We start from the raw sequence: 144,179 nt of genomic DNA, 5'->3' as shown, positions 1-144,179 counted from the left end.
TTGGTTTTAAAGGATCTGTTTAGTGAGTTCTGTCCTGATGTACGACAGCGAATACAATTCTGGGTTTGGTTTCAAATAAAAAGAATTTGATTTGGGAAGTGGAAGACTATTCAGTTTTAAATTGTTGGGTGGAGTAAGTAAGTTACTATCACAAGTTAAGGACAGGAATAGTTTGAGGTTTTCCTGTCATTCCGTTGACATCAAATACATCATTGTAAATAACAATTTGTTCTCAACTGACTTGCCTAGTTAAATAAAGGTTAAATTAAAAAAAAAAAATTAAGAATTTGTTGAGTAACTATCAGACCTATTACCTATTGGCCACTGCTACAGCGTTTTTTCCAAACCAGGATGCTTGTTTTTTCTTAAGGGAACCATTTTCAATCGGTTATTTTACTTTCAATATGACTCATATCATTAGATTATGCGGTTTGGACATATCAGGAAATCTTTAATTCACTATTTTTGCAATATTGATGAGTCACTGACTTTGGCAGTATTTTGACTGTGTTTTTATTGATTATGACATCACTTTTGGGAATGGAAAAATCTCGTCAGGCGGTTTGCTCACTAAATGTCACTCCAATGCAGAACATGACTTCAGGCTCCGTCTTTAGGCAGTGTAAAACAGATACAAATGGACCATACAGTATCATATACTCCCCATGGCAATACATTCATGGTAATATATTTGAAGAGTAGATTCTAGTTGATTCCTGGCAACACGGATTAAATCCCTTGCCCTGCAGGAGAACGGAAGAGAGGAATTCCAGGCTCAGGTTGGGAAGATCGTTTCTATGCTGCTGGATCCTGGATCTTAGAGGGGACGAGGGGGAGGGAGTGGGAGGTGGGGAGGACGGGGGCTTGCCTGGTACCCATAAACCTGCTCTGCTCTGCTTAGTCAGAGGAAGCACAAACACTGCTCCTTCACCGTCCAGGCCCAGGCCCAGGCTGTGGTTTCTACATGTCATCATAGGAAATACCTAGAGCCATACTGTACAGTATAGGATGTAGCAGCCTTCCAGTAACTCAGTACTGAGGCCATCACTTAGGCCACAGTTTTCTTCTGTTCGTTACAGAAACTAACTCCCACGCATATGATTCCATCTTGACATTGTTTATTGTCCGTTTTCCCTGACAAGGGGAATCTCACAGCCCTGGTTGTAATCTATATAACCAGGGACTGGAGTTATTGCTGGTCAGATCACATGGTCAGGGACAACTCCTGGCCCTAGCCACTCCCTCCTAATGGTGTCAAGTGAACAATTGAAAGTCAGTTCAATTTGCAATACTGTTAAGAGGTCATTCAAGTGCAAAGACAACAGCGTTTAGGCAAGGGTGTGCGTGTTTGCTTGGTAATTGGAACCACACATGTTGATGATTAAACCCCACTGGCATGTTATTACTGTCATAGTGGTCAGGAGGATTTCCTGTGCCTGCTTGTAGTGTTCCATGACCATCCCTCAGTCATACGTTCACCTTCCTGTGCCCGTGGCAGTGCATTCCACTAACAGCAGAGATATGCACCACTTTTGTGCACTATGAAGGGAATACTGAGCCATTTTGGATGAAGACCAGGACTGACAAAAATGAACTTTGGCTGTGGTTTTATGTGTTACATTTTGAACATTCTTTTATTCCGGACTGTATGTCTGTCCGCGCGGTCATTCATATCCTGTGACTTCAAACTTTCACCGCATGAACCCTAGTCAAAAGTAGTCAATGTAAGTGTCATCAGTGGGATTGCTTGGCAGAGTTCTAAACTGCACGGAGCAAATGAAAGTGGTGTGTTTTGTGGTGGACGTGATTCATTTGAAGCTTTTTTACTGCAGTGGGCTAAATCAAGGTCACACAGAGTCTTAAACCAATCTACTTTGAAACAAATTATACACCTCACACACATTGGTTATGGGCTTAAAAAACGAAGACACCTGTACCATGTCAGATATAGAGTCGAAATGTATTACATTTGGAGTTTACATCCCAGTAATATACTTTATATACATCAAAATAGACTGAAATATAACAAAACTGTTTGACATAGAAACGCCGGATTATTGGCGTGATTTAAAAACAAAAGTGTATTAATTATGAAAAATAATAATAACATTCCACCCATGAGGCCACTAGGTCATTTGACTGCAGGAAAGGGCTACCTATCAAATGTTCTGCCTGCCTACTGTACTATACTGTCAAGTGTCTACTGCCTGGTGGATGCATTCCACTGTGGATCCTTACTGTGTGTTTCCATATTGGTCTTCTGTACTCCGTGCTCCCAAGTCAATAGTAAAACAACAATGGGTTCTATTTCTAGTTAAACGGAATGTTTAGTTGGAGATACGTTTGTTCATTGTTTGCCTTTGTCTCTTAAAATTGAGTTAAGACGTCAGACATTTCTTTCTCTAGTGAAAGAACGTGAGGGTGGACCAAGGTGTGAATAAGCTTACACACACACACACACACACACACACACACACACACACACACACACACACACACACACACACACACACACACACACACACACACACACACACACACACACACACACACACACACACACACACACACACAGTCTATTGTTTCTGGTAGGAAACAGACCATTGCGTGTTATCTCTAGAACCATTGTAAACTAACACATGAAAGGAGTCTAATACAATAGTCTTGTTCAGGGTTTCTCTGGTGTTTGAGCTTCCTGAATAAATAAAGGGGAAAATGGCCGCTTCCTACAAGGAATTGAATTCTACCTCTTCAACTGATACTTTGATGAGGAAGCAGTGCTCGGGAGAGAGATGTTGCATGTCTAGAGGACCAGAGTTGAGCCCCACCTCTGTGCAGGCAGTACACTATAGATTCCAATATATGAACGTCTCTAAGGTTCCACTTCAACCTGATAGAAAGGTCAAGCTCTTTCTCTCTTTGTTTCTGGATTATGTCAATTACAGAGGAGCCGAGGTCGTGTTGTCAACTAACTATCGGCGATACGGGAGTAAAAGATGGAACTGCTGTTCCATCCTGTTATTTGCTCTGCTGCGTTTATTAAGTCATGACATCTGATGTCAAAGCAAAGGCTTGAACCTGTGTCCTTGGAGGGTATCTGAGTCCAACAAGCATTCCCTGAACTGAATAATGCAATCAGTATGTTTCCAATCTGTCAATTGTCTGCGAACTGCAAAGCACGTCCCCTCTCAGTTCAACCCTCTTCCTTATCGTTTGGGTGAAATGTTTGCAAACAGCGCAACGCTCATCTTTGAAGACGAGATGAACTAGACAAATCAACATATTATTAAGTAACCTCCCCTGGGAACAACTCAACTAGGGAAAGCCTAATGGTTCATGTCTTTGTTCATTTGCCTATCCTGTCAACATGTTTTAAAACACTAAACATCCCACAAGCTTTAAGGCAAACATATGAGTCATGTGTATTTATAATGTATCATGTTCTCCAAGCCAAGCATTTAAGAGATGTGTTCTCTGTAAATTAGAGTCAAGAACCTTACATATCCATGGTTGTCAGCACAGAATAAAATGTAATGTCTATTTAATAATCCCAGCCCGGTCTTGGATAATAAACGATGATGAATTACCCAGATAGAGTCTGTCCGAAATTAAAAAAAACATTTATCACCCCTTTTTTTCTTACTTTCGCTTTTTGACACCTTGAAGGGAGACGAATGTGAGGGAGGGAGGTTTTCTCTTTCTTGGTTATCATCGGGGGTGATCAGTCATGACTCATGAGGGTTACTGGGCATGTTTCCTGGAATGTTCCAGACAGCAGTATCACTTTTCATCGGCAACTCCTGTACACTCTGTTAGACAGTGCTCATGTTTTCACACTTTGCAAACTCATATCCCCCAAGGAGTGGCGGGGTGGAGGGAGGGCTACGTTACGTTAGAGGGGGAGGCACGGCTGCACGATGAAACATTCTCGCTGCGGACGCTGCTTCAGCTCAAGATCTCAACTCCCAGGCCGCGTTTAACACCCTGCTCGGCTTACTGAGTAAGCAGCCTGTCAATTGTTTGGTCGGTGAGGGACGACTGGGTGCTGAAAGTGTACTAGACGATTCGGATACAGATGTCTTCCAGGGGTTGGTTGTACTGTTGAAGGAGAACAGGTCATTAGCTAGAGTAGCTACCCTCACACCAAGCGTTCTGTATTATTCACGTCTCCCTACCCGTTCAGACAATATTGGTCTGCCTCTCCACTGTGTAGACACCCTGAAGGAGTAACGATACGTGTTGATGTATTTTAATGATGTCTTAGCCCATACGTTAAAGGCTTTTTACCGTTCACTCTGCACCTACTTGTGGTTAGCATTTTTATTTTTTCATTTCAATACTGGTCTATGGTTGATACAACTGTTAAAGGCGGCGCAATACAAAGAGATTCTCAGCGTTGAATGAGAATTATGTTTTGGAATGAATAGTAAAACTAACACAGTTAGTAGATTGAACTGATTCGTGGCAGGTCATGGGAGATCAACAAGTACAGGAGCCTACTAAGGGCTGGTTTGCAGTCCGTGAATGAATGAGTAGCTGATTGTTCAAAGCGCTTACATACGGTGTGGCAGGTAGCCTAGCGGTCGAGAGCGTTGGGCCAGTAACTGAAACGTCGCTGTTTCGAATCCCTGAGCCGATTAGGTGAAACATCTGGCGATGTGCTCTTGAGCAAGATACTTAACCCTCGTTGCTCCTGTAAGTCTCTCTGGATAAGAGCGTCTGCTAAAATACGTAAATGTAAATATCACGTGATTCCACTGCATCTTTGTTGGCTGTCAGGACAGGAAATGCTTTACCAATGCAATTGAAATGGTTTTATCCGAAAGGCCAACACCAGCACACAGCAGAACCCAAACTATATCAACCAATGAAAAGGCTCAAACAAGCATTTATTACACTTACTAGGGGGTTAGTGACATGTCTATGTCCGTGAGCCAAAACCATCACCATGAGATTCCTTTCTAAACACTCCTCCTAACAAATAACAATAAGTTCTAAGTCAATTCATCAGATCATAGTATTGTCTCAGACTGAGTTGAATTTGGTAACACAGTTCGTCGTGAATCCTGTCTGTATCATTCACCACACTACTGTGGGAGGTCTCCTCAAACCGAATACCTTCATGTCTTCTCCCTAGTTCTTATTGTGTGATAACGGTACCAGTACATCAGTCCTTATATGGTCTCTCTGTTCTTTCCATCCAGGAGCCGTCGGAGCCAGACCTTGAGCAGCAGCTGCGCTCCGTGGCCAGTGTTGACGAACTGATGAGGATAGTGTACCCTAACTACTACAGGGTGCTCAGTTGCCGGTCAAAGCGGGGCGCACGCTTCACCCTGAGAGGGGAACACACAGCCACGGAAACGCGGTCGAGCGGCGAACTGCCGGCGTACGCTGGAGCTCCCTTCAACCCTGACACACTGAAAAGTAAGTGTCTGTTTTCAGGAAATGCTTTTTCTGTCACTGTTGGCCTGTCTAGATTTCTTTGTTGTTGACCAACTGACCTTGTAGGATAGTAGCATTTGACGATAACAAACAATTAGATCAGTGCTTAGTTTAGCAAACAAATGTATATCACCTAAAAAAGAAAAGACATATGATTGGCCACTTATCTTGTTCTGACGTCAATACAGGAAGTGCAATACAATACATGGTTTTGTCGAATGATGATGTCATTTTAATGCTCTGGTCTTCCTGTCTGATTCTCTCAACGTGCATCCAACAGGTATTGAGTCAGAGTGGAAAAAGACCCAGTGCATGCCACGAGAAGTTTGTTTAGATGTGGGGAAAGAGTTTGGGGCGGCTACAAACACCTTCTATAAACCACCCTGCGTGTCTGTCTACAGATGTGGGGGCTGCTGCAACAGCGAGGCGCATCAGTGTATGAACATCAGCACCTCCTACATCAGCAAGACGGTGAGTTGCACACAACCTGGGGGACCGCAAGAGGGAGGGGTGGGGGTGTGAGTGCGCGTGTGCGTGAGTGTGCGTATGTGTGTTGGCTAGTATGTTGGAGTGGGGTTCTTAAACAGCGCCGGAACTCAACTTCAGTCCTCACAGGCCACAGTATCTTCAGGTTTGTTTTGTCCCCAGGGGCTTAATCGATCAATTAAAGTCATTGATTGACCACAGATCACTCACAGATCATCATTTTACTAGTTGAAGACTACAAGACCTGAAGACCTGAAAACACAGGCCCCTGGGGACTGGAGTTGGGTTAAAGCCTTGCTTCATATGATTTAGAAATGGTTTAGTTGATTTGCATGAAAATGCCATAACAACGCATTGTTTTTACAGAGTGTGATCTGTGGAAATTCCAGTGACATATTGGATGTACTCTGATGTGCTTATAGCTTCTTTAAAGCCTGCGCTTAGTTTTTCTCTACTAGACTGAGGGGAGTGAGGGGTTCATTCTCAGTGTCCCACCTTGATTCAGGGGGTAAACGGCAGGCAGGGGGTTTTCTGCGAGGTTGTGTATGTGTTGGAGTTATTAGCGGCTAGGCCTCTTATAATTGTCCACTTATTTTGGGTGGGCTGACCCCAGCCGGCCTATTCTGAGTCTGTGTGATTTAAAGCATGACACGCTCACAGTCAGGGGGTTTGAGTCTGAGTCCTCATGGTCAAGGCCTTAACATTACAACTGTTGTTAGACTGCTAATGTTGCTATGGAGACTTACCACAGCCTCTGTAAGTATAGCTCAATGACCTGCTTGACTTAATCCTGGTCACCCCTGAGAACCTAAGGGCTTTTCCTATAATCTTTACTGACCTAACACATTTTATTGTATAGTATTAACATGGACCATCAATAAATTTGATTCTCTATTTTCGGGGATCCGAAAAAACACTGTAATAGTTGTGCAATTGTTTTCATGCAAATCAACAGTGCAGTGTTTTTTATGACCAGCGAACTAGACTCATAAGGCCCTGATGGGGGGGTGGGGGGGGGGTGGTGGTTCTGCTCTGTGTGGTACAGTAACTGATGTCTCTGTTTATGCTGTGTTTGCGTCAGAGAATAAGTATGCATCAACATTCAAGGAGACACTGGGGGAGCATAGATGTTAGATTAGGACTCGTCTGTAGAATTCAGTTGAGCGCTGGCGTGCCCTGATCTATGCAGATAAAACATATGTTCTCCATCCAAAGTGGTCAGACTTAAGTGAAGGGTTCTATATTTCTATATAGCTCTAATTAGCAAGACGCAGGGCACCAAGAATGAAATTGAAACCTGCAGTTCAATAACACAGCTAAGTAATATAGCCTACGTGTTTGGTAACGTAACTACTTGATAAACATTGGTGGTTGGATACAAACTAAGCGTGATTGGATTCAGATTGAAAATTGAAGCATGCATATTCCATGCTATTTTGTCCATACAGATTTGATTGATTTCAAGCCCAACTACAGCTCCCATGTCTCTTTGATAGACTTACTTGGAGACTCATAGCTAAACCACTGACTCATGTTACTACTGGGTATCCCCAGAGAAAGACTAGCTTGTTGTGTCTACTCCCCCTGACATCACCCACAACCTTTGGATTATCTGTCGGTCTGTAGCCAGGCAGGTTGGTCTGTGGCCAGGCAGGTTGGTCTGTAGCCAGGCAGGTTGGTCTGTAGCAAGGAGGGTTTGTCTGTGGACAGGTGGGTTGGTCTGTAGCCAGGCAGGTTGATCTTTGGCCAGGCAGGTTGGTCTGTGGCCAGGCAGGTTGGTCTGTGGCCAGGCAGGTTGGTCTGTGGCCAGGCAGGTTGGTCTGTAGGCCTACTGTTTGGTTTCCACTACCAGAACTAATGGCCAATCAGTCATTCCTTTTTTTAAGTATTATTTCTTACATTGTTAGCCCAGAAAATCTCAAGCATTATTACAAACAGCCGGGAAGAACTATTGGATAAAAAAGTGACGTCAACTTACCAACATTACGACCAGGAATACGACTTTCCCAAAGCGGTCCTTTGTTCGGACCTCCAGCTTGGACGTGGGATCTTATCCCAGAGGACAATCCAAAACAACACGGTCGCCACAGGAGAGGCAGACGGAGCGGCCTACTGGTCAGACTTAGAAGGCGAGCACACCATACACCGCTTCCAAGCATATTACTCGCCAATGTCGAACCTCTGGACAACAAGGTGGACGAAATTAGGGCACGAGTTGCCTTCCAGAGAGACATCAAAGATTGTAAAATTCTCTGTTTCACCGAAACATGGCTCACTCGGGATAGGTTGTCAGAGTTGGTACAGCCGTTCGGTTTCTTCACGCATCACATCGACAGAAACAAACAACTCTCTGGTAAGAAGAAGGGCGGGGGTGTATGTCTTATGATTAATGACTCATGGTACGATCATAACAACATACAGGAACTTAAGTCCTTTTGTTCACTTGACCTAGAATTCCTTACAATCAAATGCCGACCTCATTATCTACCAAGAGAATTCTCTTTGATTATAGACACAGCCGTGTATATCCCCCCCAAGCAGAAACCTCGACGGCCCTGAAAGAACTTCACTGGACTCTATATAAACTGGAAATCATACATCCTGAGGCTGCATTTATTGTAGCTGGAGATTTTAACAAAGCTAATCTGAGAACAAGGCTTCCTAAATTCTATCAGCATATCGAATGTGTGACACGGGCTGGTAGCATTCTCGACCATTGCTACTCCAACTTCCGCGATGCATACAAAGCCCTCCTCCGCCCTCCCTTCGGCAAATCTGACCATGACTCCATTTTGTTGATCCCAGCCTATAGACAGAAACTAAAACAGGAAACGCCCCTGCTCAGGTCTATCCAACGCTCGTCTGACATATCGGATTTCACGCTTCAAGATTGCTTCGATCATGTGGACTGAGATATGTTCCGGGTAGCCTCAGACAAAAACATTGATGTATACGCTGACTCGGTGAGTGAGTTTATTAGCAAGTGCATCGGTGATGTTGTACCCACTGTGACTATTAAAACCTTCCCTAACCAGAAACAGTGGATTGATGGCAGCATTCGCACAAAACTGAAAGCGCGAACCACTGCATTTAATCATGGCAAGGCGACTGGAAACGTGACCGAATACAAACAGTGTAGCTATTCCCTCTGCAAGGCAATCAAACAAGCAAGCGTCAGTATAGAGACAAAGTAGAGTCGCAATTCAACGGCTCAGACACAAGACGTATGTGGCAGGGTCTACAGTCAATCACGGATTACAAAAAGAAAACCAGCCTCGTCGCGGACATCGACGTCTTGCTTCCATACAAATTAAACAACCATGCACGCTTCCAACTCAATCATCAAGTTTGCAGACGACACTACAGTGGTAGGCTTGATTACCAACAACGACGAGACGGCCTACAGGAAGGAGGTGAGGGCCCTCGGAGCGTGGTGTCAGGAAAATAACCTCTCACTCAACGTCAACAAAACAAAGGAGATGATCGTGGACTTCAGGAAACAGCAAAGGGAGCACCCACCCATCCACATCGACGGGACAGTAGTGAAGGTGGAAAGTTTCAAGTTCCTTGGCGTTCACATCACAGACAAACTGAAATGGTCCACCCACACAGACAGCGTGGTGAAGAAGGCACAACAGCGCCTCTTCAACCTCAGGAGGCTGAAGAAATTGGGCTTGTCACCGAAAACACTCAAACTTTTTCAGATGCACAATTGAGAGCATCCCGTCAGGCTGTATCCCCTCCTGGTACGGCAACTGCTCCGCCTGCAACCGCAAGGCTCTCCAGAGGGTAGTGCGGTCTGTACAATGCATCACCAGGGGCAAACTACCTGCCCTCCAGGACACCTACAGCACCCGATGTCACAGGAAGGTCAAAAAGAATATCAAGGACAACAACCACGCGAGCCAGTGCCTGTTCACCACGCTATCATCGAGAAGGCGAGGACAGTACAGGTGCATCAAAAGCAGGGGCCGAGAGACTGAAAAACAGCTTCTATCTCAAGGCCATCAGACTGTTAAACAGCCATCACTAACATAGAGTGGCGGCTGCCAACATACAGACTCAAATCTCTTGCCACTTTAATAAATGTAATAAATGGATTTAATAAAGGTATCACTAGTCACTTTAAACAACACCACTTTAATAATGTCTACATATCCTACATTACTCATCTCATATGTATATACTGTATTCTATACCATCTACTGCATCTTGCCTATGCCGCAAGGCCATCGCGCATCCATATATTTATATGTACAGTTGAAGTCGGAAGTTTACATACACTTAGGTTGGAGTCATTAAAACTCGTTTTTCAACCACTCCACAAATTTCTTGTTAACAAACTATAGTTTTGGCAAGTCGGTTAGGACATCTACTTTGTGCATGACACAAGTCATTTTTCCAACAATTGTTTGCAGACAGATAATTTCACTTATAATTCACCGTATCACAATTCCAGTGGGTCAGAAGTTTACATACACTAAGTTGAATGTGCCTTTAGCCTCTCTAGGGTATGTGGGACGAAATCGTCCCACCTAGTCAACAGCCAGTGGAATCGAGTGGCGCGATATTCAAATACCTTAAAAATGCTATTACTTCAATTTCTCAAACATATGACTATTTTACACCATTTTAAAGACAAGACGCTCCTTTATCTAACCACATTGTCCGATTTCAAAAAGGCTTTACAACGAAAGCAAAACATTAGATTATGTCAGGAGAGTACCCAGCCAGGAATAATCACACACCCATTTTTCAAGCTAGCATATAATGTCACAAAAACCAAAACCACAGCTAAATGCAGCACTAACCTTTGATGATCTTCATCAGATGACACTCCTAGGACATTATGTTATACAATACATGCATGTTTTGTTCAATCAAGTTCATATTTATATCAAAAACCAGCTTTTTACATTAGCATGTGACGTTCAGAACTAGCAAACATACCGAAAACTTCCGGTGAATTTACTAAATTACTCACGATAAATGTTCACAAAAAACATAACAATTATTTTAAGAATTATAGATACAGAACTCCTTTATGCAATCGCGGTGTCAGATTTTAAAATAGCTTTTCGGCAAAAGCACATTTTGCAATATTCTGAGTAGATAGCTCGCCATCACGGGCTAGCTAATTTGACACCCACCAAGTTTGGTGCTCACTAAACTCAGAATTACTATAAGAAAAATTGGATTACCTTTGCTGTTCTTCGTCAGAATGCACTCCCAGGACTTCTACTTCATCCACAAAGGTTGTTTTGGTTCAAAATAATCCATAGTTATGTTCAAATATCCTCTGTTTTGTTCTTGCGTTCAAGACACTATGCGAACGGTGATGCGCGGATGCATGTCGTGACAAATTTCAAAATATTCCATTACCGTACTTCGAAGCATGTCAAACACTGTTTAAAATCCATTTTTATGCGATTTTTCTCGTAAAATAGCGATAATATTCAGACAGGGAGACGTCTTTTTCGTTCAAAGACTGAAAATGTAAAATGGACTCTTCACGTGCACGCGCACACACGTCTCATTGTTCTCAGATCGACCACTATCCAAATGCGCTACTGTTTTTCAGCCAGGGACTGCAAAGTCATCATTCAACATTCTGGCACCTTCTGATAGCCTATGGGAGCCTTAGAAAGTGTCACGTTACAGCAGAGATCCTCTGTTTTCGATAAAAAGGGTATAGAAGGCCAAGAAATGGTCAGAGAGGGCACTTCCTGTACAGAATCTTCTCAGGTTTTGGCCTGCCATATGAGTTCTGTTATATTCACAGACACCATTCAAACAGTTTTAGAAACTTTGGGGTGTTTTCTATCCAAATCAAACAATTATATGCATATTCTAGTTTCTAGACAGTAGTAATAACCAGATTAAATCAGGTACGTTTTTTTATCCGGATGTGAAAATACTGCCCCCTACCCTAGAGAGGTTAAATAGCTTGGAAAATTCCAGAAAATGATGTCATGGCTTTAGAAGCTTCTGATAGGCTAATTGACATCATTTGAGACAATTGGAGGTGTACCTGTGGATGTATTTCAAGGCCTACCTTCAAACTCAGTGCCTCTTTGCTTGACATCATGGGAAAATCAAAAGAAATGAGTCAAGACCTCAGAAAACAATTGGAGACCTCCACAAGTCTGGTTCATCCTTGGGAGCAATTTCCAAACGCCTGAAGGTACCACTTTCACCTGTACAAACAATAGTACGCAAGGAAAAACACCATGGGACCACGCAGCCGTCATACCGCTCAGGAAGGAGACGTGTTCTGTCTCCTCGAGATGAACGTACTTTGGTGCGAAAAGTGCAAATCAATCCCAGAACAACAGCAAAGGACCTTGTGAAGATGCTGGAGAAAACAGGTACAAAAGTATCTATATCCACAGTAAAACTAGTCCTATATCGACATAACCTGAAAGGCCGCTCAGCAAGGAAGAAGCCACTGCTCAAAAACTGCCATATAAAAGCCAGACTACGGTTTGCAACTCCACATGGGGACAAAGATCATACTTTTTGGAGAAATGTCCTCTTGTCTGATGAAACAAAAATAGAACTGTTTGGCCATAATGACCATCGTTATGTTTGGAGGAAAAAGGGGGAGGCTTGCAAGCCGAAGAACACCATCCCAACCGTGAAGCACAGGGGTGGCAGCATCATGTTGTGGGGGTGCTTTGCTGCAGGAGGGACTGGTGAACTTCACAAAATAGCTTAAGGACAACAAAGTCAAGGTATTGGAGTGGCCATCACAAAGCCCTGACCTCAATCCTATAGACAATTTGTGGGCAAAACTTTAAAAGTGTGTGCGAGAAAGGAGGCCAACAAAACTTCTGACCCACTGTGAATGTGATGAAAGAAATAAAAGCTGAAATAAATCATTCACTCTGCTATTATTCTGACATTTCACATTCTTAAAATAAAGTGGTGATCCTAACTGACCTAAAACGTAATTTTTACCAGGATTAAATGTCAGGAATTGTGAAACTGAGTTGAAATGTTTTTGGCTAAGGTGTATGTAAACCTCCGACTTCAATTGTACATGTTCTTATTCATCCCTTTACATTTGTGTGTATAAGGTAGTCTTTATGAAATGTGTTAGATTACTTGTTAGATATTACTGCACGGTCGGTACTAGAAGCACAAGCATTTCGCTACACTTGCATTAACATCTGCTAACCATGTGTATGTGACCAATAACATTTTATTTTATTTTATTTGAGCATCGCTAGTTGATTTTACGGATCTTTATAGCATTTCTTTCCTCTGCCCTCAATGAACTATTCTGTAGGTACAGTGGGAGTGTTCTTTAAGACAGCTCTTTGGTAGTGCTCACTTTCTTTCCCCAGATGTGGGTAGAGTCCATTGTCAGGTAGAGTACATCAAGACGCCTTAAGGAATCTCTCGCATGTACGTTGCCAGCCTAACGAGGGGTTAGTGTGTTGTCTTTAGAGCGGTGGGGGGGGGATGTGTGATGCAGTGTAAGTGCGTAAGCACGGCTGTAAGGAGCCGGGTGTGGATGGGAAGGAGGGGCGGGTAGGGGAAGGTAGGGAAGCATCCCTCCCTGTCACCAGGGAGGACGTCCTGAGGCGACGTTAGGGCATAGGAGTCAGATCATCCCGGTATTACAGTATTTTTGGTATTCCCTGGTATTCCCCTCACTTATAAACCATTCCCAATCTCATCAACGTATTGGGATAAGGGTTGCAGTATTTATTGCGGGGGCATTTGTCAGTTTTTACCGGTTTCTTAAAAGGAAGCTGGAATGGCCTTAGCCAAAGCCCATGCCAAGGTGCTGAGAATAATCAGACTGGGCTACCTTGGTAACATGTCTGCCAGGAGGAGGATTGGGGTGATTGCTTAGGTCAGTTTTAATCATCCTAAAGGACTATAGTCCTCATTGAGTGGTCTGTTATTTGTTTGACTGAATGTGGACTTACCTGTTTCATTGAAGGGAAGAAAAGTCTGCATTCAAGTCACAGAGACGTTTGTTTGCTTATTCATGCTTTGGGGCCAATGGCCATTCACAGACTCACTCTCAATCACTGCTTGAGTCGACTCCATTCCTCCCTATGCGGCCCTAGAACTGAGTAACCTAAATGAATAGTGTTTAATTGATCAAGGCGTGATACAGAAAGCTCCTGTCGACACTAATAAAAACAAGCTCCCTTGCCTCATTCCCTCTTTCATGGCTGCTATCCCGTCCACTTCAGTGTTGTCTGTAGTTGTGGTTAGAGAGTTTACACACAGTGTGGTTGTGTTTCATGGCTGCTATCCCGTCCACTTCAGTGTTGTCTGTAGTTGTGGTTAGAGAGTTTACACACAGTGTGGTTGTGTGTCAGGGGCCTGCGAATTTAGAGTTGCACAACATGGCCCCATTCTTAGCCCCACTTATCTGGTTGTTTTTAGATTGAATCTTCAACCTTCAAATGGTTCTGACTAGAATGCTGCAAAGAAACTGTGGCAAAAGGTTTATCATCAAGTTTGGTTGCGCCGTGACATCAACTAGACAAATACAGGTCCTACAAAGTACTAATATCTCAGTCAGTTGCTTGATAATAGTTTTTTTTCTCTCATAACTGTCTGAAAACCACTATTCATTGTAGGTTTCACCATTATGTTGACTAAAGAAAACTGTCTGAAAGACCTACTATCTGTTACTTGACTCATTTTCTCTCTCTGTTTCTCCTAGCTGTTTGAAATCACAGTTTCCAGCAGTACAAGTAACAACCTAGTGACTATCAGCTTTGCCAACCACACCGTGTGCAATTGTCTGTCCAAACTGGACGCCTACAGACAAGTACACTCCATCATACGACGATCTCTACCAGAGTAAGTGTTCCTTTTCTTAATCCAGTCCTCTAACTTAGCTATGTTGATCTGTTCCTACCCCTGTAGGAGTTAGGGGTAGTAGTAATAGTTAGCTATGCTGATCTGCTCCTACCCCTGTAGGAGTTAGGGGTAGTAGTAATAGTTAAGTTAGCTATGTTGATCTGCTCCTACCCCTGTAGGAGTTAGGGGTAGTAGTAATAGTTAGCTATGTTGATCTGCTCCTACCCCTGTAGGAGTTAGGGGTAGTAGTAATAGTTAAGTTAGCTATGTTGATCTGCTCCTACCCCTGTAGGAGTTAGGGGTAGTAGTAATAGTTAAGTTAGCTATGTTGATCTGCTCCTACCCCTGTAGGAGTTAGGGGTAGTAGTAATAGTTAAGTTAGCTATGTTGATCTGCTCCTACCCCTGTAGGAGTTAGGGGTAGTAGTAATAGTTAAGTTAGCTATGCTGATCTGCTCATACCCCTGTAGGAGTTAGGGGTAGTAGTAATAGTTAGCTATGCTGATCTGCTCCTACCCCTGTAGGAGTTAGGGGTAGTAGTAATAGTTAAGTTAGCTATGCTGATCTGCTCCTACCCCTGTAGGAGTTAGGGGTAGTAGTAATAGTTAGCTATGTTGATCTGCTCCTACCCCTGTAGGAGTTAGGGGTAGTAGTAATAGTTAAGTTAGCTATGCTGATCTGCTCCTACCCCTGTAGGAGTTAGGGGTAGTAGTAATAGTTAGCTATGTTGATTTGCTCCTACCCCTGTAGGAGTTAGGGGTAGTAGTAATAGTTAAGTTAGCTATGTTGATCTGCTACTACCCCTGTAGGAGTTAGGGGTAGTAGTAATAGTTAAGTTAGCTATGTTGATCTGCTCCTACCCCTGTAGGAGTTAGGGGTAGTAGTAATAGTTAAGTTAGCTATGTTGATCTGCTCCTACCCCTGTAGGAGTTAGGGGTAGTAGTAATAGTTAAGTTAGCTATGCTGATCTGCTCCTACCCCTGTAGGAGTTAGGGGTAGTAGTAATAGTTAGCTATGTTGATCTGCTCCTACCCCTGTAGGAGTTAGGGGTAGTAGTAATAGTTAAGTTAGCTATGTTGATCTGCTACTACCCCTGTAGGAGTTAGGGGTAGTAGTAATAGTAGAAGTAGTTCTGTAAAGTATCTTCTCTGCATTATATAGGCCTCTTCTAGTGCCTTTTTCTGGATTCTTAATCCAGTCTATGCATTGTGTTTTCAGATCCAATACATTGGGTCTGTTGAATTAACTGCTAAAAGCATTCTAACAGATATCTGTCACAGGGATTTTTCCAAATGCCCAGAAAGTGAGGAGGATGTATTGTCCACCACAGGACAGGAAATACACTTCAAGAACAGTTTGCAAGATGTTGCGGATGTATTTAAGCCTGCAGAGAGCTCGTTCTCACACCAAGAAACTTAGGATAGCCTCTCCGCTGTCAGCGTGCTAACCAAAAGTCCCCAGTATCAACAAACTCGCTCAGTTTTTCCAGTCAGTTCCTGGATTCTGGTTCTCTTTATTGGGAGTATATGTGGCGAAAGGGTTGTGTGTGTTTTGGATACAGCGGGAGGTTGCCTTATGTTGTACAGCATCAGTATTGTCCCTTGAACGGATATAGAGGTTCATATTGGCCAATTTAGTGTGGACACCTATTATTCCTGTGCTGTGAAGGCTTCCTGTCAGTGTGTTGATATAAGAGGTGCTACTACAGGAAATCCCAGCAGTGAACCTTGATTAACTTTCCATCTAGGCAGGGCAGTGCACTGTGGAGCATTGTGGACTGAGTCCATTGTCAATACGTGGAGGGAGGACAGTTAAAAGGATAGCGTTTTTGTCACCAGACCTGAAATGACTTTTACATAATTGGGGTTAGTGTCATTTCCTCCATCATACACACACCTGTGCAGCACCCACTCGGGTGATGTAAAGATGAGATGTTGCTACTTCTGCAGTAAACGTCCAGAAGCATAACTTAACCTGCCTTAAGAAAACTGCAGTATATCGTGAGCAAGAGGTTACACGGGAGACGTATCGACAGACAGCTCCTCGTTTTGTCTGTCTGCTGTGTTTACGTCAGAGGAGCAGAGGAGTGTAGACTTGGTCCCCGGACCCGAACACCTAGCCCGGCCCCCAGTCTCACGCTCCCACATGTACTGTACATTAAGCCGTGTTCACGTACAGTCGTTTTCTGGGAGTGGTACGAGAGATAGCTGGGGTGTTAACTGTTTAGCTTAATCAGAACAAGTCGGGGGACAATATTGTTTCCGGAGCCTCCACCAGACTTAGAGCAGTCCTTCTTCTACAGTAGGGTACATGTATCTAGAGGTTTTCCACCAAGCAGTAGCAATAGTAGTAGTAGTAGTAGTAGTAGTAGTAGCAGTAGCAGCAGTAGCAGTATTATCAGTAGTAGTAGCAGTAGTAGTAGCAGTAGCACTAGTAGTAGCAGTAGTAGTAGCAGTAGCAGTAGTAGAAGCAGTAGCAGTATTAGTAGCAGTAGCCCTAGCAGTAGCCCTAGCAGTAGCACTAGTAGTAGCACTAGTAATAGCAGTAGCACTAGTAGTAGTAGCAGTAGTAGAAGCAGTAGCAGTATTAGTAGCAGCAGTAGAAACAGTAGCCCTAGCAGTAGTACTAGAAGTAGAACTAGTAGTAGCACTAGTAGTAGCACTAGCAGTAGCAGTAGCACTACTAGTAGTAGCAGTAGCAGTAGTAGAAGCAGTAGCAGTATTAGTAGCAGTAGCCCTAGCAGTAGCCCTAGCAGTAGCACTAGTAGTAGCACTAGTAGTATCAGTGGTAATAGCAGTAGTAGTAGTAGAAGCAGTAGCAGTAGTAGTAGCAGTAACACTAACAGTAGCAGTAGCACTAACAGTAGCAGTAACATTGGTGATATAAGGAGCAGCAGGGTGGGGACGGCCTGTCAACACCCCAGGGAGAGGAGAGCAAGACCAGGGCTGTACAAGGCAAGCAAACAAGCTTAGAGCAACACTCCATAAACACTTAGAATATACTATAGACAAGGAGCTCATAGCTAAAAACTTGGGCCCTATGTATAACTCTGGAGCCTAGGTATAATCAACAAGGGCCCAGAGTTTGACCTGTTTCAGTTTACGTGTTCAGGAAAAACCAAAATAAGAAACTCTACACCGACCGACGTGTTCACTGGCCTTGTCATGTCATGTACTGTCAATTCATAGTCTCTAATGTGACACAATGCTTAGATCAATTGTAAGTCTCGTACGAGCGCTTTGTATACTAACAAGGGATCTTGCTCTCTATTTCTGCTCGGCCCCGCGCTGTTACAGTGCGACTAGAGTAAATGTTTATTGCCCTTGTGTCAACCCCACAGACTGAAGGATTAGCCTTTCGCCCGTTCTTGACATGCGCCGGCATGCCGACAAATGACTCATTCCCCAAGGTGAAAAACTCTCCTCTAGCAATGCAATGGCAATTGGAACACCATTGATCTGTAAGCCCTTATGTTCTCCATGTCCTAAAGCTGTGCTATTGTTGTGACCGACCAGGGAGGACAGTATTGCCAAGAGAGAGCTGCAGATCGATCCCAGATGAGAGGCCTGCTACAACCAGATCCAGGGCTGCGTTTCAAATGGTACCCTATTCCTGTTATAGTGCTCTACTTTCGACCAGGGCCCATAGGGAATAGGGTGCAATTTGGGATGGAGACCAGAGGTTCAGGTGGTGACTACCTGGCTGAAAGATCTATGGCAGGATATGAGCCATGCTACAAGGATGTTTTGCACTAGCCATGTCATAGGGGCCAATCAATAGGATAGGTTGAAGCACGATGAATTACAATGTAGGTGACTGAGTGTTTTTGGTATGGAAAAGTTTATTCATGGTATAATGTTTGAGTTCAGTAGTAACGTTTAACAATGTGTGATAAATGGATAGAATCTTACCTGACGTGACTAATTGAAATGCCTGGTCCTCTTTATGTCATTGCTGTAAATGAGAATGTGTTCTCAGTCAATTTACCTGGTAAAATAAGGATTAAGTCAAATTAAAAAAATATGTTAGAGGCTGAGAGTTCATATTCAGGATGCCTATGATGTTATGATTTATCTGGCTGTGACATCACTACATATCAAATGATGGAATAAAGGTCTTATTTCAGAGGGAATGAAGTTGACAAATGATCAGCGTTCGTCCCGTAAGACCCTGAGTTGGTCCTGGAGTTGTCAGAACTATCCTTCCAGAGAGAGTCAGCAGACCAGTTCATTATTATGTGATATTTTACAACAGTATTTTTCTGCCTGCTCCTCTGTCAGAGTGATTCTCAATAGCACGAGGGAAGGGGAAAACGCATCATCCCTCGGCGAGTGAGCTGCTCTCTCTCTCATACATCGCCAGGATTCGCTCAGCGCCTCGCGTAAGAAAAAGCAGATGTGTTCCTACGGCGAGCAGAACTTTGTTCTGCTAGTGTGCATCCCAAATCGCACCCTTTTTCCTTTATAGTGCACTACTTTTGACCAGGGCCAATTTGGCTCTAGTCAAAAGTAGTGCACTATATAGGGAATAGGGTGCCAATTGGGACGCGTCCCTTGTGTTTTTCTTCTTTGCCTTGACACTAAGGGGTGTCTCTTTCCACCATTAATTTCTGCCTGTAGCTCCAGTGGGGGTATGGTTACATAGCAGCGACAGTTTATGTTCTGATTGCGGATATAGAGGCATTAAAGCTGTATACGACATCTAAAAGTGACCTAATGGAGTCTAGTCTAGACCAATCCATCCCCAGAATTATTCCGGATTACAGAAATAAGACCAAATTAAGCTGTGAGGGCTAATAATATTTGATTAGTTTGGGCTGCGGATTCAGCTAGCTGCTAAAGACTGAAACAGACCCGTGGGTCCAGTAGTAGAGCTCTGATCTTTCTCTGGTGTTTCTCTGCGGTTCTTTTCCATGGACCTTTACTCTTAACTGTTGTGAATGCTCAGGACACACAGACCATTACAAGCACAGGTCTCTCAACATGTGTAAGGATCTCACCGATTGATATCAGTAGAAAAATCATGAGGAGATGCTACGTAATGCTAGTCTAATACTTGTTGGCCAGTTCAGCTGTCATATAAATAGACACATATCAAAACCTATGGAGAATGCTGTTGTCTGAATGCCAACATCTCGTGATTTATATAGTAGTCTGTAGTCTGTCAGCGTTAACACAATGTGGTCTAGCATTGCTTATCAAGACCCAGGGCTAAGAAGTGCCAAAGAAGGAGCTCTCTGCCCTCACACATACTGGACATAATAAACCATTAGAGAGATGAGCTGCTCTTCAGAGTGAAGAGAAATGCTTTCAACTTGAGAGTGTAAGGTCATCCCAATTCCTCAAATGTCAAATATTAGAGTGTGTGAGAGTGTGTGAGGTGAAAAGACTGATAATAATTACGAAAAGTTGGCTAAGAGTTTCACGCTCGCTTGCTTGTTCTTTGGGATGGAGGTTTTGTGAGTTACTCTCAGGCGTAATGAAAATAAAATCTCTCTCTGGGATACCACAGGATAAACAGTTAGCCGTTACCCGAGCGAGAGGAGCGAGGAGGAGCTCAAAGGGCATCCCATCCGTTATCTAAGATGGCGTTTATCCTGGCGTGAGTCAGTCGGTGGAAAAAAACCTCAGTGCCAATAAAACGCTTGATGTCAAGAGACGTAACAAAGATGTGCTGCTAAAGCTTTGTTCCTCCAATTTTAAAAGAGAAATATCTTTGCTTGAGCTTGTACAGTATGTGTGGGTAAAATGTTGAGTGAAGCTAGTCTTTCTACTCTGAAAGATTAAGGCTTTTTGCAACAGATGCGTAGCTAGTTTTACAGATGAACATTTAACGGGGGACCTATTCAAGAAGAGGACGTTTGGCATATGGAATGCTGGCGTGCGTACTCTGTAGACCTGTGCCATAAATTGGAGCAGGAAAGGACATTACAGCAGGTATCGCCAAGACTGCAGAGCTATATTATATAACATTATGTACAGTGATGTGCTATATCACCAGACCAATTTAACGTCAGAAAAGCTACTAAATCAGGTGGATAGCCCCCTAACACATAGTCTACCTTCTATTGTATGCACACAGTTATTATTCATTTCAATTCATCACATTCCAGAGGAGGCCCTGAACATACCAATCCATTTCTCATAGGAAATATAGACGGTATTTGATTTGCTATATGAATCAAAACAACACATACCAGAGGTCTGCACATACCACATACAAATCCCATCCTGATATGAATTATAGACAGTAGTTGTACTATATTGATCAAATCACATGCAGCAACATTTTCCGGCTGAAGTAGAACTAACATGTTCCTGGGTTTACCCCAGCCTATGTACAGTAATATCAAGGTGGTGACACCTTGACTGTCTAAACGGACACGTCTGTTGTGTGTTATGAAAGGTGCACAGTGCACGTGTTGTTAATCAAATGACGTGTCTTCCCACGAAGCCACAAACATGTCAGGAGGGTGATTTTTGTTGTTTTTTCAGCCCTTTGGAATGTGGTGTCTGTTTAAGCCACTGGGTGTATGGTAATTGAAAGCACATTGACAATCCCTCAAACGTGTAGAGCTGCCACTGAGCCGTTTCATGGCAGCTTTTATTTCAAATAAATAGTCAAAAGGGTATGTTGTTGTTTTCCGTAGATAATCAACCCAAAACTTTAATTAAGCCAACATCTGTTTGCATTGTTGCATTTGAAACGAATGCTTTTGTGAATTCAAAACAGTTTATTTTTTCTGAAGTGCTCTAACCACTAACTGTAATTTGTTATCAGGTCGACTAAGCTCACTCTTCACTTTCAAGCAGGGGCACAACTTTCACTGGGGACGGGGGGGGACATGTTCTGAAATTGCATTTTTGTCCCTCACAGTTTTATCATTGGAATGTGATACAAAACGAGGCAACGGTGTGCTTTAGGACTATGCGGATGCCTCCGAACGGTCGGGTAGGCTGTTTGGAGTGTTTATCTGGCTGGATAAAAAAATGTTATGAATTATGTCCCCCCCACTTCTAAAAACGAAAGTAGCGCCCCTGCTTTCAAGCATATGGATGCTTACTGTGATTAGCACACCAATTGTGGAATGTCTCCGATATGTTTTTGGAGGTTCAGAGGTTCTGACCTCAAAGACGCCTGACAAATGTGGTTATTGCCGGGATTTTCCATAATAAAAGTGCACACCCATCCCCCTTACTCACCCCAATGCCCTCCGATGACAGAATGTTGTACCAGGGTCATATATCAGACAGGACCTCCATTTGAAGACAGGATGATCTTAGACCTGGGGAGAAGAAGGCAGAGAAAAGGGAAGAGGTGAGAGGGCACGAATGTGAGATGGGGGAGGTGAAGGAGGCTTAATGCCTCCCTACCTGACTCCCAGGCCTACCTGAACGTTTGTGTATGATAAACCCCTGGCCACGCCACTCGTCTCACTCCCTCACCCCTCTCACCCCATCACCCCCCGACAAAGGGGGCTCAATCAATCGCAGAGAGGGGGTAACCTTAGCTATTACGTCTGTCCACTTTCTCAGTGGGGCTCGGTGCAAAGGTGAGGGGGTGCTCCTTGGGGCAGGGATTGGAGGCTTGGAGCGGGGCATGGGTCTGGGTCCTCCTGTCCCTTATAGTGGACTCAGTCAGCTTGAGGCTGAACCCCTGCACCCCTGCCTGCTGGGGCTGATATTGGGGTGATATATTAGAGATCAGGTCTGATATTGGGGTGATATATTAGAGATCAGGTCTGATATTGGGGTGATATATTAGAGATCAGGTCTGATATTGGGGTGATATATTAGAGATCAGGTCTGATTTTGGGGTGATATATTAGAGATCAGGTCTGATATTGGGGTGAGATATTAGAGATCAGGTCAAGTATATTAGAGATCAGGTCTGATATTGGGGTGATATATTACAGATCAGGTCTGATTTTGGGGTGAGATATTAGAGATCAGGTCTGCTTTTCAGGTGATATATTAGAGATCAGGTCTGATTTTCAGATGATATATTAGAGATCAGGTCTGATATTAGGGTGATATATTAGAGACCAGGTCTGATATTGGGGTGATATATTAGAGATCAGGTCTGCTTTTCAGGTGATATATTAGAGATCAGGTCTGATATTGGGGTGATATATTAGAGATCAGGTCTGATATTGGGGTGATATATTAGAGATCAGGTCTGATATTGGGGTGATATATTAGAGACCAGGTCTGATATTGGGGTGATATATTAGAGATCAGGTCTGCTTTTCGGGTGATATATTAGAGATCAGGTCTGATATTGGGGTGATATATTAGAGACCAGGTCTGATATTGGGGTGATATATTAGAGATCAGGTCTGCTTTTCGGGTGATATATTAGAGATCAGGTCTGATATTGGGGTGATATATTAGAGATCAGGTCTGCTATTGGGGTGATATATTACAGATCAGGTCTGATTTTGGGGTGATATATTACAGATCAGGTCTGCAATTGGGGTGCTATTGGGGGTGATGCCCTGGTGGTTCGTAGAGCTGCCTGCCATGACTGGACCATTTAAATCAAACTGCCAGAGCAGAGGGGGAGACGGAGGGGGAAACGGATGTAGAGACTGAGGGGGAGACGGAGGTTGAGAGTCATAAATCACTACCAGAGAAGGGTAAGACCTGCTTTTTCACTTCTATGAGGAAGCAAATGGTCTACATTTTCATGAAAAAAAAAGTTTAAGTTCCCCTGTCAATCCGTTAGTTTGCCTCTCGCACAGCTTGTGTATGGTTGGCATTTCCTCAGGACAGAGTTATAGAAAAAGGATATATTACTGAACCAGAGGCCCGTTTTTTAACAGTGGGTTTGCTCTTACGGATGCCTTTTCAACTGCACTGACCAGCTGAATGCACTGTAACACTTTAGTTATACAGTTGTACTGCATGTCGAAGGAAGCCTTGGACCTGCATGCACTCACAGTACAGTGGCTAGTTACGCAAGTGTGCGTTGAACGCAGCCTTATCAAACTGTTTAGGAATGTTCCATGCTGGGGGTAGTAGAGTTTGTTAGCATTTTTGCACCTAAACACATGAAGCTTCAAGTGTGAGTTCCAGGAACTATAGCGGAAGCCTTAGCTCTAGCACAGCACCTACCCTTGTGTGTAGCACACCGGAAAGTAAACGCAATAATTCATTTCATACACTTGTTTTCTTTACCGTAAACTTCCCACCTGCTCCATTCATATTGAAAGGATTACAACATCGATCCCCCATAGAGGCGCTAAGTGCTATTTGTTGGCTCTCTCTTCAGAGGCTGAATGGAACTAATGTGGTTCTCTTTTCAGTGCAGTTCCAATAAGGAAATTAATCAATTGAAATATGTCACGACTTCCGCCGAAGTCGGCTCCTCTCCTTGTTCGGGCGGCGTTCGGCTATCGACGTCACCGGCTTTCTAGCCATCGCCGCTCCATTTTTCATATATGCATTTGTCTTGTCTTGTTTCCATACACACCTGGTTTTCATTTCCCCAATTAAGCTACTTTGTATTTAACCCCCTGTTTCCCATCATTGTTTGTGTGTAATTGTTTCATGTTATGTGGTGTTAGTTTACACGCTTTACTTTTATGTTTCGTTTTTTGAGCGCGTTTGATTTATGTAGTGCTCTCGTTTTGGAACTATAATACAAGTGTGCCTGTTCATTATACTCTGCTCTCCTGCACCTGACTTCGCCTCCAATACACCTTTTGACAAAATAAATGCATTAGGGCGGAATCTATGGATTTCACATGACGGGGCAGGGGTGCAGCCATGGGTGGGCCTGGGAGGGCATAGGCCCACCCACTGGGGAGCCAGGCCCAGCCAATCAGAATGAGTTTTTCCCCACAAAAGGGCTTTAAAACAAACAGAAATACTCCTCAGTATGTTCAGTATAATTACCAATTCACTTCAATACATTTTAACTGGATTTATTGCCATTTTATGTTTGTGTCAAAGCTCTTGCAATTCTACTGCTGTTACATTCATGTGGATCAGATGTTGCATAACAACAGTCCTTCTCCATATGAAATGTATATAGAGTTGACGTGTTTTAAATGCACTCCACTGCATCTTCCATAGTACAAACATTTCACTCCACAACTCCACCCTGCTGAGAGCTATCCCTTTTCTTTCACAGCAGTTAAAGCAGCCAGAATCAAGTTCAGCTTGGAATGCGACCGTGCTTTCACTGGCCAGCGGTTGTACTGTAGCACGAGTCGTGTGTTTGTCTCACGGCAAAAAGACAGATGGCTGGAGCTGACACTGGCTCTGAAAAAGTCAGTGTGGGTCGGTTGCCAGTATGCGATTTCAACTGGATTCTCAGCAGTAGTCTAGCCTAATGTGTAACAGTATTAGAAAAAGCAAAGCACTGGGCTCCCAAAATGGATGATATCAGAAATGTCAAGAACTAAATAGACCCATACTGGCAAGTGTCAGATGTGCGTGGGAAACACCCCGTCCGTGACGGTCAGTCATTTGTTGAATGTGTTTTGTCAATGGAAAGCCAATGGAAAGTGTGTGAGTAGGGAGAGAGAGAGAGAGAGAGATGGAGAGGGTCAGAATCATGTGACGTGTGTGCCAGCCTCACCATGTGCTTCGAGTTAGAGCGACAGACAGTGTCTCCGGTTTTTATCCTTTTCACTTCCCTCCCCCCTAAATGACCATCCCCGTTGACAGATCCAGGGGGCGATTGAAGTACTACGTTCTAAAGTGTTACTATGTGGAATGGAAGGAAGCTCAAGAAGAGGTGAATACAGCTCTAATCTAAAGTGAAGGGTCTTACCAATGCTAACCAACGTTTACTAGGCTACCAAATATATTCTTCTTACTTTTTTTTCATTGCTGTCCATTTAGGTCTTCCCAAGAGTCCTCTCTCTTTGATGGTTGTTTGTCTAAACTCAGCCAATCAGCATCCCTCTTATCTTTCAGGGGACCGAAATGTTTCATGTCATCATAGACAATTGGCTTATTCACTCTCACTCTGAGATAATGTGCTGATAACGCTTAAAATAGCCCTACCAGTCCAGCCCTGTCACATTTCATCCAACAACCAAAACAACATCAAATGCTACATAGCTTAGTGTAGTTTGGGCCAGGTTAATGAATGTCGATGAAGTGAGGAATATCCTCTCCAGCTACTGGCACCCAAATGGCACCCTATTCCCTATATAGTGCACTACTTTTGACCAGGGCCCATATGGCTCTGGTCAACAGCCTCTGTCTGTCGGTTTCCTCCTCTTCTAATGCTAATAACTGCTTTCCCCTTACAGATGTCTGGTAGCCAATAAAACCTGCCCAAAGAACCACAGCTGGAGCAACCGCTTGTGTAGATGTATGGCGGTGCAACGCGACACCCCTCCCCGCCCCAGACACAACACTCGGGTGAGTAGGCCCTAGTACTGATGCTGATACTGCATCTGTTGCACAACTGAATTACCGCTTATTAGACTGAATTACCGCTTATTAGACTGAATTAGCTACTTCTTATTAGACTGAATTACAGCTTATTAGACTGCACTACTGCTTAATAGACTGAATTACCGCTAATTAGACTGAATGACCACTTATTAGACTGAATTACCGCTTGTTAGACTGAATTACTACTTGTTAGACTAAATTACCGCTTGTTAGACTGAATTACTGTTTGTTAGACTAAATTACCGCTTATTAGACTGAATTACAGCTTATTAGACTGAATTACCGCTTATTAGTCTGAATTCCTGCTTATTAGACTGAATTAGCTACTGCTTATTAGACTGAATTACCTCTTCTTAGACTGAATTAGCTACTGCTTATTAGACTGAATTAGCTACTGCTTATTAGACTGAATTAGCTACTGCTTATTAGACTGAATTAGCTACTGCTTATTAGACTGAATTACGCTTATTAGACTGAATTAGCTACTACTTATTAGACTGAATTACCGTTAGACTGAATTACCGCTTATTAGACTGAATTAGCTACTGCTTGAATTAGCGTTTATTAGACTGAATTAGCTACTGCTTATCAGACTGAATTACCGCTTATTAGACTGAATTAGCTATTCCTTATTAGACTGAATTACCGCTAATTAGACTGAGTTACCACTTATTAGTCTGAATTCCTGCTTATTAGACTGAATTAGCTACTGCTTGTTAGACTGAATTACCGTTTATTAGACTGAATTAGCTACTGCTTATTAGACTGAATTACTGCTTATTAGACTGAATTAGCTACTGCTTATTAGACTGAATTACCGTTTATTAAACTGAATTAGCTATTGCTTACTAGACTGAAATACAGCTTATCAGACTGAATTAGCTACTGCTTATTAGACTGAATTACCCCTTATTAGACTGAATTAGCTATTGCTTATTAGACTGAATTACCGCCTATTAGACTGAATTAACTACTGCTTATTAGACTGAATTACCGCGTATTAGACTGAATTAGCTACTGCTTATTAGACTGAATTACTGCTTATTAGACTGAATTACCGCTTAATGTGGTGAATTATGTTTCTCTTTGAGTTCAATATTACTAAGATAGGCTTATGCTGTTCTGAGGGTGTCCTAGTTGTGGTATGGATTGAAATGTGGAGTCAAGAGAATGTGTTGTGCACGATTAACGGTCTTTTAATGGCCTCTTACAAGACTGTGACAGAGTGAAGCGACATGCTAGAGTATCATAAAGAAAAAAAAACGGACACAGAGAAGGACAATGCGCTCTTGGTTTTTTACAACAGCCCTCAAAATCCTCACAGAGACACAGACCAGCACTTGAGTCTCTTCAACAACTCACCAACAAGAGAACAACTCAACACTCAATGTGACGCGAGACGTGATCCCCACACACTATTTACAACCCGAGTCCACTTTTTTCTAAGGCAGATGTTGAAAGCACCCAGGTCATGTCTCAGTGAGTTGTCACTATGAAAACACAACATGGCAGTTGTTTGTCAGCAGACGTGGCTACTCAGTAGAGAGAACAAACGAGAGACAGAAGAAATCAAAAAGAATCCCAGAGCACTGGATTCCATGGCTTCGTCCCAAATGCGACCCTATTCCCTTTATTGTGCACTACTTTTGACCAGGGCTATGTAGGGAATAGGGTGCCCTTTGGGACGAAGCCCATGGCTCACGCCACTCTACCCCAGCCACAAAATGTTTATGAAGCAATGAAAGCAGGAAGCCAATCAAACAACTCTGTTGTTGCATGAAAGTTAATCTCTCTTAACAGACCTTGGCTTCAAAGTTTACTCACTCATATTAAAAAGCGTCTGGGTAAATTGGGAACATCGAGCCATCAAGATTTGGTTTAATGGGGGGATCACCCTTTTTCATCAGCTGATATTGACTTTATGATCAAAGCGTAGCTTTATCATGCAGTTACCAGATTCAAGAAGATGTTGGTAAACTGTAGGTTTATTGTCCAGTCATACGATGACATTTACTGGCTGACAATTCATTGAATTTCTCATTGATTATCATTCAACCCCATTGCCATGTTCTACAATTTGATGGAACCCAAAGAAACTTTTAGCTAGGCCTATATCTTCCACATTACAGACGAATAATTCAACGAGAGGACTTGATAGCAAAAGCCATACGAGAGCAGGAGAGCTGATTTGTGTTTCCTCTTCACACTAACCAACTTTGACAGGCCCAATCAGAGGTAGATCTAGAAGCTTAGAGGTGCGTGCTCTGCTCTACTCCGCTCACAGGGACAGTTTATCCCAAATGGCCACATTTGAGACGCAACCATGGAATAGAATGTCTCCGCTATGCAGTCAGAGGCTCCCCAGGTCAGTATGAAACACCAACTGAAGTCTTCAGAGGAACAGACACCAGTACCCTAGAGCTGGACAGTTATAGCGCCTGTTTAGTATACAGTTGGGGTCATTACTCCTATAGGGAATTAGGACTTTGATTTAGGGAGACAGATACGTCATTATGCCGTGGTTACGGTCCGTCCGGATTTAACCATCATCTAGAGTGTGGTATCATTCACAGAGGGAGGTGAGGTAGCTAGACCTGGGGTTTGTTTTTCATTGGTTCGACCGCATCAGGGTTGTCACTAATGACTAATAGAGGGCTCTCTTTCCTATTTCTCTGCGATCACATCCTCTTGCATAAAGAGAGTGAGTGATTGAGTGAGAGAGAGAGAGAGAGAGAGAGAGAGAGAGAAAATTAGAGCGAGAGTAAGGTAGAGGGAGAGAAAGAAAGAGAAGAGGGAGAGAGCGAGCGTGTGTGTCGAGGTAATTAACGTTTTTGGTTTTCTTCTACCACGTCTCAAGGTTTGTGGTGATCTCATAAGTCACATAAGTAATGGTAGTTATGGGTGACTCCCTCTGCAAATAAACCAGAGTTTGGATGGCAGCTAGATCCTTACTCCCTCTTGTCTGTCTCTCTTCAGATAAGCAGAACATTGGCTTATAATGATCTCCACACAAGACAGAAGAGCTGGAGATCCATGAGAGACCTTTCTAGCTCCATTAACTACAGTACACTACCTCCCTGATGATCACCAAAATCAGAGACACCGTCGGCACGTCGTTAATTATGGTCGACGTCAGCGGGCACAGTGTCAAATTTCTGTGTGAAACTGTTAAAAAAAAAAAGTCGACTTGGATGCCACTGAAAATGTAGTGATTATTTTCAGATTGCGAAGTTGTTGGACCGTTCTAAATCAAGCCAAACTTGATTAATGATTTACTGTAAATTCAACTCAGTAAATGACAACTGACATTGATTCATGATTCATGATAAACCACAGTGCAACATTATGCATATTCAAGCATACCCCATAAGGTATACTTGACCAATTATCGGATGTGTTATTGAATAGCATCCATCACTAAAGACTCATGAATTATGAATTGATAGTTTGTTCAAAGTGGAAATGTATTTTTCTCTTTGTCTGAAGCACCACAACAGCCCCATATAAAAGCAAAAAGTCCATTAATGTGTTAGGGTTAGAAAACCTCACTGTGGTAAACATCTCCACGCGTTGCCATCGCAATCTGGGTCTGTTCATCAGCAAACACATAAACACAGTAACGACAGGAATTTAGTTCCTGACTGCAGCCAAATCTCTTTCTCTCTCTCTCTGGAAGATATCCCTTTCGTTTATTCGCCTGTGTTGTAAAGAAAACATCTGTTTGCTCCACTGGGGGGAAAATATATTGTGAGGAATTTAGGGCAGGAATGCACATTCTATTCATTCTATCTCCAATAGTTTGCTGCTGTGATGTCAAACAACAACTCTAGCTAGCTTTCAAGTCTGCAGGATACTGTTATGTTCTTCTTATGCACAGATACAGGATCTAAATTTGACCAGTTTCTCACAGCAGGAAAATAATCTTGCAGCATCAGCTAATATAGAGGTTGATACATTTTTAGTTAGGGCAAATCAAGTCGGACATTTTTAAGTGGGAATTATAAACTTTAGAAGCTTTTTAAACCTTGAATACACTACAAGTTTGCATTTCCTGCTGTGCAGGAAATTTCCTGCAACAAGAGGGTGATCAAATTAAGATCCTACATCTGTAAGCTCTTGAGAAAAGTGTTCCATACCATCCGATCCAGGGGGTTACAACATCAACGTCTCCACACAGACGACTAGCCGAAAATAGAACATTTCACAATCTGTTAACAAGTGCTGACAACATTTACATTTTAGTCATTTAGCAGACGCTCTTATCCAGAGCGACTTACAGTAGTGAATGCATACATTTCATTTCATACAATTTTTTTGTTTTTTTTCTGTGCTGGCCCCCCGTGGGAATCGAACCCACAACCCTGGCGTTGCAAACACCATGCTCTACCAACTGAGCTACAGGGAAGGCTACTCACAACGATAGCAACCAGGGATATAAAACACATCTGTCTTTAGAACGCCTGTATGTGATCAGATCAGATCACATCCTGCCTCTTCCTGGGCTGGGGTCAATTCCATTTCAAATCAGGAAGCGCCTCCTGAATTGACTGAATGGAAATATAACTGACCTCAACCCTGGTCTCTCAATAAGAATATGGTGAACTGACATGGAAATGCTAAATGTGTGTAATGTGTATGTTTTTATGCTTTTAATGTATGTTTTTGTCTGTTTTTATCCTTTCAATGCCAAGAGTGCCAAAGCCAATTTTCAATTTTGTGCAAACCTAATGGACAATAAACTTTTGCAATGTACACTGAACAAAAATATAAGTGCAACATGTCCAATGTTTCATGAGCTGAAATAAAAGATCCCAAAAATGTTCCATAATATTATGCACAAAAAGCTTATTTCTCTCACATTTTTTTGCACAAATTTGTTTACATCCACGTTAGTGAGTATTTCTCCTTTGCCAAGATAATCCATCCACTTGACAGGTGTGGCATGTCAACAAGCTGTAGAAAGCCACTCTAAAATGTGCAGTTTTGTCACACAACACAATGCCACAGATGTCTCAGGTTCTGACTGCAGGAATGTAAACTAGAGCTGTTGCCAGATAATTGAATGTTCATTTCTCTACCATAAGCCACCTCCAATGTCGTTTTAGAGAATTTGGCAGTACATCCAACCGACCTCACAACCGCAGACCATGTGTATGATGTCGTTGCTCATGTCAACGTTGTGAACAGAGTGCCCCATGGCATTGGGGCACTCTGTTGGGTTATGGTATGGGCAGGCATAAGCTACGGACAACGAACACAATTGCATTTTATCAATGGCAATTTGAATGCACAGAGATACCGTGATGAGATCCTGAGGCCCACTGTCATTCCATTCATCCACCGCCATCACCTCATGTTTCAGCATGATCTGTACACAATTCCTGGAAGCTGAAAATGTGCCTACTCACCAGACATGCCACCCATTGAGCATGTTTGAGATGCTGTGGATCGACGTGTACGACAGCGTGTTCCAGTTCCCGCCAATATCCAGCAACTTCTCACAGCCATTGGAGAGGAATGGGACAACATTCCACAGGCCACAATCAACAGCCTGATCAACTCTATGCGAAGGAGATGGTTTGCGCTGCGTGAGGCAAATGATGGTCATACCAGATACTGACAGGTTTTCTGATCCACACCCCTACCTTTTTTTTAAAGGTCTGTGACCAACAGATGCATATCTGTATTCCCAGGCATGAGAAATCCATTGATTAGGGCCTAATTAATTTATTTCAATTGACAAATTTCCAATGAAAAGTAACTCAGTAAAATCTTTGAAAGGGTTGCATGTTGTGTTTCTATTTTTGTTCAGTGTAATTCTAATCTAATCTCCTCCCCTGTATCTCTCTAGACTCGTTTGAAGCGGATATCTGCGGGTCAGATAAGGAGTTGGACGAGGAGACGTGTCAGTGTGTGTGCAGGCGACAGCTTCGGTCCTCGGGCGCATGCGGACTCCACCGCTACCTGGATAAGAACACGTGCCAGTGTGTGTGTAAGACGCTCCCATCGTCCTGTGGGCCGCACCAGCTTTTCAATAAAGACACGTGCCAGTGCTCCTGTGCCAGAACGTGCCCCAAGCACCAGCCACTCAACCGCACCAAGTGTGCCTGCGAGTGCAACGAGTCACCCAACCGGTGCTTCCTGAAAGGCAAAAGGTTCCACCAGGCCACCTGCAGGTAAATACAGCTTGATGATGATGATGATGAATGGAGGATGGATGAGAAGGATTGTTGAAAAGGAGGAGGAGGACGACATGGAGAAAGGTAACGAATGGAGGATAGAGATAAGTCTGATGATGACATTCCAAATTGCTATCGGGACAGCCTTTTCAGGTCTTTTCAGAGCATATTTCTATAGCAGACCATATACATTAGCATAGTCATTGGTAATTCAGCTAGCCAGTCAAGATGAAGGACTGAAGGGGGGATGAAAATCTCCTCTGTTGATCAATGTGGAAAGAAGAGAGTGTGGTTTGGAGCGTTCCTGACTTATTAATGATATTCCAGTTCCAGTTGAACCCATACTCTACTGGAGATGAGACCAGGGCATAGGGCTCTTGGTCAAAGTAGTGCACTAAATAGGGAACAGGGTGCCATTTGGGACGCAACCTATGTATAAGTCCTGTTAGATCCATGCCGCGAAGCCACAAGGCTGTACCACAGCTGTGTTTGCCAAGCCCTAAAATGACATGGCCTGTGTCAGACTAACCCTCTCCAGCTGGTGTCTAGCAGAGCCATGCTTCCAGACTCTGGGTAACGTAGAGAATGTATGCGGCCGCACATCCAGAGCTGTGGAGTGTTCTATCATTGAGAACGCCAACAAAGCTAGAATGACGGGCCCAAATAGAACGTGAAGAGTTATTATGTCAGCAAACCACTAGAATAAATTCATTATGTTAACTGATGACTACAATTGAGGACTCAAATACATGTCTATTGGCACACAGGGAAATTCATATGAACTGCTATACTATATAGACGACATGGCCAAAAGTATGTGGACACCCCTTCAAATTTGTGGATTCGGCTATTTCAGCCACACTCGTTGCTGACAGGTGTATAAAAATGAGCACACAGCCATGTAATCTCCATAGACAAACATCATCAGTACAATGGCCCGTACTTAAGAGCTCAGTGACTTTCAACGTGGCACCGTCACAGGATGCCACCTTTCCAACAAGTCAGTTCGTCAAATTTCTGCCGTGGTCAATTGTAAGTGCTGTTATTGTGAAGTGGAAACATCTAGAAGCAAAGTGGTAGGCCACATAAGCTCACAGAACAGGACCGTCAAGTGGTGAAGCGCGTACCGAGTAAAAATCGTCTGTCCCTGGTTGCAAATCTCACTACCGAGTTCAAAACTGCCTCTGGAAGCAATGTCAGCACAAGAACTGTTAGTCTGGAGCTTCATGAGATGTGTTTCCATGGCCGAGCAGCCGCACACAAGCCTAAGATCACCATGCACAATGCCAAGCGTCGGCTGGAGTGGTGTAAGACTCGCCGCCTATGGAGGAGTGGAAACGTGTTCTCTGGAGTGATGAATCACACTTCTGGCAGTCCGACGGATGAATCTGGGTTTGGTGGATGCCAGGAAAAAGTTACCTGCCCGAATGGATAGTGCCAACTGTAAGGTTTGGTGGAGGAGGAGGAATAATGGTCTGGGGCTGTTTTTCATGGTCCATTTCCAGTGAATGGAAATCTTAACGCTACAGCATACAATGACTTTCTAGACAATTCTGTACTTCCAACTTTGTGGCAACAGTTTTGTGGAAGGCCCTTTCCTGTTTCAGCATGACAATGCCCCAGTGCACAAAGTGAGGTCCATACAGAAATGGTTTGTCGAGATCAGTGTGGAAGAACTTGACTGGCCTACACAGAGCCCTGACCTCAACCCCATCGAAGACCTTTTGGATGAATTGGAACGACGACTGCGAACCAGGCTTAACCAGGCCCAACATCAGTGCTCGACCTCACTAACGCTCTTGTGGCTGAATGGAAGCAAGTCCATACAGCAATGTTCCAACATCTAGTGGAAAGCCTTCCCAGAAGAGTGGAGGCTGTTATAGCAGCAGAACTCCATATTAATGCCCATGACTTTGGAATGAGACGTTCAACGAGCAAGTGTCCACATACCTTTGGCCATGTAGTGTATATATGTCTGTGACATGACATTGCATGACTGGTAGTCATACATGTTCATTTTCCAGATGAGCTCACACACAAATTCGACATAAATCTTTTTCATTTCAAAGTTGCCAACTGCTTTATTTTTAGAAGTCCTGTGAATACATAACCGCCCAGGGTTGTAAATGAACTTGCAGTCCTGCACATTACACTGCGATAAAAATACTGGAATAAGGGCAGCCCATTTACCAGTGATCTCACTCAGGTTACGTTGCCAGTTCTACTCCTGTGGTCTTAAACCAGTGCCAGGGTGATAAACTATACCCAGTTAGTTAATATGAGCCCTCGTTAAGGGCTTGGTGTTCATTGGTTACAGTACAACATATTTCACTGGCAAATTAAAGGTTTCACTGCCTCACTGCTGTAAGTTAACTGCTAGTTCCCCCTGCCTGAAGGAACAACCCACTACGGTGACCCCTTGTAAACCCACGTTAATATGATTTATGACTATCCATCTGCAGTAAGGATCCAATGTCGGGAACATGGCCAATAGAATTGAATCGGTTTTCGTTTTTATCTGACACCAAACTTACTAGAAAAGGTTAATTTCCTGAAGAAAATGTGTGTTATTGATTTCGACCCCAACTGAGGGAGTTTTTGTCAGGCACCCGAGGGACTTCCTTATATCGATGCCATACCATTGACATATACTGAGTAAGAGGTTGAACCTAGTAGGACAAATATTTAAAGAAAGAGTATGCCAGAATGGAGTAATAAGCCTGTGGTTTTATATATATATATATATATATATATATATATATATATATATATATGGTTAAAACCCCTGCACATTACATGATTTAAAGGGAAATTTACAAAAAATGCAACTTCATATTCATGATCTCCAGCACCACCCCAACATTAACATGTCTGAAAATGGCACGTTTCTGTGTTTTGTAGTAAAAAAATATAGAGGAACGTAAGTATTTCCAATGACATCATCGGTGTGCGTCATGTGATTTTAACCAACTATGAGCATTGCCTACAATTTGCCTACTAATTGTCTACTAAATGTCTACTAATAGTCATCTAATTGGATGATGATGTCATTGGAAACACATCTTCCTCTATCTTTTTTTACTGCAAAACGTAGAAACACGACATTTTCCCATATGTTGATGTTGGGGTGTTGCTGGAGATGATCCATTTTTTTTAAATGTCCCTTTAACATGAATCGTCTTTGCCTTCCCCTACTGTAGTTGCTACGGACCGCCTTGTGACGTGCGGAGGAATCGGCGCTGTGCATCAGGTTTTTACTTCAGTGAGGAGGTCTGCCGGTGCGTACCAACATACTGGAGAAGACAGGATTAACGTTGAGTTCACATTATGCAGCTGACCTGCTAACCGATTATAATGATTATAATCTATTATGCTAGCCGCAATCGTATGGAGAAGTACCTCGCCTGGACCGAGGTCGGGAAATGGTTGAAAGGACACAGAGTTTGTGGGCTACTTTGGAATTATAAAGTGGCACTTGGGACATATTATGGACATATTGATATGAACCCCAAATATCATGAGAGGATCTAATGAAAAGACTGAAGGATGGGGGAGCAATTTTGTATTTGTTTGTTATTCGTATGTCAGATATTGATTATATAATTTATTGCCACTAAATGTTGGCAACCTCTTTGTTTATTGCAATTTCAATCTTTCCAAGAAAATACACTGTGATCAATATGTGTGTATCATGTGATGCCTCTTTAAAATTAAAGTTGTATATTGTTAACTTATTTCTAATCTAGTTTATCATATTGAATTGTAGTTACTGATTGTAAATAACTAATGTACACACTTATCTTACAATTATGATCTTATGGCAGGCTATATTTACACAACAAAAATGTCATTTAAATTTCCATATGAATTAACGCAAAATAGCATGTCATTTCTGAACTGCCATCCACAGCATACACATTTATGTTAGATACTTGAAAATATACTATATATCACTTTTATATTTGGTCAACCACCTCACCAGCAATACTAACATTGGGACTCTCAGTTCTAGGATCATGATGATAGGGCCATACGTTTCCCAGGTTTGGCCCATTTTATGACGTGATGAGGATATCCTATGAATGGAAATCACCAGTAGGAGACCTCCAAGGAAGGGATACCGTGAACTAATACATGAATCCTGCCTTGTCAGTGAATGAATACTACTACTATGGAGAACCCTAATCAGCTAAATGGATAAGGATATCCAATCTACAGTACGGCAGTATGAAGACCAGTATGAGAGTGCTCCTAATCTTCTGACCAAAACTCATTGGACAAGTGAATGGATGTTTCAAAGTCTACCATGAAAGAGACAACGGGCTAAAGGACAAATGGTTACTAAGATGTTTCTAAGGTGCTCACTCCGTATGGGTTTAAACAAGAGCAGGTTGAGTTCTTGTTATAGTGTTGAAGTATTTCATGGTAATTTTCTACATCAACTGTATATGTATTGTTCCTATGTTTTTCTACTGGAAAATAAATCACCAATTTCGCAAGACGCACAGCTATTCTGAGTCGGTGATTGGACTGATGTAACTGACTGACGGTTGATCGATTATGTGGAAGCAAATAGTTCCTTTTTACTTGTCCTGTCTTTTGTCTTGTGTGCAGAAAAACTAGAAATGGACGCAGCAAAGCGTTTGGGCGGAAGGGCAATAAAAGAAGGCATGATAGATGGACTGTGGGCTTTGGCTTATTTCAACTGGAGAGTTGGAACGCTTTTATCTTGACATGGATATGCAAGCTAGCCACCGGGTAGGTATGTGAAAGACCACAGATGGCACTTAATAAATGTGTATTTATGAGCTTTGGAACTGGCCTGGGTCCACCTGATATTCACACACACTTTTCGTCTGAGCACTGTAAATATAGTAAGTAATTTGCTGCTCTTGTCCCACGCCAATGCATCAGTGTTAGTGTGATGTGTATGTTTTGTTTTTTTTGCTGTGTGTGTGTGTGTGTGTGTGTGTGTGTGTGTGTGTGTGTGTGTGTGTGTGTGTGTGTGTGTGTGTGTGTGTGTGTGTGTGTGTGTGTGTGTGTGTGTGTGTGTGTGCACGCCATATTCCTGGACATTCCCATTTTGGGCCTGCCCCAACTACTAGAGGTACCACTCATTACGTTATAAAGTATTTCAAAGTGCATAGCCCCCCAATAATGCCATACATTCATAGTTCCATTGGGAGGGGAGGGGTGAGAGGTAGAAAGGGGCTTACTGCTGATCTCCCCAGTTAAACAGAGCTCCACCTCTTTCTTATTTACACACAAGGTGGGCCCTTGTCCTCTTGAACCCCCAACCCTCACCCCTTAACCATTGTTCACTTCACCAGTGTAATGCATCTGGAGCACATTACCTCCATTACCTCCACCTATTCACTCTCTGTTACACTTTATCCAGACCCTTTATCTTAATCCAGACTCGTTATCTTCCATCCAGACTTTATCTTTATCCAGACTCTATCTTTCATCCAAACTCTCTATCTTCCACCCAGACTCTTATCTTCCATCCATACTCTTTATCTTCCACCCAGACTTTATCTTTATCCAGACTTTTTATATTTATCCAGATCCTTTATCTTTATCAAGACTCTTTATCTTTATCGAGACTCTTTATCTTTTTGCGGACTTGTTATCTTAATCCAGACGCTGGTTGAGAGAATGCCAAGAGTGTGCAAAGCTGTGATCAAGGCAAAGGGTGGCTACTTTGAAGAATATAAAATCTAAATGATATGTGTTTAACACTTTTATGTTTACTACATGATTCCATATGTGTTTTTTCATAGTTTTGATGTCTTCACTAGTATTCTACAATGTAAAAATAGTCAAAATAAAGAAAAACCCTCAAATGAGGAGGCGTGTCCAAACTTTTGACTGGTACTGTATATATGTCTGTTCAAAGTATGTCTGTATGTTCAAAGTAAGTTCCTTCCTTTCCAGAAACAGGGCTTTCCAATGACATGGTAGAACACGCTCTGTCTCTGAATTCCGTCCAAATGGTTTTCCCATTGGTTCACCTCAGAAGGAGTCGGACAGAACATGTGTGGCTGTGGACCGTGAAACAGACAGAAAACCAGAAACAGCCATCGCATCAACAGAGGAAAGAAAGAAAGCTGAAAGAGAAAAAACATTGTCTCACTGATTTAACCCTTCTTTGACTTTTGCGGTCAACGATTAAAGTTTACATTCCACTGTATTAAAGTGGGTCGCCACGGGAACGGGATCAGGCCTTTGTTTGGTATTGGTGTGTTCCGCCGAGCGGGAAACAAAAACACTTTGCAGGATGGAACAGACAGCCGTCTAAACAAAGCAGGGTCTTGTTTAGTCGGTTTGGTCTACAGTTCCAGACATTGAACACGATGTGTTTAGGTAGAAAATTTACTAAGACTGTGGTAAAAAAAAAATGTTTTCTTATTTATCTATAATCGTATAGGAAACATACATTGATAAGAATTAGATTACATTGAGAATAAAAAATCTCGGGGTAGTCTAAAAAACGAATAACATTTATACAAGCATGCGATATGTGACACCGTCTACATCCAGGTCTCTCTCTGTGTGTGTGTGCAGTGCTCATGGCCTAAAATCATTATGAAACAATCCCAGTCTCATTGTCAGGCTGTGTAGTAGTTCTAACACACCTGAGTGACCTGGCTACATCTGGGCTGAGTTATGTGTTCTGTGTCTGTCTGCTGTTAGTGCCAGGGCCAGGTCTCCTGTGGTGAGCAAGGCATGTGTTAGTCATGTTATTTATTGTTGCTCTACTTAGCCCCTCTCACTAATCCAGTGTAATGTATGGTACATGGCTGTCAGGTGTGGTGCTCTGTGGTGTACTACTATATATAAACTGTGGTTCCAGCCCTGAATGCTGATTGGATATAGCCGTAGTATATCAGACCGTACACCACAGTATGACAAAACATACCTTTTTACTGCTCTAATTATTTTGGTAACCAATTTAAAATAGCAATAAGGCACCTCAGGGTTTGTGATATATGGCCAATATACCACGGCTAAGGGCTGTTCTTCTGTGCGACGCAACGCAGAGTGCCTGGACACAGCCCTTAGCCATGCTGTATTGGCCATATACGACAAACCCTTGAGGTGCCTTATTGCTATTATAAACTGGTTACCAACGTAATTAGAGCAGTAAAAATACATGTTTTGCCATACCCGTAGTATATGGTCTGATATAGCACAGCTGTCAGCCAATCAGCATTCAGGGCTCGAACCACGCAGTTTTTAATACTATATACAGTTGAAGTCAGAAGTTTACATACACCTTAGCCAAATACATTTAAACTCAGTTTTTCACAATTCCTGACATTTAATCCGAGTAAAAATTCCGTCTTAGATCAGTTAGGATCACCACTTTATTTTAAGAATGTGAAATGTCAGAATAATAGTAGAGAGAATGATTTATTTCAGCTTTTATTTCTTTCATCAAATTCCCAGTGGGTCAGAAGTTTACATACACTCAATTAGTATTTGGTAGCATTGCCTTTAAATTGTTTAACTTGGGTCAAACGTTTCGAGTAGCCTTCCACAAGCTTCCCACAATAGGTTGGGTGAATTTTGGCCTATTCCTCCTGACAGCGCTGGTGTAACTGAGTCAGGTTTTTAGGCCTCCTTGCTCGCACACGCTTTTTCAGTTCTGCCCACACATTTTCTATGGGATTGAGGTCAGGGCTTTGTGATGGCCACTCCAATACCTTGACTTTGTTGTCCTTAAGCCATTTTACCACGACTTTGGAAGTATGCTTGAGGTCATTGTCCATTTGGAGGCCCATTTGCAACCAAGCTTTAACTTCCTGACTGATGTCTTGAGATGTTACTTCAATATATCCACATAGTTTTCCTTCCTCATCTATTTGTGAAGTACACCAGTCCCTCCTGCAGCAAAGCACCCCCACAACATGATGCTGTCACCCACCATGCTTCACGGTTGGGATGGTGTTCTTCGGCTTGCAAGCGTCCCCCTTTTTCCTCCAAACATAACGATGGTCATTATGGCCAAACAGTTCTATTTTTGTTTCATCAAACCAGAGGATATTTCTCCCAAAAGTACGATCTTTGTCCCCATGTGTAGTTACAAACCATAGTCTGGTTTTTATATGGCTGTTTTGGAGCAGAGGTTTCTTCTTTGCTGAGCGGCCTTTCAGGTTATGTCGATATAGGAGTTGTTTTACTGTGGATATAGATACTTCTGTACCTGTTTCCTCCAGCATCTTCACAAGGTCCTTTGCTGATGTTCTGGGATTAATTTGCACTTTTCGCACAAAAGTACATTCATCTCTAAGAGACAGAATGCGTCTCCTTCCTGAGCGGTATGACGGCTGCGTGGTCCCATGGTGTTTATACTTGTATACTATTGTTTGTACAGATGAATGTGGTACCGTCAGGCGTGTGGAAATTGCTCCCGAGGATGAACCAGACTTGTGGAGGTGTCCAATTTTTTTGTGAGGTCTTGGCTGATTTCTTTTGATTTTCCCATGATGTCAAGCAAAGAGGCACTGAGTTTGAAGGTAGGCCTTGAAATACATCCACAGGTACACCTCCAATTGACTCAAATGATGTCAATTAGCCTAACAGAAGCTTCTAAAGCCATGACATCATTTTCTGGAATTTTCCAAGCTGTTTAAAGGCACAGTCAACTTAGTGTATGTAAACTTCTGACCCACTGGAATTGTGATACAGTGAATTATAAGTGAAATAATCTGTCTGTAAACATTTGAAACATTTTATTGTGTCATGCACAAAGTAGATGTCCTAACCGACTTGCCAAAACTATAGTTTGTTCACAAGAAATTTGTGGAGTGGTTGAAAAACGAGTTTTAATGACTCCAACCTAAGTGTATGTAAACTTCTGACTTCAACTGTATCTCATGTTGGTCAGGTGTGGTGTAATACTTCACACATGTCTGTCAAGTTGCCAGTATGTTATAAAGCAACAGAACGTTGTAGAAGGTTTTAACTAGAGGGCTACTGGAATAGTGGTTCCCTCTTTCACAGGAAGGTACGGACAGAGGAACTGCTGAGCTTTAGGTAAGGTTTAGTCTTACACCTTGTACTTCTTCTGTTCCCCTAAACTTCTATCAGTCACCGGCAGATGCTAAGGTTTCAGGATGTAATGTTAGCCCGCCAATAGTTACAGGCTACATCGTTAGCCAGCAAATAATTCAACCAAAAAGCCTTTTGGTCATAAGGGGATGTGTTCCTCAAAATTCATTTTAATTCGTCAATCAACTAGAAATGATCCTAAAAACGATTATTCATCTTTGAAACGCACTGATAACTAACCTCTGGTGCATTACTGAGGCCAAATGGAACACTGTCAAACTGTACGGCCCGTAGCCAGTAACATACTGAACGAGAGTTGATGTCAACACATATATCCATTATGATTTACATCTTATTAAGTAACTCATTCTCAGATTACCGTAAAACACAAACTGGATTATGGTTATGGAGTTATTATGGCGTCTGAGGGGTCTGTTGTCTGTACTGTTTGCCTTTAAAACAGCTGTTGAGGTGAAGCTTATTTTCACAGCTGATTAGGGAACACACCTCCCGCTCAGCCCACCAGAGAGGTCTGGCTTTCACCTCAGTCCAAACTCTGTGGTCTATCCTTATATTTTATTTTTCTGTAGGATTATCCTAATGTCTACAACACACACACACACACACACACACACACACACACACACACACACACACACACACACACACACACACACACACACACACACACACACACACACACACACACACACACACACACACACACACACACACACACACACACACACACACACACACACACACACACACAGGCATACACAAACACACACACACACATTAGCCACATTGACTGCATTCCCAACAACAATCCTGCCATTTGGTATTGTCCACTAAAATGCGCTGATGTGAACGTGTATCCCAGTGACATGTACTTGGAATCAGATATAGATTGAGTGACAGGTATGGGAAACAGACTCTGTGTCTTTCTGTCTTCTCAGAACTCATAAATCATGCCAGTGTTTGGCTGTTATGTGACGTGTTGGAAAAGACCATTGCTCTCTATGTGTGCATACCAAACGGCACCCTATTTCCTATATAGTGCACTACTTTTGACCAGGGCGCAGAGAGCTTTAGTGCACTACCTAGGGAATAGAATTCCCTTTGGGACGAATCCTCTGTCTCTCCGTAGGTTTATGGATTTGGCCGGGCTGTGTAGTTCTGCTATTGTTTTATGGTTCACGTTCTTCGTTTAGAAAATGAGTGACATAAACGTCTCATAAGGTTGCTCTAATATTGATCTCTCTCATGCTGATAGTTGTCAGAATTTGGATCAAAATGGGACTTTTGTGTTATTATTGTATGAAACGGTACATTTCATGTGGAACTGGGCCTACCACAATTAGTCAGCAATATCCACAGGGGTCTTATAGAAAGAGTTTGGAATTCAAATGAATCGTACGTTATGAGGAACAATGCCCAGCCCTCACTTCTCCTCTTTCTCTCCTCTGTTGAATAGTCCTGGGCCTGTATTCTAATAGCGTAGGAGTGCTGATTTAGGATCAGGTACCCGCTTTCCATGTAATCTTATGTATTATGATCTAGAACTGATCCTAGATCAGGCCACAGTTTCCTCCACCCCCCAGTGGTCTGACTACTCCTGTCTCTGGACCTCACCCTCTTCCTGCCTTAGTACTCTGACCACAGTCCTTTTCTTCTACACCCACTCAACAATCAACAGGAGAAATGTACCAGTCTATACTAGCTACAATCGCCTACCAAGAGGTTCCCAGGCGAAAGAAAGCTATGACCGCAGTACATACTACTGTAGAACTAAAACCACCATCTTTTTTTCTCACACATCTCATAACAAAAACAACATATTTTCCCATCCCCTGCCTTTTTACAATCCCATATATCTGGATTGAAATCAATTGAAAGAAAGATATATGTTGAACGCCAACGGGTACAAGTCAAATCAAATGAAGAGAGAACCTTGTGGGAGAGTTCCAACCCTGAGAGTCAGAGTACCTTGAGCCCTATCAGAGGATGTGTGTGTGTGTGTGTGTGTGTGTGTGTGTGTGTGTGTGTGTGTGTGTGTGTGTGTGTGTGTGTGTGTGTGTGTGTGTGTGTGTGTGTGTGTGTGTGTGTGTGTGTGTGTGTGTTGAGGCCAGCCAGGGTTTTTCTAATGGTTAGTGTTTATTTAGGCTGTGGGAAAGGGAATCCATTAAGTAGTAAGGAAAAATGGATCTAAAGGTAAGAAAGGGAGGATGTGGAAATTGCCAAGTGGGAGACTGGGTGTGTTTTTCTCTCTGCAATGAAAACGTCTATACGTCCACCTGTAAAGAAAATAAGTCAATAATTGCAACACACTCCCTCCCACCAGCACACATTCTCGGATTACCGGACCTCAGAAAGCCGACTCCATTCCTACAGGATGTGCCTGGTGAATTTGTATGTTGTATGTGTCGTATGCAGAATTCTCAAGGAGCTTGACATATTCCTTATCTTCACGTCAACACGGTGTCACGTCCTGACCAGTAAAAGGGGTTGTTTGTTATTGTAGTTTGGTCAGGGCGTGGCAGGGGGTGTTTGTTTAGTGTGTTTCGGGGTTTTTGGTTTATGTTCTATGTTTTCTATTTCTATGTGGTTTATCTAGTTTTTCGATTTCTATGTTGGGGTTTTGGAACGACCTCCAATTAGAGGCAGCTGGTTGTCATTGTCTCTTATTGTAGGCCATATTTAAGTGGGTTAGTTTTCTCTTGTGTTTGTGGGTGGTTGTTCCTTGTATAGCCTGAGCACCTTACGGGACTGTTTTCATCGTTTGGTTTGTGTAAGTGTTTTGTTGTTTTTCCTTGTAATAAAAGAAGATGATAAATATACCCGCTGCAGTTTGGTCCTCTCCTTACGACAAATGTTACACACGGCTTGGTTGTTAAAATCTCAAAGAGGCACAGTTTCCTTTGGTAACTCGGTCATGTTGTGATTATGACATTTAAAACCTGCAGGAAATTATGACTCACAGTTTCACTGTAAAAAGACAGCATCCTAACAGAAACTGAAACTGCACAAATCGCCCTGACAATTTAGACCCTTGACCAACAGTTGGTGCGCTGTTTTTTGCTTCATCTATCTCTAAAATCCGCTGTCTGAAATGGATAACTATTGTTAATTTAGTAGTATTATAGACTAATAACAGTGATTGATGTCAGACGTGAGTCCCCCAGAAACAGTTGAATAGGTAGAGAGTCTAGACAGAGAAACCAAATCAGAGATGGCTAGTAAAACCGACAGAGGGGTATTCAAGGACCTTGATTAGGGACACTGTTACGGTGACTGGTTGACTGAGTAAGGGATTAGGCATGCTAGTCTCTCTAAAACCCACAGGGATGTGTTGTTAGGCTGAGAAGGAAAGGTCCAGCATGTGAGGAATGGACAGAGAGAGAGAGTTGGTGGTCCACACCAAGCATGAGCCAATAATCGGGTTACAGAGCAAACAAAAACACTAGTCACATCAAGACAAAGAGGGGCAGCACCAAATTCAACCCCACCACAAGGTACACAGAACACTGTTGAAACAAGTAAAAGAAAAGTAAACTGATATTAATCTAATTTTGTGTAACAGTAGTTCTTCTGCTCTATCTTGACATATTTTTCCCAACTGTTGGATTGTTTGATTTGGCTGTAATTGGTTGTCTTAATCTTATACATTTTTCCTTTACAGACTTGGAGCTTTCATGATAACGATATAATATATTTGGACATTTTTCAATTGAGTCTTTCTTAGAATACCCTTCACTGAAATAAATTCGATCTTGCTATTGCGGTGTAAACTGAAAAACATACATTTTTCATTGGAAAGCATAAGTGGAATCAAAAAGTTGTCTTGTCATTGCTCAGCAATTAGTAGCGGGGCAATATTCACTGTGTGTACTGTTACATGTCCACCGTAGAAACAATACACTACATCTGTTTAGTATTTTCCACCATGGATAGCTTTTTAAACGAGACATTCGGTGAGAGGCGGCAGAACCTCGGTTGCACACAAGCAAACCGTTTTCTCAGAGTTTCTGTCCGTTTAAATGATGCGGTGATTTTGCTCATCAATGGCTCCAAGAGACAGCTGAGGAAAACCCCTGATTGTTTAGACTGACTAGGGGAATGTAGAGACAGAGACGTTGTTCTGTTCCAACCTTATTATTCAGACAGTTTCTCACAGCCTAATTTCGGTATACTGTAAGTAACACAAGTTAAGCAAACAAAGTTGGAACTGAACATGTTTTTATTTTCACTAGCAATTCTCATTTGTGTCAGTGTGAAACAATTGTAGTTATGAATTTAATCAACCACTGTTTTCATAGGGGAGAAAAACAGCACAGAGCGCTTAATTAAAGATTACTAGAAAGTGCATTTGTGGCACGGCTAGACAATCGCAACAAACATTCAGTTTTTCTTCCACATCTTTCATCAAATCCAAAAATCTTCTGTCCACCCAGCTATGATTCAGTCTTACTTCCTCGAAAGGTGTAAAGCCATCTGACCATATTCTCAAGTGGTCCATAGATCATGCAGACGGAGTTCTACCCAATAGACTCCGCTGTGTTTATGGGTGGTTTGTAGCTCTACGTTCTCATAGGCCCCACACTGGTGACGCTAACGGAGATGACCTTCTCAGCAGTGGACCCCTGACCCCTGACCTCTAGGTCAACTCCAGCGGTGTGCCTGCCTGACTACAGTGAGGAACTAGTGAGGATCCAGCTTTTTCCAACACTACAAGACCGGGGAGAAAAAAAAACTCTGATGTAGCAACAACTGATTTAAAAAATGGGCACCAATTAGAATACATGAATCCTAATCCTATCCATAAAGTAGGCCTATACAGTAGTAGGTTCTATTGTATAGTTCTTCCACTATATCAGTAACGTCACTCACTAAAGCAAGAGGGTATGAACATGAGTTTAGAGATTGAGGCTTAGCTCCGTGTATCAGTCGCACATGATTTTAAACGTAATTGCCACACACAGTCCCAGATAAACATGTCCTCCAATCATTTTATTTCAACTACATGCATACAACATTCACTGGCACCCCTTTTAGGATGAAAAAGAAAAGTGATCCAAAAAGTGAATATATTCTCTCTGTTTTCTCCTCGTTCCATAACTCATTGTAGACGTTGGGGTGCATCGTAGTCCTCTAGCTGAGTTATGACCCAGCGTTTCCACATCAATCTGATAGCTTCCATCTGTCCACAACACCGCCGCTCCTTTTTTGGCCCTCTCTGCACCCCATAAAGGATTATCTTTTTTACACTTGGAATGAAATTCAAACAGAATCAATGGCATGCGCTCCATTAACTAGTAAGTCCTATTTAAGCCATAAACATGGAACGCTACTTAGAAAGGAAAGGCTTTTGTTTCTCTGCTCAAAGATTGCTTTTCTCACCTTTTAGAATTGCTTAATTGTCACAGACACTTGTTGGTATGCTGTTTTTAAAAAGGAAAAAATGCTTTAACTAGCTTATTTAAACAAACATGAGTTGTACTGTCTTCCCTTCTAAGGTTCATGGTAAGCTTAAGCAATAGTGATTTTAGGTTCTTATAAGAAGAAATGTATTTTTGTTGGGAATTGTGGAGAGGTCCACTATGTTGATGACTGATTCACTACAGCCTTTAAAATCTAATTCTCACACTCCTTCTGCAAACCATGAAAGACGGAGTAGGCCTTGGCGTGCCAATATCGCCACGGGGAGACACAAACACGTTTATGTTCATCACGGCCACAAACTGCAACACCCCAGAAAATACTGCTGGGCTGTGTGAGAATTTGAACTTCCAGCTCAAGAGATGAAGACAAGAAGCTTGCACAAGCTTGGCGCAGCTAACTTGCTCCAACTATCTAACTGAGTTACCTTTGATGACTTTGTGTATGCCACAGGCTAGGTCGGATTTCCAATCCTAGTCTAAATCCTAACACACATCTTGGTCTAAGCTTCCATACAGATGTAGGACCTTAATTTGAGCCAGTTTGCTATAGCAGGAAAGTTATCCTGCAGCAACAGGAAATGTGAATTATTTATGTGGATTATTATTCATGGGTATTTTTTGGTAGGGGTTGATTTTACCTTTGTAAGGTAAAATCAAGTCTGAAATTTCAAAGTGAAAATTATAAACTTCAGAAGCCTATTTAAACCTCAAATACACTACACGTTTTTAGTTTCCTTCATTGTAGGAAAGTTCTCCAATTAAGATCCTACATCTGTACTTCCTCTTCATATTTTCCTCACTTTGCTCCTTTCCACACTGCAGAAGAGGGCCATCCATTCTAATCAAGGGGAACACGCCGCCCACCGACAAGAAGCTTTGTCAGCATTTTGGAGGAAATTGTGACAGGTTTGTTATACAAATCATCCATGTTCCTTTATGTTTCACATGTCTCTCTCTCTCCAGCCAAGAGACAGACGTCATACTTTCTCTATGGGACACAAATACAAATCTCATGAGACATTGAGTTTAGAGACAAGTCTCTAAGTCTTCTTAGTTACCAGTAAAGCCCGCAGTTTGTTTTTCAGTGCTATTCAAACTTTTGTCGCGTCATTGAATTTCAAACTAGAATGGGCAGTACAGCATCAAACCTTACAGTCCATAATTGTAAAACCAACATTCTTAGTTTCGCTGTTTGACAGTAAGACCTTTGCCACAGAAGAGCTGCAAAATTAGGCTGCATCAACAAAAATTATATATTTGATGATTTGTATAATTTGCTGAAAATGAAGTTTGACCAATCCAGATGTTTTGCTTTTAATTTAAATTCTCAACTTCAATATTTTGCAAGCACCTTGTAGGTTACACAGAGGTCCTGAAGAAAAAAACACCAGTCTCAAATTAAAATGATAATCTATAAAACAAAGCAAATATTTTCAAATGTGAGATACCCACCAATGCAACTAACCAACCCACATCCTAAAACCAATGAATACATCTAACTTCACAGGATGTCTTTGGAATATAGTTTGTTGTCTGGGTTGTCCCCTTGGATACGGTTTGACAATAACAAATGCCTTAACCACCGAAAAAGGTTCTTAAAAGGATGATCAATATCCTCCGCCAAGGGAAGGAAACCGTGTCAATTGCCTTGGTCTTACTGATTGTCAGATAAGCATTCGTGGCACAGTCGAAGCGTTCACACCATATATTACATCATTGTGCCCATTATTTACTATGATGCGCTCTTCCTGCTATTGAAATTGTGGATGACTTATGACCTCTGTGAAGGGGTGGGGGTGTAGGGGTGTGGGGGTGTAGATACCCATTATAGGTGTGTGTCTCTGTGCTAGGAGCGGGGTGTGTCTTTGACTCAGTGGACAACAATGGAGAGGGTGGGTGTAAGGGTGGAGGGGTATAAATTCCCAGCCCTCACAAAGCCTTTGCGTTCAGAAGCCAGTAGTTGCGCCGTATGCGCCTGTTTAGTGTTGACTTGTTTTTATGTTATTTCAGTTACTTGTAGCTCCATAAAGTACTGAGTGACTGAGGAACACAAACTCAACCTGTCAATTCAAAACTAGAACTATTGGCCGCCTATCCAAAAGAAACTACGGTTTGTTACCCGTGTCCACAGCAGAAAGGCCAAGAAAATAATCAAAAGCTGAATGAGATATAATACAAAGTAAATATGATTGTGATTGAGAAATATTGTTTTATATCAAACACACAAAGATAGAGGTTTCAATTATGTTCATATCATAATTCGATAATTTGTGTAAATATCACAGTCATAATGGTACAAATTCATTTGATACTGGATATTTAAAGTGCTTTTAGAAGCCCTTAACAGGAAGATATTAAAATTGGACAAGAGAACCCTGCCAAATGGAACCCTTTTCCCTACCTTGTTCACTACTTTTGACCAGAAGCCCTTTGAGACCTGGTCAAACGTAGTGCATTATATAGGGAATAGGGTGCGGTTTGGAATGTAGCCCAGGTTTGTGAATGTAGCTGGCACGAAAGTTCTTTTGGCACCGTCTGTCCAATGGACTGGTGTTGGGGAAAACACAATCCATGAAAAAACGATGTAGTGTGAGCTTGAAATGGAAAACCATGTATTTCAATTTTTCTAAATTAAATTCTTATTTAATAATGATTTTAAAACATTCCTCTGTGCCATTGTTAATAAACATCACACAGGTTCCAGACTGAGGCCTCGTGCAGGTAGTCTACTAACTAAGGAAAGGGGTCATCAATATATTCCTTGCTAATACAAAGATGGCATGTGGGTCTACTGCTCTCTACTTAACCTGTTATCTCCATCGGGACTTTACAATGGGAGCACCAGACCATCATTCCACTTTATACATCCGGCCTAATTTCCTGTAAACCTTTGTGGTGGTTTAATAACACGCAAGGGGTCTACTTCACATTACTGAGTAAAACTCAAGCCAAGGAGACCCTCCTCACACCACTACCCCGACTATGGTGGGTGTCTTCAGGTGGGTGGAGGGGGAAACACTCTCAGTGCTGCCTGCCTTTGATGCTGGCTGGCTGGTTGACTGACTGACTGAATTTGACGCTGGCAAGCTAATTGACTGGCTGACTGACTGACTGACTGACTGACTGACTGGCTGGCTGGCTGGCTGGTTGACTGACTGACTGATTGATTGACTGGCTGGCTGGCTGGTTGAATGACTGACTGGCTGGTTGACTGACTGACTGACTGACTGGCTGGCTGGCTGGCTGACTGACTGAATGGTTGACTGACTGACTGACTGACTGACTGACTGACTGACTGACTGGTAGGCTGGCTGGCTGACTAACTGACTTGCTGGAAATGAACCGTGGCCTGTTGTTGTGCTAGATAATTAACATCTTCATGTAACAGAACAGAAACACGGGGCGGCTGCCAGGACGGAAATGAATCCCAACGCATATAACTGGATGTCTGGGTTCCTGGTACCACACAACAGAGGTCAACTGATAAGGAAAAACACTGGTAACAAAACAAGGAGTGGAGGAGAGAGAAATAGACATGCATGACAGACAGTATGTGGACTGGGGAGAACGTGTTTGATTTTAGGGGAACAAATGGAAAGCTCATTCAATCACTCAATCACTCATATTGAAGAGATAACATCATTCACAATGTGTGGATAGGCCTACATGTACGGCTTTAATGTGAACGTGTGGTGCAGTATGAAATGTGTTGCTACGCAAGGGATGCAGAAAACTACATCTAAACGCCATGTAACAAATGGTTTTACTCTGGTATTCCTACTCTAAGTGCTTTGATGTCCACAAACAGTGGAGGCTGCTGAGGGGAGGACGGCTCATAATAATGGCTGGAACGGAGCAAATGGAATGGCATCAAACTCATGGAAACCGTGTCTTTTATGTATTTGCTACCGTTCCACCAATTCCGCTCCAGCCATTACCACGAGCCCGTCCTCCCCAGTTAAGGAGCCACCAACCTCCTGTGGTCTACGTCAACCACCTACGCCTCCATTCAGTCCACAGAACAGACCTACGTGCTACATTTCGGCGACAGGGAAGACAGAATGAGGAAATACCCGAGAGAGTGAAAAAAAATAGATGAATTCTAGAAAGGACTCTGGAATGACGTCATCCACAAAGAGTCACACATGACACAATGACACAATGAGTGACATTGGGGTTATTTCCAGGAGAATGCACAGGGACTGGTGGTAATAGCAAAACAACAGCAACAAATCCTGTGGCTTTGTTGTCCAGCAGTTCTTACTTCAATACTAGGGGATTTACAGTAGGTACAATAGCATGGGCCTAACAGCCTATTTGGAATTACACATTTTATCACCAGGGTTATTCTTTGTGTTTGGACTTTGGGGATCGGATCATACAATGCTGTAGCATTCTAGAGGTACTAGTCACTGCCAACCGTTGGCAAAATATGTCTTGGCTTTGTGCTTGGAATGCCAACTGTGCCACTCTGGGCTCTGGGTGGCATTGGATCAGGACAAGAACAATGGAGCATTATGACTAACACACACAGACCTAACATCAACAACATGATAGTCTGTGATATGTGGTTGTCACACCTAGCTACAGTATCTGAAGATGAATGCACTGACTGTAAGTAGCTCTGGATAAGAGCGTCTGCGAAATGACTAAAATGTAAATACAAATATTATTTTATGGTTGAGGGTTGAGGAGAAATGGACTAATCTTATAGTATTTTTTAATAAGAAACATTTGTGCTGAAAATGCCTAACCACTTGTATAATCTATTTGCGTACACTTCAAACAGACATACATACCCCACCAGACACACCACTTTGGGTTTCTTCACGGTACCCAATCCAAAAACAGACAACGCGTTGCTAAGTTACGTATACAGCCATGTCATCGTGGAATGCTCTGCCACCAGAGGTTACTCAGACAAAAAGCAAGTAAAGCATTTTCTGGGATAAAAAACATTGTGTATCACAGCGCCTCTCCTCTTTCCAAAGATCTAATTTAACTGTGTTTTATATAGGAATACGAATATGTATATATGAATAGTGTATAAATAGTATTTTTGTGGTCTCTTGGAGTAAAAACGTGTTTATTTGGAATTGAATGTAATATCTTATGTTGTTCTAGTCTATTATTGTTCTGTACATTATCATGTATTTGTACGTTTTATGTGGACTCCAGGACGAGTAGCTGCTGCATGTACAACAGCTAATGGCGATCTTAATAAACTGAATTTAACTAAACTATAATCTCTTGGTTTCTATATTCATACACACATTAACACACACTGTTCCTCTCTCACTGTAACTCATTCTGTTAGATACATGTGCCGAGGTGACAGCATTCTTACCAGGATCCAGGGCGAGCTCTGTCTTGACTCGGCAGTCAGCCAACCCAAGCAGATCATTAATGTTGAGGCTAATGACACAAACTAATAATGGAAAGACATGAAAAATGCATACTATCGCAAAAAATGTAGCAAACAACCGCGGGAAGGCTACTTAATCCACCTCTCCACAATGATTACCTGTGAGCAATCACTTGCTTATCACTCTCAGTACCTGGCCCAGTTGCTGCTGCTTTCCAGGGTTGTGATACGTGTAGTGGAAGTGAAAGTCTACCTATGCCCTAAACTACTTCCATTCATAACAATACCGTGTTTCTACGGGTTGGGGCAGATAAGTCAGGGTTGGGGTCAATTCCATTTCAGTTCCAGTCAATTCAGAAAGTAAACCAAATTCCAATTCTAATTCTAAATATGAATCTTTGAGTTGCATAAAAGAGAAATTGGGATTGCAATTTCAGTATGCTTCCTGAATTGACTGCAATTGAAATGAAATGTACCCCCCGACCCTGACAGGAGTAATACTCCACCGAGGAGGGTGAGTCTATGAGGACTGTGCCTCCCAGACACTGGGAGAAGAGCCAGAATGGCATCATAACTAGGGCCGAAGATACAGAGGCTGCCAGAGAGGAGCAGCGCTTGCCACGGGTGAATGGGGGGGTAGCTAGGAGAATCTGTCTGCCTCAGAATTACCCCCTGCATTCTTCAAACCTGACTCTGAAAAGTCGTTAAACAAGGCATCACATGATACCAGGTATGACAAAGGGGAATTACAGTAAGGGTTTTTCCCCCAGTATGATCAGCATATTCCACGTGAAGTCGTTTTTTTTTTGTATTTCCACAAGGATTGCATTTCCATTGAACAACATCTAAATGCTCTCACAAGCATATTTTATTTAACAGGAGAGCAAATTCTATTAGATTTTGGTCATGTGGCGGTTACGATGTGTATAAATTCACTTTGCTTGTTGGCTCATTAGCTCACTGCACACTAAGGGAATTATAGTCTCCTGTTAGTCACTGGCACACCAAACCATCGTCCCACCTGAGTCATTTTTATCTCCCCCACATGGCTCCGAAAGGCCTATTTCCTTTCCAAATCTTGAATATTCCAATGTAGCAGCTCTTTTAACCTTCCCCTACCCAGACTGCATAATCGCATTGGGCTATCGTGCAGCAACTGGGAGTTGCGCCTCACACAGAGCATTAGCAACACTACACTTGAAAGGTACAATAATGGCAGCAGGCAGGCTGAACTTTGACCTCCCATGTCTCCTGTGCATTGTGATATGGATGCCATGAAGGTGCCATGTAATTGTGACCATCTGCCTGATGACCTAGTGTGATTCTCTCTCTCTCTCTCTCTCTCTCTCTCTCTCTCTCTCTCTCTCTCTCTCTCTCTCTCTCTCTCAGAGACTAGAGGGGCTTGAGGCTTGGGAATAAGATGAATGTTGTTTTTCTTCCTGGAAGTTTCCAAGGGGGAGGGTGAATTTAAATTATTGTGAGGCTCTGCTGTCTAAACTTTCCAGAAACTTTGACAAAAATACAAACCTGCCCGTAATCAATCTCTTTGTAATTTTAAATGTCTTTAAAAAGTCTGTTCAACAATGTCTATCGAACCCTTATTTGACCTGTCACATTAAGATTCGACAATGTTGTTAACGTGTGGATCCAGGGCAAGAGTCTAGAAGATCATACATGCATTCACTATTCTTCTTTCATACTACTATGCATGACTGAGCTCTACTATTTGGCTATGCCCTGTCAGCAACATCACAGTTCTATGATCCAAGCTCTCTTTGTAATTTCGGAATAGGACAACCCTGAACTGTCTTCCTATTTTCTTTGTTTACTGGTGTGTAACCAGAAGGGTGTCCCACTACTGCTGAAACATGCAGATTTTGGATGAGATAGCCCCCGGCCGCAACACAACTGGCCTTCTCTACTTGGTGGGGTGTGACTGTGATTTCAAGGGTATCCCTATCTCTCAGCCCTTAGCTTACACACACACACACACACACACACACACACACACACTCCTGACACACACATTTACATTTTAGTAATTTAGTAATAATTCCAGAGTGACTTACAGTTAGTGCATTTCTCTTAAGATAGCTAGGTGGGACAACCACATATCATAGTTGGGTGTGGGGGGGGGGGTAAAGGCCTCCACATAATTGGAACCACACACTCCTGACTCACACTACTGACTCACACTCCTGACTCACACTCCTGACACACACTCCTGACTCACACTCCTGACACACACACTCCCGACACACACACTCCTGACTCACACTCCCGACACACACACTCCTGACTCACACTCCTGACACACACACTCCTGACTCACACACTCCCGACACACACACTCCCGACACACACACTCCTGACTCACACTCCCGACACACACACTCCTGACTCACACTCCCGACACACACACTCCTGACTCACACTCCCGACACACACACTCCTGACTCACACACTCCTGACACACACACTCCCGACACACACACTCCCGACACACACACTCCCGACACACACACTCCTGACTCACACTCCCGACACACACACTCCTGACACACACACTCCCGACACACACTCCCGACACACACACTCCCGACACACACACTCCCGACACACACACTCCCGACTCACACTCCTGACTCACACTCCTGACTCACACTCCTGACACAATAATATAATATAACAATTACATAATAATATATGCCGTTTAGCAAACGCTTTTATCCTAAGCGACTTACAGTGATGCGTGCATACACACACGCATGCTCCTGATACACGCACACACACTCCTGAGACACACATCTTTCACCCTCTAAAACAGGTTCCCTCCCTGTTCACCAGACAGGGGGGTAACTTCGCTCTCCCGCGCTCTGTGTCTCTGACAGGAGGAGTTCCCAGGGCTGCTTAATACATGCTGATCGTGCCTTAGGTTTGCCCTTGAGTGATTACAGAAGCCCCTGTGCGGTGCTTCTGGAGAAGAGGTTGTGTGAAGTGGATCCACTCTGGTACTTCTGCTCTGTGTCACAACATGACAGAGAGACCTTTTATGTACCCTTCTCGCACTACTGAGCTGTACTGGTAAAGCATTCACTATAGCTGCTAGATAGGATGATGTTTAATGAAAAATCTAAGTCAGCACAGTCGGCAAAATAGTGTGAAAAGGTTATCAGTGACTTCCCGACTTCCCGTAGAAATTAAAAGCTGCTGAACGGTTTTCTCATCACACACAGTGAAGACGCATTATGCTAGTGTGAGTTATCGCCTAAATGATTTTACTTATTCGCGTTTCTACTTCTGTGCTAAAACACACGTGGTTCTATTCAATCAGATCCACTTTAGCCCACATCTGCATAGAGGTTGTTTTGGCGGTGTTGGAGGTGGAACTACATTAGGGAGAGTTTGAAATGTATTGGTCGAACTCAAGGTGTCATTATAAAAATGTGCCCACCCCCTCGCCAACATAAAAAATATTTTCACAAGATTCTCCCTTCGTACTGTAAAACAATCACACCCTCCCTCCTCATTAACTCTAAATTATGTTTACGACCACAAATAACAATAACTGTAGCGACTCGTGGATATTGACTTTGCCACTTCAGCATGCAGGGCTATGGGCCAGATGGTTGAGGGTTTGCCAGCGACCACGGACGAGCTCACTCTCCCTGCCTGTTACAGCATGCAGGGCTATGGGCCAGATGGTTGAGGGTTCGCCAGCGACCACGGACGAACTCACTCTCCCTGCCTGTTACAGCATGCAGGGCTATGGGCCAGATGGTTGAGGAGCCACTTGCAGACAATGTTCATCTATGGGGAAATCAGATTATCAACAATTTGATGCCATATTAATAATTATATAAAACATGTGCAACGAATTTTACAATGCCAATACACCACACAACAACAAACAAAGCATACTGACTTCGTGCACTTCAATATCATGGTTTGCATTTTCAACACCACAATAAACAGACTATGTCAATCTGGACAACCAGAGAACACATCCCTCCCTACCTTGTAGACCTCAGTATCGAAGGTTTAGCTTCACAATCTTTTAATGTCATTAAACTTTTTGGGGTTTTGTAACAGATGTCTCTTTCCATTCATCACATGGCACGGTTTGGATTGATTGATTTATTTTATTTATCAGTTGCAATACAATACATACAGTACATTCGGAAAGTATTCAGACCCCTTGACTTTTTCCACATTTTGTTACGTTACAGCCTTATTTTTCCTCATCTATCTACACACAATACCCCATAATGACAAAGCAAAAACAGGTTTTTAGAAATGTTCGCAAATGTATAAAAAATACCCTTTGCTATGAGATTCAAAATTGAGCTCAGGTGCATCCTGTTTTCATTGATCACCTTGAATCAACTGTGGTAAATTCAATTGATTGGACATGATTTGGAACGGCACACACCTGTTTATATACGGTCCCTCAAGCACGACTCCAACACCATCATTAAGTTTGCTGACGACACAACAGTGGTAGGCCTGATCACCGTCAACGATGAGACAGCCTATAGGGAGGAGGTCAGAGACCTAGCAGTGTGGTGCCAGGACAACAACCTCTCAATCAATGTGAGCAAGACAAAGAAGCTGATCGTGGACTACAGGAAAAGGAGGGCTGAACAGGCCCCCATTAACATCGACGGAACTGAAGTGGAGCGGGTCAAGAGTTTCAAGTTCCTTGATGTCCACCAACAAACTTTCATGGTCCAAGCACATCAAGACAGTTGTGAAGAGGGCACGACAACACCTTTTCCCCCTCGGGAGCTTGAAAAGATTTGGCATGGGTCCCTAGATCCTCAAAAAGTTATACAGCTGAATCATCGAGAGCATTCTGACCGGTTGCATTACCGCCTGGTATGGCAACTACTCGGCATCTGACCGTAAGGCGCTACAGAGGGTAGTGTGTATGGCCCAGTACATCACTGGGACCAAGCTTCCTGACATCCAGGACCTATATACTAGGCGGTGTCAGAGGAAGGCCCAAAGAATTGTCAAAGACTCCAGTCACCCAAGTCATAGACTGTTCTCTCTGCTATCGCACAGCAAGAGGTACCGAAGCATCAAGTCTAGGACCAAAAGGCTCCTTAACAGCTTCAACCCCCAACCCATAAGACTGCTGAACAACTAAACCAATGAAATGGCCAACGGGACTATTTACATTGAAACCCCACACCCACCCCCTTTTTGTTTTCACACTGCTGCTACTCGCTGTTAATTATCTATGCATAGTCACTTTACAAATTACCTCGATTAACTTGTACCCCCACACACTGACTCAGTACCGGTAACCCCTGTATATAGCCTTATTATTGTTATGTACATTTATTGTGTTTCTTTTGAATTTATTCAATTTTTATTAACTTCAGTTTATTTAGTAAATGTTTTATTAACTCTATTTCTTGAACTGCATTGTTGATTAAGGGCTTGTAAGTAAGCATTTCACAGTAAGGTCTACAGCTGTGTATTTGGCGCATGTGACAAATAAAATTTGATTTGATTTGATTTGACAGTGCATGTCAGAGCAAAAACCAAGCCACGAGGTTGAAGGAACTGTCCGTAGAGCTCCGAGACAGGATTGTGTCGAGGCACAGATCTGGGGATGGATACCAAAAAATGTCTCCAGCATTGAAGGTTCCCAAGAACACAGTGGCCTCCATCATTCTTAAATGGAAGAAGTTTGGAACCACCAAGACTCTACCTACAGCTGGCCACCTGGCCAATCTGATCGATCGGTGGAAAAGGGCTTGGTCAGGGAAGTGACCAAGAACTCGATGGCCACTCTGACAGAGCTCCAGAGTTCCTCTGTGGAGATGGGAGAACCTTCCAGAAGGACAACCATCTCTGCAGCACTCCATCAATCAGGCCTTTATTGTAGAGTGGCCAGACTAAAGCCACTCCTCGGTAAAAGGCACATGAGAGCCCGCTTGGAGTTTGTCAAAAAGCACTTAAACGAATCTCAAACAATGAGAAACAACCTGATTTGGTCTGATGAAACCAAGATTGAACTCTTTGGCCTAAATGCCAAGCGTCACATCTGGAGGAAACCTGTCACTATACCTACAGTGAAGCATGGTGGTGGCAGCATCATGCTGTGGGGATGGTTTTCAGCGGCAGGGACTGGGAGACTAGTCAGGATCGAGGGAAAGATGAACAGAGCAAAGTACAGAGAGATCCTTGATGAAAACCTGCTCCAGAGCGCTCAGGACCTAAGACTGGGGCGAAGGTTCACCTTCCAACAGCACAACAACCCTAAGCACACAGCCAAGACAACACAGAAGTGGCTTTGGGACAAGTCTGAATGTCCTTGAGTGGCCAGCCAGACCCCGGACTTGAACCCAATCGAACATCTCTGGAGAGACCTGAAAATAGCTTTACAGCGACGCTCCCCATCCAAACTGACTGAGCTTGAGAGGATCTGCAGAGAAGAATTGGAGAAACTCCCCAAATACAGGAGTGCCAAGCTTGTAGCGTCATACCAAAGAAGACTCAAGGCTGTAATCGCTGCCAAAGATGCTTCAACAAAGTACTGAGGAAAGGGTCTGAATACTATGTACAGTACCAGTCAAAAGTTTGGACAAACCTACTCATTCAAGGGTTTTTCTTTGTTTTTACATTGTTGAATAATAGTGAAGACATCAAAACTATGAAATAACACATGTGGAATCATGTAGTAACCAAAAAAGTGTTAAACAAATCAAAATATATTTTATATATGAGATTCTTCAAAGTAGCCAGCCTTTGCCTTGATGACAGCTTTGCACACTCTTGGCATTCTCTCAACCAGCTTCATGATGAAAGCTTTTCCAACAATCTTGAAGAAGTACTTACATATACTGAGCACTAGTTGGCTACTTTTCCTTCACTCCGTTGTCCAACTCATCCCAAACGATCTCAATTGGGTTGAGGTCGGGTGATTGTGGATGCCAGGTCATCTGATGAGGCACTCCATCACTCTCCTTGGTCAAATAGCCCTTACACAGCCTGTAGGTGTGTTTTGGGTCATTGTCCTGTTGAAAAACAAATGATAGTCTCAATAAGCACAAACCAGATGGGATGACTTATCACTGTAGAATGCTGTGGTAGCCATGCTGGTTAAGTGTAGCCATGCTGGTTAAGTGTGCCTTAAATTCTAAATAAATCACTGACAGCGTCACCAACAAAGCACCATCACACCTCCTCCTCAATGCTTCATGGTGGGAACCACACATGCGGAGATCATCCGTTCACATACTCTGCGTCTCTCAGAGACACGGCGGTTGGAACCAAAAATCTCAAATTTGGACGCATCATACCAAAGGACAGATTTCCACCGGTCTAATGTTCATTGCTCATGTTTCTTGGCCCAAGCAAGCCTCTTCTTCTTATTGGTGTCCTTTAGTAGTGGTTTCTTTGCCCCAATTTGACCATGAAGGCCTGATTCACGCAGTCTCCTCTGAACAGTTGATGTTGAGATGTGTCTGTTACTTGAACTCTGTGAAGCATTTATTTGGGCTGCAATCTGAGGTGTAGTTAACTCTAATAAACGTATCCTCTGCAGAAGAGGTAACTCTGGGTCTTCCTTTCCTGTGGTGGTCCTCATGAGAGCCAGTTTCATCATAGCGCTTGATGGTTTTTGCGACTGCACTTGAAGAAACTTCCAAAGCTCTTGAAATTTTCCGTATTGACTGACCTTCATGTCTTAATGTAATGATGGACTGCTGTTTCTCTTCGCTTATTTGAGCTGTTCTTGCAATAATATGGACTTGGTCAATTACCAAATAGGGCCATCTTCTGTATACCACCCCTACCTTGTCACAACACAACTGATTGTCTCAAATGCATTAAGAAGGAAAGAAATTCCACAAATTAACGTTTAACAAGGCACACCTGTTAATTAAAATGCATTCCAGGTGACTACCTCATAAATTGTTTCAGAGAATGCCAAGTGTGTGTAACAGTTTAGCTTCCGTCCCTCTCCTCACCCCAACCTGGGCTTGAACCAGGGACCCTCTGCACACATCAACAACAGTCACCCACGAAGCATCGTTACCCAAACAACTACTTCAGGTCTCAGAGCAAGTGACGTCACCCGACTGAAACGCTATTAGCGCGCACCACCGCTAACTAACTAGCCATTTCACATCGATTACATGTGCAAAGCAGTCCTCAAGGCAAAGGCTGGCTACTTTGAAGAATATAAAATATATTTTGACTTAACACTTTTTTGTTTACTACATGATTCCATGTGTGTTATTTCATAGTTTTGATGTCTTCACTATTATTCTGCAATGTAGAAGATAGTAAAAATAAGTAAAAACCCTTGAATGAGTAGGTGTGTCCAAACTTTAGACTTGTACTGTAAATATGATATTTCAGCAAAACAAATGTGAACCTGATTTTACTTTTTCATTATTGGGTGTTGTGTGTAGGTTGATGAGGGGAAGAAAGAATGAAACATAACATATGTGGAAAAAGTCAAGGGGTCTGAATACCTTCCAAAGACATTGTATTTTCAAACAGTGAAAAGATTTTTCAAAGTGATCGGGATTGCACAATAAAATCGGGGACTTATTTCCATTCTAGTCGGTATTTTTTTTTTTTTACATAAATAAATATACAATGACATAGATACCATTACAGAGATACAGACAAAAAAAGGATATTATTCAAATCAAATCAAATTTTCTTAGTCACATGCGCCGAATACAACAGGTGTAGACCTTACAGTGAAATGCTGAATAAAACAGGTGTAGACCTTACAGTGATATACTTACTTACGAGCCCCTAACCAACAATGCAGTTTTAAAAAATACGGAAGAATAAGAATAAGAAATAAAAGTAACAAGTAATTAAAGAGCAGCAGTAAAATAACAATAGCGAGACTATATACAGTTGAAGTCGGAAGTTTATATACACCTTAGCCAAATACATTTGAACTCAGTTTTTCACAATTCCTGACATTTAATCCTAGAAAAATTCCCTGTCTTAGGTCAGTTAAGATCACCACTTAATTAAAAAATGTGAAATGTCAGAATAATAGTAGAGAGAATTATTTCAGCTTTTATTTATTTCATCACATTCCCAGTGGGTCAGAAGTTTACATACACTCAATTTGAATTTGGTAGCACTGCCTTTAAATTGTTTAACTTGGGTCAAACGTTTCGGGTAGACTTCCACAAGCTTTCCACAATAAGTTGGGTGAATTTTGGGCCATTCCTCCTGACAGAGCTGGTGTAACTGAATCAGGTTTGTAGGCCTCCTTGCTCGCACATGCTTTTTCAGTTCGGCCCACACATTTTCTATAGGATCGAGGTCAGAGCTTTGTGATGGCTACTCCAATACCTTGACTTTGGTGTCCTTAAGCCATTTTGCCACAACTTTGGAAGTATGCTTGTGGTAATTGTCCATTTGGAAGACGCATTTGCGACCAAGCTTTAACTTCCTGACTGATGTCTTGAGATGTTACTTCAATATATCCACATCATTTTCTTTCCTCATGATGCCATCTATTTTGTGAAGTGCACCAGTCCCTCCTGCAGCAAAGCACCCCCACAACATGATGCTGCCCCCCCCGTGCTTCACGGTTGGAATGGTGTTCTTCGGCTTGCAAGCCTCCCCCTTTTTCCTCCAAACATAACGATGGTCATTATGGTCAAACAGTTCTATTTTTGTTTCATCAGACCAAAAAGTACGATCTTTGTCCCATGTGCAGTTGCAAACCATAGTTTGGCTTTTTTATGGCGGTTTTGGAGCAGTGGCTTCTTCCTTGCTGAGCGGCCTTTCAGGTTATGTCAATATAGGACTCGTTTTACTGTGGATATAGATACTTTTGTACCTGTTTCCTCCAGCATCTTCACAAGGTCCTTTGCTGTTGTTCTAGGATTGATTTGCACTTTTCGCACCAAAGTACGTTCATCTCTAGGAGACAGAATGCGTCTCCTTCCTGAGCGGTATGACGGCTGCGTGGTCCCATGGTGTTTATACTTGTATACTATTGTTTGTACAGATGAACGTGGTACCTTCAGGCGTGTGGAAATTGCTCCCGAAGATGAACCAGACTTGTGGAGGTCTACAATTTCTTTTCTGAGGTCTTGGCTGATTTGTTTTGATTTTCCAATGATGTCAAGCAAAGAGGCACTGAGTTTGAAGGTAGGCCTTGAAACACATCAACAGGAACACCCCTAATTGACTCAAATGATGTCAATTAGCCTATCAGAAGCTTCTGAAGCCATGACATCATTTTCTGGAATTTTCCAAGCTGTTTAAAGGCACAGTATAGTGTATGTAAACTTCTGACCTATTGGAATTGTGATACAGTGAATTGTAAGTGAAATAATCTCTCTGTAAACAATTGTTGGAAAAATGACTTGTGTCATACACAAAGTAGATGTCCTAACCAACTTACAAAAACTATAGTTTGTTAATAAGAAATGTGTGGAGTGGTTGAAAAACGAGTTTTAATGACTCCAACCTAAGTGTATGTAAACTTCCGACTTCAACTGTACAGGGGGGTAACGGTACAGAGTCAATGTGCGGGGGCATCGGTTAGTTTAGGTAATATGTACATGAAGGTAGAGTTATTAAAGTGACTATGCATAGATGATAACAACAGAGAGTAGCAGTGGTGTAAAGGAGGGGGAGAGGGGCAATGCAAATAGTCTGAGTAGCCATTTGATTAGCTGTTCAGGAGTCTTATGGCTTGGGGGTAGAAGCTGTTTAGAAGCCTCTTGGACCTAGACTTGGCGCTCTGGTACCGATTGCTGTGCGGTAGCAGAGAGAACAGTATATGACTAGGGTGCCTGGAGTCTGTGACAATTTTTAGGGCCTTCCTCTGACACCACCTGGTATAGAGGTCCTGGATGGCAGAAAGCTTGGCCCCAGTGATGCACTGGGCCGTTCGCACTACCCTCTGTAGTGCCTTGCGGTCAGAAGCCGAGCAGTTGCCATACCAGGCAGTGATGCAACCAGTCAGGATGCTCTCGATGGTGCAGCTCTAGAACCTTTTGAGGATCTGAGGACCCATGCCAAATCTCCTGAGGGGGAATAGGTTTTCTTCTGCCCTCTTAGTAAAAGTTAGCTTGTGGAAAACTCTAGTGCATAAGGGAAGTACCAAAACCCCTTGATATAGTGGAGGCGCATGCAAGCAGATGAGGAAATGTGGCTAGGATGGATGAAATTATATAGTAAAACCTGCAAAAGAGCCAATGTAAACCAGGAAAAAAACGCACAACCCTCCCATGTGGCCAATTTCTTTTTAAACAACCAACCCTCCCGTTTTGGAACTTTGAACTGTTCCTTAGAGCTGTCAAATCCACCAGCAGCTCGTGGCATTACACCTAAAGCAGACATATCCATTGGCTACACAGTTGCATTAACATAAATCCCATGCAGCCTTGTTCGAACCCTGGAATGTAACCTACACCTCGATTAGAATGATATAAATCCTCATTTCGTTGAATGATTTTTCATTTCGGTGTAATTATTTCTTTATAGCATACACTTTCTCGTTCTGAACTTCTAACGCCAGTGGGGCGGGTGTGGCTTCGTGACAGTGCACAAGAGGCTGCTCACCAATTGGACAGCTCCAACCCAGTTCCACCTCCAACACTGCCTAAACATCAGCTGTAATGCAGGTGTCAGCTATCGCTAGTTAACGCATGATCTGATTTAATCTAGGCCTTAGTTTAGGAGATACCCTGCTGCCCTGGTGAGCTTCCCCCTTGTCTTAAAGTGGAAGTCACTTTGGGTTTAATAACCTGTACAACTCTTCACTAAACACCCTTCGTCTAAATAGCAGGGCGCTCTGCTATTTGCAGCTGAATTTCCCCGACTCTTGTTTGGTTCCCCTGCATATCACATATGGTCTAAGAACAACTCATATGAATTTGTTATTTTCCAAGTTATTTTCCAAGATTAAAATCAGTCTCTTGAATACAAATATCTTGCTAGCTATAATTACATTTCCCCTTCAACTGTGGCTGCTGTGTCAACAACCTTTGGCTTTTCTGTTCCTATTGTGTCATACAATGGATGTTTTTCCACTCGCTACCTCCCCAAACCCACTCAAATGTGAGGCCTTCAATTACATTTTGAAATCGTCAATCAGTCTAGTCTACTACCTATGGACATTATTTACAGGGACACTGAACTATGTTCAGTTATTTAGAGCACATAGGCACATTTCAAACGATACCGTTGTAGCCATTATATTCATATACCATCATTTCAAAACATTATGAATAGAACAGATATTGTTTTGTGGAACTCAATTATAAGATATCGAAAATGATCTTATGGGCCTATGTCCATCATTCTAAATGTGGCAACTACTATTAACGCTTCAGGTTAAGTGGTAGGTTGTGTTTGTGGTCATATGGCGCCATCTGTCAGTAAAATGTAAACATGACACGTTTTTCTTTTTTACCTTTATTTAACTAGGCAAGCCAGTTAAGAACAAATTCTTATTTACAATGACGGCCTACCCCGGACGACGCTGGGCCAATTGTGCACCGCCCTATGGGACTCCCTATCACAGCCGGATGTGATACAGCCTGGATTCAAACCAGGGACTGTAGTGACACCTCTTGCACTAAGATACAGTGTCTTAGACAGCTGAGCCACTCGGGAACCCTTTTTAACCAATCCTCTTCCGTTTCTCTACTAATAACCAATTATACAGAATTATCTTTCAGATGTTTTTTTATAAAAAAGAAAGCAGTGAAAAAAAAAAAATGTAATTATTCAACAATTTCACATTGCCATTCATTACACAGGTACTGAGTACTACTGTAGAGTTACATGAAGCATGATGAGTCCTGACTTTCTAGTTACTAAGTCCATCTCAGCAATGACCATTTAAACCAAGGATTACTAGCAGTCAAATCCTTGCTTCCTCCTCGTGATTTCCTCACCTCTCTCACAGTGCATTGAAGTAGAGGATCCAAGGTCTCTCCTCTAATGAGCTTTGAGAGGAAATTAGGAAAAAAAGACGCAAGGATTTCACTGCTAGCAACATTTAGACAGTCTTTTTTCTGTGGCAGCATCAATGCAAAGGCATACAATCGAACCTTTCCCAAATGTACACTTTTTATTAAAAGTCATAAAAGATTACACAACAAATACAAACGGTGGAACAGTTTAGTAGCTCTTGGTGGTCTCGTATGATTCGGGGAAGGGGACAGATATGTGGCCAGAGCCCATGACCAGGGGCAGGATCCCAGCGTTGGGCACCACGTTCCAGGACAGAGTCAGGGTGATGTTTTTGTTCGCCCTGGTGGAGAGATCATCACACAAAGGCCTTAAACATCAAAGCATGCCTACAGTATTCTCATTCAAAAGACTGGGGAGGAGCAGGAGCAGGAGAGGTGCCAAAAGCGGTCCTATACTGCCCTCTGCTGCATACAAAGGGTGTTCCATAACTATTCAACATAATGTAGGCCTAAATGCAAAACAAATATTTGTTTCTCTATGTAAAATCAGATTAAATTGTATTTTTCAGATAGTTTATAGCAGGTTTAAAAGGTGTAGCAAAATTATTATGTCGATGTGCCTTTTATACCGGCTGCAAACTGCATGTGACAAACTATTTGATTTGATGAAATAAAATGACAGCAAGACAGATTCCACACCAACGCTACATCAAAAACATGAATTGTTATCGTTAGGTTACTGGCACCAGAATAAAAGTGTGAGGGTGAACAAAGGATGCTTACCGAAGACCGTTTCCATCATCGAAGAAGAAGTACTTGGACTTCATGTCTCTGAGGTTGAGCTTGGTGCTCTCTCCCCTTAGCACGATCTTATCCCACAGAACCACCTGGTTCAGGGCCTGGAAGAAAGCACAACACGTCACAGTTAAATATCACTAGCTGGCAGCCATTTTACCATGCACTCCACCTTCCTAGGTGGCCTGATCCCAGATCTGTATCAAATCTAATTTTATTTGTCACGTGAGCAGAATACAACAGGTGTAGACTTTACTGTGAAATGCTTACTTACGAGCCCTTTCCCAACAATGCAGCGTTAAAAAGCAAGAAACATTTACTAAAAATAAAAACGGAAATAGTAACACAATTAAATATCAACGAGACTATATACAAGAAGTCCCGGTACTGAGTCAATGTGCAGGGATATGAGGTAGTTGAGGTAATATGTACAGTGCCTTGCGAAAGTATTCGGCCCCCTTGAACTTTGACCTTTTGCCACATTTCAGGCTTCAAACATAAAGATATAAAACTGTATTTTTTTGTGAAGAATCATCAACAAGTGGGACACAATCATGAAGTGGAACGAAATTAATTGGATATTTCAAACTTTTTTAACAAATAAAAAACTGAAGAATTGGGCGTGCAAAATTATTCAGCCCCCTTAAGTTAATACTTTGTAGCGCCACCTTTTGCTGCGATTACAGCTGTAAGTCGCTTGGGGTATGTCTCTATCAGTTTTGCACATCGAGAGACTGAAATTTTTGCCCATTCCTCCTTGCAAAACAGCTCGAGCTCAGTGGAGGTTGGATGGAGAGCGTTTGTGAACAGCAGTTTTCAGTTCTTTCCACAGATTCTCGATTGGATTCAGGTCTGGACTTTGACTTGGCCATTCTAACACCTGGATATGTTTATTTGTGAACCATTCCATTGTAGATTTTGCTTTATGTTTTGGATCATCGTCTTGTTGGAAGACAAATCTCCGTCCCAGTCTCAGGTCTTTTGCAGACTCCATCAGGTTTTTTTCCAGAATGGTCCTGTATTTGGCTCCATCCATCTTCCCATCAATTTTAACCATCTTCCCTGCCCCTGCTGAAGAAAAGCAGGCCCAAACCATGATGCTGCCACCACCATGTTTGACAGTGGGGATAGTGTGTTCAGGGCGATGAGCTGTGTTGCTTTTACGCCAAACATAACGTTTTACATTGTTGCCAAAAAGTTCGATTTTGGTTTCATCTGACCAGAGCACCTTCTTCCACATGTTTGGTGTGTCTCCCAGGTGGCTAGTGGCAAACTTTAAACAACACTTTTTATGGATGTCTTTAAGAAATGGCTTTCTTCTTGCCACTCTTCCATAAAGGCCAGATTTGTGCAGTATACGACTGATTGTAGTCCTATGGACAGTCTCCCACCTCAGCTGTAGATCTCTGCAGTTCATCCAGAGTGATCATGGGCCTCTTGGCTGCATCTCTGATCAGTCTTCTCCTTGTATGAGCTGAAAGTTTAGAGGGACGGCCGGGTCTTCGTAGATTTGCAGTGGTCTGATACTCCTTCCATTTCAATATTATCGCTTGCACAGTGCTCCTTGGGATGTTTAAAGCTTGGGAAATATTTTTGTATCCAAATCCGGCTTTAAACTTCTCCACAACAGTATCTCGGACTTGCCCGGTGTGTTGTTCCTTGTTCTTCATGATGCTCTCTGCGCTTTAAACGGACCTCTGAGACTATCACAGAGCAGGTGCATTTATACGGAGACTTGATTACACACAGGTGGATTCTATTTATCATCATTAGTCATTTAGGTCAACATTGGATCATTCAGAGATCCTCACTGAACTTCTGGAGAGAGTTTGCTGCACTGAAAGTAAAGGGGCTGAATAAATTTGCACGGCCAATTTTTCAGTTTTTTATTTGTTAAAAAAGTTTGAAATATCCAATAAATTTCGTTCCACTTCATGATTGTGTCCCACTTGTTGTTGATTCTTCACAAAAAAATACAGTTTTATATCTTTATGTTTGAAGCCTGAAATGTGGCAAAAGGTTGAAAAGTTCAAGGGGCCGAATACTTTCGCAAGGCACTGTACATGTAGGTAGGGGTAAAAGTGACAAGGCAATCAGGTTAGATAATAAACAGAGTAGCAGCAGCGTGTGTGAATGTGTGTCTGTGTGTGTGTGGCGTTAATATGCGTGTGTGTGTGTGTGTGTGTGTGTGTATTGGAGTGTTAGTAGTATGTGTGTGTGGGTAGAGTCCAGTAAGTGTGGATAGAGCCGGTGCAAGAGTCAGTGCAAAAAAAATATATATTTAAAAAAAAAGGGTGTCAATGCAAATAGTCCAGGTAGTCATTTGATTATCTGTCTCATGGCTTGCTTGCCGTGCGGTAGCAGAGAGAACAGTCTATGACTAGGGTGGCTGGAATCTTTGACAATTTTTAGGGCCTTCCTCTGACACCGCCTAGTATAAAAGTCCTTGATGGCAGGGAGCTCGGCTCCAGTGATGTACTGGGCCGTACGCACTACCCTTGTAGCGCCTTACGGTGGATTGTCAAGCAATTGCATACCAGGCGGTGATGTAGCCAGTCGAGACGCTCTCAATGGTGCAGCTGTAGAACTTTTTGAGGATCTGAGGAACCATGCCAAATCTTTTCAGCCTCCTGAGGGGGAAGAGTTGTTGTCGTGCTCTCTTCACGACTATGTATCCAATTCCTATAGTCATAGTTTACATATGACCATATGACCACAGCACAAACAGACCTGAGACCAACCCAGGCTACTTCTTAGGATACACTATTTATAAAATGTCACCCATCAAACCATATTGCCTTCAACCCATATTGCCTTCTTGGCTTCCACCAATTAAATGTGTGTGATGTGTAGAAGAACCAATGTGTCAACAGTGTGTGGCAACCAGCCTACCCATGCCAAGAGGAGGAACGTGTGATAATGATCATGGATACATCATAAAGGAAAGAGATCAGTTCTTACATTGCTCCTGGTGGTGTAGAAGTATGACTATTTTGCTGCAATTCTATATATAGGGTAATCTACCTATAGAAGGTCATCCCTTCAAAGCAAGCCAAGCGGAACGTATGATAATGATAATTGATAGATCAACAGGAAAGAGAACAGGTCTGGGTTGTATTCATCACGGCGATTCTGCAAAACATTTCGCAACAGAAAACGTTCAGTCGAAAAGGAAAACATTTTGCAACGAAAACAAGAGTTCCATTAGATAAATTCAGGTAGGTACCTCCCCGTTTCTTTCTAAAATGGTAAACCGTTTCAAGACATAATGTATACACCCGTTGTAAGACACGTACGTTGCTCTTGGTGGCGTACTCGGCAGACAAGTAGAGGAAGAGCTGCTTGACGTTCCAGTCAAATATGGGCTTTATGTCAGCAGAGAGGTCAAAGGTGATGAACCCCAGGTCACTTCTCTCCCTGGGTCCTGTGAAGTCATCCACGTTTTTCCTGTCAAATGGTAAAGGCCGAGTTAGTTGCGTGCAGCGCATTGCATCCTAGAATTAGGCCAAGACATTTCTTACACCACGTGGAACAGTAAGCTGTCAAAATGTCTGTTTTTTTGTCTTGGCTACACCATAGACTACATTTACTTTATGGTTTCTGGCTGTACATTTAGGCAATGTTCTCTAGCTACACTTTGCACTGTATGGCTTGGTACAGCTACAAGAATGGCATACCACAGTTCCAAGGTCTGAGCAATGGCTACTATAGATCTGTAGCTACAAATTGTAAGGTGATATGTTAATGTGTACGGATGGAAGTATTCACATAAAGCATTAGCTTGATAATAGTGTATGTGACGATAGCGAAATGTCAAAAGTAAGGTCGGAAACATTCCATCTGCTGGCAGCTCGTTTGCGGTTTGACAAAATATTCCGCGCTGACGTGCTGTTCAATTATTGGATACAATGTTGCAAGCAGCAGCTCTGGCATCCGGTCTGGCTGGCAGGCTACATTGTGGCCAAAGACAAAAACAACGGTTGTTCATTGCTCAGGCAGTTTAATACACTGGTGTCTGTTAGATTGACTGGCGTCAATATTGCCATATGGATTCAATGATCACCTCGAGCTAGAATTAGTTGGCACCATTGCAAAGACTCATACACCGAGCTAGCTATGTAGCCAATTGAGACCTATAACTATTTATACGAATAAAAATGTGATCTATCTAAACCAAAGCAATGCATGTTCACTGTAGTTTAATACTAATAATAATAACTAGTCATCACTCACAGCATTACTCTCGAGACGTGGATATCCACCGGCACCCTCCTGTCTTTGAACGCTGTCGTGATGAAACAGCCAAACGTCAAAGCTGCCATCACGCTGAGCGAGAAGGCGAAGAGGGAATTTGCCCTCGACAACACTGTATTCATTTTGAAATACAATTATATAACAGTTTCATTCACAACGATGCGAAACACTTCTACCAGCAAAAGCAGGAACTGTAGTTTGACACAAAGAAATACGGAACTGGATGGTTTTTCCGTAATCGATGGAACATTAAAGTGAACACATTGCCCCAATGTGTTATGGAGGTGAACTGCAGTTCGCACTACCACTAAGGGCTTGGAATTTCATGATAGCAGACAATTGATTGGATAATATAATTTTGAAGTAAAAGTATATGAGTCAAGATAATGTTAAACCTCAAGAGAAGAAATACTCAACGCATATTTTTGAATCTTTCCGAAGCATCACAACAAAATGGAACAAACCCAATGGGCCCCAGTTGTCCCACAGGCAGGCAGGCAGCGCTATAATACAGCTGCTCTCTCCAACTTATCCTATCTGGTCTCGACCCAGCTGCTGAGGGGAATTTCTGTGTCATTCTAGGCTGGCATATGACCCAGTACCAGAGTCAACACAACACAGATAGCCAGGCCCCCCATTTAAATTTCCAAAACATTAGCAGCCAGCCACCGACAGCCAGGCAAGACATAAGCAAGGCTAGTCAAGCAAGGAAGCAATGACTCCAAATGTGGATAGCCAGTCTTTTGGAACAGTACACTACTCCAATGTCTACCTCTCCATATTCGCTCTGTTTTGCGTCAAGCTCTTTGTCAAGATCAGCCTGAATATTCTCACCCACTTCTACGTGGTGAAGGGGAATCGGAAGGAGGCTGCCCGCATTGCAGAAGAGTTTTATGATTTTGGACAAGGGCACAGTAAGTAGCTATTTCTGTGAAAGGCAACAGACTATTATTCTATAGTAGAGGGTCATACACATACATTCTACAGTAAAGTGTGTGTATTAGGTTATTCCAGCTTTCTAAAAGCTCTGTGTCTGTAACATGCCAGGCAACTGTATCCAGTCTGCCCAGGAACTACCCAGCCTATCGTTGTGGCCGGGGACATTAGGAACACTTAGATACATTGTGTATTAGATATACTTCCTTCTTGATGTCTTTCAATGCTCTTTTCTTGCTGAGGTACTGGGGGAAAGCACTGCATTGTTAACAACCACACCTGGGATGAGGGAAAAGACCCAGAACCTTTGGCATCATGACGGCATGTTGGGTTGGCATGACAGAAGTCTCTGATTCCAAATTGCTTCCGCCCTTAGCGTATTCCATTGCACTGCAATCATCAAGTGGACTGATTAGATGACACATGAAATGCACATTTTTGAGAGTATGTCAAATTAATATATTCAAACCAAAGGTTTGCAGCTGTATGTGTATGTATAATTGTGCATGCCCTTGGATGGGTGCCCGTATCTAGGAGCTGTGCCCTTATTAAAATGCCACACAATTCATAGACAGTTTCTATCACAGCTGAGACTTGGCAGTTACCGGCTGCAGCCTGTAGTCGTACTCCACGTAGGTTACGCACAGCGACTGTAAGCCAGGAATGTTTTGAGCTGAACAGAAGCATGTTAGAGAGAGGTTAGAGAGGCTCTAGCTTTCCATCCCCAAGTACAACTAGTTTAACTAGTCTATTTGATTTGATAACCTATAGTAGGGCTGTTCAATTATGGCTCTGGAGAGACAAAATACTTATTAACTAGTTATTAAAATTCCCTTCTAATCAAGGACTATTTCATACCAGGGACATCAGGTATGTGAACTCTCTGGTCAATCAAGGACTGATCAATGAATTAAGTACCAATGAAAACCTGCATTATGTCGGTCTCTGAAATATAACCTGACAATTATGACCTTATAACGTGACCAATGTTATAAACAGTACATGGCTTTTGCATTTGAATATTGCAAGCAAATGATTGTTACATAAGCAACTAGGCATACTCAAAAGAGAAAATACTGTACTCAACTCAATGGTCAAACTTTAATATTTCAAACCATGCAGAATGAATCCTTTATAAACAGAACAGTTCCTAACCCTAAGACCAGCGGGGTAAAGGCTGTTCTGGTCTAAGCCATTTCTTAACCTCTGATAAAAATAGCAGGGTGCCACTGCCACAGCCACCACATTCTCTTCATCCCCTCAGTTGTCTCTCTCTTCGCCTTATCACAATATCTCACCCCTACACTTTCTTATCGCTTTCTCTCTCTCTCTCTCTCTTCTCTCTCTCTCTCTCTCTCTCTCTCTCTCTCTCTCTCTCTCTCTCTCTCTCACACACACTTTCTCCCTACCTCCCTCTCTGCCTTTTCATGTTATTGTCGTGCTTGTCCTTGGCTGTGAAACGACAACAAGCCGAGCAGCCAACCAGAGAGCAGGATTTAGACTGGATCATGGTGCACAGTGCTGCGGGGACAGATAGCTGATGTAAACATGCCTGAAGTTCCACCTGCAGAGAGCTCGAGCGAGCAGCAGCCAGAAAACACGCAGAGGAAAAGAACGTTAGAGAACACAGACGATTACACCGCAAAAAAGAAACAACGCTGCTGGGGTATTTTAACTAGCCAAGGTCAGTAGCGTTTTACGCACACACAATTGCGTATTTGCGCACTGGGTGAGTGCGTCTCGGACTGTCACTGTGCAACGTTATTATTGGACACCAGTGCTGTTCGTGTCAAGTTTATTTGAGGTAGACAGAGGGGTTGACATGGAAATGTTTCGTGAAAAAGGCAACTGTTCTGGAACATTCTCATAGGCATCCAGCCTATTTGGGACTGTGCTATAGCATGTGACATGAAGCTCTATGATATAAGAATATCATGACATAATCAAACAAACGCCTTGGAAACATCTGGTCAAATGGGTCCCTAGAACAGTCCAGTGCTTATCCTATTGATGTGAATACAGATCCATATAGCTTACATCATAACACATGCATGTTTTATTTATTTAACACATTATTATAGTGTATTATTATTATTTGTAGTAGTAGTAGTAGTAGTAGTAGTATTACTAGGCCTATGTGTAGTAGACCTTGGGGTATGTGTCTATTCATGACAGACCTACAACAGCTGAAGTTACCATGTGCTCTCATGACTCTTTCACACAAGACAATAAGAGTATGACCTTTGAACTGGACTAAGCAGCAGCTTCAGTCGATTAAACCGGATTATATCTCTTTAACGGTTGTATCTAATCTAAACGGTAGCTGGGTCACATCAGGGTTGTAACTGGGTGATTACTAATTGACTTTGGCCCTTGACATTCAAATGTTCTAAATGCAGTAGTTTGTTATTTAAGCAGAAGAAATAAACAGAAATACAAATTCCAGATATTATAGCCCTTTCCGCTTCCTGTGTTCTTGCTCAGTGTGGCAAATGGGAGACTTAAGCAAAAGCAAAGTCACATGTTCAGTGCACTGTTGCAATATTCATGAGAGCCACCATTTTAACCTGCTAGAAGAGAGACACCCTGTGCTGTCTGAATGAGAATAATGGGCTTCAGCCGCACCAGGCAACCAGCTATAGAGGATCACCACCGTGGGAAAGGTTGGCTGGCTTCCTGGAGAAAGGGTAGAAAATAGAGAGGGGGGGATTCCAGGTCACTGTTGCTGTTGTGACTGGAATTAACTACTTACTGTGGTTCTAACATGTGCTTCCTAAGAATAGCTTCCAAACTCTACTTATCTCTGCAGCAGTGGTGGTCATCATTGGCACCTGTTGTTATGTTATTGCACCTTGATAGAGGAATCTCTGTTATTGTCCTTTCCCCCCAAAATATATATCAAAATTAATGTCATTTTTGGTCTATATATTAAAAAGGTATTTGCAACAACAAAAAATAAATATACAGTATTTTTGTTGTCCTATTTATCATAAAAGATAGTCGCAACAACAGGCCATTTCAATGTACTACATGAGTTTGTCAGGTGATGCAGATGCCCTTCCAAAGATGGCTGGCACAGTCACAGTCACAGCTCTGCCTGTGTGAATCCATGGAGTGACAACAAGACCCTTCAGTACAGTAACAGTACAGTATGTGACAGGCGCCCTCTTCTCCTACAGGCAGGAATGTCATATACCTATCAATGGCTAGATGTTCCGTGGGGAGACGGAGACATGGGTATGTAGTATTGAATATTGCACTGCATTGCTGTGTGATGTTTATGTGGAAGTATTGCTGACATTTAATTATACTCAAGGCTCCCTCATAAAAGAGACTCATATCTCAATAGGATTTCACCTGAATAAAGGATTAATAAAATATTTTAAAAAAACACCTAAATGTTGTTCTCTGACGTGGATGGTAGTGTTGTTGGGTGTGTAGGGAGAGACTGAGCTCTGTTCTGCCAGTTGTACAAGGCTATGCCTGCCAGTCGCACAAGGCTATGCCTGCCAGTTGTACAAGGCTATGCCTGCCAGATGGCCTGCTTGGTTGAGCTACAGCTATATATAGCTCCATCCACACAGTGAGAGAGTGAAAACCTATCCAGCGCTCTATTATATGCTCTGTGATATTAGTGACAGCTGTGACAACTGGGTTTCAGTTTTCTGAACATATGAACATGGATAGTGGACTGGTACTACTGTCTTTTGGGAAGTAATTCTAGATTAGGATTACGGTAATGATAGAATAATAAGGATACTGACAGAGAGTGAAGGCTTTGATGAATGCTGTCAATGTATCAGACTTGAATGGGAATGTGCTGGTTATATATATATACTGCTCAAAAAAATAAAGGGAACACTTAAACAACACAATGTAACTCCAAGTCAATCACACTTCTGTGAAATCAAACTGTCCACTTAGGAAGCAACACTGATTGACAATAAATTTCACATGCTGTTGTGCAAATGGAATAGACAACAGGTGGAAATTATAGGCAATAAGCAAGACACCCCCAATAAAGGAGTGGTTCTGCAGGTGGAGACCACAGACCACTTCTCAGTTCCTATGCTTCCTGGCTGATGTTTTGGTCACTTTTGAATGCTGGCGGTGCTTTCACTTAGTGGTAGCATGAGACGGAGTCTACAACCCACACAAGTGGCTCAGGTAGTGCAGCTCATCGAGGATGGCACATCAATGCGAGCTGTGGCAAGAAGGTTTGCTTTGTCTGTCAGCGTAGTGTCCAGAGCATGGAGGCGCTACCAGGAGACAGGCCAGTACATCAGGAGACGTGGAGGAGGCCGTAGGAGGGCAACAACCCAGCAGCAGGACCGCTACCTCCGCCTTTGTGCAAGGAGGAGCAGGAGGAGCACTGCCAAAGCCCTGCAAAATGACCTCCAGCAGGCCACAAATGTGCATGTGTCTGCTCAAACGGTCAGAAACAGACTCCATGAGGGTGGTATGAGGGCCCAACGTCCACAGGTGGGGGTTGTGCTTACAGCCCAACACCGTGCAGGACGTTTGGCATTTGCCAGAGAACACCAAGATTGGCAACTTCACCACTGGCGCCGTGTGCTCTTCACAGATGAAAGCAGGTTCACACTGAGCACATGTGACAGACGTGACAGAGTCTGGAGACGCCGTGGAGAACGTTCTGCTGCCTGCAACATCCTCCAGCATGACCGGTTTGGCGGTGGGTCAGTCATGGTGTGGGGTGGCATTTCTTTGGGGGGCCGCACAGCCCTCCATGTGCTCGCCAGAGGTAGCCTGACTGCCATTAGGAACCGAGATGAGATCCTCAGACCCCTTGTGAGACCATATGCTGGTGCGGTTGGCCCTGGGTTCCTCCTAATGCAAGACAATGCTAGACCTCATGTGGCTGGAGTGTGTCAGCAGTTCCTGCAAGAGGAAGGCATTGATGCTATGGACTGGCCCGCCCGTTCCCCAGACCTGAATCCAATTGAGCACATCTGGGACATCATGTCTCGCTCCATCCACCAATGCCACGTTGCACCACAGACTGTCCAGGAGTTGGCGGATGCAGTAGTCCAGGTCTGGGAGGAGATCCCTCAGGAGACCATCCACCACCTCATCAGGAGCATGCCCAGGCGTTGTAGGGAGGTCATACAGGCACGTGGAGGCCACACACACTACTGAGCCTCATTTTGACTTGTTTTAAGGACATTACATCAAAGTTGGATCAGCCTGTAGTGTGGTTTTCCACTTTAATTTTGAGTGTGACTCCAAATCCAGACCTCCATGGGTTGATAAATTGGATTTCCATTGATTATTTTTGTGTGATTTTGTTGTCAGCACATTCAACTATGTAAAGAAAAAAGTATTTAATAAGATTATTTCTTTCATTCAGATCTAGGATGTGTTGTTTAAGTGTTCCCTTTATTTTTTTGAGCAGTGTATATATATATATATATATATGTGTATATATATATATGTGTATATATATATCTATATATGTGTATATGTATATGTGGATGTGACCAATAAGAGCTTGTATGATAGTGAAGCGCTATCACTGTAAACGTAAGACTGTAATGTGTGTTGTTTTGGAGATGCTCAGTGTTTTGTCTGTCCCTCTCCCAGGGTCATGGGCGGACCGGTCTCCTCTCCACGAGGCAGCGTGTCAGGGCCGTCTCCTGGCCCTCAGGACCCTACTCTCACAGGTGAGTCACACACAGAGGGGCGGGGCACCACAAGGCAAAGCTTTCTGGTCAATTGTTTATACAGTGTTAAGACAGAGGAACTTTTTTGACACCTTTATGTAAAATAAAATGCTGATGCACTTTCTGTACGTTCCAGATAAGATACATATGATATGTTTGCCATTTTCCCTCGTAGTCAGATTTCCAAAAGTTTATTTGGATAGTCCATCTGTAGATGCTCTACAGACTATCAGTAAAATTTGAACTATCTATCTACTAACTTCAGTGCTAACCCTAACCTTAACCCTTATCCTAAACCTAAACTCAACCCTAACCCTAGACCTAACCTTAACCCTAACTCTACACTATCTAGAAACTAAAAAGGGTTCATTGCCTGTTCCCATAGGAGAACCCTTTGAAAAAAAACAACTTTTGGTTACAGGTAAAACCCTTTTGGTTCCAGGTAGAACCTTTTCTACATGGAACCCTAAAGAGTTCTACCTGGATCCAAAATGATTTATCCTATGGAGACAGCCGAAGAACCCTTTTGGAACCCTTTTTTTTCTAAGAGTGTAACACGTATTCGAAACCTAACCGTAACCTTAGCAAGCAGCTGCTTATCAACATATAGTGTGTTGATAGTATGACCATCTGTGGAGCATTTACACAAAATTAAGTGTAGGGAAAGTGAGACCTATATAATGAATGTAAACATTTCTTGTTGTCATCCCAGGGTTACAACGCAAACATCCCTACCATAGACCATGTGACGCCGTTGCATGAGGCTTGCCTGTCAGACCACGCGTCATGCGCCAAGGCGCTCATTGCAGCTGGTGCCAATGTAAGTCATGACCAAACGGATGCACACACAAACACAATCACTCCACGTCAGAACGAGACATCATTATGCTGCGGCAGCAACTCATCTTTTTACATTCCGATTGACCTGCCTTTGTTGTAACTTTGTGGCGGCAACTAATTGTTTTACATTCCGATTGACCTGCCTTTGTTGTAACGTATAGATACTCATGGTTTTCTGACAATGCTCCATCTATCTGATCAGGTAAATGCCACCACCATTGATGGGGTGACGCCGCTGTTCAATGCCTGCTCAGCGGGCAGTGCCACCTGTACAGAGGTACTGCTGGAAAACGGTGCCAAGCCGCAGTCAGAGATATGCCAGCCCTCGCCCATACACGAAGCTTCCAGCAAAGGTACTGTAGCAGGACTGCCATCGCAGGATATGTGTGTCATACAGATAGCTGTCACGTTACAGTAAGGTTTTGAAATACTCTGGCGGTAATTTTAGTATGTTTCCCCCCCTCTATTCTAAGATGAGACTACTGAATGCGTTTCTGAATGAGAGTACCCTGGTAACGCAGGACGTATTGTGTGTAGGCAGAATTGCTTGTCTGGAGGCACTGATCACATGGGGAGCAGACGTGGATTATGATATTCCTCACCTAGGAACCCCCCTGTACATCGCCTGCATCTCCTCAGGACTCCAGTGCACACAGAAACTCCTCCATGGAGGTCAGTAACTAACCAGACACTTTGGTCCCAACTTCAAATGATCTCTCCCATTGACATCAATGCATTTTTTTATTTTCTTTTTTACGATTCATCCGTTTGTCTTTTTTTTTTCGTTCTGTATTCTGCATTTACTAAGGAAAGGTATGTGACGGGACATTGTTTTACCTGATGCTGTACTCACAAACATGGAGCGTGTTCAGGAGGGAGAATCTTTTGAAACTGAGTGAAATGGGAAGGAACTACACAAATGTGTCCAATCAGAGCATAAATTAATGTTTTCTGTTGTAAACCATTTTGCTACAGTGTGACCTACTGAACTTAACCAGTGGTGTCCGGTTTGCTCCAAAGGGGCCAATGTGCAGAAGGGCAGGTTCCTGGAGAGCCCGCTCCATGCAGCAGCTCAGAAGGACTGTACTGAGATCATCAATGTGTTGTTAGAGTTTGGAGCGAACATTAACGCTAAAAACCTAGAGCTGAAGAGACCGGTGGAGTCAGCCCCACCTAACAGCTCAGCAGAGGAGACGTTACTGCTGCATGAAGGTAAGATTATGCTCAGTTCACATGGGAATATTAGCCTGATTCCAGATCAGTTTGTACTGTATAGCTAACTCATATGTTTGTTTTCATGCCAAACTTGTGGTCTGATCAGAAACCGATACGATACGTTTTCTGATAGATACTATTTCTGATCTGGGACCAGGTTAGGAAATATCTCCATTCAGCTGATGGGAAGAAGTCAGAATCCCTTGTAAAACATTGTTATTTGGTTTATACAAGTGGATGATATTGAGGCTGTCTTGGATTAATCAGATAATCTCTCGATCTCTTGCTCTCTCCCTCTGTTTCTCTCTCTCTCTCTCTGCAGCAATACCTCAGCCACTATATCAGCTGTGTCGTCTCAGTATCAGAGATTATATGGGCCGATCTCGACTACACCTCATCCCTCAGCTACACCTCCCCAACCTTCTCAAACGCTTCCTCCAGTACAGATAGAACACATCAACACTATCTCTCTCTTTCTGTCTCTGTCTGTCTCTCTGTCTGTTGCTCTCTCCTTTCCCTCTCTGTCTTCCTCTTTCTCTCTTTCTAAATGAGAGCATCGTCATAATAGAGGATATTCTTTATCCCATCCTCTCTCTTTCTCTCCGTTTCTCGCTCCATCCATTTCATCATCAAGTGAATTTTTTATTACTCACTGAACCTTGTTTTTTTTTAACCCAGAACCTCAAACGCACCGAATCCCTCCCATTCACTGACATCTGTTTTAACAGTTTCTCTGAAGCACCTATGCACATGGCCATGTAAATATCTATATTCTGTTACATTGACCAAAACATGAGTTTGAATGTTCAAAATAACTAAATATTAATACTGTATAATACTGTGTTATCAGTTAAAATGATACCCCCACTGCAGTGATTGTTGTGATCCCAGCTTGTCAGAAAGTTGTCTGCAAAGATGTGTATTGGTGTAAATCATGTTTTTCTGCACAATACTATCTAAGTCAAGTTGATCATCTCATGTGTCACTTTGGTTTTCTATCCAATATTCCTGTCCACGCCATACGTTTAACTGCCTAATATTCATTGACCCAAATAATGAAAGGGGGTCATTGAATGTTTAATGTAATGTATAACATCATTTAATGTACACATAATGAATTTTATGTCATCTTGTTTGAATGAGCTGCCTTTATGCTATCAATGATGCAAACAAGATACCATTATGTACTTTAACGTACAGTGTTATCTTGTTTGCATCATTGGTAGCATATATTTTTTATTTATTTATTTTATTTAACCCTTATTTTACCGGTTAAGTTGAGTGAGAACACATTCTCATTTACAGCAATGACCTGGGGAATAGTTATAGGGGAGAGGAGGGGGATGAATGAGCCAATTGTAAGTTGGGGAGAATTAGGTGACCGTGATGGTATGAGGGCCAGATTGGGAATTTAGCCAGGACACTGGAGTTAACACCCCTACTCTTACGATAAGTGCCATGGGATCTTTAGTGACCACAGACCACACCCGTTTAACGACGGATATATGCAGCTCATTCATTACACATTGACATGTGTACATTAAAGATTCAGTGACTCTGGAAAAAATAAAAAATATTCAAAATTATACCCATGATACTCTGATTGTGTCTGTCTTATATGAGGCTCTTATGATGTGAATAATATTGTATTTCAATTATTTTCTTATAATATTAGCCAACTAATATATATATATTATATCTTAACGTGACCTGTATATGTATAACTCACTGAAAAATGTATAGTATTTTGCCAAAACTCATTTCACATACCTCTCACCTGTTTCACTCTAATAAATAAGAATATTATTCCATGATGTGGTTGTCTTGGAGATTATACTTCTGGCATTTTTCGGCTGTGGTTTAGTAATGTTTTTTTTTTTTTTTTTGAATTTTTCATTTTGTCTACAATATTAGATGGTGCTCTGTAGCATGAACAATTTTCTCAATTGATTTAGAAGATCCTTTACCTTTTCCATTAATCAAAACTACACTGCTCAAAAAAATAAAGGGAACACTTAAACAACACAATGTAACCCCAAGTCAATCACACTTCTGTGAAATCAAACTGTCCACTTAGGAAGCAACACTGATTGACAATACATTTCACATGCTGTTGTGCAAATGGAATAGACAACAGGTGGAAATTATAGGCAATTAGCAAGACACCCCCAATAAAGGAGTGGTTCTGCAGGTGGTGACCACAGACCACTTCTCAGTTCCTATGCTTCCTGGCTGATGTTTTGGTCACTTTTGAATGCTGGCGGTGCTTTCACTCTAGTGGTAGCATGAGACGGAGTCTACAACCCACACCAGTGGCTCAGGTAGTGCAGCTCATCCAGGATGGCACATCAATGCGAGCTGTGGCAAGAAGGTTTGCTGTGTCTGTCAGCGTAGTGTCCAGAGCATGGAGGCGCTACCAGGAGACGGGCCAGTACATCAGGAGACGTGGAGGCCGTAGGAGGGCAACAACCCAGCAGCAGGACCGCTATCTCCGCCTTTGTGCAAGGAGGAGCAGGAGGAGCACTGCCAGAGCCCTGCAAAATGACCTCCAGCAGGCCACAAATGTGCATGTGTCTGCTCAAACGGTCAGAAACAGACTCCATGAGGGTGGTATGAGGGCCCGACGTCCACAGGTGGGGGTTGTGCTTACAGCCCAACACCGTGCAGGACGTTTGGCATTTGCCAGAGAACACCAAGATTGGCAAATTCGCCACTGGCGCCCTGTGCTCTTCACAGATGAAAGCAGGTTCACACTGAGCACATGTGACAGACGTGACAGAGTCTGGAGACGCCGTGGAGAACGTTCTGCTGCCTGCAACATCCTCCAGCATGACCGGTTTGGCGGTGGGTCAGTCATGGTGTGGGGTGGCATTTCTTTGGGGGGCCGCACAGCCCTCCATGTGCTCGCCAGAGGTAGCCTGACTGCCATTAGGTATCGAGATGAGATCCTCAGACCCCTTGTGAGACCATATGCTGGTGCGGTTGGCCCTGGGTTCCTCCTAATGCAACACAATGCTAGACCTCATGTGGCTGGAGTGTGTCAGCAGTTCCTGCAAGAGGAAGGCATTGATGCTATGGACTGGCCCGCTCGTTCCCCAGACCTGAATCCAATTGAGCACATCTGGGACATCATGTCTCGCTCCATCCACCAATGCCACGTTGCACCACAGACTGTCCAGGAGTTGGCGGATGCTTTAGTCCAGGTCTGGGAGGAGATCCCTCAGGAGACCATCCGCCACCTCATCAGGAGCATGCCCAGGCGTTGTAGGGAGGTCATACAGGCACGTGGAGGCCACACACACTACTGAGCCTCATTTTGACTTGTTTTAAGGACATTACATCAAAGTTGGATCAGCCTGTAGTCTGGTTTTCCACTTTAGTTTTGAGTGTGACTCCAAATCCAGACCTCCATGGGTTGATAAATTGGATTTCCATTGATCATTTTTGTGTGATTTTGTTGTCAGCACATTCAACTATGTAAAGAAAAAAGTATTTAATAAGATTATTTCATTCATTCAGATCTAGGATGTGTTATTTTAGTGTTCCCTTTATTTTTTTGAGCAGTGTACATCCTGCTTACAAATTTGACATGTTTACATTGGTATCGTCTTTATGTTACAAAACTAACATTTTGATATTTTCATGAACACATTTTATAAACTGCAATGGCAGTACAAACAAACTGTACATATGTCTAAGTAAAACATAATCAATAAATAAATACATAGATAAATAAAAACAAATGCATTTGAAGATAATTTAAGTATAGGTGGAAAACTAATATCAATACATTAGTAAAAAAAATTACAACACTTGTATAAATTATCTGAATAAATATTTGTTTCATTAAGCAGAAGGAAGAACACCTCTTCTCTTTACATGAATGTACCTACTTACCAATATACTGTATGTTGCAGTGATAACAAATCGTTTTCTACTTTCTTAAGGCACAACCTTCAGGTATTACATTTTTTTTAATGATTAATTAGCCTATTTCTTCAAGTCTGTGTTTAAAAAGCAAAATTATTCTCAAATATTGCCTTTTTATCACAGCTTTCTGTTTAACATATAAGCTAGCTAGTCTTAGCAGGTTGTCACCTTGTTCGCCAAATTGTGATAGTAATAATGAATTGCATACAGAAGCTTGTCATCATTATGAAATCACTTCAAATTCTGCAGTCAGGTGATGGCTACGAATGATTATGACGCTGTAATGCTGATGAGACTCAGAGACATTCTAAAGCGTCGACCCCACCATAGAATATGAGTTTTAATTCTATGGATCCAGTATCGTAACAGCTATTACACTTGCAAGTCCCTAGCCGTGTACAGTACCAACTACCTCCCCTTCTAGCTAGCAACTGTGATCCCTGAAATAGTACTGCACAACTCAATAGGAATTACAGTCTTATGTACAATACAAGAACCTATTCACAAATTAAAATAAGTTAGGGCTAGGGTCCTTTTTTCTCAATTTCCACATGACTGATGTGCCCAAAGTAAACTGCCTGTTACTCAGGCCCTGAAGCCAGGATATGCATATAATTGGTACCATTGGAAAGAAGACACTTTGAAGTTTGTATTAATGTTAAAATAATGTAGGAGACTATAACACAATAGATATGTTAGGAGAAGATCCAAAGAAAAACCAACCCGGAATTTGTTTTTCTTTGAGAGCCCATGGTCTTACAATGGAAAGTATAGGGAAATAATTAAATCTAGGTCCCAGTATGCAATTCCTATGGCTTCCACAGGGTGTCAGTACTCTATGTTCAAGGTTTCAGGCTTGTTTTTTCCAAAACGAGTAAGAATACTGAGTTTCAGTACAAGGACACACTGGAAATTAGTATGCGCGCGCAATGAAGACAAGACGGACCTGCTAATATCCTTTTCCTATTGAACATACTTCTTTCCATATGAAATATTATAGTTTGATTACATTTTAGGATATCTGAGGAGTCAATAGAAACATATTTTGACTTGTTTTAACAAAGTTTAGTGGTAGATTTTTGAATTCCTTTCTCTGCATGTTGAACAAGTGGATTACTCAAATCGATGGCGCCAACTAAACAGACTTTTTGGGATATAAAGAAGGATTTTATCTAAAGAAAATGACACTACATGTTATAGCTGGGACCCTTTGGATGACAAATCAGAGGAATATTTTCAAAAAGTAAGTGAATATTTAATCGCTATTTGTGAGTTTATGAAACCTGTGCTGTTGGAAAAATATTTTGATATGGGGCGCCATCCTCAAACAATCGCATGGCATGCTTTCGCTGTAATGGCTACTGTAAATTGGACAGTGCAGTTAGATTAACAAGAATTTAAGCTTTCAACCGATATAAGACACTTGTGTGTACCTAAATGTATAATATCCATAATTTTTATGATTATTTATTTGAATTATGCGCCCTCCAGTTTCACCGGAAGTTGTCGCTAGACGGACGCCTAGCCCAAAGAGGTTTTAAATTGACAAATTTACAGGTCCACATCCTTTTTTTTTTGTCCAGCAGAAGTCTTATACATTCACAGTCAAACACAGTACTGTACAGACACGATGCTGCTAAGCTGTTTTAATGCGAAAGCAATCAAGTCCTACATCAATTATTTGATTGATTGATGCTAAGCTAAATAAAAGGCTAACAGGTACGTTTCTCTGTATTCGTTTGCTTTCGATCAACTACCACTGTAAGCCTACATCATCATACGCTTTGCTCTTGTACATGGATGTGTGCGGGCTGATTTCTGTAACAAACAGAAATGATGATGCAACATTGCGCAACGTTAAACCAACAGCAATACAACACAAATATGGTATCCATCAGTCAAATGATGCTGGTGCTATGACCATGAGCATAATAAGAATCACATAGCTCGTCGACTTGTCTGTCTGTGTACTGATGTGCATGTGACGGTGTGTCTAAAACAAGACAGCCGTACTACAGTGGTCTCGCTCCTACATAGAAACACTATAACCCGTTTCAGCCATGCGAACCCTCTTTGTCAGTGTCTAAGTACGGCAACATGTTTTCTATGAGAAGCTGAAACACTGTCGACTGGATGACTTGTGGTGCACACATTGTAAACCACATGGAAAAAGCACATAGTGGAGAGAACTCATTTTAAGCATCCTTCCTTCCATCTCTCTTCTTTCGTTCTGGAAGTCCATCCCTTTTCCTTCTTTCTCTCAGGAAGAGCAGGTGTCGGTGACCTTGGCCTCGGAGGCTGACCAATCAAATGCTATTAGTCCTGTAGCCCATCCTCGTTGGCTAGGCTGGCTCTTAGAAGGGGTTGAGACGGACACCCGTCCCCAGAGGTGAGAAAGGGTTCACTTTGGCCCACATAAGGGCGTCGTTCAATGATATGGCCGATTTACCGTCCTCAAGGAAAAACACAGGGCCCTGAGTGAAGAAAGGAAAAACACAGCACTACTTTTACTCTTCTATCATTGACCTTATCACCATGGCCTGCAAAACAGTTTAAAGGTTGAAGTAATGTCATCTTTCTCCCCTTGAATCACCAGAGGAAGTGACTGAGACACACTTGAAGCAGAAAGGCACTTCAAATCGTCGCTGTGTGTACAGCTTGAGCAGCAATTTACTGATTACCACCCACATTGTGATTACCCACCACTAGGGGACTACAAATAGTAACCACTTATGGGTTATATATAGCATGGTCCTCTTTATAAGGGGTTAGAAAGCATGGCGGTTTCGGTCTGGGTTGCTGCTGAGCCCTTTGTTTCCCTGACCCAGATTAAGCCTAGTCCCTAACCAAATTCTGTGTCCTCGAAACTGTCCCTTTGTGACCAATGTATTTTTCTGAATGTATTTTTCTGAATACACTTTGATTTATTAATTGGTTGATCGCTTGAGGCTGACCTGGATCCTGAGTCCGGTAAAGCAGGAGACCTGGACGTCAGAGTGGCTGGGCAGGTTGGAGCCTGTGACATAATCGGGCCCCTCCAGGCCCCTGAGTGGCTCCTCCTGGAGTCTGTCTAGCAGACGGGCGTGCTCTGCCTTCTGGGCCTCTGACGGAGGGGTGTAAGGAGCCTCATCAGGACCCCTGGAGCTGGGTGGCATGGAGACAGAATCAAACGATTCAGACAGGTAAACACCGGTGTGTTTTAATGTCAGACTTTCAACCTCAAACTGTCTTGAGTTTGCTAGTCCAATACTTGGATGTGATGACTAATGTATGGGCCAGGCCAGAGTAGAGTATATCAGTGTCATGGATTGATAAGACAATTCTTCCACTCACTTGATGAGAGACTGTGTGCAGGCCATCCATGCATCCAGCTCTACAGAGAGTTGCTCTATCTGTAAGGGAACAGACACCTCTCTCCTCTTCATCAACTGACTGGGGAGGAAGGTGAGAGGTCAGAGATAGGGCTTTAAATTCAACATTGAAGCACTAGGTGATGTAGGTTCAACACAGACATTTAGAAAGTGTTCCATACTGTGGCTTTTGCATCTTACCTGGTGTACTCGTAAAGTGCAGGAACGATGCTGGAGTATTGTCTTCTGATGGCCAACAGTGCGCCGATGTAGCCAGATAGGATGAGCAGCTCACTTCGAGCTCTATAACACAGAAAGAGCATCCAAGGTGAAAGGACTGAGGACCAATCTATAGCAGTATTCTTAACCTTCCTCTCACATTTTAGTTATTTAGCAGACATTCTTATCCAGAGTGACTTACAGGAGCAATTGGGGTTAAGTACCTTGCTCAAGGGCACATTGACAGATTTTTCACCTAGTCGGCTCAGGGATTCGAACCATAAACCTTTCGGTTACTGGCCCGACACTCTTAACCACTAGGCTACCTGCCTAGACCCAGGTGACGTCGTCTCACACACTCTGATTCCCATTCACTTACTCAGTGAACTTGGCAAGTACGAGCCGGTCCGTTCTAATGTAACCCAGAAGGTCCAGGATAGGATGGACAGAGTCTACGGTCCAGTCAGAATCACTCAGCTGTTCTTTGACGTGGGTGATGCCAACAAGCAGGGCTGCCTCGGGTTCTGGACTCATTAGATAGTACTTGACAGCATTGAAGATGTCTCCCTCGCTGACAGCCGACTCAGCTAACGCCCCACACTCCTCCAGACTGGGAAGACCACACTGAAACAACACCACCAATTATTAACATGCATTTTTTACCTCAATGTTGTTGTTGACATTTCAATGTCATATTGTCGATAGGTCTATTTCTATGTTCTTCTGTTTAAACAATTAGGACCGGTTTCCCGGACCCGGTTTGGACTAAAAAGGATGCTCAATAGAGAATTTCCGCTGAATTTCAGCACCAACTTTTTGATGGATTTGGTCTATCTCTGAGGAGCTCCCAGGGTAGAAGGCACACAGCTTGGCCAGCAGGACCTGGTTGTCTGGGATCATCTGGAGAAGGTCAGCTGCCAGGTCCCTGGGAAGGAGAAGGGTGGTGACATTAGTCCAGTTGTTGGATTGCAGAGGACACATCCACACATCCCTTTGAAAACCTAAGCAGTCTTTATGAATGAGGTAAGGCACTGTACAAGACCAGGTACAACCGGATGGAACAACATCAATCCAGAATACAGTCAAATCTTGTATCGCATTAAACACAAGGTTATGATACATGAAAAATGTAGAATACCTGCTTCCAACTGATGGAAAGCTACAAGAAATGAGAGGATGGAGATGATAAACAAATGCACTCTGTATATTCACAATCACATGGAGAATATATATAATCTAGCCTGTCATGTTCATTAGCCCTCTCATGGAGAGTTGTAATTGGCTCTTACCAGGTGGGTGCGGTCATGTACTTCCTGGCTAGTAGCTCCAGGACGTAGTGAGTGGCCTGATTGGCTGATTCTCCCAACACCAGCCCTACACACACAGCCAGCTCCAGCTCATTACCCCGGATCAGACTGGCCATGGCTAGCTGTGGGGGACACACAACAACATGAGAAGTTATGCATCTACTAAATATGCACATTTATGTTCACATTCATAGGCATTAGTGCTCTGTAGGTTTTTGCTCCAGCCCTACACGTAAACACCTGATTCAGCCAATCAAGGGCCAGAGGAGCCGCTGATTAGTAGAACCGGCTGTATTGGGAGTAGGGTTGGAACAATACCCTTCAGGAGGGTAGCTGATGACCAGCTTTAGGTTTCAGGTGCACAACTAGCATATGCAACAGTGAATGTTATGTGTGTATTACAAGAGAAAAAAAAAAACGTAACCTTTGACGCCATCTTGCCCTGTCTGTGTATTTACCTCAGTGTTGTCCACAGCCAGGTGACAGCAGGCCGCCAGCACAGCACGGCCATCTTGGAAATACCACTCCGCTAGCTCCCTACATACACACTGCAGTAGCCTGGAACAACAGAGATTACACTTGAGCCTCACAAGCCTGGGGTCATGAGGGGATATTCAGTTGCCCAGTATGGATGCAATGCACCATGGACAGGATGGTGATTACGTATGCTGTGGAACACACCAAAATTAGGCAAAATGGTGTATTTTCATGGGAAAAGGACACACCCGTTATATGCCTGTATGTCGTCGCTGTCTGTAGTGGTTGTATGGTTGACTACGGCGGTCTGAGGCACGTGGATGTTGCCTTCACAAGCTCCCTGTACAAGAACAACAACAACGGTATGACGTATGACAGCAATTTGGCTGAAGGAACCTTCATCAATCCAGATAAGTCAATTAACATGGTGGTATTTTGTTCTCTCCTTTAGAGAACAGGGGTTCCGATTGGAACCAATACATGTTTTATATTATGTTACTTTGTTTTCTAATTATACAATTAATCATAGGATGCCAATGTTGTCATACCTGAGCCACTAGCAGCGCCTCGTTCAGTTGACCCCGGGCAGTAAAGAAGTTGACCAGCTTCCTCACGTCTCCTGTGGCGATGCAGTACGGGATGACATCATGGTTTTCTTCCTGCATCAGCTGGTCGGCTCTTCTACGAGGACACATGCATTGAGTAAGGAAGTCAACAACCACTGTTGTGGTTCTAATTGTAAGTCGCTCCGGATGAGAGCGTCTGCTAAATGACTCAAATGTATATGTAACCATAACATGCCTCTTGAATAAGGTTGACAGACTAACTCAAAACATACCGTTGCATGAGTTTCTTCCAATACTTTATGGATACACCAGGGGCAACTGACAATGCCTTGTCCCACTGGCAAATACAGAAAACATGACAAGCATCATCATTATGTACAGCAATTAATGCTGTGATTGTTAATGGACACCCTTTATTGAGGGACATACTGTAATGCCATATGACTCCATGTATTGTTCCTGATACACCCATAGTTGTTCTACACTCTTAGAAATAAGGTGCTATCTAGTACCAAAAATGGTTCTAAGGCTGTCCCCATAGGATAACCCTTTGAATAACCCCTTTTGGTTCCAGGTAAAACCCTTCTACACGGAACCCAAAAGAGTTCTACCAGGAACCAAAAAGGGTTCTACCTGGAAGCAAAAAGGGTTATACCTATTGGGACAGCCGCAGAACACTTTTTCTCTAAGAGTGTAGCCTAGGGCCTATAATGAATCAGTCCATTACCTCTCCCAGTTCCACCATGAGTTCACAGTATCTCTGGATCTGCCCCAGTCTCAGATGGATCTCTGCTGCGTCTCTCAGTCTCTCCTCTTTACTGGGAGCCCCGATCCCCCCGCCGAACTTAGACATCTTCACTATGGTCAATTCCTGGGCCTCAGACTACAGAACAGACACATTGAAATGTGTACTGTAAGTGAATAGTCGTGAAACGTTTGATGTTCTTTTGAAAACGAACCCCTTAGAAATATGATTCATACGCTTGGTCCAAAATCACTCCACCCCCCTTTCCTTTGGCCCTAACCCTTGGATGTTTGCAGATCTGAAGGGACTGGATCATGTGTGAGATGAGACAGTCAGTCAGTCAGTGGTCGACTTACGGTTTTGAAGCGGACCAAGTGTTTCATGTGCATGATGCCCTTGCCGTAGCTCTGGGGAAGCAGACTGTCGTCCTGCCCGTTGATCACTGACACCAGGTCCCACAGGTTATGACTGCCCCCTGGTGGCTGGAGGAAAGAACATAGAAAACGTTTTCATAAGCACTTCATAAGAGAAGATAGTATGTACAGTACATAATACATGGGGATTCCAGTAATATGTGCTAATATTACTACCAAATAGGAGTACTAACTTGAAGGGTTATCTATAGGTTATTTGATACCTGATGACGTAAAACTATACCAAGGAAAAAACGACTATACTTCCATCAAACCATCAGATTAAAACCATGTGTCTGGACTACGGGAATGGAATAACTAAATGACTGTAAATAGAGTGCTATTATTTTAAGGAAAATTGCAAGTAAATATACTCACAGAGAAACATTCGGAGAACCACCTGAGTTTCTTCATCCGTACTTCACTGGAGAGTTTATCCAGCTCCTGCTTGATGTCTCTGGACACCTTCCCACAGAGCAGAGGGGTAGCACCAGGCACCATGGCCCTATCTGGAGGAGAGGAGGGGATATAGTACTCTACCATACAGACACACACAGATTCAGAATGATGTCATTCAGAATAATGGTTCTTGTGAGGCTATGTCGTGTTTGGACTGATAAATATTTGTGGTATCACTCTCTCACAGTGGAGATAGAGCTATGAGCAATCAACATATTGATGTCATGAGTAATCACACTTCTGTAACAATATAGTCATAGTGACTGATGGGAGAGGGATAAAGGGTGTTTACTGATGAATCCCTAATCCTGGAGTGTATACAGATAGAAATGTAGCACATAGAACCTACATGATTCCTTATTCTACATGGCCAGTGATGTAGAGGTAAAAAAAAATAGACGGTCAAACGCTAACTGCAGTTCGCGGTGAGTAAAGTCACGCTCCCTATATTTTCAATGCATTTTTCAGCGAAAGGTGGGTAAACTCTGGCACAAAATAAGGGTGTTTACGTGCGTTACCCTCCACTGTACATGTTCTACACAAAACATTTCTTCAGTATCGTAACATTTGACTGACCCGTGTTGCCGATGATGTCGTCCCAGCTGTGGTCAGCCAGGACGTTGACCAGGAGAGGAGCGATGAGCGGAGTGAGGGACCACAACCTGACCGTGGAGTCCCGGGAACATGAGGCCATGGTGAACGGACGACTGGGGTGGCAGGTCAGGCCTGGAGGAATCAGATCAGGTTACAGTATTACAGACACAGTGTCAGGGTAGAGACAGTTCTATATATTTAACTTCACATTCAGTGGCCTCTATAAAGCATAGGTTTCCCCAACTGGTGGTCCGCGGATGGTTTTACTTGGCCCCCAAGGTTTTGTGAACAAACCCCCCACTATATTTTGAATTTTTTCTTGTTGGACATAAAAGGCTGTGAAAACAGCAGCAAATCAGCTCCAAGTGATTTTAATGTTGATTCCCGTGCATAATAAAGAGAGATATGTGATTGTATGAAAACCCAAGCCAGGTTTGAGATGATAATGTTTTAGACAAATATTATATATTTGGGCTTCTGGTGGTCAGTTTGCAGTCTAGAAATGATCCTGGGCCTCTGGCTGAGTCTACTTGATGATGGCTGCAGTGTGGTGTTCCTGATTCATTACTGAGGACCGGTACCATAAACATCAGCGCCGTGGTCGTAGCAGGTGTCCAGGCAGGTTCCGTCCCGGGTGTCCCAGACTTTAATGGTGTAGTCCCAGCTGCCGCTGGTCAGCAGGTAGGGCACCTCCGTGTTCCACATCAGGCCTCGGACCGGCGCCGTGTGACCACTCAGCACGTTGATACAGGCATCCTGGGTATAATCCCAGATACGCACAGTCCTGGAGAAGGAGGGAGGGAGGGAGGGAGGGAGGGAGGGAGGGAGGGAGGGAGGGAGGGAGGGAAGGAAGGAAGGAAGGAAGGAAGGAAGGAAGGAAGGAAGGAAGGAAGGAAGGAAGGAAGGAAGGAAGGAAGGAAGGAAGGAAGGAAGGAAGGAAGGAAGGAAGGAAGGAAGGAAGGAAGGAAGGAAGGAAGGAAGGAAGGAAGGAAGATGTTATATGCGGACTCCCATATACATAATAGAGTGACTACTCAAACCAATGGCATCTGTATTGATAATGGTAGCATATCAAATAACTACCTGTGTATCAGTATCTGTGTATCAGTACAAAGTGTTTGCCATGCATTATTCAGGTACTGTTACACATTGGTGGATGTGATAAATTACCCTAATGCAATGTGCTGTGAGACTCAGTGAAAGAACATATATGAATAATGTATTAATGTACTGCATGTACCCGTCATCTGAGCCACTGCAGAGAATACCCTCTCGGAGAGGAGACCAGCGCACGTGGAACACCTTGGCCAGGTGACCCGTGAACACCTTGAGTGGCTGGTCTGAACTGGTGGCCAGGTAGTACACACGCACATTTTTATCCTCACAACCCGTGGCTATCATGTCTCTGGGAATGGAGAGAGAGAGAGAAAGAAAAAAAGATTGAGAGAAAGAAAGAGAGAGAGGGATAGATACAGAGAGAGAAAGAGACAGAGACAGAGACAGAGGCAAGAAAGAAAGAAAGAAAGAAAGAAAGAAAGAAAGAAAGAAAGAAAGAAAGAAAGAAAGAAAGAAAGAAAGAAAGAAAGAAAGAAAGAAAGAAAGAAAGAAAGAAAGAGAAAGGATATAAGTTCTAGTAGAGTATAGGTAACTAACAACATTTCCCAGTATACTTGTTATACAGTATGAAAGGTGAACACCACAACTGGACTCTTACTTGTTATTCTGGCTCCAGTCACAACCAAACACAGCAGCAGGGTGCTTGTACTTGTGTAAGACCCTGCCGTCGATGGTCCTAATGATGCAAAAGCCGTCGCCACTACATGTGGCTATTCTTTTAGAGTCCTTATGGCTCCATGCGATACAGAAGATACCATTATTCCCATGCTGTTGAGTACACAAGGGAACATAAAGGCTGTGACATAAACAAAAATATTGATAAACTAAAGAGATTACTGATAGGTCACTCTATTGACCTTTTCACACTATCATGCCGACCCGAACCAAACTGTGCTGGCTAGTGGATGCATAACCAGGCTAGCTCAGTACAGCTTGGTTTGGTTTAGCTCGGTTCGGCTCAGTAGTGTGAAAAGCCCTTATGACTGTCATGTTTTTCGTCAGTGATGTTGACGTACCTCATTGAATCGTGTGATCATCTTGCCTTTCTTCACATCCCAGATGAATGCACCGTTCCGGGACGTGGCTCCGGCTATGCAGTTCAGGTCTCCTTTCGAAGAACACACACGAAGACAACAAGAGACATATTTATGACTTCCAAATGAACGAACGCAAGAAAGCGCAACATATTTCATAACTTGGTTTGAATCATTAAAGAAAATGCAGAACGTTGACTTCTTAATTTATATTCAGTAAATCATTATTAATGGGAAAGAACTCAAGGTAGCACTTTACTTGAAAATATATACTTAAGGCGTTCATAAAACATCTATTCATCACCAGCAGAGCAGTTTCAAAATAAAAGTCAACATGACATATTATGGTGTATATAAAGGGTGTTTCGAATTAGAGCATGGGAAGGTTGGAGTATGAGTGCATATCAAAGTATGCGAAATGGGACATGGAGGGCACTTCTCGGCTGCGTACTCCATTTGTACATATTTTGACGCGTGCATAAATGCAAGCTTCAATGGAAAGTGTGCACAGAAATATGATGCAACCATGTAAAAAAAACACGCAAAGTTCTTGAAATCAATGCCATTATTTGAGCTGAAGCGAGAGAAAATATACTGACTACAAAGTTTTTTCTTGATACAATAAGAAATGCATACTGTGTTATTTTTGGCATGTTTACCTGCCTACAATACCCACTGTAATGTGCAGAGATAGCAAGCCTAGTAATTCAATAGGGGGACTTGTTAGCTACTACTGTTAGCTAGCTAGATAGCCACGAAGAATTGGTAGCGAGCTACCGACGAAGAATTTACATCTACCTTGCTGTTAAACTATCTGGTTAGCTAGATTATTACGATTCACATATAGCTAGCTGATAGTTTTGAAGTAAAATATTTGCTTTGTGTATATCTTGTTTCGTCTTTATTTTTGCCATTGTCCAATGGCTGGTAGAAGGTTCACTGAATAGGGAGGTGCAGCGTGAGGTAATACAGCGTGAGGTAATACAGTAGGGGGAGTGCTTCTCAAATGTCATGTTTTATGTGTTCTCCACACTCTCCTCCTCACAAGAACGTCCTCGGAGAATGCACTCGGAGCACGACAGTATGGAACACAGTAGAATGCATATTGAGAAACACCCAAAGTATTATGGTCTGTGTGTGTTCTCTCCCCATGTCTTACCAGGAGCCCAGGACAGTGAGTAGACCACACCCTCGTTGCCGGGAGACGTATAAACCGCCGTGAGGGTGTTGATGTCCCACACCTTAATGGTCCCGTCAAACGAGGCTGTCGCCAACAGATTGGGGTCATCTGGCTTGAACTTACAGTCAAATATGGTCTCAACATGACCCTAAGAACAACATATTGTTTCATGGTCAGGTCTTCTTCAACATGAACTGGATTGGGAGTTATGTACAACAGAAATGCAGACACAAACAAGAAATAGAAGAACGCCCTTAGCATCATCCCAATTTCCCTACCTCCCTTGCTACCACTTGTCCTCCCTTCTTTTCACCCCCCCAATCTCTTCCCCTCCCTCCCTCACCAGGTCTCGTAGGAAGTCCCACTTCTTGGCTCCCATGTCGTAGAGCCCAACCCCTCCATCCATGAAGCAGCAGACAGCGTGGCCCGGGGGGAGGGAGAAGGCCTGGTTCTGGGATAGAGTAGGAGGAGGAACAGCCTCACTGGTGGATGATGTGTAGTGGTTCTTTGTCGGGGAGATGGAGCTCAAGGCTGAAAAGATGGTAGGAGGCAAATAATGGCGGGCCATGAGGGGTCAGGAGGGGTCAAGGGATAGCAAGAATGGGGAAAGAACACACTATGCTATAGAAAAGTTACAGTTTTTCCAAGAGATATAGCAATCTTATTTCACAAGATCAGTCATTCATATCAAAAACTCGGAAGTTATTGTACACTTTTAGAAAAAGAGATCCATAAGGGTTCTTCGGCAGTCCCTATAGTGTAACCCTTTTTGGTTCTAGGTATAACCCTATTGGGTTCCATATACAACTCTCTGTGGAAAGGGTTGTACATGGAACCCAAAAGGATTATGCCTTGAAACAAAACAGTTTTACCTCGAACCAAAAAGGGTTCTTCAAAGGGTTCTCCTATGGGGACAGCTGTACATAGCACCTTATTTTCTAAGAGTGTGCTGGAGACTTTGGATCTACCCTAATTTGTGGATTATCAGAGCTCATCTGTCAGTAGTGTGTCTAATGCTTACATTTCTTGGCTGGGGGAGAGTTTAACACATGTAAAGCATGGAAGCCAGTCTTCTTCAGTTTGAAGTTGTCCAGAGGTGTAGATCTGGAAACGTTCCATATCCTCAACACACCAACTTGAGAATCTGGAAACAGAAGGAACACGTTGGAACAGTGGTATTGACCCAAGTTCTAAAGGCCTGAGCCTTACACACCTGACCTCTAGCTACCTACACTGATAAACATAAATGACCTCATGTAAAGAACAAACCCAGGGCTGTGACCTTACCTTAACCCCCTGTACCCTACCCCTTATATCCTACTCCCTAAACCCTACCCCCATGTCTTTACCTCTAGTGATGAACATGCCGGGGGCGCTGGGGACCCAGCTTTCCCCTCCCCCCTACACCCTGCACCCTAACCCATTGTACCCTACCCATAAACCCTACCCCAATATGTCCTTACCTCCTGTGATGAACATGCCGGGTGCACTGGGGACCCAGGCCAGACACTGTACAGAGGCAGCTGAACTGGGGAAGCTGAAGGTAGTGACACAGGTGAGCCCCTCTGAGTCTACCATTCTGATGCCATTATGCAGGTTGGCCACTAGGAGGTAGTCTGTAGACAGGGGATCCCACTCCAACGCTGTGACCGGGTCCTCCTCGTCCGTCCCCTCTAAAGACTCCGGGCGCAACACGTGCTTCTGGTTTTTAGATCCTAGGACAGGAGAGGAGACCTGCTGCATCAACTGACTAAATAAAGTCACCACAGCCCCTAGTGAAATACCTGGAGGTACCAAATAAAGGTTCTCAAGTGGAAGAAACAGTCAATAAATACATATTTAAAGGCTCTGTTTTTTATTCCTGGCACTGATTCTGCTGATAGCAGCTATTTTGAAGAAGGGTCTACAGATGTAAGATCTTCATTTGATCACTCTTTTGTTACAGGAAATGCAAACTTGTATTGTATTCAAGGTTTTAAAAGGCTTCTATAGTATGTCATTTTCACTTTAAAATATCAGTCTTGATTTGCCCTAACAAAAAATGTATCAACCTCTACAAAATATATCCATTAATTATAATCCACATAATAATTCACATTTCCTGTTGCTGCAGGATTATGTTCCTGCTGTAGCAAACAGGCTCAAATTAAGATCCCACATCTGTACTTGCAATAATTGTAATATGTGGTTGTTTTTCCTGACTAAAATGATTGTAAGTCGCTCTGGATAAGAGTGTCTGCTAGCTAAATGACTCAAATGGAAAATTGTTTGTAATAGGGAAACGCATGCCCAGTTCTTTCACATCAGTGCAAATGAAGAAGATAAGACAAAGAGAGGAAGCCACTTTAGACAATTGAGATGCAGCCACAGTCTAGAATGTCTATAGACTATTGAGATGCAGCCTCAGTCTAGACAATATATATAGACTATTGAGATGCAGCCTCAGTCTAGACTATCTATAGACTTTCGAGATGCAGCCTCAGTCTTGACTGATTACGGAGGTGTACTCAGGACAGATGTGTACTGTGAGTACGGATGTGTACTGAGTACGGATGGTATGGATGTGTACCAAACTCACTAAAAGTGGCAGTAATAAAGCCTCTCTTGAAAAAGCCAAACCTTGACCCAGAAAATATAAAAAACGATATAAAAAACTATCGGCCTATATCGAATCTCCCATTCCTCTCAAAAATGTTAGAAAAAGCTGTCTCCCTGAAGACAAACAATGTATACGAAATGCTTCAGCCTGGTTTTAGACCCCATCACAGCACTGAGACTGCACTTGTGAAGGTGGTAAATGACCTTTTAATGGCGTCAGACCAAGGCTCTGCATCTGTCCTCGTGCTCCTAGACCTTAGTGCTGCTTTTGATACCATCGATCACCACATTCTTTTGGAGAGATTGGAAACCCAAATTGGTCTACACGGACAAGTTCTGGCCTGGTTTAGATCTTATCTGTCGAAAGATATCAGATTGTCTCTGTGGATGGTTTGTCCTCCGACAAATCAACTGTACATTTCGGTGTTCCTCAAGGCTCAGTTTTAGGACCACTATTGTTTTCACTATACATTTTACCTCTTGGTGATGTCATTCGGGAAACATAATGTTAACTTCCACTGCTATGCGGATGACACACAGTTGTACAACTCATCCAGAACGCCGCAGCCCGTCTGGTGTTGAACCTTCCCAAGTTCTCTCACGTCACCCCGCTCCTCCGCTCTCTCCACTGGCTTCCAGTTGAAGCTCGCATCCGCTACAAGACCATGGTGCTTGCCTACGGAGCTGTGAGGGGAACGGCACCTCCATACCTTCAGGCTCTGATCAGGCCCTACACCCAAACAAGGGCACTGCGTTCATCCACCTCTGGCCTGCTCGCCTCCCTACCTCTGAGGAAGCACAGTTCCCGCTCAGTCCAGTCAAAACTGTTCGCTGCTCTGGCACCCCAATGGTGGAACAAGCTCCCTCACGACGCCAGGACAGCGGAGTCAATCACCACCTTCCGGAGACACCTGAAACCCCACCTCTTTAAGGAATACCTAGGATAGGATAAAGTAATCCTTCTAACCCCCCCCCTTAAAAGATTTAGATGCACTATTGTAAAGTGGTTGTTCCACTGGATATCATAAGGTGAATGCACCAATTTGTAAGTCGCTCTGGATAAGAGCGTCTGCTAAATGACTTAAATGTAAATGTAAATGTACATTACGATGAAACATGGTGAAGCCCCAAAATTGCCTTACCTGGAGGCCTGTGTTTCAGACATAAGGAAGTGGATGGCTGCAAATGTTCTACTTTTACACTCAGAGATGCTTGTTCTAGGTCCCAAGAAACAAAGAGATCTTCTGTTGAATCTGACAATTAATCTTGATGGTTGTACAGTCGTCTCAAATAAAACTGTGAAGGACCTCGGCGTTACTCTGGACCCTGATCTCTCTTTTGACAAAAATATCAAGACTGTTTCAAGGACAGCTTTTTTCCATCTATGTAACATTGCAAAAATCAGAAACTTTCTGTCCCAAAATTATGCAGAAAAATTAATCCATGCTTTTGTCACTTCTAGGTTAGATTACTGCAATGCTCTACTTTCCGGCTACCCGGATAAAGCACTAAATAAACTTCAGTTAGTGCTCAACACGGCTGCTAGAATCTTGACTAGAACCCCAAAATTTGATCATATTACTTCAGTGCTAGCCTCTCTACACTGGCTTCCTGTTAAGGCAAGGGCTGATTTCAAGGTTTTACTGCTAACCTACAAAGCATTACATGGGCTTGCTCCTACCTATCTTTCCGATTTGGTCCTGCCGTACATACCTACACATACGCTACGGTCACAAGACGCAGGCCTCCTTACAGTCACTAGAATGTCTAAGCAAACAGCTGGAGGCAGGGCTTTCTCCTATAGAGCTCCATTTTTATGGAATGGTCTGCCTACCCATGTGAGAGATGCAGACTCGGTCTCAACCTTTAAGTTTTTATTGAAGACTCATCTCTTCAGTAGGTCATATGATTGAGTGTAGTCTGGCCCAGGAGTGTGAAGGTGAACGGAAAGGCACTGGAGCAACGAATCGCCTTTGCTGTCTCTGCCTGGCCGGTTCCCCTCTCTCCACTGGGATTCTCTGTCTCTAACCCTATTACAGAGGCTGAGTCACTGGCTTACAGGTGCTCTTCCATGCTGTCCCTAGGAGGGGTGCGTCACTTGAGTGGGTTGAGTCACTGATGTGGTCTTTCTGTCTGGGTTAGCGCCCCCCCTTGGGTTGTGCCGTGACGGAGATCTTTGTGGGCTATACTCGGCCTTGTCTCAGGATGGTAAGTTGCTGGTTGAAGGTATCCCTCTAGTGGTGTGGGGGCTGTGCTTTGGCAAAGTAGGTGAGGTTATATCCTGCCTGTTTGGCCCTGTCCGACTATTGAGATGCAGCCTCAGTCTAGACTATCTATAGACTATTGAGATGCAGCCTCAGTCTAGACTATCTATAGACTATTGAGATGCAGCCTCAGTCTAGACTATCTATAGACTATTGAGATGCAGCCTCAGTCTTGACTATCTATAGACAATTGAGATGCAGCCTCAGTCTAGACTATCTATAGACTATTGAGTTGCAGCCTCAGTCTTACCTGGCTGGAAGATGGAGAGGCTCCCGTCCGTGTGTCCAAACACCACCTTGCCCTTCTTGACAGGGTGCCAGCGGAACAGACAGATATCGGACAGGAAGCTGTGTGCCTCCTTGTGGATGGTGACGCCGGCATCCAGCCCGCTGATGGCCCACAGGTAGAGAGGGCCCCGGTGGGACACAAACGCCACGCCGTCACCTGCGTTCCAGCACCAGCTCAGAGACGCTGGGATGCCTGGGTGATGGTACACAAGGGTTAGAGACACATTAGATACATTCTCTCTCTCTCACACACACACACACACACACACACACACACACACACACACACACACACACACACACACACACACACACACACACACACACACACACACACACAGAAAACAAACACACACAGAAAACACACACACACACACACAAAGAAAACACACACACAAACAAACACACACATTCACCTCCCAAATCCACCCACCCACCCACACACTCTCTCTCTCCTAGAAAAACAAATAACACCAAACCACCCAGCCGTCAGCCATCTCCCTCCTGATAGGAGTCAGTGTAGCAGCAACAATAGCCAGTGCTAATGACATTACTAAGCACACAAACACTTCACTACACTGAGTCACCCTCCCAAGGCAACCCAACCTACTCTCTCTAGCCTCTCTGACACGTCTCCCATCAGTAGTGTCTAAAGAGGAGCCTACTCCCAGGTAAACTCCATTACCATTGGTCCACAGTCATTCCTCATTTCCATTCTGATGATTGATCAGAACCAGTATCTTTTGCGTTATACAGACCATGTGTCTCTGTTCAGTACATTTGCTGTTATCTCGTCTGGCCACAGCTTTCCGCTCCACCTTGTTTCACTCTGTTTCAAAACGTTTTCTCCCTACTGAACACCCACCTCTGGCCCACCCACTCCCCTGTACATCTGCCTCCACTGGGCATAGTTCATTATCAGTACCTTTGGTGTTATCCAGCCTGGCCACAATCTTCTGCTCTGCCACGTTCCAGATGATGAGCAGGTTGTCAGCGCTGGCGCTGGCGAACACCTCGGGGTTGTGTGGACACCATGATATGGCCGTGATGGTCTTCTTGTGCTCTGACATGATGGCTCGAAGCTTGAACTCATTGTATCTGTGGTCCAACTGCATGGGTGCAGATTGGAACGACGAGGAATATATTGGTATTGGTGTTGCATATGTAAACAGATGGAGTGGCACAGATAATGCTAGATAAGGAAACCGTCAATGACAGAAATCACTTGCAGATCAGACATCTCTTTTGAATGTCCTTTCGACAGAGAAGTGAGAGAGCACACACAAAGAGAGACGCACGCATGCCAACACGCGCGCACACACACACACGCATGCGCGCACACATGTGCACAGGCACACGGACGCACGCGCACACACACAAACACACACACACACTGATGTTTGCCAAGCTAATTACCTGGTAGACATATATAGCAAGTGTTGCACAGTAAGCGAACCGGTCTTCACTGGCAGCACACACATCTTTGTTCCAGGGCTGGCACCCGGCAGCCAGCAGGCCCACCTGTTTCACCTGGGACATCTTTATCTGCGACACACAGAGAAGAGGAAGAGATGGACTACATCAGAACACAGGCAATGCTCTGTGATTCTTATTCATGGATTGAGAGATACATTCAGGTCTAAAGCATGTTCTATTCTCAAGTAAATCAGTCTTGCATTTCAGAACTGATAATACATTGAAATGGCTTACTCCTCAGCTGTAATAGGCCATTCTCACAATAACAGCACAGTAGCCTTAAATGCGTACTGATATAAAACGTAGTTTGACATTTCACATGGAGTGCCAGACACTTTGTAACCAAACAGATTCGAGAGATGTTGTACATGAATCAGTGAAAACACCAGCATGTAAACTCAGCAAAAAAGAAACGTCCTCTCACTGTCTACTGTGTTCATTTTCAGCAAACTTAATATGTGTAAATATTTGCATGAACATAACAAGATTCAACAACTGAGACATAAACTGAACAGGTTCCACAGACATGTGACTAACATAAATGGAATAATGTGTCCCTGAACAAAGGGGGGGGTCAAAATCTAACTTAAGTCAGTATCTGGTGTGGCCACCAGCTGCATTAAGTACTGCAGTGCATCTCCTCCTCATGGACTGCACCAGATTTGCCAGTTCTTGCTGTGAGATGTTACCTCACTCTTCCACCAAGGCACCTGCAAGTTCCCGGACATTTCTGGGGGGAATGGCTCTAGCCCTGACCCTCCGATCAATGGAATTGAGATCCGGTCTCTTCGCTGGCCATGGCAGAACACTGACATTCCTGTCTTGCAGGAAATCACACACAGAACAAGCAGTATGGCTGGTGGCATTGTCATGCTGGAGGGTCATGTCAGGATGAGCCTGCAGGAAGGGTACCACATGAGGGAGGAGGATGTCTTCCCTGTAACGCACAGCGTTGAGATTGCCTGCAATGACAGCAAGCTCAGTCCGATGATGCTGTGACACACCACCCCAGACCATGACGGACCCTCCACCTCCAAATCGATCCCGCTCCAGAGTACAGGCCTTGGTGTAACGCTCATTCCTTCGACGATAAACGCGAATCCGACCATCACCCCTGGTGAGACAAAACCGCGACTCGTCAGTGAAGAGCACTTTTTGCTAGTCCTGTCTGCTCCAGCGACGGTGGGTTTGTGCCCATAGACAACGTTGTTGCCAGTGATGTCTGGTGAGGACCTGCCTTACAACAGGCCTACAAGCCATCAGTCCAGCCTCTCTGAGCCTGTTGCGGACTGTCTGAGCACTGATGGAGGGATTGTGCATTCCTGGTGTAACTCAGGCAGTTGTTGTTGCCATCCTGTACCTGTCCCGCAGGTGTGATGTTCGGATGTACCGATCCTGTGCAGGTGATGTTACAGATGGTCTGCCACTGCAAGGACGATCAGCTGTCCGTCCTGTCTCCCTGTAGCGCTATCTTAGGCGTCTCACAGTACGGACATTGCAATTTATTGCCCTGGCCACATCTGCAGTCCTCATGCCTCCTTGCAGCATGCCTAAGGCACGTTCACGTAGATGAGCAGGGACCCTGGGCATCTTTCTTTTGGTGTATTTCAGCATCAGTAGAAAGGCCTCTTTAGTGTCCTAAGTTTTCAGAACTGTGACCTTAATTGCCTACCGTCTGTAAGCTGTTAGTGTCTTAACGACCATTCCATAGGTGCATGTTCATTAATTGTTTATGGTTCAATGAACAAGCATGGGAAACAGTGTTTAAACCCTTTACAATGAAGATCTGTGAAGTTATTTTGATTTTTACGAATTATCTTTGAAAGACAGGGTCCTGAAAAAAGGACATTTCTTTTTTTGCTGAGTTTATGTTGGTATCACACAGAGGCACACAGCAACAGCAACAGCCTTGAGACAGTCAGATTCCCCCTATTTACATTTCTCTCTCTCGCTGTCTTTCTCTCGCTGTCTCTCTCTCGCTGGCTCTCTCTCTCTCTCTCTCTCTCTCTCTCTCTCTCTCTATTTCTTTCTCTTCTATTTTTTTGTATTGAACTGTTGTTTATTCAGGGGAACCCATAGAGACCAGAGTCTCATTTGCCATGGTGCCCTGAGGACAACAATACCACAAATTAAAAATGATCAATACAAATAAAATAAAATACAAATTACAGAATCAACACTACAGCTTCAAACACCACAAATACAATTATTTACATGAAATCCAAACAGTTTCAATTATCATTCGATTCATTCAACATTAAAGTCCTGAACTGCCCTACAGGCGCCAGAGAGTCAAGGTGTACATGTAGTGACTTTTGTAGGCTCTTCCAAAAATGGGGTGGACTAAAACTGAAGGAGGATTTACCTAGATCGATAAGTACTAGTGGAACCTTGAGAGTTAACCATCCCTGTGAACGGGTTTGGTGTTGCACATTTGACATTTCGAACAGTACGTTTGATAGGTTGGAACCTCTATGGGATCGGTGTCCCTATAACCAGGACGGTTGTTGCTCAATATGCTGGATTTGTAAGCAAAAAGGGAGTAATTAAGTGATCTAGGGGACTCTAATGAGGACAAGCCAACCTTTTGATACAGGATGAAGTGAAGCGTAGTAAAACTGTAACCTGTGATAAAGTGAAGGGCGCTGTGGTAGACGGCATCCAAAGGTTTAAGAGTAGTTGCTGCTGCATTCCGATAAATGGCGTCACCATACGTTTTTTAAACGTCAAATTATTGTCAATCCAAAGCCCAGATAATTATAGGCGGGAACCTGCTCGATGAAAGAACCATCCAATGCATAAATGTGTAAGCCATCACAAATATTTCTACGAGAATTAGAAAACAGCATACATTTCGTTTTTTCGGCATTAAGTACCGATTTTAAATCAACAAGGTCCTTCTGCAAAGAGACAAAATCAGATTGCAGCTCCAACATAGCCTGGTCAGCCGTAGCAGCAGTAGTGTACATAACAGTGACATCTGCATACAGATGAATGTTACAGGTTTTTGCAGATAGACCAATATTATTTATATAAATAGTAAAGCGGACAGGTCCCAAGATCGACCCCTGCGGGACACCTTTAGTAATATCAAGGTAAGTTGACTTGACACCATCAGAAAGCACACATTGTGTCCTGTCTGACAGAAAGTTGTACACTCAACTTTCGTGCCAGTTCCACTACTCTTAAACCTTTAGATGTCGTCTACCTTAGCGCCCTTCGCTTTATAACAGGTGACCGTTCCTGCATCCTGTATCAAAAGGTTGGTTGGTCCTCATTGAAGTCCTGTAGATCATAATCTGTCTTCTGTCTCAACCAGACAGAAACAGAACATAACAGAACCCGTGAGCACGTACATAGACAAAACACATTGACAAAACGCATTGACAAAACGCATCGACAAAACGCATTGACAAAACACAGCTTGACTCCTCCCCTTCTCTCTCCTCCCCTCGTTCTATCTCCTCCTCCCCTTTTTTCCCTACCTTCACGTCGGCATCGTTCTTAGTGTACCACTCCAGATTGTTTGTGTCCATTTTCCAGAAGGATCCCTTCACCCTCCAGTCTCTCCAAAGCAAGATTAACAAGGCTCGCTGTTACAGGGAAGGTAGCTAGCTATCAGATTAACAAGCTCTCTGTTACAGGGAAGGTAGCTAGCTAACAGAATAACAAACTCGCTGTTACAGGGAAGGTAGCTAGCTAACAGATTAACAAGGCTCGCTGTAAAAGGGAAGGTAGCTAGCTAACAGATTAACAAACTCGCTGTTACAGGGAAGGTAGCTAGCTAACAGATTGACAAGGCTCTCTGTTAGAGCAAAGGTAGCTAGCTAACAGATTGACAAGGCTCTCTGTTAGCGCAAAGGTAGCTAGCTGACAGATTGACAAGGCTCTCTGTTAGAGCAAAGTTAGCTAGCTAACAGATTGACAAGGCTCTCTGTTAGAGGCAAGGTAGCTAGCTAAGCTTACAGAGCTGAGGTGTGGTGGGGTTGTCACAGCGAAGACAGAGCCGGCGAGTGAAGAGAGAGGAGCCTTGTGTGTACGTCTCAGAGATAGAGACGGAGGAGTGTGTGTATGTGTGCGTGTGTGTATGACTGTGTGTGTATGTGTGCGTGCACTCATTGACTGGTGCAGCGTAGTTCTGTGTGTGTGTGTGTGTGTGTGTGTGTGTGTGTGTGTGTGTGTGTGTGTGTGTGTGTGTGTGTGTGTGTGTGTGTGTGTGTGTGTGTGTGTGTGGGGGGGAGACAAGTGCAACCTCCGCCGGTAGCCAGGCAACTGCAGCTCCCTGTATTAAAATGACGTGCTTTATAACTCCCCCTCCTACACACACACACACACACACACACACACACACACACACACACACACACACACACACACACACACACACACACACACACACACACACACACACACACACACACAGCCCGATACACACATACATCTGTGAACCTACTCATGTACCATGATGATAAATCCCCTACGTATACACACCATACATTCACACACAAACATACAAGTACCTACACACACTCAGTAGCGTAACGTAAACAATACACACGTCCTCACCCTAACCCCCTGACTGCACACCTCACTGACTGCACACCTCACCCACAACCTCCTAACTAACCCAGCACAACCTCTAGCAGGGACCCACCGTCCCCCCTTGTCATCCCTAGTTCCAGTCTCATGTGTAGCTGGCTCTCTCATCCGTCAGATAATGGTAACAATGCAATCAGCGTAATGGCCCCTGTGATAAGGACACAGTGGAGAGATCCCTCACTGGGTCTAGAGTCTAGCAATCTCTATTATAAAGCCTCAATCTGCATGACAATCGTGGTGGAAAAAGACAGGATGCTGGAGAGAGAGTATGGGATTGGTCTCTAAACTCATCTGAGGATCTGAGGTTGGTTGAGGGGGCTTGGAGGGTCCTTGTATGATATTTTACAGACAGACAGAGAGAGAGAGAGAGAGAGAGAGAGAGAGAGAGAGAGAGAGAGAGAGAGAGAGAGAGAGAGAGAGAGAGAGAGAGAGAGTTTGTGTGTGAGCGGGAGTGTGGGTTCGGAGCAAATGGAATGGCATCAAACACATAGAACCCATGTGTTTGATACCATTCCAGCCATTACCACAAGCCCGTCCTCCCCAATTAAGGTGCCACCAACCTCATGTGGCATCCATGTACAGTGTGGGGGGAAAAGTATTTGATCCCCTGCTGATTCTGTACGTTTGCCCACTGACAAAGAAATGATCAGTCTATAATTTTAATGGTAGGTTTATTTGAACAGTGAGAGACAGAATAACCACAACAAAAATATCCAGAAAAACGCATGTCAAAAATGTTATAAATTGATTTGCATTTTAATGAGGGAAATGATAGGGGGTTTGATTCCCCGGACCACCGATATGTTAAAAAACATGGATATACGCATGACTGTAATGTCACTTAATGCTATATGTATTATTCTAAGTGTGTCCTGTGGTGGACATGGGTGGAGGAGAGGTGGATGGATGTGTAGGTGGGTTTGTTCGGTGATGCCATGACTATGTTCGTGATCGGACTCACATCCCAGCACCCTCGGCTGCGGGGGTGAGCGACAGAGAGGAAACTTGGTGCAGCGTTACCTAGGCGATGGAGACAGACTCAGGAAGGCTGTTCAACTGAAGTAGAACTGAGCACTGATTGAGGGAGAGAAAAAGAGAGATGGGGAGAGATAGAGAAGTAGGGAGAACAGACAGAGAGTGTGAGTGAGAAAGAGAGGTGTAAGGTTGCTCATCCTCACTGAAAGACTAAAGCCATCCATTCAGAGTATGAATGATAAAATCATAACTATAAAATGGGTGGTTTGAGCCCTGAATGCTGATTGGCTGAAGCTGTGGTATATCAGACAGTATACCATGGGTATGACAAAAAATATTATTTACTGGTCTAATTACATTGGTAACCAGTTATAATAGCAATACGGTATTGTGGTATATGGCCAATATACCACGGCTAAGGGCTGTGTCCAGGCACTCTACATTCCGTCGTGCCTAAGAACAGCCCTTAGCCGTGGTGTATTGGCCATATACTGCACCTCCTCGGGCCTTATTGCTTAAGTATAGACAAATGACACCAAGTCCTCTTCTTTTCCACAAAGCAGCTTTTTTGTCTAGTTGCCTGACAATGCACTTTCCATTAAGCTACAGTATAAATACTACGGCTACAGCCAGTCATTAGACTGCTACACCAATCTCTTGACGAGACGTGTCCTGCAGGACTACTTGGCTGGAAGCCATACACCCTGCTGTGGTGTTGGTTTGTTACTGGTCACAGAGGTCAAGGACAATCCGAGGAGAGGAGCACAGCAGGAAGAACCAGTCCACAACCTAATAAAGAGTTTTACAACGCTCTATCCTTTTCTTGAACCCCTCCCATTCTCCAGTATGACGCCTGGCACGTATGATCAACAAGTCTAATGAATTCAATTCCTCACGACAACCAAGTGAATTCAAATGTTTTTGAAGACGACTGAAATACAACATGCAAGACCGCGGTCATGTTCACTGGGTAATATTATTCAGACTCCGAGGCCTATATCAGCTCTGCACATGAAAGCTGGGGAAGTTTTCAAAGGCTCTATATCGCTGCAGCCACGTTGCCTTACTGCCAAGGGAAGAACAGCCGTACGGTTTAATTAGCCACCAAAAGGACCAGAGGTTTTTGCAACCTTGCAGCAGCACGATCTACAAATGCCAGTCATATGCTGCCTCTCTCTCCACTTTGCCGTAGAGTCCCCCCTTTCCTTCTAACTCTGGGAATTTAATTTAATTGATTTCAGGAAGATTAGGTCTAATTGGCATGAAATGTAATGGAATTTACATTACCAAAACAAATTATGACAAGAATAAAAACTCTCTCTCTCTCTGCCTTAGGGTTGATTTTGAGTTCTATAAAATTATTAACAGTGTAGAGATGTTTCAGGAGGTATGGGGGGGGTCAAGGGGGGCTGTCTGTACAGCAGGAGAGGAGGGGTTGGATGTATGTTTGTAATGTGGTGCTGGATTGTGAATTGTATTGTACTGTGTTGTTGTGTACTGTGTAATGTGATTGTGTGGAGGTTTGGGTGGCACGCAATGTGTTTTTATGGGGGGTTAATGTGGTATTTTTAGTGGAATGAGTCTCTCTCTCTCTCTCTCTCTCAATTCAATTCAAAAGGCTTTATTGGCATGGGAAAAATAGATAATAAACAAAAGTGAAATTAACCCCAAAAAATGTACAGTTAACAAAAGTTTCAAAGGAATAGAGACTTTTAAAATGTCATATTATAGCTACGTACAGTGTTATAACAATGTGCAAATAGTTCAAGTACAAAAGGGAAAATAAATGAACATAAATATAGGTTGTATTTACAATGGTCTCTCTCTCCTGTCTACTCTGACAAGCCAGCCGTCTGTTGATCAGGAAGGACAGACTATATTATTCACCTCTATTTATTCCTTCTGTTCAAGGTGGAAAGAATGAAGGATGTACACACTGACAACACACACACCAGAAGTGTTTTCCAATACACACCAGAAGAGTTTTCCAATATAGTGTTTATGGAAATCTCTTTCTATGGAAAAACAAGAGGCAATCAAAGTTGTGCGATGAAACAGACAATAATCTGTGTAAAGTGTTGCTCTTGGGCAATTCCACGGTAACGGAATTGCGCTGAGAATTCAATTTTTCAATTTAAAATGTATGCCAAACAAAAAACATTGATTTAAAAGTCTAACAAACCATACAACTCTATGCACAAGTACTCCTTTTAACAAGTTACACTGAACATTTGACTAAAACACAGTTACTGGAAGAACTGTGGAGATGCAAAGTATAGTAACAGAATGTTAAATATCTGCTCTGAATTAACATTCAAAGATGTCTGCAGAAATAATGGAGTGTCAGCTATGACATGACAACTTAACTTTGAAAAAAAATATTTTGGTATTGAACTACAGTAAGTGAAGTGGATTTACAATCGGTAACGGAATTGCAGGAACATGAATTTCATCATGGGTCCATGATCAGTACTATACAGAATTGCATAATTATGGATATGAACGTCATTCTCTTCATGGTGATGTATCCTAACCAGGTACACAAAGGTAGAAATGTGCAATATCCTCCTTCACATATTTGGATATTATTCTACACACTATTACTTTAATGTGCTTCTGGCCCCAATCAAGACCATATTTGGTTGGTCTGGACCGGATCAATCATAGACGTCTATGTTTCACAAGTTTGAACATCAAAGTACAGCACAGTACAGTACAGTAGAGCAGAGTTCAGTAGAGTAGAGTAGAGCAGAGTTCAGTAGAGTAGAGTAGAGCAGAGTTCAGTACAGTACAGCACAGTAAAGTAGAGTATAGTTCAGTACACTACAGTACTTTACATTATAGTGTACTCAACTCTAGTGTGCTCTACTGTGTACTGTACTCTACTATTCTTTACTGTACTGTACTCTACTGTACTGTACTCTACTATTCTTTACTGTACTGTACTCTACTGTACTGTACTCTACTGTACTGTACTCTACTATTCTTTACTGTACTGTACTCTACTGTACTGTACTCTACTGTTCTTTCGGGGCGGCAGCGTAGCCTAGTGATTAGAGCGTTAGACTTGTAACCGAAAGATTGACAAGGTACACATCTGTCGTTCTGTAGAGTACAGTAAAGTAGAGTGCAGTTAACCCACTGTTCCTAGGCCGTCATTGAAAATAAGAATTTCTTCTTAACTGACTTGCCTAGTTAAATAAAGGTAAAATAAAAAATACTGTACTCTACTATTCTGTACTGTGCTCTACTGTACTGTACTATTCTTTACTGTACTCTACAGTACTCTACTGTACTTTATTCTTTACTGTACTGTACTCTACTATTCTTTACTGTACTCTACTGTACTCTACTATTCTTTACTGTACTCTACTGTACTGTACTCTACTATTCTTTACTGTACTGTACTCTACTATTCTTTACTTACTGTACTCTACTGTACTCTACTATTCTTTACTGTACTGTACTCTACTAGTCTTTACTGTACTGTACTCCACTGTACTGTATTCTACTATTCTTTACTGTACTGTACTCTACTATTCTTTACTGTACTGTACTCTACTTTTCTTTACTGTACTCTACTGTACTGTACTCTACTATTATTTACTGTACTGTACTCTACTATTCTTTACTGTACTGTACTGTACTCTACTATTCTTTACTGTACTGTACTCTACTATTCTTTAGTGTACTGTACTCTACTATTCTGTACTGTACTGTACTCTACTGTACTGTACTCTACTATTCTTTACTGTACTGTACTCTACTATTCTTTACTGTACTCTACTGTACTGTGCTCTACTATTCTTTACTGTACTGTACTCTACTGTACTGTACTCTACTATTCTTTACTGTACTGTACTCTACTGTACTGTGCTGTCCAAATTTGTGAAAGCCAATTTAATTCCAAAAATTCCATTGGATTTGGTAACAGAATTTAGAGTTTTATTCACTTGATAAAGAACTAATTGGTAGGTCTGCCATTACTTGTTACTTCTGTGAACTTTCCTTATCCTCCCTCATGAGGGAGAGAAATTAGAAAGTGTCTTACAGATATGTCAGTTTTTGGGACCGGAATTTTAAGACACAAGGCACTGTTTCTTAAACTTACAGAAGGCAGAAACATTTCTCCAAAACTAAATATAAGTGTTGATATTATTTCACTTTTAAGACTTTTTCCTGGTACATGTTTTTTAAGACCCATTTTCCATCTGTTTGACCAGAAATCAAAGTCTTTGCTTATTCCCAATTTTTAGGATGTACAATGGTTGAAAGATTTATATATGCCTTAAATAAATAAAAATATATACTCTTATCTTTTATTTGACATCCAATTTGATATGCTCCTATGAACTTCACATCCTGGTAGTCATGGATCGTTTTACATGGAAATGACCTCTTACATCAAGTACTAATCTACATGTAAGACTATGTATAGATTCAAAGCATTTCAAAGAAATGCAAACCATTTATAAGAAAGGACTGATGGACAAAAATGGATACTAAATCCTTCATCCTTTGAAGAAGCAACAAACGTTTTAATGTTTTAATTCAGCATGTTAATATACAGCCTTAAAATTCCAGTTTCCAATTCAATACGCTACAAAATTGATATTTCGCGGTGTTGTGGATACATGAGAGTGGAACAGGACTAGGTCTACATAGTTGCCATCCACACACACACACACACACACACACACACACACACACACACACACACACACACACACACACACACACACACACACACACACACACACACACTTCTGTGCCCTAAGGGGATCAGCATGATTGTCAGTGAAAGTGACTTGCAGAGGATACTGAACTAAGTCTGATTTCCTATTGGTTGAAGTCTGGTCCTGTGCTCACGGTAGACTCAATGCCACCTGACATCAACTAATCTGTGTCACAAATGGAACCCTTTTCCCTATGTAGTGCACTACTTTTGACTAAAGTCCTATGGCAAAAAAAGTGCACTACATAGGGAATAGGGTGCCATTTGGGACACAACCCTAGCCTACAGGCTACAGGAGCCATTCACTCACCCTGACACACTACTATCTAGTAAGAACCTGAGTCGTGCGTAGCATGTCAGTCAGTAGGATGATTACCCACACTCTTTCCTCTCTCTTCTCCCTGACCCTTGACCTTAGAGTGTGCGATGCCATGGATTGAGTTGAATAGATTGAATTATTTATAGTTGTGTGTATGTGTGTGTCTGACTGAGAACGCCATTCACGTTGGGTGGTGTCAGATCTGTGTTGTGTGTGGACCTACGGAAATATGCATAGTGGAAACCAAACACCTCCTAGGACCATGTTGTTGACCTGCGGGAATGGTTTATAAATGCTACCGAAATTAAACCAGAGGGACACTGTATCCCCAATCTAACTGTTAATAATGCAGATGGTTCACCACAATATCCTCCATCATTAGGCTTTCCATAACGCCGTGCTATCATTAGTTTAGTTGAGACACATCCAGTTAGAAACAGAGATGAACTCATCTGACACATGGAAGAATAGGCCAGCATCTGAACTGAGGTATTCTCATGTGATAGGTAGGCTACAACATACTGTGCAACAAAACAATAAGCCAAATCTACATTTGGAGAGCTTGGGACGATAAGGTTCTATCTGCAACAAGATGGTTCTGAGATAATTGACTTTAAGTTCAGAAATCTCATTGGTTTGAATGGTGTCAGCTATTTTTATATGGTATTCTTTTGAACCTCACAACATGAATTAGGGTATACCGCATGACTTATTCCACATTTTGTTTTGTTACAGCCTGAATTCAAAATGGATTTTTTTTTAAATTCCTCACCCATCTACAGACAATACCCCATGATGACAAAGTGAAAACATGTTTTTATACATTTTTGCAAATTTATTGAAAATGAAATACAGAAATATCTTGTTAACGTAAGTTTTCACACCCGAGTCAATACATGTTAGAATCACCTTTGGCAGCGATTACAGCTGTGGGTCTTCATGGGTAAGTAAGTCTCTAAGAGCTTTGCACACCTGGATTGTACAATATTTGCACATTATTATTTTTTATTCTTCAGGCTCTGCCATTTTCAAATCTTGCCATAGATTTTCTAGGGCAATCAAGAACATTCAATGTCTTCTTGGTAAGCAACTCCAGTGTATATTTGGCCTTGTGTTCTAGATTAGTGTCCTGCTGAAAGTTGAACTTGTGTTCCAGTGTCTGGTGGAAAGCAGACTGAACCAGGTTTTTCTCTAGGATTTTGCCCGCGCTTACATCTATTACATTTATTTTTATCCCAAAAAACTCCCTAGTCTTTGCCAATGACAAGCATGATACTCAGTGATGTGTTGTATTGGATTTGCCCCAAACATAACGCTTTGTATTCAGGACATAAAGTAACATTTGTTTGCCCCATTTTTTTGCAGTTTTACTTTATTGCCTTATTGCAACAGGATGCATGTTTTAGAATATTTTTTTATTCTGTACAGGCTTCCTTCATTTCACTCTGTCATTTAGGTTAGTATTGTGGAATAACAATTTTTTTGATCCATCCTCAGTTTTCTCCTATCGCAGCCATTAAACTCCGTAACTGTTTAAAGTCACCATTGGCCTCATTGTGAAATTCCTGAGCGGTTTCCTTCCTCTCCGGCAACTGAGTTAGGAAGGACGCCTGTATCTTTGTAGTGACTGGGTGTATTGATATACTGTACCTTCAAAGTGTAATTAATAACTTCACCATGTTCAAAGGGATTTTCAATGTCTTCTTTTTTTATTTTACCAATAGGTGCTTTTCTTTGCCAGGCATTGGAAAACCTCCCTGGTCTTTGTGGTTGAATCTGTGTTTGAAATTCCCTGCTCAACTGAGGGACCTTACACAGATAATTGTATGTTAGGGGTACAGAGATGAGGTAGTCATTCAGAAATCTTGTTAAACACTATTATTGCACACAGAGTGAGTCCATGCAACTTATTATGTGACTTGTTAAGCACATTGTTACTCCTGAACTTCCTTAGGAAAAGTGAAGCAGTGGGAATACATTGAACAGAACAAGGCTATGTCAATAACCCAATTTTGTCAAAAATACAGATAGACCCTTAAAGTCCCAAGCTCTCGGTTGGTCAACAGCTTATAAATACAGTGCCAGTCCTGTGAAAGGTGACGTATATCAGCCTGTAACTATTGTAGTCCAGCCCTGACAAAAATGAACAAAGACAAAATATTTTGCACACCTGTACAATCACAGTCACGTTGACAATCAAGAACCCTGTGGGTAACTTTAAGATGGACACAACCTCTGCATACTCAATACTAGGTTATATCAACAGACACGTCTAAACGCTTCTCTCCCTATTTCCCCAATATCATGCTGGACTGTATATAGGACAGTATGGCCTCTATTTGCTCTTCTCTTCCCCAGTACTTGGACGATACAGTGCGCAGAGCCACTAGCAGCTAATAATAGCTTAGTCTTAATTAATTCAGTCAGTTCATGTGTGAGAACGAAACACCTGTTACTCGCTACAGTATCCTCAGTGGATTCTGTCTCCGTCGTTCCTCTCCTCTAACTGACGCTGACCGTTTAGGAGATGTTTAACGACGTGGTGATTTGCTGACAGGTGGTTGATGACAGTGTACTGTGTAACGTCGGAGTCAATATGCCTGTGATATGTGGTTGTCCCACCTAGCTATGCTAAGATGAATGCGCTGACTGTAAGTCGCTCTGGATAAGAGCGTCTGCTAAATGACTACAATGCCAATGTGAAATGTTAATAGAGACCCCTGAGTATGGCACTGCTGGCTGTCAGTGTGGGGAGACAGAGAGAATTCACCTGGGAACGCAGTGTTCCGCTGCGTGCAAGGCGCCAGTGCAAAACGCAGAGCAACGTGTGATAACATAAAGCACAGGTGAACATGAGGATTGTATGCATTTGCCATTCAACACATCAACATGTCGTTGGCAGTGCTAGGCTTTTACTTACATGAAACACTAGGCAACAGTACGTTAGCACTGCTGTCTGATGGATCAAACTCATCTGCAATAATAGCATTCAAGCTAAAACCACCAATATAATGATTCACATGCTTATGTGTAGAATAAATAGCCTTTTTGAGTAAACTCTGCATGCTACACTCTTGTCCCAGATTTACTGTAACATACCAGGTGGACTAGGCTACTTTCTTAGTTTATCCTACCCCCTATCATAGTAGCATAAGCTGCAACTACATTACAATACCCACTCTGTCCAAGAGCATGACACGCGCAGCGTGTAAATTACAAGCAAGTTTATCCTGCATACATGACACAATGAGTTGACATTAGGGTTGTGGACCGAGAGTTCCAGCGAGTTACCACAGTATCTAAGGGTGAGTCGGCGACTCCACTCCAGTCTATTCAATACGATTAGCCTAATAACCCCCACATGGTTATGTATTTATGAGCTAATTAAACCACAAAGGATGTTTAAAATACTACACTTAATCTGTCGGAGTTCCTGCATATTTTAGGGACGTTTTAAAATCATTCCAAGTGGAATAAGAAAGTGCCAATCTTGAGTCTCCTTACCTTCGGTGATCCTGTCAGTGGACAGCGAAGTGGTGCTGAAATCGCTGCTCAGACACAAATTGTCAGAGAGTTGGAGGACGTAGTACGGTCAAATAGGCTTTGCTGCGACTGCAACGATTGGCTACTTCAGCGGACGGTTTTAGCCACGTTGTTGCTTTCTGGACGTCCATTGGTTGTTTAGCCTGACAATCAAAGATACCAGGCGTCAGTTTCACGGTTAAAGGCATATCAGTGGTTTATTTCGAGTCATCTTGACCAGTGGGCGGTGCGTAGCCGCCATAGATAGGCTTCGCCAGATTGTAGTCCGTCCAAAATAACTCGATCAATTTCTATTCCATTGTTACAGCGTTCGAAATAGTCACGTATTCTAATTCGTAATTCCAAGCACTGTGTGTAATGATAATGGGTATAGCCTACATTGGCTACAATACATTTAGTTTTGGTGTTCCCTATCATGATCGTCTTATGTAATATAAGTCATGTATAATTTAAGAAAATCGGTGGGAGTTGATTGACTGGATAAATAGACGTTATATGAATAGATATTTGGGTAATTCAAAGCTGATGGTAGCCTATACAGTACCACATTGCTTTGTGAAAGATTCAGATTAAAAACGAATAATAAATTGGTAAACAATGTGCCTGCATTTGTGAGTAAAAAGAGGAAGGGTGTATAATGCGCACCTAGCAGAATGCACCAAACGGAAAAACAATATTGAGTACGATTCCCAATTATAATGAACGATACATGTGTCCTACTACGAAATGACCAGAAGATAGCAGCACTACTCTGGCTAAAACATCTGTCGGGTTGTTTTTGAGGCTACTGTAGGAGGGAAACTCTGTTTAGTAACAGCAGTGAAAGAATGAGAGCAATGTGAGTGTGTGAATTTACACGACAGGCGAAGGCTGACGGATCAGAAATTATTGAAATAGACTGACACGACTTGTGCACAGATGCAATGTTGCGAAATCTAAAGCTCAAAAAGCTACATTTATAATGTAAAGAAATATTGATGGAATCCGACATTAAATTATAATTACAGTATAAGTAATTCAGTATATAATATATTTTTAGCTATAATATTTGTGTACAGAAATATGCTATTCGCATCAGGAGAGTAGCCAATAACAGGAAAGCAATTCACATGCAGCACCATATCATTCATTATACGTGCCTATGGAAGGACTAGATAGAGACGTCATTTCCCCTAAAATTGATAAACAACAACCACAGGAAGGGGTGGGTGTGTATATGTATGTATGTGTGTGTGTGTGTGTGTGTGTGTGTGTGTGTGTGTGTGTGTGTGTGTGTGTGTGTGTGTGTGTGTGTGTGTGTGTGTGAGAGAGAGAGAGAGAGAGAGAGAGAGAGCAAAAGAGAGCAAAAGAGAGCTAAGTTATGCAAATAATAGTGTAAAATTGCGGACCCATAGTAGCCAAGGAAGATGTAGGAAGGCATAACTTGTAACCAGGTCTTCAAGTGCTGAATGGTTTATTTACAGCGAGGGAGTGGCGCAGGTTGTCCAATGTCCATGTTTAGGCTACGGTGAAGAAAATATTAAAAGACACAACTCTACATGACACCAAAAAAGGAAATTGACTCACAGACATAGCTGAATAAACCTTTGACGGTAAATAAACAGTTAAACACAAATCCACTGCAGCTCAAAGCAGCACAGCCCATCTCCACGAATGCAGAATATGTAAATGCACAAGGCAACTGGCTATCCCTTCCCTGGACAATACCACCTTCAACCTTATAACCAAGTAAATAACCAAGACCACAGGCAAAAATAAACATTTTAGGTAACATGTAATTCAACTTGGGTCTGTTGCAGAAATGCAGTTCTTCTCTGCTTCCCTCATGTCAAAATAAAAGTCCCCAACAAGTTCTTGCTTTTTTTGTGCAGGTATGGTGCACGTGCATGAGGTAAATGAAGAGAAACTGAATGGGTCTACAACAGACCCAAGTTTAATAATACGTTCCATTAAATGTTAGTTTTTTCACTTTGCCTGTGGTTTGGAAAGTCGATTTGATTTATGTTCTATCAGATGATTTTTTTCTAAATCCCCCCCTGCATAAGGACCAAGCCTACTGACAGTTGAAATTGAATTTTATTGAACTTCTGGCTTCCGGTGGACTATCCTGTTTTTTTGGCAAGCTAATTCCTAGCAATGCTAGTGTATACTAGCATTGCTAAAAGCAGCTAAGGTCTAGGCTGATAACATCCCCAAAACAGTCTGAGAATGTTTCTGATAAAATCTATTTATTTATAAAAATGTTTCAGATGAGATATCCTTACAATGTTCTAACGTTCACAAAAATGTGGTGCACAACATCTATAACAACCACCCCAGAACACTCCCACAAAATGTATATGTTTGTATAAAATATTTCCCCACAATGTTCACACCAGACTGTTTCCACAACCTAATGCAACATTCTGGGAACCTTCAAAGAAAATACTAAATGTGTTCTGGGAACGTTCTTGCAATATCAGGCGAATGCTTTTGCACCCTAAAATAAATATTGTATAACTGGATAGTTTTTGTGCTTTGGGAACATGTCTTTTGTGATGTCCCCACAATGTTCCCACCAGACTGTTCCCACAACCTAATTCGATATTCTGGGAACCTTTTTAAAAAACAGCTTAAATGTGTTCTGGGAACATTCTTGTAAAATCAGGTGAGTGTTTTTTGCACTCTAAAAGAAACATTGTACAATCATCCGCACAACAGGACAGTTTTTGTGTTTTGGGAACACATTTCTTGTGATGTCCCCATTTTGTTCTCTTCCCACAACTTAATAAAACATTCTGGAAACATTTAAAGAACAGATGATTAAAGGTGTTCTATGAACATTCTTGCAACACTAGGTGAATGTTTTATACATATGTTCTATAATCATCACCAAGACTGGACAGTTTTTGTGTTGTGAGAACATTTGCCGCGCCCTAACGAATGCACCAGTGCGTCAATCGACTTTAGAGGGTTACTAACTATTTAGCAGTGTTATGGCTTGGGGGTAGAAGCTGTTCAGGGTCCTGTTGGCTGTTGGTTCCAGACTTGGTGCATCGGTACCGCTTGCCGTGCGGTAGGAGAGAGTCCATGACTTGGGTGGCTGGAGTCTTTGACAATTTTTAGGGACTTCCTCTGCCTGGTACAGCCAAGATGCTATCAATGGTGCAACTGTAGAACTTTTTGAGGATCTGAGGGCCCATGCCAAATCTTTTCAGCCTCCTGCATGGGAAGAGCCGTTGTCATGCCCTATTCACGACTGTGTTGGTGTGTGTGGACCATGATAAAGCCTTAGTGATGTGGGCACCGAAGAACTTGAAGCTCTCAACCTGCTCTACTACAGCCCTGTCGATGTGACTGGGAAAGTGCTCAGCCCTCCATTTCCCACAGTCCATGATCAGCTCCTTTTTCTGGCTGATGTTGAGGGAGAGGTTGTTGTCCTGGCACCACACTGCCAGGTCTCTGACCTCCTCCCTATAGGTTGTCTCATCATCGTCGGTGATCAGGCCTACCACCGTTGTCATCCTGCTCCTTGTAAGTGGCAGCTCTAGCCTTTAGCTCAGTCCGGATGTTGCCTGTAATCCATGGCTTCTAGTTGGGTTATGTAAGTATGGTCACTGTGGGGACAACGTCATCGATGCACTTATTAATGAAGTCGGCGACTGATGTGGTAAACTCCTCAATGCCATCATAAGAATCCCAGAATATATTCCAGTCTGTGCTAGTGAAACAGTCCTGTAGTTCAGGATCCGCTTCATATGGCCACGTCCATATTGTGCGAATCACTGGTACTTCCTGCACACTCTTGGCATTCTCTCAACAGGCGTCACCTGGAATGCTTTTCCAACAGTCTTGAAGGAGTTCCCACATATGCTGAGCACTTGTTGGCTGCTTTTCCTTCACTCTGCGCTCCAACTCATCCCAAACCATCTCAATTGGGTTGAAGTCGGGTGATTGTGGTGGCCAGGTCATCTGATGCAGCACTCCATCACTCTCCTGCTTGGTCAAATAGCCCTTACACAGCCTGGAGGTGTGTTGGGTATTTGTCCTGTTGAAAAACAAATGATAATCCCACTAAGTGCAAACCAGATGGGATGATGTATCGCTGCAGAATGCTGTGGTAGCCATGCTGGTTAAGTGTATCTTGAATTCTAAATAAATCACAGACAGTGTCACCAGCAAAGCACCCCCACACAATCACACCCCCTCCTGCATGCTTCACGGTGGAAACCACACATGCAGAGATCGTCCGTTCACCTACTCCGCGTCACACAAAAACACGGCGGTTGGAACCAAAAATCTCAAATTTGGACTCATCAGACCAAAAGACAGATTTCCACCGGTCTAATGTCCATTGCTCGTGTTTCTTGGCCCAAGCAAGTCTCTTCTTATTATTTGTGTCCTTTAGTAGTGTCTGTTACTTGAACTTTGTGAAACATTTATTTGGGTTGCAATTTCTGAGGCTGGTAACTCTAAATAACTTATCCTCCGCAGCGCAGGTAACCCTGGGTCTTCCTTTTCATGTGGCGGTCCTCATGAGAGCCAGTTTCATCATAGCGCTATGTGGTTTTTGCAAATGCACTTTAAAAAAAAATCTAAGTTCTTTCCATTTTCCGGGTTGATTGACCTTCATGTCTTAAAGTAATGATTGACTGTTGTTTCTCTTTGCCTATTTGAGCTGTTCTTGCCATAATATCGACTTGGTCTTCTACGAATAGGCCTATATTCTCTATACCAACCCTAACTTGTCACAACACAACGGATTGGCTCAAACACATTAAGAAAAAATTCCACAAATTAAGTTTTAGCAAAGCACAACTGTTAATTAAAATGCATTCCAGGTGACTACCTCATGAAGCTGGTTGAGAGAATGCCAAGAGTGTGCAAAGCTGTTACCAAGGTAAAGAGTGGCTAATTTGTAGAATTTGTTTAAGACTTTTTTGGTTACTACATGATTCCATATGTGTTATTTCATAGTTCTGATGTCTTCACTATTATTCTACAATGTAGAAAATAGTAAAAATAAAGAAAAACCCATGATTGAGTATGTGTGTCCAAACTTTTGATTGGTACTTGTATATTATCCACGTCCTTGCACAGCCACAACTCCAAGAAACATAGGATATTACAATTATTCACTTCCCTTTGATTGGGTAGTCTCAAACGGAGCTCATTTAGTTTGTTCTCCAGTGATTGTATGTTTGCCAATAGAACGGAGGGTAGAAGCGGTTTATGAACTCGCCGACATAGTTTCGTCTCCGTGCCCAGTGCCCATACGTCAGCTTCTCTCACGCCGCCTTTTTCTTTTCAGAATCTCTGGGATTAGGGCCTGGCCCGGGGTGAGCAGCATGTCCTGCGCCTCCGATTCTTTGAAGTACAAATCTTCATCCGAATGAGGTTAGTGATCGCTGTTCTGATGTCAAGAAGCTATTTTCAGTCATAGGAAACGATGGCGGAAACATTATGTAGAAAAAAAGTTAAGATCAGCACAAAAAAAACACAAAATAACAGAATTGGTCAGGAGCCCGTAAAAGGGTTGCTATTCATTGCTGCGCCATTCTCTACCAGTTGTCTGTGTGGTTGGTCCTTCAGCTGGTGTAAATGTTTGATAAAATATCGACAGGAAAATATTGTTTACTTTACCTTTTAGAACGCTGGTAGCATGCGCAAAACCATGTAAACACCAGCAAGACTTCAGTTAGTATGCATGCATTGCGTGCATGAACTTTCGTCTTGGGCACGTGCCTTAGCTGATGAGCAAACAAGTATTGATTGCCACGCACAAAGACCCATGTTTAACTGACGCAAGCAGTAAAATTAGATTTAAAAACAGATGAAAAAAAACACCTTATGGAACAGCGGGGACTGTGAAGCAAAACAAACATTGGCACAGACACGTACATACGCACACACACACGATAACATATGCACTATACATACACATGGATTTAGTACTGTAGATATGTGGTAGTGGTGGAGTAAGGGCCTGATGGCACACAGTATGTCATGAAATCTGTGAATGTTTTGTAATGTTTTTAAAATTGTATAAACTGCCTTAATTCTGCTGGATCCCAGGAAGAGTATGCTGCTTTAGGAGGAGCTAATGGGGATCCATAATAAATACAAAATACAAAACAAAATGTTTTGAAGTCGGTTTAATACTACTCCCAAGTGGCGCAGCGGTCTATGGCACTGCATCTCAGTGCTAGAAGCGTCACTACAGACACCCAGGCTGTATCACAATCGGCCGTGATTTGAAGTCCCATAGGGCGGAGCACAATTGGCCCAGCGTCGTCCGGGTTTGGCCGGTATAGGCCGTCATTGTAAATAAGAATTTGTTCTTAACTGACTTGCCTAGTTAAATAAAGGTTAAACAAATAAAAAAAATCCATAAATATTTTGTCTCAAATTTCGACCTTACTAAGAACCAATCAGCAGAATATGTTTATTCAACATTCATGACAGACAAGGGAGTGGTAACGGCCGTCGTCGTAATAAAACCAAGGTGCAGCGGAGAATGTGTATTCATTTTGAATATTTAATAAAATGAACCACTATAAACAAAACACTAAACAGCAACGACAGCAAACAATCCTGTCTGGTCAAAAATGAACGAAACAGAAAACAATCACCCACAAAACCCAAAGGAAAAACAGGCTACTTATGTGTGACTCCCAATCAGCAACAACAAACTACAGCTGTGCCTAATTGGAAGCCACACGGCCAAAATCAACAAAACAAACCAACCTAGAAAAAAGAACATAGAACGCCCACCCAATGTAACACCCTGGCCTAACCAAAATAAAGAACAAAAACCCCTCTCTGTGTCCAGGGCGTTACAGTACCCCCCCCCAAAGGTGCGGACTCCGGCCGCAAAACCTGACTCTGAAGGGGAGGGTTCGGGTGGGCCTTCTTACAGCGGCGGCTCAGGTGCGGGACGTGGCCTCCGCTCCACCCCGGCTGGCGGGCGATTCTGGTTGCGCCCGGTCAGGCGGGCGGCTCTGGCGGCTCTGGACAGGAAGGCGGCTCTGGCGGCTCCGGACAGGCGGGCGGCTCTGGCGGCTCCGGACTGGCGGGCGGCTCTGGCGGCTCCACACTGGCGGGCGGCTCTGGCGGCTCCGGACTGGCGGGCGGCTCTGGCGGCTCCGGACTGGCGGACGGCTCTGGCGGCTCCGGACTGGCGGGCGGCTCTGGTGGCTCCGGACTGGCGGGCGGCTCTGGCGGCTCCGGACTGGCGGGCGGCTCTGGCCCAGGACTCACCAGGCTGGGGAGACATGAAGGAGGCCTGGCTCTGGGCGCAGGCACTGGACTCACCAGGCTGGGGAGACCCACTGGAGGCCTGGTCCGTGGAGGAGGAACAGGCTTGACCAGGATGGGGAGACCCCCTGGAGGCCTGGTCCATGGAGGAGGTACAGGACTGACCAGGATGGGGAGACCCCCTGGAGACCTGGTCCGTGGAGGAGGCACAGGACTGACCAGGATGGGGAGACCCACTGGAGGCCTGGTCCGAGGAGGAGGCACAGGATAAACCGGCTGTGGGGGAGCACTGGAGTTCTGGTACGTAGGCTCTTTACCCACACTCCAGGCTGAATGCCCACTTTGGCCCGGCATGGGCGGAGCGCAGGCATTGGGCGAATTGGGCCCTCCCAGCGCCCTGTAGACACAGTGCGCAGAGCCGGTGCAGGATAACCTGGACCGAAAAGGCGCACTGGAGACCAGACGTGCTGAGCTGGCACAATCCGTCCTGGCTCGATGCCTGCACTCGCATGGCACTTGCGGGGGGCTGGCCTATAGCGCACCGGGCTATGAACATGCACTGGAGACACCGTGCGCTTCACAGCATAACACGGTGCCTTACCAGTACCACGCTGCTTCCGGTAAGCACGGGGAGTTGGCTCAGGTCTACCGCCTGACTCTGCCAATCTCCCGGTGTGCCCCCCCAATATTTTTTTGGGGGGGGCTGCCTCTCATGTCTGCTGCGCTCCCTCGCTTCATACCAGCGCCTCTCAGCTATCGCCGCCTTGATCTCCCACTGCGGGCGGCGATACTCCCCAGCTTGAGCCCATGGTCCTTTACCGTCCAGCAATTCCTCCCAAGTCCACGATTCCAGATAGCTCCTCTCCTAGTTCTTCTCCTTGCACTGCTCCTTCCTCCGCTGCTTGGTCCGTTTTTTGGTGGGTGATTCTGTAACGGCCGTCGTCGTAATAAAACCAAGGTGCAGCGGAGGATGTGTATTCATTTTGAATATTTAATAAAATGAACCACTATAAACAAAACACAAAACAGCAACGACAGCAAACAGTCCTGTCTGGTCAAAAATGAACGAAACAGAAAACAATCACCCACAAAACCCAAAGGAAAAACAGGCTACTTATGTGTGACTCCCAATCAGCAACAACAAACTACAGCTGTGCCTGATTGGAAGGCACACGGCCAAAATCAACTAAACAAACCAACCTAGAAAAAAGAACATAGAACGCCCACCCAATGTAACACCCTGGCCTAACCAAAATAAAGAACAAAAACCCCTCTCTATGTCCAGGGCGTTACAGGAGTTTTCGTTTTTTATTCTATGTAGCCTATATGTGCGTGGCTATGCCATACCGTCAATGGAAAGCTTCACCACAGTCAATGGAAAGAATCACCACATTCGGGACAAGCCTAGGCCTAGTCTGATTAATCAGGCTGTAATACACAAATATTTGGTATACAGCCTGAGACATCAGGGTTGTGTGCTTAAATTGTGTAAATGTTCCTTACAAGCAAGAATGTTGAATATAATTATATTTAAACGTACTCTACTGGTTGTATGTGAGGTTTCACCTGCTGCTCGAAACTTGAGACAAATTAGAGTAGTGTTATTACTCCAACTTTCAGTAGCTGGTCTGTATATCGGTTTGTACTTCCGGTTTTTATTTTCATTACTGATTCAATTTGCAAACAAACACTTGCACAATATGGCCGAGCCTAACCAAACCACAGACCAAATGGCAAACACTTCCAGCTGATTGCGAGGAAACATGCTTCGGCTGACTACATCACCTGCAATGAGTCAAGAGATTTAATATACAAACGAAGGAACCTACCAGCGCTGGAAAAAGTCTAATAAACAACACGTTCAACCGCCAAAAGGACCAATAGCATGTACAACGTGTAAAGTAACCTCAAATATAATTTCATTCAACATTCTCTCTCTCCCTTGCAGAGACTATTACAGCCACTCTCCGTAGAGAATATTACAGCAACTTTTTTCACACTGATATCGTGGAGTAACCATGGTAACAGCTGATGTTTAAGCATGCCTAGGCCAACCTCCTACCTGTTTATAACGCAATAAGCTACAACCCAAGCTAGGATACCCCGAGTACTTTATTGATTTATTGACCATCTAAATTCACAACTTTGTGGTGTCTAATGTAAAAAGATAGGGTTTTATCGACTTTTGAAATGTAGGCATATTCAATCATCACAGTTTGAATTGATGGCTTGAACTTAGCGTAGCCATACATACAGACAACCCATGCTCTGTGTGCTTTTTCTTTGTTAAAATGACCGAGGGATTTAGCTTCGGACAGACCACACAATACTGTACTTTTGTCGGTTTTCTTTACTCATTAATTCGGTCGGACAAAACACCATTGATTCCTCCGGATTTTCCCCTCTAGAACTCTGCGCTTGCCAGTTCACCCGCTCGACTGATTACTGTTACGTCGCAAGGTCCGGTTGCCTTTTGTCTGTGCATTGCGACCCACATTGGACTGGACTGCTGTATCTCGAAAGTTGCTACTGAGGTCTACAACCCGATAACTTTATTCACCATCATAGTGAAGAGAAATAGCTTGAGATGGGTAAGTGAAATACAATTGTTTTCTTATTGTTTATGATTTATTGGCGACTTGTTGATGCTACTTCAGAACAAGGATAACGGAACGTGGGTTCGGGTTCTGCGGTGATTTACACTTTCTGACACTGGATGAACGATGTTACAACAGAGCGTTTGAATTGATGATTCAGAAACTGTTTAGAATTTTTTTTTTAATAATATTGCTAGTGCATACATTTTAGAAAGAGGAATGCAATGTCCCCGCATGTCGGAATAAAGGTGTTTTCATGATCTATTAAATAAACGTCAGCATGTTTAGAACCAAATGCTGGGGAGGGATGGGTAGCCTGTGTCCAGCCTTTATCAATCAGAACAAGAATTTGATTTGATACAAGCAACAGTTTCTTTGTCTTGTGGGAGCCTTCTGTAACAGTATCTATTGAGTAGCCTTGGATAAGAATGGATGGTTTGAACTCAGTAGCTTTCCTGGGAAAGGAATGTGTACACTGTGCATGGAAGGGATATAACTAAAGTGCTTTCAATTGAGTTGCGTTGCCAGACGCCTTCAACGGAGTAATGAAATGGTATTGAACGAACACGCAAAAACACGCGCACGTACACACACACACACACTGTCTCCCCATACACACACAATTTCCTCAAAACCTGTTGTGTTGTTACCATGCCCTTTTATCTACCATGCTGCTAATATGCTATTAAGTAGTCCAGTATGAAGCTCATAATCACATCATGCTGCTTGTCTGTTTGCTAGATATGAGGAAGTGTCAGAAGCTACGGTGATATTTTTTTAAATGCAATTACAACTCACTAGGCACTAGATTTACAGCTACAATCTGGGATCTGGGAATTGGTTCAATGGTATATTCATTATTTTTCCAGCCACATCCCTCAGCTGTAGAGCAAAACAAGTGGCAGGGCTGCCATTTTACTGAAAAACAGATTTTAAGACTGCTCATAATGACTGGATACATTTTATACTGGTTTAAACCAATGTTGTGTGGATGTCTAAAGATGCAAAGTCCAATTGAAAACAAAGCAATGTACAGTATATCAAGAGCTTTGCCTCTTTTTCAATTGAATGTGAAAAGGTAACACAAATGAAAGGTAATCATAAAGAATAGACTTCAAAGTAGTTTGTGTGTCAGATTCTCCATTGTTCCAATGATGTCAACCCAATGTTTAATTTACCCCCTGAAGGACAGGGCCGGCTACTATTTTCTTTGGTCCCCCCCTCTCTCTCTCTCTTTCTCTCTCTCTCTCTCTCTCTCTCTCTCTCTCCTCTTTCTGTCTCTATCTTTCTGTCTCGCCCTCTCTTTTCGGTCCTGCTCTCTCTTTGTCTCTCTCTCTCTCTGTCTCTCTCTCTCTCTCTGTCTCTCTCTCTCTGTGTCGCTCTCTGTCATGTCAATTTGCTACTGGTGGAACACAAACAGATGTGAGGAAAGGAAAGAACAGTACAGCTGCCAGGAAAAACTCATCTTGAATGAGGGGAAGTGGCCTTGAGCCTCAACTGGTCCCTTGAGGAGAGTGTTTGTCACAGGTTCAAAGTAGTTTCTAATTGGTTTGTTATTGGTTTGTCTTTGTAGGCCTTGGTCAAAGGTGCTCATCAATCTAGAGAATGACGGAAAGAAACAATCTGGATTATGTCATCTGTTGTTGTCTATGTTTGGTCTTTTATAAGGATATTTTTTTTCATGGACATTTGACACAGAACAATTTTAGTGGGGTATATTGGCAGGGATATGCACCCTGAGAACGACTGCCATTTCAATGTTTGGAGTGTTTATAACCTGAGCAGCAAATTCCCCATGGTGTATTATGTCTGATGAAATCTCATAGAAAAGACAGACAGACAGAGTTACTGTGTAACGGCCATTCATTCTTTCAATCATTATTTTTTGCATCATCCCTCCATTATGCATCCAGCAAATCACATGAGTGCTAAATGGTGGTATTATGCGGTTGTTCTGTGCCCCCTCCAAGCATTCTCCTCTTTCTGTGGGGCCTTTTGATAATCTTCACAAGCGTTGCAGTGTTTGTGGAACAATTTCACTTCATGTCCTTTGACTCCCTGCTCCAGCTGAGAACCGGGAGGATTTGCTAATGTGAATAGCGCTGTCTGTCTGTCTGTCTGTCTGTCTGTCTGTCTGTCTGTCTGTCTGTCTGTCTGTCTGTCTGTCTGTCTGTCTGTCTGTCTGTCTGTCTGTCTGTCTGTCTGTCTGTTGCGGCCCAGGCTTTGCTGGGTCTGGGCCTGACCCCACTGGTTGGACACAGACACGGAGACAAACACAGACACAGACATATGCACGGCTGCACACACACGTGCACACTCCTGGGCTCTCTAGGCGGGAACTCTTGCCACTTTTGCAGCCTAAGATCAAGTGTCATCAGATGGCATGAGAGTATGAGGCCCACTAACAGACCCCATCCTGCCATGCCAATAACATGTCTGCCTATCTCATTCCATCTGGCCAATAAGTCACCAATATGCCAATATGCTAAATATGCCAATATGCTTAAACGCCCATGACGCAGCTGTTCAGCCTCTACGTTGGTGAAACATTAGTCCGATGTTGTACCGACGTTACTGCGTGAAGAGTATGCAGTGACAGAGATTTGGACACTAATGTTGCATACACTGAATTAGAATACAGTTGCAGAGTTGAGTGATTTTTCTATTCTACCTGAACCTGAGAAGTTTATCCGCTCCCTTACACCCTCAGCGAGGACAGATTACCCAGTGTGTGTGTGTGTGTGGCATGCACACACTACTGTGGAGGAGAAGGATTTATTATGTTACAACAGCACTGTCAGCATTATGCTGTATGGAATTGCAATCATTGGCAGAGATCCCGGGCTAGAATCCCCCATTGTTCCAAACTCCTATCTCCTTAATCGAAGTTCTCTCTCTCTCTCTGTGTGTGTGTGTGTGTGTGCGTGCGTGCGTGCGTGCGTGCGCGTGTGTGTGTGTGTGCGTGCGTGTGTGTGTTTGAAGAGAGGTCATTTTACTTTCCTGTATGGAATGACTAAAGCTCAAATCTCAATAACAGACAATCTACCCACGGCAGCAGGCGGTGCTGGCCAAGTTTTGATGTGCGGCCCATCCTGGCGCCAGCTTCCGTGTTTCTCTTCTTTCTCATCGTCCCGTCGGACTCCACGGTGTTGGATTTCCAAGCAGCAGTAAATAGTGAGCAAGCACTTGTACGTCTTGGGGGGGGTGAGTCATTGAGCCACCCACCTACTCCTGCTCTCCTGTTCTGTGTCTCTGCTTTCGATTTGGATGGAGTTACGGGTTGGGAACTGTTCCTAGATCAGATTTGGCCAGAAATACAAAAACTCCCTTCCACCACCACTAACTCACTTCTTCAGATGCTCTGAGACACTGAACCAGTGAGAAGTCTCCTCTCTAAGTCACAGGGACTATCTAGTAGTGTATACCCCCTAGCAAGATCTAACTGGCTGCTTCCTACTCTCCTTAGATGATCCTTTCCATCATAGGTTCATATTCTGACCAATTGTCTGTCGTTTCTCTCTTTCTCTATTGTAAAGACCTTTCTGCTGTTGATGCCCCATAGGCCAAATCAAATCAAATCAACGTGTATTGGTTGCGCACACAGTTTGGCAGGTGTTATAGCGGGTGCAGAGAAATGCTTATGTTACTAGCTCCTAACAACGCAGTAATATGTCAAACAAGTACCTACACAAAACGTTACCAAATAGCTGGTGCTTGATCTATTGTTTTTCCTGGTGAGGCTTTAGCGGAAAGTAGGCTCTTTTCCAACTGACCAGGGGCCAAAGGTGTTTGATCTAAAATCCAGACCCTCTCTTTCTCTGTCTTTGAGTTACATGGTCCTTTATCGTTGTTGGCTCCACTGTCTCGCTGCTATTACATGGTGAGCTAGGCTGCTCTTTGTTCCTGTTTATTCCCTCAGGTGTTACTGTAAAAGAGGAACACATTGTGTTGTTCATATCTGTAGTGCAGCAGTGTACTGTAGTGAACACCCGAGTGTACACTTGTTGAGTGCCCTTGAGTGTAGCAGACCAGCTAAGTGTGTTTAGCACAGGAGCTATGTCCTGCCACCAAAAGCGTTGTGGCTCTAGCAAGTGCACTTCACTGTTGCCAAGGCTCTCAGAACTCTCAGTGTCCAAACTCAATCCCCTCTGGAATGGAATTCAGTTCCCTTATGACACAATCGCCCTTTGACCTCCCGCATTCACCAGACAATGGGTACTTAAAGAAGAAGAAACTGCGCTGAGCTGGGACGGGCTGGTATTAGATGTAGATCAGGTCAGACAGACAGGGGGAGAGGAGGGAGGTAGACTGCGTTAAAGTTCAGGTGGGCTGTGGGGAAAACTTTATGGCCTCTGTATTGTGCATTTCAACAGCCTCCGCCCGCATTTTTTGTTTGTTGTGCAAAGTTACAACACACACACACACACACACACACACACACACACACACACACACACACACACACACACACACACACACACACACACACACACACACACACACACACACACACACACACACACATTATGTAGGGGATTGAGTTGCTCTTTAGATCTATTGTTAGGCTACTGTAATGAAACAGAGGTACCGTGATCCAAGGTTTAGACAGCCTTCCCCGTTCTCATCCCTTCAATATTACATGAAGGAAGGGGACACATACTGTGTGTATTTGTGTGTGTGTGTGTGTGTGTGTGTGTGTGTGTGTGTGTGTGTGTGTGTGTGTGTGTGTGTGTGTGTGTGTGTGTGTGTGTGTGTGCGCGCGTGTGCGTGTACAGTGGTGGGTACAGGTAAAGGTGAACCACAATCTTCAGACCCCCCACAGAGCTTCAACAGGGAGCATTCTGGGTAATCATAACATGCTTATATAACATTTTAGGACTAACCTAAATAAGACATGAAGTCCTCATACGCGCTGTGCTGGAAAAGGGGATGGAAACTGTTGTTATGAGTTAGAATATCTTCTCCATATATCACAATACATTAAGTACTATGTGTAAAAAGTAAAGCATTTCTGAGAAGGTAGTGTTTCGTTGTCAGATTAACTGCGCGTCTCTTTCTGCGCAAAGACATAGACAGTAAAACACACAAATGATGCTAATCCTTCTTTTACAGGCTTATGTCCTGTGATTTGATCAAATAAGAATTGGGCAGGAAATGTATTCTTCTTCTGTTTATCCTTCTCTCGTTCTCTCTGTTTTCTATTCCTTCCTTCCATTCGTTCACCTCTTAATGGAGTTGCTCTCAACAGGTCTGTATTGATTCCTGCAGTCTATTGTAGCGTAGCCTTGGACTCTCTCTGACTGCCTTGTATGCTTATTATGAGCCTGGTACTTAAAGACACATGCAGGGCATGTTCAGTGTGTTCCACGGCAGGTTACCATAGACCTAACATGGAGATATGCCTGTTTGAGCGTTTCAGAAATAAGTATGGAAATCAGGTAGATTCTAACAGGTGTTTTGTGCATATTTTTCTTCACCTGCAGACAATGCATTTCTACCAGAGTACTTTGCCACGGTTACTGAGTAATACCAAGCCGAGAGTCTGCGATCAGCTAATTCCTTTAGTCCTTTTCTTCCAGAAGTTCACCACCATCTAATGACTTGGCAAAGCAGTGTGTGTGTGTGTGTGTGTGTGTGTGTGTGTGTGTGTGTGTGTGTGTGTGTGTGTGTGTGTGTGTGTGTGTGTGTGTGTGTGTGTGTGTGTGTGTGTGTGTGTGCACATGACATCCACATGAGGACACTCTTAATCAGTACATGACCATATTCATTCTAACACAGCGGTCATAATTCACATCAGAGCTTCCACTAAAGGCACAGAAAAAGCATTCCCATGTCACTGAGGCATGGTGGCTTTATGTGAGGAGAGGAGAGGAGAGAGGAGACGAGAGGAGAGGAAACGATAGGAGTAGAGAGGAGAGGATTCCCTCACTGATATTGCCCTGCCCCTTCCCCACTCTCCGTCGTCCTCTCCTCCTATAATATCGCAGTATAACTGTTATCCAGGTCATGGGTGGGGCAGACCGTCAAGTCAACCACAGCCTGCAGCCATAGCGCTCTAATACACATACTACACAAAACACCATCCTTCTCAGATACACAAAATCTACCAACACAGCCCAAACGTCATTTAATATAATCTCATTGAATGTCCCTGAGACTAGAAATGCCAAAGTGACTACCTTGTATGTGTATTAAATGTGGAGGCAAGAGGCAGTGCATCACACATGAGAAGCTTTCTGGAGCGTTGCCTGTATGTATGTCCCAGTCCCAAATGGCACCCTATTCCATTTATAGTGCACATCTTTTGACCAGGGCCCATAGAGCACTATATAGGGAATAGTATAGGGAATAGTGTGCAATTTGGGCCTGGGTCATAGCCATGACATCAGACTGTGATATGAGCTCCCATCCCTCCCGTCCCTCTTCCGCCGCCATCCCTCCATCCTCCACCTTCGTTGTTTCACTCCTCCATCCCTCCATCCTTGCTGTTTCACTCTTTCTTCCTCTTCCACTCCTCTCACCGCTTAGCTGTTGTAGTGCCAGGCTCAGGTACTGTATTAAACCCAGACACAGACAATACATATTTAGACATTGGGCTTGCTTCAATCGAAGCAGGTAACATCTTTTATTGTGGCGTGAAAATACAGGACAACAATCTCAACTTAATACATCACATTGCTTCAACGTGCTAATTCACATAGCAAAAATGACATTCGCGAAAATGACAACCCCAGTCCCTGGTTTCAATACAATAGAGTCATAAATATACATCTTTCCCTCTCATGGTACATATGCTCACCTAGTCACTCATCAGCTCCCTTTCTGTCTCTGAAAGCGTTAGTGCCTCTCTCACCACCTTGATGGCTTCCTCTTAGCATCTATATTTTCACACACAGGCACACACACACACACACACACACACTCTGCTCTTTCCTTGTAGAAATTGGCCCTTATGTGTTTGAAGCGTCATAATGTCCCCGAGACACATTTCCATCCATTTCCGACATAATAACTTTTCGAACTGCAGGAGGGCCAAACTGCTAGTGCTGCCCGATCAGCACACAGTCACCTTAGGCTGTTGAAGAATTCCACCAACTTGAGGTCAGAGTTCACCTTCTAAAAGGTTAGCTCCTTTCCAAAATATAGAGATTTTAAGGAAATAAACAGCAGAAGAGGAAGCGCTTAGCCTTTATGTGTGGTACATCAGATGCTGAGAGCAAACAGTCACGTGCCGTTGCCTCGGCGATACCAGACCTACAGTGGCCTAGCGATGATGGAGCTGTTACTGAGCAGGTTGGTTTCAAAATAACCCAGATGTTGCTGGCTCACACCTGACGTCAGCGCACTCCACTCTCTTCAGCGTCACAAGGCAAACATTACTTTGCATAAAAGATGCATGGCCATTTCTCCCAACTCCCCTGATAAGGAGTTTAAAATTAAATAAAAATGGGTAATTATGCTTTAAAGGCACAATCCTGAGTTTAATCAGAGCAGAATCAGGTTCAGGGGAGAAACAGCTTTCAGTAGATACATCATCCCGAAGTGGATTGTGTACTGTAGGCTTAAAATAATAGAATAGGCCAGGTGAGACTGAATGATTGATAGGGTCCGTGTAGATATCAATATTGTTTGTGGTTGGGGTTATTACATTATCATAACACGTTTCATTTATTTAATATATTTATTTATTGAAATATTTATTTATGTTGGTCACAGCTATAGTGGGAGGGAGAACCACCCTCTGGATGAATAATACACACACACACACACACACACACACACACACACACACACACTATGCTGTACATATCCCTATAGATATCCTTTTCAACAGGGCCGTTTAGAAAACAAGGACGCTACTCAGTCTTTTGTCAGTGTAAAGAGAATGGGAACAGGGAGGTGAAGGGAGGAGGGTGAAATATTTGTGAATTAAAAGAACAAGTGAATGAATTTCTAATCCTGTTTTCGGAGAGCTATTTTAAACATCAAGGGAATCCGCGATGCATGCATGCTCTGACTGGTCGGGAAAAATAGCACAATGAGGGGGAGATGGAGCGAGGGAGAGGAGATACAGAGGAAAGTCGTCTTAAAAGATGTAATGGAATTATTCCCGGACCCGGAATAAGGGATGATAAGGAATAATTTAAGTACTGTACGATGGACAATGAATTATAGCAGCCAAGAGAATGCCATCAGACATTATTAAAATCATGTTACCAGACTCATGTTGTCATCGTTATTGTCAGTGGCACTTAATGGCAGACTGAGTTTAATTCACCCGTGGGAAGATTGCATTATGTTATATTGACTGGCAGATAAATAGATTACCCCTCTTTGACTTTACTGCAAAATCCAGTTTGGGATTGATAGTAGTTTATTACATCTTTACTAACCCAATGGTGGACAACTGGTGGTTCAGAATGAGTTCAATTTCTCCAACTGCCGCTGAAAATATGATGAGATATGAGAGGTGAGTTTGGCCATCTAGAAATCGTCTTTGCATTGGTGTGACAATTTATGACGCATGCACACAGCACAGCAGAGCGATCATTCATTTGTTTCAAGGCGTCCCGTTTTTCTTTCACAATTCCCGTGGACAGTTCTCTTTTCATGGAGTACCCGGTGGAAGTCACTGAAAGATAGAGGCCATTCACTTCTCAAACCAGGAAGTGGATCTCACGGTCGCCATGGTCGCCGTGAGCCGGCCAGCATGTACACATACCAAGAGAATCTGTCTTGAATTGTTGTTTGATGTTTTGTGTCCCGTGGATGTGACCTTAGAGCTGTGTCTGAGAGCTTTAGAGTGTCGAGGCCATTCACTGACATGACCTTTTATCTCTCCTTCTCTCGTTCTGTCTTTCTCCAGCTCCTATCTTCCTCCCACGCTATCTGCCTGTCACTTTTTTTCCTCTTGTCTGCTGACTCTCTCTCTCTCTCTCTCTTGCTCTCTCTCTCGCTCTCTCTTCCTTTCCCCCTCTCTATCTATTCCCTTTTATCTATCTCTCTTTCTATGCTTCTTTGAAACACCAGTTGTCCTCTCTTCTTTTGACATGCTGTTTTTAAGCCAGTTGGCGGTCAGTCTGACTTTCAGCTATTCTGCTGTACTGAAAAAGATCTGCGGGACGCTGCAAGCACTGGTATACACACGCACGCACGCACGCGTAAACACACACACACACACACACACACACACACACACACACACACACACACACACACACACACACACACACACACACACACACACACACACACACCCTTTTAATACATAGGCTACGTCGATCTCCTCCTAGCCAGGGTTCACAAAGAAAAGCTCTAGGAGCCCGTACAGTATTCACCGTGCTCTAACAGCATATCGTCACGATTACTAAAGAAGCGACTGCAGAGCCTAACTCTCTATGACTGCAGAGCCTAACTCTCTATGGCCACGGTCCTACTCAAACCGTGGTGTAACCACTGTAACCGTTATCACTGTTAATAATGGTGTGATGACTGACTATCGCAAAATTCTATTCTAGATTTTGAGCAGACACTTTTATCCAGAGTGACTTACGCGAGTCACTCTGACTTATGTGAGTGAACACATTTTTGTACTTGTTCCCATGCTGGTCCCCCGTGGGAATCAAACCCACAACCCTGGCGTTGCAAGCACCATGCTCACCCAACTGATCCACACGGGGCCATATAAAACATAATTAAATATATTCCATTTAGCAGACGCTTTTATCCAAAGCGACTAACAGTCAATACGTGCTTCCGTTTCTAAGTATGGGTGGCCCCGGGAATCGAACCCACAACCCTGCCGGCGTGCTCTACCACCTGAGCCACACTTAGAAGAACTTGACTCTGTAACACTGTGACACGTCATATGACAGCACCGTATGATCAACAGCCATCACTAATTATGAACCTACAGTTGAAGCTTCAGATGGGACATCCATGTGGTAGAACTAACTACAGGGGGATAACCTCGTAGGGCAGCCCCTGCTCAGCAACCTGGTTGACTCTCACACCAGTGGAACGTGTAAGAGATTGAGGGTACGTTAGAACAATGTTCAGTGTGTTGACTGGTTGATTGGACTGATGACGTTTGTTGTCTTTCTTTTCACAGCGAGACTCCCGTCTAGCCGTTGTGAGATATAGGCATTCACTGCATCGTCTGATGTGAGTCAATTGAAGCCGTCTCTCTTTACTCCGCACGTTATGAAGCCCTTTAGGGGAGACCGCCTGGCCATGGTAATTTGTCACACTATTGGCTAACATCACTGACTGACAGACAGTAAACAGTCAGTAAATAGTAATCCCACCTACCTACAGCTTGGCTTAGAGAGGCTTCACTACCACAATCCCCACTGCTGTAATCTCTTGTAGACAGACTACATAGACACAAATGGTACAGTCGATCTGTCATGATACAACAGGATGCATGAGATAACAAGCTGCATTGGTCCCAGTGCTTTGGACAAGTCACCATTTCAAAGGTGTTTGTAATTTTGGAAGGGGAGGGGACATTCGGCCTGTAACTTGCAGAGAGAGAGAGAGGGTGGAGCTCTTCGTTCCGGTTCACGTATGGACCCAGAATTTATTTGAGCATCTGACCAATTACGCAAGACTTTGGTGAGCAGTAAGCAGGAAGCAGCGAGCAAAAGCCCTATCACCCCCTCCGTCACTGAGTGAAGCAACACATCACGAGTAGCAGACACACACACACACACACACACACACACACACACACACTAGTCAATCAGCTGTCTCATCATCTTCTACATCGTCTGCTGACAAAAATAACAGCTCATCTTCTCATCACGTCAGTCACTAGACAGGGATCATATGTAGCGCATGACTTGGATGTTTCATCTTCCTCTATATTATTCACTATCAGCCGTGTGTACACACGCACACACACGCACGCACACACACAAACACACACAAAAACACACGCAAAAACACACACGCATGCACACACACACACACGCAAAAACACGCACACACACACGACACACACACGTACACACACACTCATAGATGATATTGGTAATCATTACTGTTACTAGAGAGCGCCACCCTCCTCATTGAGTACAGCACTCAGTCTGGTTTAACCAGGCTATCTTGCACACACCAAGCCAGGCTGATTAGTATCCAAGGTAGATTCAGGCGGTGCACAATCCATTGTATGTAGGTCAGACAGTATACAGTATATTAGAGAAGAGGAGAATCCCCCATCCGTCCTCCTTTTCTCTAGGCTAGTGCCGATGGGAATACCCAATTCATAGTGGGTGTGAGATACACTTATATGAGGGATGATATTTAAATGCAAATTCCATGTTTTAATTATTTTGTTTAGATTAGCATTTATAGTTATTTATTGGGTTGTTCGTGTTAATTCACTTAAACAAATAAGCTATTTGTAGTACCTGTTATACACATATTGTGCATATGCATTTATGTAAGGTTATACACATACTGTACATATACATTTATAGAAGGTTATACACATACTGTACATATACATTTATATAAGGTTATACACATACTATACATATACATTTATAGAAGGTTATACACATACTGTACATATACATTTATAGAAGGTTATACACATACTGTACATATACATTTATATAAGGTTATACACATACTGTACATATACATTTATGTAAGGTTATACACATACTGTACATATACATTTATATAAGCTTATACACATACTGTACATATACATTTATGTAAGGTTATACACATACTGTACATATACATTTATGTAAGGTTATACACATATTGTACATATACATTTATGTAAGGTTATACACATACTGTACATATGCATTTATGTAAGGTTATACACATACAGCCTACTGCGGAGGAGGCTGGAATGGAATGCATTTTATGGTATCAAGCAAATCAAACATATGGAAAGCACATGTTTAACTCCGTTCCATGGATTCCATTCCAGCCATCACCATGAGTCTGTCTTCCTACAGCTCCTCCCGCCAGCCTCCTATGTGCTGCTGTGAAGACTCAGTAGGAGACAATGTCCACTACCTTTGGCGTCATTCATGCTGTCATGTGACATGGCTTTGTCTTGTCTGGGAATAAATCAGTGACTTTGCCCTCACAGACATATTCATTTCACTGCATATACTGTAGTCAGAAATATGTGGCGGCTCGAGCTGGAAAGTGCAACCCGGCACCACTGGACAAATCTTTCATCTGCCATCTTGAGAGTGAAATGATGGTTCTTTGAAGATCAGCCCTCTAACTTACTTCTCTGTTAAATAACAAGTCGCGATACTTCTGACTAAAATTCGAACTGAAAATCGTAGGAAATATGCTTTGTTTATTCATTAGGTGAGTTTCTTATGTTCACAAATGGTTTTGAAGCATCGCCATGATTTTCATCATATCAGCCAAAGAGTGCATGTGCGTCTTAATATGTCAACATACACACTTCCGTGCTTGTGAATTTTATTTTTATTGGAACACTCCTAAACATTTCACCCCCCTGAACAGGCCCCATATGTTGTAAGCCTGTGTTTCCCCACACATAAACACATACACAGAATCTACCACCAGTTGTTTACAATGGAAATAGCTTGTAGAATCTAAAATGTCTGTCTCTCTGAGCCTGTGTTTTCAGCAGGGTGTTAGCTCTAGTCTGTGCACCACTCCAGCACCACAGCCTCTCTATAATGGATAGGCTACGCAGGCCGGCAGTCCCGATTCTGTCACTTCAACACTCCTCTGCTCCCAGCAATCCGTTTCAGCAATGAACGTCCTCTGCTAGGGGAATCCTGTGGGAGCTTTTGATTTTCTCTCTCTCTCTCTCTCTCTCTCTCTCTCTCTGCATGTGGAGGGGAGAGTGCTTAGACGAAGACACATTCTCCACGAAATGTTTAGATACATGAACTCTTGAATATGTCAGAGAGAAAGAGAGACGTGTTTTTTTGTAGCCTGTAATAGATTCAGAAGCTGCCTCAGTCTGGAAAGAGACAGCGTGTTTGAAGTGGTGTGTCTAGGAGATAGGAAGTCGGCAGCAGAGCAAGCAGAGAGATACGCCCACAACAACCATCACACCACCTGGTTGCTATCAGGACCAGTACAAAGCATCCAAATATACTGCCACTGTTGTGAGACTAGGCTATTTAAAGTGCTGGCTGATTTTGTTAGTCAAATAATGTGGTGATTGACAATATGGTAGACTACTGTCAGTTTTTGATTTTGCCTCAAATTAGATCTCAGTACTGAGTATCAGAAGAACAGAATATACTGTAGACACACACACGCACGCACACACACACACACACGCACACACACTCTGTTTGATTCCTAGAGTTCGCAGCTGTTGGGAAAATTATTTTATGATAACAAGGAGGCATACTGGCTAATCTCCTTATACCACCTATTAGCTGCTGACATACATACTCACAACTTATAGTCCTAAAGTACATAGTAACATACATATATATATATATATATATATATATATATATATACATAGAAGTCTTCCACCCATGTTAGAGCCAATACAGTCTCTGCATAGGCTAAGAACTGTATGTCAACCTTCTACAGCCCTCATTTAAAACAACAATTATGCTGCTATTTAATAACCTAGGTCCTAGAGGTAAGCAATGTTTAATAATATACAATTAACCAAATAATGAATTCATAATTCATCTGTATGGCACGTATTCATAATGATTACATGACATATTCTAGGCTATCGGTATGTTGAGTCTGTATCTTGGCTTCATTAATGTGTCTCTTGAGAAAATGACAACTTGTATAGTAGAGAAGATTTTATTGTTTTGTCATTGGAACAACATTGTCTTGTTCTACCAGTGATACAGAAGCAGTAGTGAGTGTGTGCGGGTCTACGTCCCGGCCTGTGCTATGAGTCATCCATCCTAGCCCTAGGTTCTCAGAAACTCAACCTTTCTGTCATTCAAGCCAATTACAGCCCGTCTCTCAGGTTGTCATGGCGCAGCTCCCGATTGTCTGATTAGTATGCGTGAGAAACAAACCTGTAGCTGAGATTACAGACATTAATAGCATAGTAATGGCCAGATAAGTGGCTGGTTCATAGCATAATTAGCAAAGGAAAAATAATTAAAATGTCTGCACTGTGAGTGTCACAAAAAAAAAAAATGTTTTAATCTGTCGTTGTTCATTGGCGTAGTAGGCCTACATTCCTGTCACTTGAATTCTACACAAAAGCACATGGCTTACTTCCAGATCTGTAGTATCTGAGTCAATGTGATTTAGTATTTCATTCAGTATCGTTCTTCTATCTCTTATACGTCTAGACTATCTGATTCAGTCCTGAGACTTTCAGTCAGCCCAAGCCCAACCGTATCTGATTCCGCATCCACTCCGTATTCCTATCTACAGTGGCTTTCATCAACGTGAGCTCTACACTCCCCTCAGACCATACCTGATGCAGGATCACTCCTCCCTCCTCTGCCCAGATAGACTCTGCTCTGGCACTACTTGCACACAATTATTATCAGCTGCGCTGCTTTTCTCTGGAGTCTGCGGCTCAATTTCATTTTGTCATAATGTGATTCCTTGCATTCTATCTCCTCTCTTCCTTCTCAATTGTATTGGAGGACTTTCTTCTCCAAAGCATTTTTGAGAAGGAGGCGAGGAGAGACGATGCAAGGAAAGAGGACTTGAGAAAGAGTCGTCTTCGCTCCTATCTAGTAGCCACGAAAGGCCCTAGCTTCTATAGCTGCTACATTGTTAATGACCTCGCTGACTGCAGCCAATCATTTTAATCTCGGGCGCGACCGCTACATCGCATCTCACCGCCGTCGCCAGGCGCGCAGCTCGTGCTGTCGTCGCTAGGCTGTTGTACCTGCCGCTGCATGCAGAGCGACACGCGCCGTGTTTACCGCTGCCTCCGTTCAGTTCGTGCAGCCAGAGCGTCTCCCACTTGTCTTTATGTGGACGTGCCACTGCTGCTGACGGCATAGAGAACGTACAGGATCAGATTCACACAGCGATTAAAGACGGCTATGGTTGTATTTCATCTGTGTGTGTTTTAACAATGAACTTGATTCATCATTTGCATTTTCATCATTTTTATCATCATGTGCTGGCTGATATCACCTTTAACATGTTTTTTTTTGTTACCATTCTATTGTCATCATTTAACACCAATTGCTAATATTGATTGATTGAGAGATCATTGATTTGGCTGCAGGTCTTATCTCAATGTGCGGTGTGTGTGTACGAAGCAGTAACACGCAGCGCTACATTTTTGCGCCAACGCTTCCGCCAGAGTGAGTGTGACTGATTAGTGCTGTGTCCAGCCCTGATTGTACTCGCCAACCATAACCAATCAGTGCATCATTCAGACAGTAGCCCTCGGTAGTACTGGCTGGGGAGCTGGGGAACCAGGCAGAGTGGAGATACACAGCTCAAATCGATCTAGGTGTAACCACTGATCAATTGTTTTCATTTGACCTTTATACAGGTTGGTCTCATTGAGATACAATCTCTTTTGCAAGAGGGACCTGTCTGATGACTAACCTTCTCTGGGACTAAAGCCTTTAGTTCAGAGGGTTAACATAGTCTTCTGGGGCATCGGGTTCAAACACAATTACTCCCTGCTTCCCTCACCAACCCTGTAACCCTATAGGGATCAACCAGGAGTGACTGTGTCCTGAGGCGCAATGAGAACCTGTCCCAGAGCTTTAAGACCAGCTACATAAGACAACACGTAGGAAACTTTGTCATTCTGTTCTCTTTGTGTCTATGACCTCCCCTGTAAAACCCCTACAGCATCACCTATACTGTAAATCATTCACTCTATATATGACGGAGATAGGTGTGTGTGAGCGTGCGTGTTAGGGCTGGGAATTGCAAAGGACCTCACCATACGGTATTATCACGATATTTAGGTGCCGATACGATAGGTATTACGATTCTCACCATTCTATATGTATTGTGATTTGATACTGTGATTTTATTGTGATTTGATGTTCCTGAACATATTGCTCACTATTATGTCTGCTGCAGAGAGACAGGAGAGAGCATGGATCAGTCATGGAAATAAAACTGCTGAAAACATGTTGGCTCACTTTTTCAAAAGAAGATGGAGAACAAGCTATAGGATGAAAAATACCAGAGTTTTGGCGCAGGTACAGCCGACTCGCGCTAGCAACAAAAAAAAGTATCATCAATACTTGGAGTCAAAGTATCGATATAATACTGTCCAAAATAATATTGTGAAATGGAATTGTATTTGATTTTTCCCCCTATCACTAGTCTGTGTGTGTGTGTGTGTGTGTGTGTGTGTGTGTGTGTGTGTGTGTGTGTGTGTGTGTGTGTGTGTGTGTGTGTGCGCCTGCATGTGTGCGATTGTGCGTGCGTGTGCGCTCTTTGCCATTGAGAAAAGGATTTCTTGAGAGCCATAGCACTGCATATCTTTGTGACAAAACACAGACATACTTCCATCCAAGCCCAACACCGCAATGAAAAAAAGGCATTATTCAATTTCAGAAGGTAAAAACATATATCCTCTTCCTTTCACTAGTCAGTGCAGCATAACTTAACCACAGGCAGGCTGACTGGCGGGCTCTTCCATTTACTCTAAGAAACAGGGGTTTGGTGGGGGAGGAGGGTGAGAGGGAGAGTGGCTGTTGGGCTGGTTACACCCCTCCATCTGCTCACAGTGTGCCGGGCTGCTGCTGCTGCTGCTGCTTTCACCATCCTGCTTCTAATAGAAACCCTCAATCCCTTGTTTTTATGGCTGAACACCTGCTTATGTCTTTCTCCTTGTGGCGAGCCCATTCCTCCTTTTCTGTCTTTCCAATTCAGCAGTATTATTCCCAATTTCCATTTAAAGAAACTCACAGGGAAGTAGAGTTTCTCCTTCCATTCCTCCTTCTCTCTTTTACACTCCTTCCTCCAAAAACATGGTTATTCATATTTATGCTTAAGACATTTAAAGGGAAGAGGAGTTGATCTTTCTCTCCCAGTCCAGTTATGTGCTTCCTGGTGTTGCGGTTTCTAGTAATGGACTGGAGGAATTGATCATCTTCAGAAGAACAGAAGGAATGAGATCAGGGGCTGCCGCGCTCTGAGAGAGAGAGAGAGAGAGAGAGAGAGAGAGAGAGAGAGAGGGTGGGGGGTAAAGAGTGAGAGAAAAAAGAGGGAGGGGGAGACAGAGAAAGGGAGAGAGCGATATGGGTGTGAGAGTCCGAGCGAGATGGGAGTGAGAGCTAGAAGAGAGGGAGGCGTGTGAGTGCCAGAGAGAGAAAGAGAGAGGAGTGAGGGAGGGAGGGAGGGGTGTGAGTGCCGGAGAGAGAAAGAGAGAGAGAGAGAGAGGAGCGAGGGAGGGAGGGAGGGGTGTGAGTGCCGGAGAGAGAAAGAGAGAGAGGAGCGAGGGAGTGGTGTGAGTGCCAGAGAGAGAGAGAGCGAGAGAGAGAGAGGAGCGAGGGAGGGAGGGAGGGAGGGGTGTGAGTGCCGGAGAGCGAAAGAGAGAGAGGAGGGCGAGGGAGGGGTGTGAGTGAGAGTCTGAGAGAGACGGCACAACACTGAGAGCGGACTTCCCTAGGAGCTGCTCACTGCTACAACGCCACAACTCACAGCTAGGGGACAAAACACACCCCAACACACACTCACACTGTACACACACATAGCCGAGAGGAGGCTTTATACACTTGTGACCGAGAGGCTTTGTGAAATTTCTGTGTATTGAAATCGAAGTGGACACAAACCCAGTCACAATGGAAGAGAATATGGAAGAAGGACAGAATTCAAAAGGTACGGTGTAAAATCTTCAAAAAAAATGTAAATATCTCGGAGCTATCCATTTTTCCTTTGTGTTGCTGCTGCTGCAACTGTACGTACTGTATGCCTATGTTACACACTCTCTCTTTGACACAGACATGTATTTGGATGCTGCCAAGCAAAGAATAAGCTACTGATGCAGACAAAGAAACACATGGATTGTAATTACTTGAGTGTTTTTGGGAGATTTTTTTTCTCATTATTATTGATTGTCATCGTCGTTCAGAGTTCATTGGAATTGCGCTGGTTTTATTTTGATTTGAGCAATGCTGTTTTGAAAGGTGGAGGGAGGGGTGGATGGAGGGAGGGAGAGAGAAGGAGGCGGGTGTTTGGGGGTCCCTTGTTTGTTGAGTGGTGGATTGGAGGGGGGTCCGTGGGAATTTTCTTGTCTTCTGCTTGAACGCTTGTCTTGACGGCTCACAAGAGACAGCGGAGAAGTTCATTTATTTCCCTCCCTCCCTCCATCCCTCCCTCCTTCTCTCACTCACTCAATTTTCCCCGTGTATGGCAACAATGCAGCCATTACTTTGCCATCTAAGCTGAAATCAGCTGAAATCAGATTAGCGCGCCTGTCCTCCTGTCCCTTTGTCTCAGTAACAGTTGTTTGTTTAGTGGCGGGGTGCATGGCTGCTGTACCATTCATCTCATTTAACGGCACTGTGGCGGGTGTTGTCTTGTCGGGGGGGGGGATCATCAGAACACGTATGCAGCGCTAGCTAAGACTATATACCCATTATGAATGAAAAATGCGAATGCATTGTCTGTTATTGAGATGGAATTCATTTTTTTGACTGTTTTTAAAGATGACGTACACTCTTAGCCAATCAGAGCTAAGCATGGGGACCCATCTTTAGCCCAAGCAGATGCTTCCCTTCCTTCCCTTCCTTCCCTTCCTTCCCTTCCTTCCCCTCCCTCTCCTCCCCTCCCCTTTGCCTCCTCCCCCACGCCGCTTTCACATACACAATTTACACATATGAACCACATACCCCCGCCCCTCCACTAAAACAGGTTACAAAAGGTTACACTTGGGGTTGGAGTGTAGAGAGAGAGACAGAGGGGGAGAGAGACAGCGATAATCTTCCATAACAAAGTCATCACCTACAGAGAGATTAACCTGGAGAAGATTCCCCTAAGCAAGATTCTCCTGGGGCTCTGTTCACAAACACAAACCAACCCCACAGAGCCCCAGGACAGCAACACAATTAGACCCAACCAAATCCTGAGAAAACAAAAATATAACTACTTCACACATTGGAAAGAATTAACAAAAAAACTGCGCAAACTAGAATGCTATTTGGCCCTAAACAGAGAGTACACAGTGGCAGAATACCTGGCCACTGTAACTGACCCAAAATTAAGGAAAGCTTTGACTATGTACAGACTCAGTGATCATAGCCTTGCTATTGAGAGAGGCCGCCATAGGCAGACCTGGCTCTCACGAGAAGACAGGCTATGTGCACACTGCCCACACAATGAGGTGGAAACTGAGCTG

General features: G+C 43.2%; 5 protein-coding genes across 10 annotated transcripts in view; 3 read left to right on the top strand and 2 right to left on the bottom strand.

Annotated features, from left to right (window-relative positions):
- The window catches only part of vegfc (vascular endothelial growth factor c), a 54,634-nt gene extending 17,778 nt beyond the window's left edge, over positions 1-36,856 (top strand). The window contains 7 exon segments of the mRNA NM_001173747.1: positions 5,205-5,424; positions 5,723-5,913; positions 14,621-14,760; positions 26,029-26,118; positions 26,121-26,140; positions 32,028-32,352; positions 35,556-36,856. Of these exon segments, the coding sequence (NP_001167218.1) occupies positions 5,205-5,424; positions 5,723-5,913; positions 14,621-14,760; positions 26,029-26,118; positions 26,121-26,140; positions 32,028-32,352; positions 35,556-35,667 (1,098 nt within the window). The 3' untranslated portion in view covers positions 35,668-36,856.
- A 28,046-nt stretch (positions 36,857-64,902) lies between these two features.
- Positions 64,903-70,463, bottom strand: LOC106602378 (signal peptidase complex subunit 3). The gene is made up of 4 exons (XM_014194973.2): positions 70,179-70,463; positions 69,242-69,392; positions 65,934-66,049; positions 64,903-65,491 (listed from the first exon to the last, which is right to left on the bottom strand). Exons 1-4 carry the CDS (start codon positions 70,319-70,321, stop codon positions 65,359-65,361), a joined length of 543 nt encoding a protein of 180 aa, XP_014050448.1. The 5' UTR covers positions 70,322-70,463; the 3' UTR covers positions 64,903-65,358.
- Positions 70,464-70,914: 451 nt separating this feature from the next.
- On the top strand, positions 70,915-80,457 carry LOC106602379 (ankyrin repeat and SOCS box protein 5). 3 transcript variants are annotated; one of them, XM_014194976.2, is made up of 8 exons: positions 72,690-72,819; positions 74,315-74,372; positions 76,737-76,816; positions 77,529-77,636; positions 77,859-78,009; positions 78,194-78,328; positions 78,677-78,868; positions 79,194-80,457. In XM_014194976.2, the coding sequence occupies exons 2-8, from the start codon at positions 74,321-74,323 to the stop codon at positions 79,319-79,321; spliced, it is 846 nt and encodes a 281-aa protein (XP_014050451.1). In that variant the 5' UTR covers positions 72,690-72,819; positions 74,315-74,320; the 3' UTR covers positions 79,322-80,457. The 3 variants fall into 3 exon arrangements, with proteins under 3 accessions (XP_014050449.1, XP_014050450.1, XP_014050451.1); XM_014194974.2 differs by lacking the exons at positions 72,690-72,819; positions 74,315-74,372 and adding an exon at positions 70,915-71,113; XM_014194975.2 differs by lacking the exon at positions 74,315-74,372 and having other exon boundaries at positions 72,513-72,819.
- A 3,723-nt stretch (positions 80,458-84,180) lies between these two features.
- Positions 84,181-115,316, bottom strand: LOC106602375 (WD repeat-containing protein 17). 3 transcript variants are annotated; one of them, XM_045716615.1, is made up of 28 exons: positions 115,020-115,316; positions 100,828-100,956; positions 100,337-100,520; positions 99,374-99,604; positions 95,725-95,976; positions 95,283-95,405; positions 94,605-94,792; positions 94,241-94,409; positions 93,064-93,155; positions 92,646-92,815; positions 92,172-92,336; positions 91,513-91,715; positions 90,914-91,063; positions 90,257-90,387; positions 89,822-89,947; positions 89,448-89,603; positions 88,993-89,057; positions 88,703-88,835; positions 88,403-88,494; positions 88,136-88,235; positions 87,660-87,799; positions 87,509-87,529; positions 87,184-87,295; positions 86,750-86,994; positions 86,353-86,454; positions 86,135-86,233; positions 85,756-85,945; positions 84,181-85,275 (listed from the first exon to the last, which is right to left on the bottom strand). In XM_045716615.1, exons 2-28 carry the CDS (start codon positions 100,948-100,950, stop codon positions 85,156-85,158), a joined length of 3,882 nt encoding a protein of 1,293 aa, XP_045572571.1. In that variant the 5' UTR covers positions 100,951-100,956; positions 115,020-115,316; the 3' UTR covers positions 84,181-85,155. The 3 variants fall into 3 exon arrangements, with proteins under 3 accessions (XP_045572571.1, XP_045572572.1, XP_045572573.1); XM_045716616.1 differs by having other exon boundaries at positions 93,064-93,152; XM_045716617.1 differs by lacking the exon at positions 87,509-87,529 and having other exon boundaries at positions 84,182-85,275.
- A 9,144-nt stretch (positions 115,317-124,460) lies between these two features.
- Positions 124,461-144,179, top strand: part of LOC106602380 (neuronal membrane glycoprotein M6-a) — a 66,069-nt gene continuing 46,350 nt past the window's right edge. Inside the window, exon 1 of one of the 2 annotated variants that reach the window (XM_014194979.2) lies at positions 124,461-124,885. In XM_014194979.2, the coding sequence (XP_014050454.1) occupies positions 124,882-124,885 (4 nt within the window). In that variant the 5' untranslated portion in view covers positions 124,461-124,881. Of the gene's footprint in view, positions 124,886-142,391; positions 142,661-144,179 lie in introns of those variants that run through there. The other variant, XM_014194978.2, reaches the window with a different exon arrangement.

The sequence above is a fragment of the Salmo salar genome, chromosome ssa04 (assembly GCF_905237065.1).
Source record: "Salmo salar chromosome ssa04, Ssal_v3.1, whole genome shotgun sequence".
Taxonomy (NCBI): Eukaryota; Metazoa; Chordata; class Actinopteri; order Salmoniformes; family Salmonidae; genus Salmo; species Salmo salar.
This window is presented reverse-complemented; position numbering and strand designations above follow the sequence as displayed.

Bases quoted from the DNA above. Each gene is read 5' to 3' on its own strand.
- LOC106602378 (XM_014194973.2), bottom strand. From the start codon at position 70,321: ATGAATACAGTGTTGTCGAGGGCAAATTCCCTCTTCGCCTTCTCGCTC. The intron at 66,050-69,241 runs GTACGTGTCTTA...GCTTTCTTCCAG, and splicing joins AGTACGCCACCAAGAGCAAC to GCCCTGAACCAGGTGGTTCT. The intron at 65,492-65,933 runs GTAAGCATCCTT...TCTCTCCACCAG, and splicing joins GATGATGGAAACGGTCTTCG to GGCGAACAAAAACATCACCC.
- LOC106602379 (XM_014194974.2), top strand. From the start codon at position 70,915: ATGACTCCAAATGTGGATAGCCAGTCTTTTGGAACAGTACACTACTCC. The intron at 77,637-77,858 runs GTAAGTCATGAC...CTATCTGATCAG, and splicing joins TCATTGCAGCTGGTGCCAAT to GTAAATGCCACCACCATTGA. The intron at 78,329-78,676 runs GTCAGTAACTAA...TTTGCTCCAAAG, and splicing joins ACAGAAACTCCTCCATGGAG to GGGCCAATGTGCAGAAGGGC.
- LOC106602375 (XM_045716615.1), bottom strand. From the start codon at position 100,950: ATGTCCCAGGTGAAACAGGTGGGCCTGCTGGCTGCCGGGTGCCAGCCC. The intron at 95,406-95,724 runs GTAAGGACATAT...TTCTGTTTCCAG, and splicing joins CGGCATGTTCATCACAGGAG to ATTCTCAAGTTGGTGTGTTG. The intron at 90,388-90,913 runs GTCAGTCAAATG...CCTCTCCTCCAG, and splicing joins CGACATCATCGGCAACACGG to ATAGGGCCATGGTGCCTGGT.